We start from the raw sequence: 144,179 nt of genomic DNA on the forward strand, positions 1-144,179 counted from the left end.
GTGCCATCATAGACAACTAGGTCCTTTCTATGTTACTTGACACTTGTTAATATTGATGCTTGACACATACTATAATTCAGTTTGGCTCGACACTTGAACTTGCTCGACATCTACTATTTACTTGGCATTTGAACTACTTGGCACCTACTATTCACTCGGCACTTACTATTTACTCGACATCTATAGATATTATGCTCAGCATGTATTACTAGCTCGACATGAACTTAGTAAATATCTTAAGTGTGTTGACACACAATTGTCAAAACCAATTTGAGATCAACAATCTCCCCCTTGGACATGAGTGGCAAAACACTTAACTATATATGATGAATCTAATCTCCTTGAGTATAATATACATCCAATTCGACATATATACAAAACTTCAAAATTGTTCAAAATTTTGTAATAAACTATATACCTGAAAATTTTTGTAACTCCCCATGAGTTAATGTTTCTTATGTGCTCAAAAATCTCTTCTCTTCTCTAAGTAGATTTGCTTCATACTGATACTCTTTGTCTTCAATCATTCTGATACACTTTATTTGATATGATTCGATATACCCCAATTCTACTTTTCTACTATTTTCTCCCCCTTTATTTGTTCTTCTCTTTGTTTTCTTTATCTCCCCTTTCACATGTCTCCCCCTTGCATATTTGTCTCCCCCTTTGATTATCTCCCCCTTTTTGACACTTATGTCAAAGGATCTATATACTGATTGTATATTTGTCCAAAAAGTTCTTGTGGACTTCCATTATAATCTTTAGAGCAGCATCCCAATTGTCTAATGCAACATCTAAGGATTTGATTTGGATGGTTGCTGCTGCTACAAGGTGAACTAGTCACTCTAATGTTGAAAGATTGGGATCTTTCTTTAACATTGTTTCTGCATATGCTAGTTCCTTGTGGAGTATTTCCATATGAGGGGTAAGGGAGGCTTGTATGTTAATCAACTTGGTTCTTATGGTAGCCTCTTCTGTTGTTAACATAACTAGTTGATTTTGTGTATGAAGCACTAAATTAAAATACTTCTCACTCTGAACTGAATTTTTGGGCAATTGCATTCCAGATATTTTCAAGTTTCTTTCTAGACTCATAATTCTCTAGCTCATTTCTTGTGTGAAGAGTATGTGATCGCACAATTTTGTGTACAATGAGAATATATTCTCAAGTACCTTCTTCACTTTCTCAATTTTGGTGGCCAATTCTACTTGTGATAGTGCTATTTCACTGGATATCTTTTCATTAACTTTACCTTGAAACTTCTTTTCAGACCATTCTATGAGTTTTACATTGGTTTCCTTGTCTTCATTTGTCACTTGTTCAATAATTTTTGACAATTGTTCCAATATAGGCTTGGTTTCATCAAGTGTTTGCAAGCTAAAGGCATCTAAAAAGATTTCTTTGATCTCATGTAGTGATTGCCTTTGTTTATACTCCTTTCTGAGTATCTCTTGGTTTTTGTTCCTTTCCAATGCCTCCTTCATGATATTGATTTGTTCTAGGTTCATGGTTGCATAGTCATATTTTGGTATTACTATTTCTTCATCTAATGTTGGGTCTCCATAATGAAGTACCCTTGCAACCTTTGTTGAGTTTGAGCTTGGTGCAGAAATTTGAAGTGACATTGCATTAGTGCTCAGCCTCTGAAGGACTTTGGCAGGAGTGCTAGTTGTTGGTAAATTAACCAATGTTTGAATGACTTCCTGCTCCTTTTCCTTTGGAATGTCCTTCTCTTCTTTTGATCTTCCTTGATCAATTACAATTATCTATGGTGCACCTTATGTTTATGTAGTAGGTATAGATACCTCTATCTGTCCTCCTTGTTCATTTGTGGGCTTCTCTGTAGTTTGAGTCTATTATTCAGTCATAACAACTTTGATTGTGGTGTCAACCTTTGCTGATGTATCCTCTGATGTTTGCACTAAAGGTTGACCACTAGTAGCTGTAGGGATGGCAGAAGGTGGTTCTTGTGTATTCACCTTATCCCTAGTTATGTCAACTACTACTTTTTGTAACTCATCCACACTGACTAGTATTAGATTATCACACAATTTAGCTTGTAAAGTGGATTGGTCAAGGATCTTCTTCAAATCCTTTGTAGTTAATGGATTAATGTCCTGAGTAGAGATGTCAGGAACATCTTTCAATTTTATTGTGACTGTAGGTGTGTCTGTGTCATGTGGAGGGCTTAATGGTGGCAATTGTGTTTCTTGCAAAATTTGATTTGTTTGCTACTCCTCAGCTATTGCCATTTCATCTCCCTTTTGTTGTGTCTCCTCCACTGTGTTATATCTCTTTTCTTTCTCAGTTTCTCCTTCCTTATTTTCATTCTCATCTTCTCCATTGTTCCTTCCCTCAAAGGGATCCTCTTCTCCTTCCTTGAGACTAGTCAAGCCATATATCAACTTCCACATTTGAATTGATTTCTTTACAACATCTTCAATCTCATTTTGAAGAATGTTGAATGCCCTATACTTGGGTGAAAATTTGCTACCATGTTTCTTATTTTCCTTGGTGATTTTCCCTTTTGAAAAATCTAGCATCACTTGTGCCAATGTAGATTCTCTTATTTCCTTCTCCATATTTAGGAAATAATGCCATTTATTCTCAACAATTGTATATAAGTCTTTTGGCATTGTGTTATCCAATTCAAGAGGAGTGTTCTTGAATTTTTCCATCATGGCATACACTGATTCTTCTAACATATTTTGATCTTCTCTACCAAGCTTATTAAATTCAATATTTTTCAATCTTGTAAAATTTGCATTATCTCTAACATTATCAAAGATGTTTTCAATATCAGACTTGGGAGCATGAATTACCACTTTGAATTGTCTAATGTCCTCTGACTCAGTCCTTTCATCATCAGTCTGTGGTTGTGCAACATATCTTCTTTTGGTATTCTTTTGCACAGGACCTTTTTGTTCAGTACCCTTATTCTTTTCCTTTACTTGCTCCTTGGCCTTTTGAGTGGTGGCCCTTGTGCTAGCTCTTGTAACTAGAGCAGTAGGCTTTACAGTGCTTGGTTTTTCAATTTTCTTTCACTTTGGCTGAGCTACAGGCTGTGCCTTAGCCTTTCTTTTCTTTGGTTCTTGTTTGGCTGGTGCTTCCTCGGCTTGTTCCTCCTTGACACCTTTTTCTTCTTCATCTTCTCCCATGCCTTGGGTTAGGGCAAGAGGTCCTTGGCCCTGCTCTTATTCTTCCTTTTCTTCATCATCATCATCATCTTCATTATTTCCTTTAGCTTCTTCACCAAATTTAGCTTTCAGCTTCCTCACCAATTTATCTTTTTTTTTTTTGAGTTGAGGTAGTTTTCAATTCCATCTCAACCTTTGATTTACCAACATCATAGTTACTGAAAATTTTGGCAATTTTGTCAATTTCTTCTACAAGGAGTGCAGTGATAGTGGCTAAGGCTTCATCAATATTAATTTCATAACCTAGAGGCCTTAGCCATCTGACTCTAGGTACTGCAACCTGGATAAAGGTGTAGTCAATGTCTACCAAGAAATAAATATCATTGTATTATTTCTCTACCAAGGAAAAAGGAATTCTTAGCCTCTGTTTCATTGATTGCTTAAAATCTTAAAAGTAACTAGTCATCATTGACTCAAAATTTTCTCCCATTTGTTCAATGTACTCATTTATAGCCACAGACCCATCGGTCTTCCATCCTACCTTACCAAAAGATGGAAATTCATTTTGAACATAGAAAAAATATGCATATCAATATGGAACAAAACTTACATTGAGCACTTTTAGACTTCCTTATTGCTCTTAGGTTTTCGAAGATTTGCTGCAAGTAAAGTTCTGCAAGATCATAAGTGTGATCTTTCTTCACAATCTTATATCCTACATCAACTACAATACATGGACCACTATTTAGTCTACTTGACTAATGATATGACCCTAATGGCAAAGTCAAGAAGTGGATCTTTGATAGTATCAATGGTCATTCCTCTTTTGTTACACTTTGCCCCTGTATTTCATTCTATTGCCTCTTTAGCATTGCTCCTTAGGGCCTTGTGCTGATATAGGGTTGGATATCCTATAACCTTATGTACAATTCTTTTTGATAGTTTTTTGGGTCCTCCTTCCAGCCATAGGCATCTATCATGGATTTTGCTTAAGACAATTCTGATCCATTCCATTTTGAAGATAGTGGGGAAATCTAGGGCACGGGTTAAGCCCTTTCTCTCAACAATTTTTAACTCTTCCTTCAATACTCCATTTTCACATAATTTATCATAGGCCCAATGAATTTCCATGTCTCCAATTCCTCCAACCTTGTAGTTATAACACTTTCTCACATCTTGTACCATTACGACCTTGGGTGGAATAATAGATAATGCATCTGCTGGATCATTCTTATATGCAACTTCTAGTATGGCCCTAAAATCTAGTTGTTTGACCTTGTTACTGACTAGATGAAATTCAAATGGTTCCTTATCCTTAGGATTCTTAGAACTAGATGCCATTTTGTAAACTAGGGTTTCAACAAATATAAAACTACGTAACTCGACATGTGAAGAATACCTTTATATTGATGGAATGGTGCTTGATCATTGCTAGAATCCATGCAAATGCTTTGTTCTTGCTTGAAAATTGCTTCTTCACTCTGCTCACTCTTGCTCTACGTTCATAATGACAAAAGAGAGAGTGAAAATTGGTCTTATACCATTTAAAACATCACATTTAATGTATGGTGCATATACAACTATAAAACTAAGCTTCAATACAATTTCTGCACAACTCGGCATCTATAGGAATTTCACCCTCACTTGGCTACTGCAAACATTACCTTTACTCGACAAACATTATTTACTTGGCTCCAACTTGCTTAAGTTGACAACTTGGCACATACTAGCATTTACTCAATAATTGAAGAGGATTTTTCACACTCAATAGTAAGATGAAAACTTAATGATTTGACCTTGGTTTTTCCTTGTTGACTTGCATCTTTATTCATGCTAGTTTATCCTTTTCAGCACTAACCTATCTTGGAACTGATGTATGATGAAGCATTTAAATATCAATCCTATATACCTCCTTAATTCTTAATTTGATGAGGTGTGATCATTTGACCTATCAGGTGAAGCAATCTCTTCATTTGATGTGTTGCATCCATCTTTCTTCTTCCATGTTTTGTTCATCTCTTCTCTAGTGTGTTCAACATCTACTTTGCCTTTTCCTTTGTTGAACTCTGAATTAGGTGCTTTTGACCTTATTGGGCAATACTTGCTAATATGACCAGTCTTCAAATAGCTAAAGCATGTGGTTTGACTTAACCGCCTTTTGTAGTTGTGACTGAAATGTGTTCTAATATAATTCTTAGGGATGTGTCCATACTCTTGACAATAATAAAATCCATGTCTTGTATTATAATCCCAGTAATAAGAGTTTCCATAGCTTCTTCCCTTTGTTGACTTATTTGATGACCATGTGGACTTGGATCCGCATTCAAAGGCTTCGTGTCCATACTTTTGATAGTTGTAGTAGTAACCTTCAAATGTTGGTGCATGCATAGTTCTAGTTCTTCATTCATGTGCTTGATGACCTTACTTTTTGCACTTATGACAGTGACCCATGTTTTTAGGTTTTTCATGCTAATTTGCATTCTTGCTCCTACACACATTAGTAGTATGTCCTTTCTTACCACAAAAATGACAAGTGGGTTTGGAGTTCTTACCTTTGTCATTTCTTTCTTTAGCAGTTTTAGATGATTCTACTTCTTCATTGTTGGTAAAACCTAGTCCTGATGTATCATTGTTGGATCTTGGAGATTTTAATAGTTGTTCAAAGTACTTGATGGCTTCACTTGGCTTGTTGAAGCTCTCAAAAATCTTTCTCTTCTTAGATAATTTTGTAGTTGTTCATTTTGCAACTTCAGTGTGGTGATTTTAGTGTCTTTGATATTTAGCTCATGATGAGCATTCATCATCTAGCTTAGGATGTCCAGTTGCATGTTGGAGATTTTGGCAAGCTCAGTTGACTTCTCTTCTAGTCTGTTAGCTAAGTTTCTCTTGTCTTCTTCTATCATGACCTTGTCTTCAATGGCTCTCTTCTTTTGTTTAGTCACTTCACATAGCACCATGGATTGTGATTCTTATTCCAATTTGATTTCTTCAGCTTGTGTCATATTCTTTTCCATTAGATTTGCAATTGCTACATCAAATTCATTTGAGTTACCATCTGTAAATAATTTTGTGGTGTCAATCTCTTTGTATTGTGTGTCATTTTCAGCTGTAGCAATCTCTCACCTTCTCTTTAGTGAACTTCTCAATGCATCTTTGGCTTCATTTAGTTGTCGTAGTAAGAGATGTATCTCAATCTCTTATTTTTCAATGGTCCTTCCCAACTTGTAAACCTCCATTTCAAGATCTTTTCTCTAAGCTGTAACACTTCTCTTGATGAGAACTCAACTCTGATACCAATTGTAGGAATTAAAAATGGGAAATGTATACTTTTGAGAGAGGGTGGGGTGGGGGTGGTGTGAATCATAAGTCCTAAACTTTAACCAATAAAACTTTTAATCTTTAAAACAATGCATGCATAAACATATTCAAATAACATGTAAAGTAAATGCATCCACATAAACACTTGACACCAGATATGATTACCTAGAAACCCAACCCTCCAATGAGAAGGTAAAACTAGGGTGGTGATGACACCCACAATTCTTCACTACTACAGCAATAAAGTTCACCTATCAAGGTTACATAATTTGACCATTCTGATGATTTGCCTTGTGAAAGGCTTGCCCTATTAAAGGCTTACAAAGGATTGTTAAATCTCACCCTACTAAAGGATTTTAACACCCTATTAAAAGTATGCTTGGCTAAAGGACTTTAGATGATGGGGACACAACCCAAGTACATAATGGACACAATAGGAAAAGGGAAATTGTATTAACTGTGAAAATAAGCTAGTACATTTAGTACAGAGAAAATAGACTTCAAAACATGCCCTAAGGGCTTACAATAGCACAAAATTGGAGATAATTTCTCCTTTTGGTACCTCCTCTCAATTTCCACTCCGAACTGCCTTTTACAATGCCAAAAATGTCCTTAAATAGACCCCAGAGGGTTAAGGACTAGGAGTACATTCTAGAAAGTGCTAGTAGGCATCCACCGACCAAGTAGAAGGCTCCAGAAGTTGTGTTAGAAGTTGGTGCAAATCTAGAAGAATCCAAAAATGGTAACCGAACTTTCGAGAGGCATAACTTTTGAACCGTAGCTCCGATTGACGAACCGTTTACATTTTTGGAAAGCTCTCGAAGTGCTCTATAGCCTTTTGGACCAGCTTTGCTCGTCGTCCATTTTTTGGCCCTTTTTGAGGTTATTTAATGCCCCTAACCTAACTTTGAAGCATTCTTAGGAGGTCTCCAAAAATCAAAAAACTATGATAACTTTCAAATCGTGGAGCCTTTTGAACTGATTCTTTTTCTAGAATGCTCTAAATTGCAATTACATTCATCTGGCCAATTTAGACCTCCTAGTTCACCAAAATGATGGCTCAATTACATACTCCTATTTTTTTGACATTTACACATATCCCAAGGTGTTCAAATACTCTATCCTAGAACACTGATAGTGGAACTGTGAGAGTTGGAACCTTTATTTGACCCAAATGGTATCCAAAAATGAAAACACATGAAACAGAAACTAAGTCTAAGTACATTTTTTTTTTTGGGTGAAACAGGATTGCCCTTATACCTTTGGATGCTCCTGCATCAAAGGAAAAGGGAAATTGTATTAACAGTGAAAATAAGCTAGTACATTTAGTACAATGAAAATAGACTTCAAAACATGCCCTAAGGGCTTACAATAGCACAAAATTGGAGATAATTTCTCCTTTTGGTACCTCCTCTCAATTTCCACTCCGAACTGCCTTTTACAATGCCAAAAATGTCCTTCAATAGACCCTAGAGGGTTAAGGACTAGGAGTACATTTTAGAAAGTGCTAGTAGGCATCCACCAACCAAGTAGAAGGCTCCAAAAGCCATGTTAGCAGTTGGTGCAAATATAGAAGAATCCAAAAATAGTAACCGAAGTTTCGGGAGGCATAACTTTTGAACTGTAGCTCTGATTGATGAACCGTTTACATTTCCAAAAAGCTCTCGAAGCGCTCTATAGCCCTATGGACCAGCTTTGCTCGTCCCCCATTTTTTGGCCCTTTTTGAGGTCATTTAATGCCCCTAACCTGACTTTGAAGCATTCTTAGGAGGTCTCCAAAAATCAAAAAACTGCGATAACTTTCAAACCGTGGGGCCTTTTGACCTGATTCTTTTTCTGTTAGGATAAACCACAGACAGAAATAAAAACTACATGCAAATATAACCAATAACAAAAAATAATAGAACACACAAAAATGAACACAAGGCACCAAGATTTAACGTGGTTCACCCAATCCTTGGGCTACGTCCACCAAACAGCAAGTCTGATCTTATTACAATCCAGTGATTACAACCTGATTACAATCCGTAATCCCTTACAGCTCAATACCGCCGCAAGAACCAATTTCGTATCACCACATATCAAAAAATACCCAACCCTAAGCCCTTTTTATACAAGTATTAAACCGCTTTATGGTTATAACATGTCGGCCATATGTCGGCCATAATATGTCGGCTACCATGTCGATGTCGGCTACTTCCAAAATTTTTTTTTTTCGGGGCGATGCCCCGAACCCCACTATTTATGAAGTATGTGCAGTACTTTCCTGATCAGTCACCACAATCTAACAATCTCCCACTTGGGGACTGATTAGGCTCCACACTAAACAACAATCTCCCACTTGGAGACTGATCCTGTAGCAATACAACTACCGCATGGGGCTCCCACTGGATCAAACCACCCTGGACTCTGCTGTTCTTTTATTCACATTTAGTCTAAAAGACCAACTGAAGCTGAAGAGGAGTTCAGCTTCTCCCTTGTGACAACCTTTGTCAACATATCTGCTGGATTTTCATTGGTATGTATCTTCTCCAGCTTTAACTGTCCATCCTCCAAAATTGACCGAATAAAATGGTACCGCAACTGTATGTGTTTGGTCTTAGAATGCAGAGCTGAATTCTTAGCAAGATGAATGGCACTCTGACTATCTGTGAACAAAAAATTATCCTTCTGAGGATGTCCCAATTCTTCCAAGAAGAACTGAAGCCATATCATCTCTTTGGCGGCCTCTGTAGCAGCAACATACTCTGCCTCTGTAGTGGAGAGAGCATTAATCTTCTGTAGTCGAGAAACCCAGCTCACGGCTGCCCCACCAACAGTAAAGACATAACCTGTAGTACTCCGCCTGGTATCAATATCCCCAGCCAAATCTGAGTCAACATAGCCTTGTAAATCAGTAGTAGAGCCCCCAAAGTGTAAACACTTATTGGATGTTCCTCTCAAATATCTGAGAATCCACTTGACAGCATTCCAATGCTCAAAACCTGGATGACTCATATACCTGCTAACGACTCCCACTGCATGTGCAATATCTGGCCTAGTGCATACCATAGCATACATCAAACTTCCTATAGCTGAAGCATAGGGTACCTTGGACATCTTATCCTCCTCTTCCTGTGTCTTGGGACACATCTCCTTAGTCAATTTCAAATGACCAGGTAAAGGTGTGCTGACAGCTTTAGCATTCTCCATAGAGAAACGTTGCAACACCTTCTCAACATAATCAGCTTGAGATAGCGTCAATGTTCTGTTCTTCCTATCTCTGCAAATCTTCATACCAAGGATTTGTTTTGCTGCCCCCAAATCCTTCATAGCAAATGCATGTGCTAATTGGCGTTTCAGCCCCTTAATATGATCCATGTTAGACCCAGCTATAAGCATATCATCAACATATAAACATAAAATAATGTAGCTATCATCATCCAACCTCTTAAAATAAACACAGTAATCTGAATGACACCTATTATATCCATGCTCATGCATAAAACTGTCAAATTTCAGATACCATTGCCGAGGTGCTTGCTTCAGGCCATATAAACTTTTCTTCAATTTGCACACTAAGTTCTCCTTACCTTTGACCTCAAAACCCTGTGGCTGAGCCATATATATTTCTTCATCCAAATCACCATGAAGAAAGGCTGTTTTAACATCCATCTGCTCTAAATGCAAATCTTCAGTAGCCACAAGACTTAAAACAGTACGAATAGAAGTCATTTTAACAACAGGAGAAAATATTTCATCAAAATCAATTCCTTTTTTCTGTGCAAATCCTTTTACAACTAACCTGGCCTTAAATCTTTTCTTACCTCCTTCCTCTTCTTTCAACCTGTAAACCCATTTATTCTGTAAAACCTTTTTACCTGCAGGCAACTTGCACAAATCCCATGTCTTATTTTTCAGCAAAGAGTCCATTTCATCTTTCATTGCAGACTCCCACTGAATCTTAGTATCCACCTGCACAGCTTCATCATAACTTTTAGGTTCACCAGCATCAGTAAGTAAAATAGAATACAAAGAGGGAGAAAACCTTTGTGGAGGTCTAATTGGCCTTGTTGACCGTCTAACATTCACTGGTGTATGTGGTATTTGTTGTTGCGGTTGTTGCACATCATGAGGAATGGCTGGAACATCAGCTTTTGGAGTATCATCCAGCACTACATAATCATCTTCTTTCTTCTCATGTTGCTGCAACAGATCTTTGTACAACACTTTTTCATTGAATATGACATCCCGGCTTCTTATAATTTTATGATTTTCAAAATCCCAAAGCCTATAACCAAATTCATTAATGCCATATCCAACAAAGACACATTTCTTTGATTTAGCTTCTAGCTTGGTTCTATTTTCAGAGTCTATATGAGCAAAAGCTTCACAACCAAAGGTCTTGAGAAAAGAATAACTCACCTTCTTGCCAGTCCATGCTTCCTCTGGAATACCACAGCCCAAAGGAGTAGAGGGACCTCTATTAATCAAATATACTGCAGTATTGACAGCCTCCGCCCACATGTGTAAGGGCAACCCAGCATGCAACCTCATGCTCCTTGCGCGCTCCATTATAGTCCTATTCATGCGTTCAGCCACTCCATTTTCCTGTGGAGTCCTTGGAACAGTTTTTTGTCTACGAATACCATTAGTGGAGCAATAATCTTCAAATTCATGACTGCAATACTCACCACCATTATCAGATCTGAGACATTTTAATTTCTTACCAGTCTCATTTTCAACCAAGCATTTCCATTTCTTAAAAGTTTGAAATACATCAGATTTCTGTTTAAGGAAATAAACCCATACTTTTCTAGTTGCGTCATCAATAAATGTAACATAATAATGAGAGCCACCAAGGGAAGATACCTGAGCCGGTCCCCATACATCTGTATGCACAAGTTCTAATTTCTCCTTTTTGTTTTCCTTCCCTGTCTTTACAAAACTCACTCTCTTTTATTTTCCATACACACAACTTTCACAGAAATCCATATTCACACATTTTAGACCTGGTAAAACTTTCCTTGAATGAAGTACTTTCATACCTTTCTCACTCATGTGCCCAAGTCTATTGTGCCACAGCGCTGTATCAGAATCCACAGCAGCTATTTGTTCTCCCTGCTCATCTGCAGTAATTGTTCCTGAATATTCATTTTTCTCTGAAATAATCAAAGTAGAAGGAACAATATGACCTGTACAAAGATATAAGGTGCCTACTTTCACACCTTTTGCTACTACAAGGGAACCTTTTGAAACCTTCCAATTTTTATCATTAAAAGTAACTACACAACCCTCATCACCGAGTTGCCCTACTGAAATTAAATTTCTACTTAGTTTTGGAACATGTCTTACCTCATGTAGTAGCCAATGATTCCCATTCTGCAACTTAATCTTAATTTTTCCCTTTCCAAAAATTTGACAGGGTTCATTATCCCCCAAATAAACAAGCCCAAAATCCCCTTGGACATAATCAATGAAATAACCTCTATGAGGTGTAGCATGAAAAGAAGCACCAGAATCTAAAACCCATGAATCATCAACACTCTCTAAAGACAGAAGCAAAGCATCTTCTTCGGATTTGTTACTTACCACATTTGCCTCTTTGTCTCCATCTGATTTATCTCCTTCATTTTTCTTTCGAGTCCAGCAATCTTTCTTTTTGTGCCCTGGTTTCCCACAGTACCAGCAATCATTTGGTCCTCTCGATTGAGACCTCCTCCCCTTTGACTTTCCTCTTGATTTCCCACGATTTCCAGAGTTACTTCCTCTTTCAGTCGTTCTGCCCCTGCTTTGTGCATTTAAAGCACTTCCTGATGTGGATCCACCTGAGGATTTTCTACGAGTTTCCTCACTTAAAATAACACTGATCACATCATCATATTTTAGGGTACTAGATCCAGGAACAAAATTACTCACCGCCATTACCAAGCCATTCCAGCTTTCAGGCAAAGAACACAAAATCAAGAGAGCCCTAATTTATTCATCAAAATTGATACCCACAGAAGATAATTGACTAGTAATAGTATTAAACTCATTTAAATGATCTGCAATAGATCCACCTTCTGCCATTTTCATATTGAATAAACGCTTCATGAGAAATACCTTATTTGAAGCGGAGGGCTTTTCATACAGTGTCGCTAGGGTTTTCATCAAATCTTCTGTCGTCTTTGCTTTTGTAATATTAAATGCCACCGATGGTGCCAAGCATAACCGAATGCTTCCAAGTGCCTTTCTGTCCAAAAGATCCCATTCAGCCTCTGACATAGTTCCCTGATTCTTGGCTTTTCCTTCCAACGGCTTCCACAAATCCTTCTGATATAAATAGTCTTCCATTTGCATCTTCCATAACTGGAAGTTCTGCCCATTAAACCTATCAACCCTCAGCTTACCATCATCTGCCATTGCTCCCACTCAACCGTGAGACTCCCACTTAACCGTGAGACTTTCCTGCAGAGGATAACTGAGAAACAACTAGGCTCTGATACCACTTGTTAGGATAAACCACGGACAGAAATAAAAACTACATGCAAATATAACCAATAACAGAAAATAATAGAACACACAGAAATGAACACAAGGCACCAAGATTTAACGTGGTTCACCCAATCCTTGGGCTACGTCCACCAAACAACAAGTCCGATCTTATTACAATCCAGTGATTACAACCTGATTACAATCCGTAATCCCTTACAGCTCAATACCGCCGCAAGAACCAATTTCGTATCACCACATATCAAAAAATACCCAACCCTAAGCCCTTTTTATACAAGTATTAAACCGCTTTAGGGTTATAACATGTCGGCCATATGTCGGCCATATAACTTTCCTGATCAGTCACCACAATCTAACATTTTCTGGAATGCTCTAAATTGCAATTACATTCATCTGGTCAATTTACACCTCTTAGTTCACCAAAATGATGGCTCAATTACATACTCCTTTTTTTTTGGCATTTACACGTATCCCAAGGTGTTCAAATACTCTATCCTAGAACACTGATAGTGGAACTGTGAGAGTTGGAACCTTTATTTGACCCAAATGGGTATCCAAAAATGAAAACACATGAAACAGAAACTAAGTCTAAGTACATTTTTTTTTGGGTGACACAGGATTGCCCTTATACCTCTGGATGCTCCTGCATGAGACACCCAGGGTAGATTGAAAAGTGACCTTATCTCTTTATGAATGGCAGAGGAAATTCCAAATGGGAAACCTCAACTGCTGAAATCCAGGTTGAGTCCTCTATCGATCGTCCTTTCCACTTGACCAAATACTCTTCATACTACCTATTTCTGATGCTCCTACCCACATGATGATCTAGAATGTTTTCTATATCCTCCTTTTTAGAAGCAAGAATTGGACATGGCTCTAACATTAGTTCCTCATCTGCACCATCATCATGATAGTGTTGAGATCTATCTTTGTGAAGTACTGAGCTCCACTCAAGTAGTCCATAAGATCATCCATTCTTGGCAAAGAAAACTGATATTTGGGTAAAAGCACAAACCTGTGTCACCTTTTATAAAAAAATGTGATATCAGAATATGACAGTTCAACATTAATGACAAAAAAAATGGTATTTGTGTTTAAAATATGAAGATGATGTAAACTAATGAAATGTTTAGAATTGTATGAATTTTATGCCTATAATTTTTATAATTTTTTTGACTAATAATTTATTCATTTTATTTTATTTTGAAGTCCCTTTTTTAACTATAAAAAATATAGGATGTAGTTCCTGTCAAACAAGTATGTGCAAATCACCTTTTTTTGTTCTAATTTGAAAATATTTTATAGATGACATGTATAGCTAGTGCACAAAAAAATAAATAATTATTTTTTATGTATATTTTCTTTGTTATAAGTACTCAAGTTCGACCTTCTCAGAATCCAATAGTTTTTTCCTCCCGTCAAAACTTCCCTATCAAATCTATACCTTCTTGAAAATAAATTACATATTCGTGAAGAGGATTCTCTCCTCTAGTGATAAATATATATTTTTTATTTTTTTGATATGATTTACTATTTTTTATCATTTTTTGAGAGAGCATCTTTTGAAATTTTGAAATATCGACTTATAATATTTTGAGAATATAACATATTATAACTAATCAAAACACTCAAAAATTTATATAATGATGATATTGAATCTGAAATCTATAAAAGGGTATTTTTAGTTTTTTTTTTTAAATTGAGCTTTGATAGAGAAATGAGATTTGACCAAAACAGGTTTTTGTATCACAAACAGTGACACAGATCTATGCTTTTACCCATTTGATGGTTATCCTATTTATAGCTCGAGAGTCTGTACACATCCTCCACTCTCTATCCTTCTTTGGTGCCAATACTGCAGGTACTGCACATGGACTCAGGCTCTCCTGAATCAAGCCCCTTCCTCAATAGCTCTTGAACCTGTCTATTTAGCTCCTTTGTTTCAGTAGGAGTCATCCTGTGAGCATCCTTGTTAGGAAAACTAGCTCCTGGAATTAGATCTATCTGATGACTGATTTGCCTTACTAGTGGCAATCCTTCTGGAACATTTTCAGAGATAATATCTCCAAACTCACCTAGTAAATCTGAAACTTCAAGTGGTATTTCACTACTACCCTCTTTATCTTTCATAGGAATCAAAGCATAGCAGATACGCTGATGTTTCATTCCATCTAAAAACTTTCTTCCATCAACAAGACAAATCCTAGCACTGCTACATACCTTTTCACCTTCCTTGTTCATGGGCTTCAATTTGTGGTGAACTCCATCCTTTGTTAGAGAGTATGTGTTTGCATGACCATCATGTACTGCATGTCTATCAAACTGCCATGGTCTACCCAACAATAGATGGAAAACATCCATTGGAATAACATCATAGATAACTTCATCATGGTAACTCCCAATTTTTAATTTCACGAGACATTGTTCACTTACCAGGACCTTATGATCATCTTTCACCCAAGCAATCTGATAGGGCTAGGGATGTTTCTCCCTCTTGAGTTTCAGCTTAGAGACCACCTCCTTTGACACCAAGTTGTCAGTGCTACCACCATCAATGATGACATCACAACATTTTTCCTCACATTTGCACCTGGTATGAAACAAACTCCTCCTTTATCCTGGTTCAATCTCACCACTTAATAGGACCCTTTCATTTATTAAGGTCTCTCCTCTTTTTGCATCCTTTGAATGTGATGATTGTGCATCCTCATCCACATGAGAAACCATAGCTTGACCCTCAGCTCTCCTATCTGTCCTTCCTTGTTGTTGAGGGCATTCAAAGGCATGATGACCTTCTTCATTGCAATGGAAACAAGTACCACGAAAGCCTCCTCTTCCTTGTCCACATCCTCTACCTCTTCCTCTCTGATTTCCAAAGTCTTGATCATGGGAGCGGTTGAAACCCTCATTCCTTTGGTTCCTGCTAGTACCCACATCTTCATTTTTCTTAAATGGGTTTCATTTCGACCTCCAGATGACCTACCGCTTCCCCTTCCTCCTTGACCACACCCTCTTTGTCTCCCTTCAAACCTCTTATTCAGCTTCTCTTCAACTCGTAGGGAAAACTGGTATGCCTCTTCAACGCTGGTCATTCTTACCAGACTTAATTCCTCCTGGATGCTAGGTCGCAACCTACTGATATAACGAGCAACCTTCTCCTTATTTGCTTCTGCATGCCCTTCTCTAGTCAAAAGTTGATAAAACTCCTCTATATATTCTTGGACTGATTAAGCCCATGCATCTTCTTAAACAAATTAAGCTCGTAGTCCACAGAAATGAACTGCTTCTTTAATTTAACCACCATGTGATCCCACCTTGTGATCTTCTCCTTTCCTCTTTTATTTCTTTCCAATTGAATCTCTTGCCACCAGATTTTGGCATGGCCTTTCAGTTTTGCCTTTGCAAACTTAACCCTATCTGGGTCCCTGATATCCTCATACTCAAAGTATTCTTCCAGTTCATTGATCGAGTTGATCAACTCATCTAGTTTCAGATTTCCTGAAAATACACCCACATCAATTGTAGGTCTTTTCCCAAATTTAGTAATGGCCCTAAAAAGCCTTTCCTCTGCCTAATTCAGAACTTCCTCAGCAAATTCCCCTTCTAGTCTAATTTCTTCTTCTTCATTGTCATCCTCATTGTCGTCACCCGCGACAACATTTGTTCGTCTACGGAGCTCCTCCTGCAATGCTTGTACCTGCCTTTGGAGGTCTCTAACCTCCTTAGGATTACTAGCTCCAACCCTTCCACCACACTCTCTTCATGGAGGCATCTTCTTAACTCAATCCCACAACCACACAGTCCTAGTGAAAACTGCCTCACAGTTGGCGCTCTGTCTACACACTTAGGAAAACCAACTCTGATACCACTTGATGGGGACACAACCCAAGCAAATAATGGACACAATAGGAAAAGGGAAATTGTATTAACTATGAAAATAAGCTAGTACATTAAGTACAGAGAAAATAGACTTCAAAACATGCCCTAAGGGCTTACAATAGCACAAAACTGGAGATAATTTCTCTTTTTGGTACCTCCTGTCAATTTCCACTCCGAACTGCCTTTTACAATGCCAAAAATGTCCTTAAATAGACCCTAGAGGGTTAAGGACTAGGAGTACATTCTAGAAAGTGCTAGTAGGCATCCACCGACCAAGTAGAAGGCTCCAGATGCCGCGTTAGAAGTTGGTGCAAATCTAGAAGAATCCAAAAATGGTAACCGAACTTCTAGGAGGCATAACTTTTGAACCGTAGCTCCGATTGACGAACTGTTTACATTTTTGGAAAGCTCTCGAAGCACTCTATAGCCCTATGGACCAGATTTGATCATCCCCCATTTTTTGGCCCTTTTCAAGGTTATTTAATGCCCCTAACCTGACTTTGAAGAATTCTTAGGAGGTCTCCAAAAACTGAAAAACTATGATAACTTTCAAACCATGGGGCCTTTTGACCTGATTCTTTTTCTGGAATGCTCTAAATTGCAATTACATTCATATGGCCAATTTACACCTCCTAGTTCACCAAAATGATGGCTCAATTACATACTCCTATTTTTTTCGCATTTACATGTATCCCAAGGTGTTGAAATACTCTATCCTAGAACACTGATAGTGGAACTGTGAGAGTTGGAACCTTTATTTGACCCAAATGGGTATCTAGAAATGAAAACACATGAAATAGAAACTAATTCTAAGTACATTTTTTTTTGGGTGACACAGGATTGCCTTTATACCTCTGGATGCTCCTGCATCAGAGGAAAAGGGAAATTGTATTAACTGTGAAAATAAGCTAGTACATTCAATACAAAGAAAATAGACTTCAAAACATGCCCTAAGGGCTTACAATAGCACAAAACTGGAGATAATTTCTCCTTTTCGTACCTCCTCTCAATTTCCACTCCGAACTGCCTTTTACAATGCTAAAAATGTCCTTAAATAGACCCCAAAGAGTTAAGGACTAGAAGTACATTCTAGAAAGTGCTAGTAGGCATCCACCAACCAAGTAGAAGGCTCTAGAAGCCATGTTAGAAGTTGGTGCAAATATAGAAGAATCCAAAAATGGTAACCGAACTTTCAGGAGGCATAACTTTTGAACCGTAGCTCTGATTGATGAACCGTTTACATTTCCAAAAAGCTCTCGAAGTGATCTATAGTCCTATGGACCAGCTTTGCTCGTCTCCCATTTTTTTGCCCTTTTTGAGGTCATTTAATGCCCCTAACCTGACTTTGAAGCATTCTTAGGAGGTCTCCAAAAATTGAAAAACTGCGATAACTTTCAAACTGTGGGGCCTTTTCACCTGATTCTTTTTCTGGAATGCTCTAAATTGCAATTACATTCATTTGGCCAATTTAGACCTCCTAGTTCACCAAAATGATTGCTCAATTACATACTCCTATTTTTTTTGGCATTTACACGTATCCCAAGGTGTTCAAATACTCTATCCTAGAACACTGATAGTGGAACTGTGAGAGTTGGAACCTTTATTTGACCCAAATGGGTATCTTGAAATGAAAACACATAAAACAGAAACTAAGTCTAAGTACATTTTTTTTTGGGTGACATAGGATTGCCCTTATACCTCTGGATGCTCCTGCATCAGACACCCAGGGTAGATTGAAAAGTGACCCTGTCACTTTATGAATGGTAGAGGAAATCCCAAATGGGAAACCTTAGCTGTTGAAATCCAGGTTGAGTCCTCTATCAGCCGCCATTTCCACTTGACCAAATACTCTTCATATTGCCTATTTCTGGTGCTCCTACCCACACGATGATCTAGAATGTCTTCTATCTCCTTTTTAGAAGAAAGAATTTGACATGGCTCTAACATCAGTTCCTCATCTACACCATCATCATGATACTCTTGAGATCTATCTTTGTGAAGTACTGAGCTCCACTCAAGCAGTCCATAAGATCATCCATTCTTGGCAAAGGAAACTGATATTTGATGGTTATCCTATTTATAGCTCGAGAGTCTGTACACATCCTCCACTCTCTATCCTTCTTTGGTGCCAATACTGGAAGTACTGCACATGGACTCAGGCTCTCCTGAATCAAGCCCCTTCCTCAATAGCTCCTGAACCTGTCTATTTAGCTCCTCTATTTCAGTAGGAGTCATCCTGTGAGCAGCCTTGTTAGGCAAACTAGCTCCTGGAATTAGATCTATCTGATGACTGATTTGCCTTACTGGTGGCAATCCTTCTGGAACATTATCAAAGATAATATCTCCAAACTCACCTAGTAAATCTGAAACTTCAAGTGGTATTTCACTACTACCTTCTTTATCTTTCCTAGGAATCAAAGCATAGCACATACACTGATGTTTCATTCCATCTAAAAACTTTCTTCCATCAACAAGACAAATCCTAGCACTGCTACATAACTTTTCACCTTCCTTGTTCATGGGCTTTAGTTTGTGGCGAACTCCATCCTTTGTTACAGAGTATGTGTTTGCATGACCATCATGTACTGCATGTCTATCAAACTGCCATGGTCTACCCAACAATAGATGGAAAACATCCATTGGAATAACATCATAGAGAACCTCATCATGGTAACTCCCAATTTTGAATTTCACAAGACATTGTTCACTTACCAGGACCTTATGATCATTTTTCACCCAAGCAATCTGATAGGGCTGGGGATGTTTCTGCCTCTTGAGCTTTAGCTTAGAGACCATCTCCTCTGACACCAAGTTGTCAGTGCTACCACCATCAATGATGACATCACAACCTTTTTCCTCAAATTTGCACCTGGTACGAAACAAACTCCTCCTTTGTCCTATTTCAATCTCACCACTTAATAGGACCCTTTCATTTACCAAGGTCTCTCCTCTTTCTGCATCCTTTGAATGTGATGACTGTGCATCCTCATCCACATGAGCAACCATAGCTTGACCTTGAGCACTCCTATCTGTCCTTCCTTGTCATTGAGGGCATTCAAAGGCACAATGACCTTCTTCATTGCAATGGAAATAGTTACCACGGAAGCCTCCTCTTCCTTGTCCACGTCCTCTACCTCTTCCTCTCTGATTTCCAAAGTCTTGATCACAGGAGCAGTTGAAACCCTCATTCCTCTGGTTCCTACTAGTACCCACATCTTCATTTTTCTTATGGGTTTCATTTCGACCACCAGATGACCTACCGCTTCCCCTTCCTCCTTGACCACACCCTCTTTGTCTCCCTTCAAACCTCTTATTCAGCTTCTCTTCAACTCGTAGGGAAAATTGGTATGCCTCTTCAATGCTGGTTATTCTTACCAGACTTAATTCCTCTTGGATGCTAGGTCGCAACCCACTGATATAACGAGCAACCTTCTCCTTATTTTCTTCTGCATGCCCTACTCTAGTCAAAAGTTGATAAAAATCCTCTATATATTCTTGGACTAATCTTCCTACTTGCTTTAGCCCATGCATCTTCTTAAACAAATTAAGCTCGTAGTCCATAGGAATGAACCGCTTCTTTAATTTGTCCACCATGCGATCCCACCTTGTGATCTTCTCCTTTCCTCTTCTGTTTCTTTCCAATTGAACCTCTTGCCACCAGATTTTAGCATGGCCTTTTAGTTTGGTCTTTGCAAACTTAAACCTATCTGGGTCCCTGATATCCTCATACTCAAAGTATTCTTCCAGTTCATTGATCTATTCGATCAACTCATCTAGTTTCAGATTTCCTGAAAATACACCCACATCAATTGTAGGTCTTTTCAAAAATTTAGTAATGGCCCCAAAAAGCCTTTCCTCTACCTAATTTAGAAGTTCCCCAGCAAATTTCCCTTCTAGTCTAATTTCTTCTTCTTCATTGTCATCCTCATTGTCGTCACCTGCGGCAACATTTGTTCCTCTATGGAGCTCCTCTTGCAATGCTTGTACCTGCCTTTGGAGGGCTCTAACCTCCTTAGGATTAACAGCTTTGACCCTTCCACCATGCTCTCTTCGTGGAGGCATCTTCTTAACTCAATCTCACAACCACACAGTCCTAGTGCAAACTACCTCACAGTCGGCGCTCTGTCTACACACTTAGGAAAACCAACTCTGATACCACTTGATGGGGACACAACCCAAGCACATAATGGACACAATAGGAAAAGGGAAATTGTATTAATTGTGAAAATAAGCTATTACATTCAGTACAGAGAAAATAGACTTCAAAAAATTTCCTAAGGGCTTACAATAGCACAAAACTGGAGATAATTTCTCCTTTTGGTACCTCCTCTCAATTTCCACTCTGAACTGCCTTTTACAATGCCAAAAATATCCTTAAATAGACCCCGGAGGGTTAAGGACTAGGAGTACATTCTAGAAAGTGCTAGTAGGCATCCACTGACCAAGTAGAAGGCTCTAGAAGCCGCGTTAGAAGTTGGTGCAAATCTAGAAGAATCCAAAAACAGTAACCAAACTTCCAGGAGGCATAACTTTTGAACCGTAGCTCCGATTGACAAATCGTTTACATTTTTTAAAAGCTCTCAAAGCGCTCTATAGACCAATGGACCAGATTTTCTCATCCCCCAGTTTATGGCCCTTTTTGAGGTCATTTAATGCCCCTAAGTTGACTTTGAAGCATTCTTAAGAGGTCTCCAAAAACTGAAAAACTATGATAACTTTCAAACCGTTGGGCCTATTGACCTGATTCTTTTTCTGGAATGCTCTAAATTGCAATTACATTCATCTGGCCAATTTACACCTCCTAGTTCACTAAAATGATGGCTCAATTACATACTCCTATTTTTTTGACATTTACACGTATCCCAAGGTGTTCAAATACTCTATCCTAGAACACTGATAGTGGAACTGTGAGAGTTGGAACCTTTATTTGACCCAAATGGGTATCCAAAAATGAAAACACATGAAACAAAAACTAAGTCTAAGTACATTTTATTTTTGGTGACACAGGATTGCCCTTATACCTCTGGATGCTCCTGCATCATTAGAACACTCACCTAGAATGTGACCTTGTTAAAGGATTTCAAAATGACTATTAAATCAACCTTAATACAAAGGATTTCATCCTGTTGATATAGTTGTTAGAAAGTATAGTAGAATGTTTAATATGATACACTTACAATCTGGATTTGCTGAATTCAGATCTCAATTTAGTCCATCTTGATCCTTTTTGATCTGATATTAAATTGTTGTATTCTCAATCATCTATTCTGCTATCTAATTCTGCAATTCTATCCTTCTTCTAAGTTACCTTGAATGCCTTCTAGTCAATTTACCCCTTTTTTCCCTTCTATTCTTCACTCACATGCATCCTATTCCATCATCGAAATATGGGGCTTTATCTTCCTTATAAATTTTTCATGACTTAGGGTTAGGTATGAATCTATGACTGAGATTCATTATTTTTGCCTCTTTACCATTCCATTTTTTCTGATTGGTTGCATAGGGAATCCAAATAGATTCAATCTTATCTTCAAAGCTTCAAGATCTATCCATATGTTAGCTAAAAAATAGTTTACATAGTTGTTTGTGCCATCAGAAACAACTAGGTCCTCTTTGTGTTATTCGACACTTGTTAATACTAGTGCTCAACACATACTATAATTTTGTTTGGCTCGGCACTTGAACTTGCTTGGAATCTACTGTTCACTTGGCACTTGAACTACTCGACACCTACTATTCACTCGACACTTACTATTTTCTTTATATCTATACATATTATACTTAGCATGTATTGCTAGCTCGGCATGAACTTAGTAAATATCTTAAATGTGTTGACACACAATGGTCAAAACCAATCTAAGATCATCACTCTTATGGTAGTCTCATTCAAAAAATACATTCAATCCAAATGGTAACCTATATCTAAAAGAAAATAAAAAAAATACCTAACCAAAGCTTAATCCTAACCCTCACATTAAATATAATTAAACCCTAATTTTGATACAAAACCAATTTAAATCCATCTCTAAAGGTACATTATAATAAATCTTGGGAAGAGGGTGAGATACATGAGGTAGAGAGTGAAATAGGATAATTATGAAGAGTAGAGGGTGAGTAGGGAAAGCAGAAAGGGATTAGTGGGATGAGGGAGAGAAGAGACAAAGAGAGAAAAGGGGGAGGCTAAGAGATATGAGATAGCTCTCAAGAAAGAGGACAATTATTACTAAGGATAGACATATATGGTGATAGTGGAGAGAAAAGGTGGGGGGGGGGGGGGGGAGGGAGATAAATGTGAGAGAGAGGGGGAGTGATGAGATAGATCTCAAGAAAGAGGTAATTAGGTCTTCTAATAGATAGAGATGGTGTGTGTGTGTGTGTGTTAGAGAGTGTGTAATCAAAACCTTACTCTACCAATAAGTTAATTTTGAAACATTATTGTGAGTGTAATTAAAAGCTACCTCTAATATGAAGTCATGTTAACAAATAAATCTAAAATGTACAAAGCACACACCCTAACCCTAATTTGAAACCAAAGTAGAGTATAACACTAAACTAAATTTTATAATAACTCTTATGGTATTCCTATTCCAAGCATGTGCTTATTCTAGTGAAACCCCATCTCTAATATAAAATTAAAATAAATGCAAACCAAAGCTTAACCCTCCAGTCATGTTGAACCAAATTGAATCCCTTTATTTAAAGTATACTATAATGAATCTTGGCTCAAAGATTAATTGAACATTAAATATGACTCAAAGTTAAACTACACTGAACCCTAACCCAAATCATAAACAAACTAGAGCACAACCCCAAATCAAATTGTAGGACACCTATTATGGTAATCCTAACCAAAATGGAATCAATGTGAATTAATACCATACACCAAATGGAACCATACAAACAAATCAAACCAAATCTTAACTAAATTTTTACCCTGTTAAAAATTGATGTCAATTGAATCCACAAAATGAAAATTAAACTAAAACATAAACATAATTAAAGCTTAACCCACACCAACTTTATTTTTTTAATATAATTTAATAATATTCCAAATTGTGCCCTAATCAGAAATATAATTAAACACTATATAAAATAAGCTTGACTCTAACCCTAATTAAACCACATTGATTTCTAACAATAATACTACATAAAATTAAACAAAACATTAATACTCAAATATTGTCCACCAATTTATACACTAACACTAAATGGTAAACAAAGTTAAAGTAGTAGTGTGAATCTCATTAAATGCTACCTCAAATATTAAGCTTAGTTAAAGGAAATCCATAAACCCAACCATGCAAAAATTAAATCTAAACCAAAGTAAAATTGATCCAATTATTTAATTCAAACTCAATTGAACCCTAAGAATGAAAATTAAACCAAAAAATTTAAACTTATTTAAACCCTAGCTTGCAACAAATTAAACACCAACTTTGAATATAATTGAATAATAGTTGAAGTTAAAAGGGAGTCATAAACTTAATTAAACACTAAATAAACAAATTTTAACCCGTTGTATATGTATTTATAGGGAAGTGGTGGTGTAAAGGGGAGAATGAAAGCAATGGGTTAGAGACACAAATATAATAATAAGGATAAGAAAAAGATTGGGAGAGGGTTCAAAAGACATGAGATAGTGGTAGATGAGAATTAGGAGGAGGGCATTGTTAGAGGGGGAAAATTTTTGGAAAGTGATGGTGAGTGGGAAGGAGGAAATATCAATCAAGAGTGATGGGGAAGAGAGAGAGAGAGAGATAACTATATATGTATTACATAATCTTTATATTAAGTAAAATTCTCAATCAAATTATAATCTTAAAAAAACCCTAGCATAAAGTGAGCTATACCACTTAATAAATGCTTACCCAAATTCAATCATTGCCTTAAAACTAATAAAATGATAAACTAGAGTGAAGTGAAAATCCAACTCAAAATCAAATAGAACCCTAACCTCACTAAAACAAATAGAATACTAATTATAAATCTAATTAGACCCAAACAAAACATAAACAAAATTATATTTTAATCTTAAAATACAATCAAACTTCTATAAACTTAATTGAATAATATAGTATCCACTAAACCAAATTGAACATTAAACCTAACACTAATTGAATAAGGAACCAAATTTAACACTAACCATAACCCTAATTGAATACTATACCATATTAAACCATAACCCATACATTAAATTAGTAATTTAATCTGAAATTCTAAGTGTCATTCTATAGGAAATATGATAAAATCTAATTCTAAATATAATCTACACACTAATACAAAGTCAAAGTGTGATTTTATTCTTAGCACCTACCCTTCCAATGCTACTAGCTATATATATATATATATATATATATCTGTGTGTGTGTGTGTGTGTGTGTATAATATTATATATATTATATACACTATATAATATACATAAAGAAAGCCTAAATATATTGAGGCTTTAATTTACTTTTATAAAAAATTACATTTCAAAATTAAAGCCTTGACATCTCTCAACTTTCTTTATATATATTATATAGTATATATATATAGCCAACGTCTAACAAAAACAATAACAACTATAGAACTAGTACCAGTAAATTTTTTTCCCCTAATAATGGATCCTCTTTAAAGTGTATGGAGATAAAATAAATTAGATGGGGTCTCAATTGGAATTTAAATATTTATCAAATAAATCCTTCATTAAACTGCATTGAGGAGATTGGATAATTGTAACAAGGTTTCATGAACACTTAAACTGTTATTCATTCAACCTTTTTTATTAAGAAGATTTGAGTTTTATTAAGTTTCAAGAATTGTATTTTTAGTATTTGTGGTAGGCTATATACTATTGTAATCAAGTTTCCTTAATATATTATATATTTATATATATAGCTAGTACTATAATTAGACTAATTTAAAGTAAACTATATATTAAGATATAATACTTGTTATTTTGTCCAAAGAAATCCTACTAGAAAAACCTTTTATAATTAGTTCACAAGTAACATTTTCCATTTAACACAAAGATACTAATCAAGTAAGTATTCTAGGTGCTGGGAATCATACTTTGATTATTATACAATCATCCTAACAATCAACTTCTCAAATTTTAATGTAATTTCTTTCCTAATTTGCAGTTTAATTCCATATCTTAGGTAGTTAACTTCAATTCATGTAATATCAATTGTTCTTGATTCTAGTTTGAATGCAACATTTCACTCTATTTTATCTTACATCAATCAAATAATCAAACTCAACTCCGATCTCATAGGAATTGAAGGCCAAAAATGTTGTATTAAATTATCATTCTTTTTCTTTTTATTTTACACCAAGAGGCGTAACATTACAATGGTAGTAGACCCCACTATAGGAGCCCAGTGAGCATAACGGTGTAAGAATAAATAATTACACCAGCTGTCGCTTAGATGCTCCCTCGCTCCAATTGTCTCTTGAAAAACCATACCTGTACAAAGGACAGGTAGCCTAGGTATCCCAAAAAATAAAAAAACAAAGTGTATGCATAATCACATTTGATTAGGTTTAAATAGTAATTTAGTATATTTTAAGCTTCGAGTAAATGGAACGACAATAACAGACAATCCGACACTTGGTTCGTTGCAAAAGAAAATTTTCAAGTTCACTGAGATAAGTAAGAAAGTGGACTTGGCATTCAAAGAAGGGGGTTTGTATGCCAAAAACAATTGTGGTCCAATATAAATGTATCTCAAAACTTACTCTGCATAACAAGGATGCTTGAACAAAATACCATCGCCTCCATTGTCTATTTAATTATTCCTTTGTTCGTCTACACTCAATGAAAAAGATTTTTGCAAAAACTAAACTCCTTCCTTATTAAAATATCTGATCCTACACTTATAAAAAATTCTTGAAATGTAACTAATCCTTACACATAATCCTTTGACTATTTGTTGCGAAGTCAAGTGGAACTACCCCGAGTCAACGATTCGCACTGCACAATTTAGTCCCCTCGTAAATGCTGCTGACTACACATTACCATGTTATTATTAATCTCATTCTAAATAATTACTATGATTTCAGATACATATTCATCTAATCAAATGAAAGTGTGTCCCTTTCTCAAAATTATGTTTGTGATCTAAGACAATACATACCTCAGGTAGATTTAGGACTGACTTGTCTTCATTTTGTGACCCATCTTTATATGCTGCAAATACGACAGTCTGCATAAATAAATAGGGAACCATTAAAAGGGAGAAATTAAATAATGATAGAGAGTTGTTAGAGCAGATACAGACCATCCAACACTAGATCTTCAACTTTGATCTCCACTGTCCTTTATGGTGATGGTTGTTTCCTTGAATCCTGCAATTTAGTAGATTTTATTGTATAAAATTCGTGCATTGTTATTGCCATTTACTATATATTTTCAATGTAACAGTATAGGATATCGCTGATAAATATTTACATTGTTGGAAACATTACAAACTATATTTAAGTAAAAAATGGATATAGATAACATTTTAATTTATTGGGCTAATCATTAGATAGACATGATGTATTTGAGATTTAGCAATTTGAGTTTTGTGGAGAAGACTCCATATTTTTTAAAAAAAAGTACAAATAATTATTAATGTTTCTATTTATTACTTATTTTTTAATGATTTAAATTTAAAAAGGATAGAAATGTTTCTAAAACATGTAAAAAATAGAGAAAGTTTAGTTGTGATTGAAATGTTTCTATTTGTTCTTTAATAACTTAAATTTAAAAGGAATGCAAATATTTCTATAATATTATAGAAAGTTTCTATTAAAATATAGATTTTATTTTAAAAGTATTCATGATTAGAATATAAATATTTATTAAATATGTATAAACCATAGAAAGATTTTAATATATATATACGAATTTTGTGCATGCTAGGGTTTCACCAAACTTTGCATGCGAATATATATATGGTGAAACCCTAACTTTTGCATCTGATTTGATTCATGAAATTGCAATTGAGGAAGGAGTTTCTATAATGGAAATTATTCACCCGGATGACATAATGTCTATTAATCAATCTAATTGTCCAAATGGGACACAATTGGTGAATGTGGAAAATCCCCTAGGTCTTAATGAAGTACAGGAAGGAACAACTAATTCCTTATATCCAAAATCATTTGACAATTTTTAGATGAATGCTCTCATCCAACCTAAATTGTTAGCATCTACTAATCTTGAAGTAGCCCATCACTTGAATGATATAAATAAATTGAAGCTTCCTTTAGATTATTGTCAGATCAATGAGCTTGTAGAATCTCAAATGAGGACGGCTAATTTATCTGAAGAAGGCCACATTTTGAATGAATTAAATGATGCCAATGTGATGAATCCGACTGGTCAAGAATCAGAAAGTACTCAACAAAATGGAAATAACATAGATAGAGGGTATTTTGACTTCTCAATTCATTTTTCATTAGATCAATCCCCTATTGCTCTCACTGCAGTGATGAAGACTCCAAAAAAGAGAGGTAGAAAGCCGAAATCTGCAAAGACGTTATTGGAAGTGGATGCTGGTATTCAATCCACTCTTGATGATAAGTTTTCATCAGTCAAAAGATTGACAAGGAGAATGAGAGGTTCTCCTTGTCAACAATGAAAATCATTATGTGGAATGTCAGAGGTATCAATGCCTCTGACAAAATAGGTAGGATCAAGCAGTTGCTAGATTCTACAAAAGGAGATATTATTCTTCTTCAAAAAACTAAATTATTAGAACAAGTTTTTAATAAGACATTGGTTAAATGGACTAATTGGATTTTAGTTCATGTAGAGGGGCATGGGGCCTCTGGGGGTTTAGCAATTTTATGGAATGCTAAAAGTATTCATGGTATTCTTATTGGGCAAGATTCCAATTGGCAGTTGCTGAAAGTTAAACACTTTGATTTGAAATTCCTTATCTTCAACATATATGGTCCCACATCTACAAATGATAAGAGGAACCTTTGGGGTGTACTGACGAATCTTATCCAACAAGAAAGAGAAATGAATTTTATATTGGGTGGGGATTTCAATGCATTACTATCAATGTCTAAAAAGAAAGGGGGAATTTGTCTGCCTATTAGAACTATCCAAGATTTTTCTTCATTTGTAGAAGATAATAATTTAAGTGACATTTTTCTTGACAATGGATTATACACATGGACTAATCGACGTATTGGTTTTCTAGAAATTGTTGAGAGACTGGATAGTTTCTTGTTTTCATAATCATGGAAGCTATTGAGTTTTAGTTTTAAATCCAAAATCTTACCTTTTGCTGCATTAGATCATTTTCCAGTCTAGTTATTAATATCAAAGAACAACATATCGCAACGTCTTTATCAGGTTAGTCCTTTTAAGTTTGAACAGATGTGGTTTAGGCATCCTAATTTTATTATGCTTTTAAAATGTTGGTGGATTAATGCTCCAACATTTAAGGATCCTAAGATGCTTTAGTTCTCTAAAAAGCTTCTTTACATGAAAGGGATGATCAAGGAGTGGAATGTGAAGGTTTTTAAAAATGTGTTCAAGCAAAAACAAGATGTCTCAGAAAAACTTGAGAAGGTAAATTCAGTCATCATTCAAAAAGGTCTTAGCAAAAATCCTTGAAAGAAGAATGGGAGGAGATTTGCAATAGGGAGGAGATTTATTGGAGAAAAAAGTCTCTTGAACTATGGTTAAGAGATGGTGATAAGAACACAAATTTTTTTCATGAAACTGCTAGAGTTAAAAGGGTAGTTAACACTATTTTTTCAATTAAGCACTTAGAATCTGGTCATCTTATAGAAGATGACAATGGTATTAAGGAGGAAGGTGTTGGCTTTTTTTGAAATCTCTTGGATCCCCCTCATTTGGATCCTATTGATGACAATTTGATTAATGATTTTATTAGTTGTATCCCCCCTCTTATTACAGCAGATCATAATAGGATGTTGCTTGCCCCTTTCACATTGAAAGAAATTAAAAAAGTGGTATCTTCATTCCCACCTAACAAAGCCCCAACTCTTTTTTATCAAAAATGCTAGGATTTTATTGGTTCTAATTTATTAGTAGTGGTTGAAGAGTCAAGAAGGAATGCCAAGATGATCAAGAGCTTCAACTCAACTAACATTAATATTATTCCAAAAGTTAAGCAGCTGGCCTCTTTTGCTGACTTTAGGCCTTATCTCTTTATGAAAAATGATTTATAAATTGATTACTAAAGCTATATACATGAGGTTTCAGCAATTTATTCCTCATATCATTTCTTTAGATCAAGGTGGTTTCGTGCTAGGAAGAGAAACATGGTAAGGTGCTATTGTTGCACATGAGACTCTTCATTCTATCAATTCTCATTAGTTGTCTAGTTTTGTGATCAAGCTTGACATGATGAAGGTCTATGATAGGGTTAGATGGTCATTCCTCTTTAAAGTTATTTCCAAATTTAGTTTTTTAGATAAGTGGTGCAGATGGATCAAAAATTGTATTTCTGGTGCTTGGTTTTCAGTCATTATTAATGGAGAGTCAACTGGTTTTCTCCCCTCTTCTCAAGGGATTTGTTAGGGTGATCCACTATCTCAAGTTTTATTTATTCTTATGGTTGATGCTTTCAGCAGATTCATCAATAGATCTTCACAATTGGGCTTATGGCAAGGAATTTTGATTCCTCGTACATCTATCACAGTTACCCATTCCCTATTTGCTGATGATACTCTTCTTTTTGGTACATCAAATGTAAAGGAAGCTAACTATATTAAATATGCCTTGGACCTATATTCAGAAGTTTTTGGTCAGAGAATCAATGCCAAAAAATCCAAAATTTTTATTTTCAACACTAATGATGCAGTAGCTCAAAGGATTTCTTCAACTTTGGGTTTCCCGGTGGATCATCTCCCATCCGTTTATCTTGGAATTCCTTTTTTCATGGGAACAAACAAGACAAATTTTTGGCTTTCTATCATTGATCGAATTAGGGCTAGGATCTCTACTTGGAAAGCTAGATGGTTATCTTTGTTAGGCCATATTTTGCTAGCTAAAGCTATCCTAACAACTATCCCAAACTATTACTTGTCAATTCTTAATGCTCCCTGTTCTATAATCTTGCAAATTCAAAAGATTATCAAAGACTTTATATGGAAAGGAATTTTGTCAGATAAAAAGAAGCTTCCTCTTGTTTCTTTTCTTGAAATGTCTCATGATAAGGCATCTGGGGGTGTGGGGTTGCATGATATTGCTACTAGAAATAAGGCTTTTGGGGGCAAGCTGGTGTGGAAAATGTATACAAAATCTCATGCAAAATGGCGTTCAATCAGGCAAGAAAAATATTTAGATTCTCCAAGTGCTTCCAAAATTTTTACTGTCTTATCCTCCTTTAGGTTCAGCCATATGGAACTTTATGATGTCTTCAAAGGATATTGTTTGTAATTATGTTACTTGGGAAATTCACAGTGAGAGAAAGTAAAGTTTTGGGAAGACTCAAGGAATGGATTTCCCCCTCTATGTAGACAAGAAAAGTTGGATGAAGCATGCCATGTCCTAAAAGCTAAGTGGGGCTCCTCTTTTTGGGGCTATGTTTTGGCTATTGAAATTCATTCAAAAAGGGTTCTCTAGAAAGAACCTCCAACACATCTTCTTAGTCAGCCAAGTCTCCTTTCCTTGAGGGACTCTCTTGCTAAAAGAATTGTTTTTCTTTCTAATAGGGAAGATATAGTTATATGGGCCCCAACCAAAGGTGGTGATTATTCAATCAAGGAAGGTTATTATGGTCTACGACAAACATATAATTCAAGCAGGAAGTGTAGAGCTTTCCTTTTTTTGGAACTCCACTATGTTGCCCAAGGCTGGATGTTTTGCTTGGCTAGCCCTTAGAAAAAGAATACTCACCAGCGAATGGATGTCTAGGCTAGGTATTGCTGAATCTTTTATTTTCAAATTATGCAACAAGGAGCTAGAATCTACAGATCACCTCCTTCTCCAGCGTCCCTTTTCTTCTCAGTGTTGGATTTTTGTGTTGAATAAGCTTCAAATGTCTTTACCTCTGCCAAATAGTCTTTGGGACCTATTACAATCTTGGCCAGTTCTATTCTCAAGATCTCTATTTGCTAGTATTTGGAAGTGCATCCTAGCTGTTGTGGTGTGGGCCATCTGGTGGGAACATAACAAGATCATTTTTTGTAATGAAAAATTAAACCTAGAATCTGTTCTAGATGGGATTGAGAATGCAATTTCAGAAATAGTAAATGCAAATATATTCAATTGTATGAATAATATATTTTTACTGCTTGTGATTATCTTCTAAAATTGTGGAAACAAATTAAGTTACCTCTAGGTTTCTCTACAAACTAGAATTCTAATCATCAATTCGATCGACTTCATGTAAAATGGTCTCCCCCCTCTAGAAATTTTCTAAAGTTAAATTTTGATGGTTGCTCTCGTGGGAACCCTGGTAAGTAAGGATTAGGTACTTGTATTAGGAATTGGCAAGGTGAAGTAGTTGCAATCAAAGCATATGTTTTACCAATTGGTACTAGCAACCTTGCAAAAACTCAAGCCCTATTGGCAGGTCTAATTTTGGCAAAGAGATGTAATGTTTCCACCATCCATATTGAAGGTGATTCTCAGGTAATTATAAATTCTTGTCTCTCATGATCTTCTCATACTTGGAAACTAGCCTATATCCTTCAACAATGTTGGGATTTAATTGATTCTTTTCAAGCTACTTGTTTCTCTCATACTCTGAGGGAGAGCAATAAACTAGCTAATTGTTTAGCTAATCTTGGTTGTGAAGGCTCCATATTTGAATCTTGCCATTCAGAGGTTATTTTTTTGAAATTCCTATGCTTAGTAGAGTGCCATATTTGGGACACAAAGAAGATGAATGAAGGTTAATAGAAACTAGTACTATAATTGATCGACTCATGGCTATTAGTTTGCACATTCTTTGTGCATGAGGATTCATCTTTTTGCTGAAAATGGAAATTTTAGAGTTGGCCTTCATGGTTCATCTCCCAGAAGTTGTTTTGGATGGTATTTTTTGGTTCACAAATGCTCCAATTAGACAGGAGGTTCAATGCTTTCTTGATTTTAGTTAAATCTTTCAGAAGGAGAGGTTCATTGGCATAATTGGACCCTGATCATTGTTGAGTATTGATATATATCATATTTTGGGAACTCTTGCTTAGTGCAGAGAAATTGTATTTTGTTGTAGGTATGCCTGGTATGACATATCAACTTTTAACACTTTTGTACTTCAGCAACGATTCAAAGTTTTCTTGCTAGTTCTTTCTCTGATGAGCCCTTGAACTAGTTTATTAATAAATATATTATATAAGTGCTATGTCACTTTTTGATTAAAAAAAAAGAAAAGAAACATCTTATTAAAATCTAGATTTTTTCCTAACTCAATCTATTTTCTTAAACAAGCTACATCATAATTATTATTATTTAGACATGCATAAAACTATTAATATTTATATTTTCTATTTAGTAATTGAATTTTTCAAATATTTAAAAACATATTTAAAAAATCTACTACAATCAAGATTTTACTGTAAAAGTCACTAAAAATGAAAAAGAAAAGTTCATAAACTTTAAATTAATTTAATGCAACCAAAATATTGTTTAAATATGTTAAAAAATATAAATATCATATTAACATATAAATGTTTTTTTTAATATCGGTAAACGGCCAAAGCCTACATTAATTATTGTTATGTTTTGTAATTATTTATTATATGTGTTAAGTGAATTTGAACCCAAGACCTCCCACATAAGAGGCTTAGTTGTGTTGTAGGCTCTTGCCTAATATTAACATATAAATGTTAGTATTAAAGTTGGTAAGAATATAATAAGTGCTTCAATAACTTCTAATAAATTAGGGTTGTTTAGTAGATCTTAAGTAAATTCTAATCCTATTTTTTTAATCTTGCATAAAAAAGGGTCACTTGATAAATTAAATCCTAAATATAACCCTAAAATTGAGGCTAACTATAACCTTTGCATTAAAATCCTATTTCAAAACCTAATTGAAGCTTAATTTACATAAAATTAAAACAAGTTGGCCTTAATCCTAAATTATAATATTAAGTTTTAGATGCATGGATATAGAAACACATGCACATACTTGAAACATGACCCTAGTTTTAAATGATATGTAATCCAACTTGAAACCTAAACCTCAACTTAAACCTAAAAGTAATATAATTAATTTATTACCCTAATTGAACTCTAATATTCTCCTTAAATATAATAAAACCCCAATAATAAATTAAATCTAACCATAATAAAACACTTAACTTTAAAGTTATCTTCAACCCTAACTATAAATCAAATATTTTCCCTCTTATTTGCACCTAACCCTAAGCTAACCTTAACTCTAGCCTTAATTTTCCTTAGATCATAGCATTAACTAGACTAATATATTTGTATTTTAACTCTAACTATAATTTAATCTAAAGCATAACCATAGACTTTAACCCAACCCTAACATTCATGATAACTAGACCCTAATTTGAATCCTAACAAAATCCCCATTTGAATCATAACCAAAGCATAGCTAGAACAATACCCTTAGTCCTAACCTTCATCATAATTCTTACACTAACCATAATTATAACCTTCATCCTAACTCTAACCCTATTTCAAAAACTAACATAAAACCCTTTACCTAACCATAATCCTACAATTGATAAATCTTAATCCTAACCATATTTATAAACTCAAATCCCTAATATTAATCCTAATCATAATTGCAATTATAATACTAACCATTCATTGTAAACACATACACAAACCTTAACCCTGACCAGAAGCATCGATCCTAAAGATAAACCTTGATCTTAAAATTTAATTTCTAAACCCTTATTATAAATGATAAACCCTAAATCATAATCTTGAACCTAATCATAAATTTATATGCTAAATCCTTATCCTAAATTCTTAACTGTGGACCTTAATATTAACCCCTAAATAATGTTAAATTATACTCGTATAAACCCTAACAATGTCATAACCCTAAATCTTACCCCAAAATTGAGCCTAATTATAACCTTTACACTAAAACCCTATTTCAAAACCTAATTGAGGCCTAACTTACATAAAATTAAAACAAGTTGACCCTAATCCTAAATTATAATATTACATTTGAGATACATGCATACATATACACATGTACATACATGAAGCATGACCCTTGTTTTAAATGATATGTAACCCAACTTGAAACCTAAACCTCAACATTATCCTAAGAGTAATATAAATAATATATTACCCTAATTGAACTCTATTAATACCCCCCAAAGTATAATAAAATCCTAACAATAAATTAACTCTAACCATAACCAAACTCTCAACTTTAAAGTTATCTTCAACCCTAACTATAAATCAAAGATTTTCCCTCTAATTTGCACCTTATCCTAAGCTAACCTTAACTCTAACCTTAATTTTCCTTAAATCATAACATTAATTAAACTAATATATCCCTATTTTAACACTAGCTATAATTTAATCTTAAACTTTAACCATAACCTTTAACCCAACCCTAACATTCATGATAACCATACCCTAATTTGAATCCTAACAAAAGCTCAATTTGAATCATAACCAAAGCATAGTTAGACAATACCCTTACTCCTAACCCTCATCATAATTCTTATACTAACCATAATTATAACCTTCATTGTAATAATACCACTAACCCTAACCCTTATGATAACCCTATCCCTATCCCTTACCATGATGTACACCCTAACTCTAAACTTATTTCAAAAACCGACCCTTAAACCATTTACCTAACTATAATCCTAAAATTGATAAATTTGAATCCTAAGTATATTTATAAATTTTAATCCCTAATATTAACCCTAACCCTAACTGCAACCATAGTACTAAAAAACCATTATAAATGCATACGCAAACCTTAACCCTAACCATAAGCATGGATCCTAAAGATAAAACTTGATCTTAAAATTTATTTCTAAACCCTGATTATAAATTCTAAAACCTAAACTCTAATCTTGAGCTAAATCATAAACCTATATGATAAACCCTCATCCTAAATCCTTAACCATTGACCTAACTATTAACCCATAAATTAAACTAAATTATTGTCCTAAATACAACATTGACCCTAACAATTTCATAAACTTAAAACCTTTATCCTAATTCTAACACTAATATTAAAAACGATGTAAACTCTAGCCCTAATGAAAATCCTTTAATTCTAAGCCCTAATCTTACTCTAGTTGAAACCTAAATCTTAACCATAATACTAACCATGACGTAAATCCTAACCTTGAAGATAATCCTAATCCTAAGCTATAATCTCAAACTTAATCAAGATTTCAATCCTAACCATAATACAAACCATGATCTAAACAAACACTCTAGCCATAATCCCAAGCCTAACTCTAGGCCTAAATGTTAAACTTTAACCCTAACACCAACTCTAGATATAGTCATAACATTAACCATTCTATTAACATAATCTTTTATCCTAACCCTAGCAACTAATATTGATCATGACATAAACTATAGTCGTAATGATAATATAAGTCCAGTGACCCTAACACTCTCCCTAACTTTAATATTAACACTAAGCACATTTCCACTCATAAACACATTAACACTAAAGCGTATTCCTAATTATTATAATAATAAATATATAGTAATAGTAATCCTAATACTAAACCTAATGATGATATAAATTGTAAAGTTATATTTTAAACATAATCAAATTAATTATTCAATGTGTTCTACGCGTCAGGATTGCTACTAGCTAATATATACTCTATATGTAAAATACGCCCATCGAAGCGTTGAAATTTTTCATTATTCACTTTTAATATGCATAAAAAAAATTGAACACCTCAATGCATCTCGACGTATTTTACATATAGAATATATATTACCTAGTTATCATTTCTTTCATACCATTTTAAAGCCGATAAACTTACTCCTAGGAAAAGTTTATATGGGAGCAGGGAAATAGTTAAGGACTTGAAACTCATGCAAAAAAAATCTGCAATGACATGTAAGATATATAGCGATAAATGGTTTTTTTGAGTCCGTCAGTTATGTAATGTCAAATTGATTTTGTTTTCCGTCACCGTACTCAGCACAACTGCCTTCAAATCATAAAATTTCTCTTGCCAGAGAAGATTTTAACAACAACATGGCCATGGATTGCTCATGGTCAAGTTTGATTCCTTACAGAAAGTCTAAACTGGGACTTAATAAAAAAAATAAAAGTAAGAATAAAAGTGTTCAATATGAGTGTGTCCAACTTAATTAATTACCTAAGAGGATCTTCAGTCATATAAAGACTCTAAAATCTATGAAGGACTAGAAATCCATGTAATACCAAAAATGAAAATCTATGAAACTAACTAATAGGAATGAAAGTGAATTCATGAAAGACCATAAAATCATGAAACTCAGACAATCGTAAATGTTTTGAAGATAGTTATAAATTAATCTGAAAATAATTTACAGTATATTAACATGGTAATAACTAATCTCATATAATTTTTTTTTTACAGATTTCTACTATGAGATGACATCAAATATTTCCTAAGTTTTTAACAATATTCACTTTGCCTTTCACAAACCATTTGCTATTTTTGATTAAGCATTGTCAAATTTGTTTCAATCATCATATCTAGAAGTATGGAGGCGAGAATGTTCTTTCACCGCTACCATATCTAGAAGATAATTCCAAGTTGATTCTAAGCAGCTCAGTTCGCCCAATTGGGTTGCACATATTAGTGTTAGTAATAGAAAATAGAAATCTTGGGAAAAGGAAGTTGTGGATTCAAGAAAAATAAAAGGAGTTGTGCAGAAGGAGAATGCTTCTATTTCATTGGGAGTTCAACATTTTTTTGCTAGGGTTTTAAAGAAACTACTTTTTGAGAGTTTATTGTTCCCACTTCATTCAAAATTAAAATTTCTAATAAAGATGCATTATCTCCAAAAAAGACTCCAGGATAGAGGTAAGTTTCTTTTTATTGAAAATTATGTCAAAAATGGTTTTATTCTTGATTGTCACAGGGAAAATTTGAATTTAACTTTATGTCAAGAATGGTTTTATGACTTTGAATGTTAAATAATTGCTTATGACTATGAGTAGGTAATGTGTTCTTTCATTAGAAATAATAGTATTGATGAACTATATTTTGTCTCTTGGTCTATTTTATTTCATGATAGTTCTTCCATATGACATATTGGTTGTTGCATTTTTTATTTTTTTCTTTGAATTTTTCATGGTTTAAATTTTTTATTGATCACTGGGTCTAAAAAAAGAGTAGGAGAAATATCAAATCTGAAAAAAGCAAGAAGTGAAAATAGAAAGGATGGAGAGATGTTGCAAATTATTTGATAGTGCAATAAAAATTGAAACAAAACAATGTGAGTTACAAAGAATCCAACAAAATTAATAATTACAACCATTGACATATAGGCTTACTTCTAACAGGCCTATCCATTGTCATTAATGAAACTCAAGTCTTTGGCCTTTCATTCCAACCTCCGTATCGATGTATTTAATTACTCAATTTATGATCTTATTTATTGAACAATTATTTAGAAATTAATATGACAAGAGTACAACTTCATTCTTTTTCCAAAAAAGTATGGAATGTGAGATTATATTGCATGTTTTGTTTTATTATTAAGATTTCTTACTTATTTACTAAACAAAATTGGTTGCACTCTTTATTACTAAAAAGGTGATTAAAGTTTATCTTTTCAATATCACTATAAATGGACAACCATTTCTTTGACAATTTCTAAAATTATATTTTTTTTACAAATAAAAAATTATAAATAAATATTAATAAAGTTTTATTTTAAAATGAGAAAGTAAAGTATTTTTGAAATAATTGAAGATCAAATATATTAAGAAAAAATAAAAATAAAAATAGAATTCCACTTTTTAGTTTATTCATTAGTTTATAATAGATATAAAATTTACAATGGAAAAGAAACCTCGTAGAAATTTAAGTTTATTAAATTTTATAACTTTGTATGAAATTAAGAACTGTGTTTTTTTATAACTAAAACTTTTTTTTTGAAAGAGGGGTAAACGCTTTGACCTAGAGCTATGAACCAGTGAGGCCACAAATGGGGGACCTCATCCCCATGAGATTTGAACCTTTATGGCAAGGATAACAACGCAACAACTTAACCATCACAACATGCCACTATTGGCAAAAGGGTTTGTGGTAAACATAGTGTGACTCGAACCGGAGTTGATGCGTAGCACCAGGATCATTAGCCTAACACTACGCCTCACGACTCGCCTTCACACCAACTCGGCTACTCACTAACCCTTGTGTTCTTTTATAACTAACTAGAGAGGAAAATTTTGAATATTTGTGTTTTAAAATAAGAAAGTGATTAATAATTAGTAAAGATTCATATAAATGTATACAAAAAATTATTAACATTATATATTTGTTATGTTCATTGTTGTTTTCTATTTTATTTAGAATTTAAATTTATTGATTAATAGGAATGAAATGATTGGTTAGTAATTTACTCAAATTAATTAATTAATTATCTCAATCTTTGTTACTAAAAATATTATTTAACCCTGTTTGTTCAAAAAGTTTGAATGGAAAAAACATTGATTTTAAAAATTTTAATTGAAAATTATATTATATCTAAATTTAAAAATGAGAAAAAAAGTTATAAATAAATTAAATTTATCATGAAAATATATCATTTTAAGAAAAATTTAAAAAATACAAACTTTAGTTTTAAAGATTTTACACTTTTTTTAATGAAATTAGAAAGTTTATTTTTAAAACTAATAAATGAACTTGAAAATTTGTAATAAAAATATTTATTTTAATTATAATCATGATATAAATCCTCAGCCTTACAATAATCTTAATACTAAAAAGAAATCCTTATAACAATTACAAACCTAATCAAAACTATACTTATAACCATAACCATAGTGTATTTTCTTACACTAAAATAAACCCTAAACTATTATCTTAAATTTTAAACAATAAATTTCATGTGTGTGTGTGTGTGTGTGTGTGTGTGAGAGAGAGAGAGAGAGAGAGAGAGAGAGAGAGAGAGAGAGAGAGAGAGAGAGAGGGGGGGGGATTGCAAAGAGAGAATAATTAGGAAATAAAATAGATGGGGGAACATGTGAGAGATCCAGTAAGAGAGGGGATACATAGGATGATAAATATTAGGTAGACATAGAGGGTGAATATCTCAGGTAAGTGATGGTGTTGTTGGCCTCTCTAACTTTTATTATCTATTAGTGTCAAACACTTAGTCATATATAAGGCAGAGTCGGTCAATCATCACTACGACCAAGTTACTCTATATAAGCTGACTTATGTAAGACTTATAAATAATCATGTATATGCTGAGCTCTATATAGGAGCTGAACAAGTCTTTGGTCATCAAGTACTTCCATATATGACGAGTTCAATGAATACCAAAAAGACAAAGCATATAGATGCAAAGTCATATAGAAGGAGCTAAGTCAGTTAAGGTTGAGTAACTTTAGGAAGAACAATTACAACTAAGCGTTAGAGATAATATGTGCCGAGTAACAAAGGGTGAAAAAGAATGTCTGAAATGGTACAAACTTTGAGTAAACCATTTTGAGCTGACATGAAAACAACATTTAATGATTGTAGACTTTTTTACAATGGTTGATACACATTTTGACATGGATCACTGATTCCTATGAAGGGAGGACCACTAATCAGATGAAGAGGCAAAAAGGGAAGCATCTAGAAGACTCTACAAATGTCTTAAAATAGGCAGATGCAAACCATATTTCATAGTGTGGAAGATATAGATGAGATGAGGGAAGTGAAGTGTTATGTGAAGGAGTTAGTTTTGGAGGTTAAGGAAGTGAAGTATTATACAAAGGAGTTAGGTTTTGGAGGATTGAAGAGAAAGTTGTGAAGCAATAGAGTTAGTGATCTAATGAAGTAGTGAAGGAAAAAATAAAGATATATTAGATAAGAGATTGGAAGGAGGAGATATGTAATCAACAATTGTAAGTGCAAACTAAAGGATTAGGTACTGAATCAATTTTTTTCAGATTGAATCAGGGTAAATCTCTTAACAAAGTGGTTTTAATTAACCTTTGTAAATCTCTTAACAAAGTCCTTACTTCATTTAAAGTATTAAATCCTTTAATCAAGGTAGACCTAATAGTCTCGTAAAGCTCTTAATAGGGTAGGCCCTTCATAGGGTAGATCATCAAAAGTGATCAAATTTGTAGTCCTAATAGGCTAACTTTGTTTCTTCACTAGTGAATATTTGTGGGTGTCATCCCCACCCTAGTTTTACTTTCACCTTGGAGGGTTTTTGGGTTACCAATTTTAAAATTTTTTTTTATGTGTTTACATTTCATGGATGTGATACACAGTTAGATTTATTTCAGCATTTGATATTTCAAGTTATGTTATACATAAGCTAGATATGAGATGGTGAACATGGTGAATACAATAAAGTTTTTTTGAAGGATAAAAGTTTTTATGGATCCTGATTCATGCCCCCCTCTCAATATCTCAGTTTCCCAATAAACTTTTGACAATTGGTATCAGAGCTTAGTTCTCTTGAAAGAAGTTTAATAGCTTAAGAGTTTACTTCTTGGAGATGTAGGCTTACGAATTGGGAAAGATTATTGACAATCAAATGATATACATCCATCTCATAATGTAAAAACTTTAAGTAGCAAGAGAGGAACTGAGGAAATCCCTAAGAAAGAGAAAAGATATGGCCATTCAATAGAATGACACACTTTATCAAGGAGTTGATACACAAGGATTTCTTGATGATGGAAGTTCTAGTGAAAGTTATGCAGCTATTGCATATCTATTGGAGAAGAACAATATTCTGAATGAAGAAATTAGAGGATTGAAAAGAGAATATGAAATCTAGTCAGTAAGGCTATGTGAAGTGACCGCACAAAAAAAGAAAGATGAAGAAGACAAAGTAATGACCAAAGAAGATAAAAGACAAATGGCTACTAGACTTAAAGAAAGGTCATTTGATGTACAAAATATTTCAAACACTCAGCTAGACATGATGAATCAACTGATACTTGCAAATCAAGAACTGAACAAGAAAGAAATGGAGATAGAAAATCCGAGATCACAAAGTGACCTACTAAGGAATGAGCCAAGATTTGAGAAAGAACTTGTGGAAAGGATGAACAAGTCTAGTGAAGAAATAAAATATTTTGAAGAACTGATGAGATCACCAAGGTCATTTAGTAACACCTTTGGATGAGGGCATACAAAGAAAATTCATCTACTAAAAAAGGAGAATCATCCAAGAGGGGAGAGCTAAGGAATACAAAATCAAAAGGAAAACCTACATGCTATCATTGTGGTAAACTTGGAAATATTGCAAACATTTGTAGAAGCAAGAATGGTATGCAAAACCCTAAACCTAATTTTATTGGTGACTATTTTTATTGCAAGAAGCAAGCACATCAAGTACATGAGTGTAGATCAAAGATGAAAAATATATCTACTACACCTAAATTTGATGGATACTGTTATAATTTTCAAAAGTATGGACATAGAGCATATGAATGCAAATCATAGGAAAAATCTAATTGGACAACTAGAAGGTAGGTCAATGCACCTAAGAAAGTTTATTCCAATTGTCACAAGGTTGGACATGTGAGAAAGAACTGCAGAACCTGAGCACCATACCAAACAATGAACACATCAAGGGTAAAGGCAAAGTGGATGCTAAAAAAACAAAGAAGGAGATGAATAAAATCTAGAAGAAAAAAGTGGAAAGTGGAAGTAGTAGAACAAATGAAGTCAAGATCACCCAATCTAATGGATAAGGTGATCACACCACCTCAAAATGGTCAAGAAAGGTATGTAAGGAACTATATATCTGATGACTTCTTTTACATCAATTCTTAACATAAAATTATGCCAAAATTCATATCTGTATAGGATAATATGTAGTAAAATAGGTTTATGGAAAGAATAGTGCAATAGAATCATTTACATTTTGAGTGTTGAGTTTTAGTTTTTGGTGATTGATTAGAGAAGTATTGTACATATTTCATAATTCTTTGGGGTTAGGGATTGTGGTAACGTGATGTATAATGAGATAGGTTGTTCTTGCGGCAGTATTGAGCTACAAGGGTTTGTAATATAATCATTGGATAATAAGAAAGGTTGGACAACTATGTAGGTGGAAATAGCCTAGGTTTTGGGTGAACCACGTTAAATCTATGTTCTTATGGTTTTCTTCTTTTGTTTCTATATTTAACTATTTATTCATATATTGGTCTAGATCTATTGAATCCTAACAATTGGTATCAGAGTGAGGTTTGTTGCTATAGATTGACATGACTTTTAGATTTGAGTGGGAGCAATGGAGGATGCCAAATTCAAGATTGAAAAATTCAATGGCCAAAACTTTTCATTATGGAAAATGCAGATGGAAGATTATTTGTATTAGAAGGATCTATGGAAGCCATTAGAAGGGAAAGCTAAGAGAAAATGAATGATCACAGATGAAGATTAGGAGATCTTGAATAGGAAGGCACTAGGATCTATTTGATTGTGCTTTGCACCATCTATAACATTCAATATATCAAAGGCAAAAAGGAATGTAGAGTTGATGGAGGCACTAGCTAAGTTATATGAGAAACCCTCAGCTTCAAATAAGGTATTTCTTATGAAGCATTTATTTAATGTAAAAATGGGTGAGGGAGGATCTATAGCGAATCATTTAAATGAGTTTAACACAGTCACTAGTAAATTGTCATCCATACAAATTTCATTTGATGAAGAGGTTAGGGCTCTCTTAATCTTATGTTCTTTGCTAGAAAGCTGGAATAGCTTGGTTATGGCTATAAGTAACTCTATCTCTAGTTCAAATACTTTGAAATTTGATGAAGTTGTTGGTGTTATCCTAAGTGAGGAAATGGGATAGAAAAGCACAGGTGAAACGTCAACCTCATTAGGTTTTGCATTTAATGTGGAGAATAGAGGAAGAACAAGTCAAAGAGGAAAAGGCCCTTTGCATGAAAAGTCATGAGGGAAGTCAAAGAAAGGATGTTCTCAGTCTAAAGGAAAGAAAGATTGCTATTACTATGGAAAACCTAATCACCTGAAGAAAGATTACATGTCTCGAAAAAACAAATAAGGATACAAAAATGAAGATGATAGTAAGAAGCTAATGTTAAAAATAATGATTTACAAGATGCTTTAATCTTATGTTTAGATAATGCTAATGATTTATGGGTAATAGATTCTGGGGCCTCATTCCATTCTACACCCCATAGGAAATATTTTCAAGATTATGTTCAAGGTGATTTTGGACAGGTATATTTGGGAGATGATGAGCCTTATCTTATTGTTGGAAAAGTAAAAATAAAGAGCAAGTTGCCAAATGGAAATGATTGGATGTTGTAGGAGGTAAGGCATGTCCCTAATTTAAAAAGAAACTTAATTTCTGCAAGACAACTGGGTAGTGAAGGACCAAGGTTGTGTAGTCATGTTTACAAACAATGTATGTAGGGTAACTAAAGGTGCAAAGGTTGGCACATTGTACTTGTGTACTGGGAACACTTATTCCACTTTAGTTGCTACTGATATTGATAATGCAGGGAAAGGTACTATAAATGTTGTAAGAATAGATTCAGTTGTTTGACACCATAGGCTTGGCCACATGAGTGAGAAAGGGATGAAGATCCTTCACTCTAAATATTTGTTGCCAAGGTTGAAAAATATTAATTTAGAGTTATGTGAAAATTGTGTTTATGGTAGACAAAGAAGAGTTAGATTTCTCAAAGTTGGAAAAGAGAAGAAGAGTGAGAAGTTGGAGCTAGTGCACTTGGATGTGTGGGGACTAGCTCAGGTATCATCTCTTGGGTTCTCTCGTTACCATGTTAGTTTCATTGATGACTCAACTCAGAAGACATGGGTGTATTTTTTGAAGTAAAAATCAGATGTCTTTGAAACTTTCAAGAAATGAAGGGTAAGAGTACAAAGAAATGTCACCTTTGAAGTTGACTTATCAAATTGACCGAATTTGAGTATTTCTATCTAATTTTTAATTTTTTTTTTTAACATATGGTCTAGATAAATTCATTCTAGCTAAGTTATATATGGTCTCACACTTTTCCAATTGGAAATGTCTATTAAATGTATTTTTTATACTAGTTTGTATCCAATTACTAAAGAAACAAAATTATTTCAAAAAAGTGGTGTTTTAATAACTCTTACTATTTTTTATGTTATTTCTTAAAATAACATATAAACACCATTTTATAGAGCTCAAAGTCAAGAATATTCTCATGTAGAGTTTATAGTGTTTTAATTAGATATAGTATATTGAAATTGAAAATTTTCACAACCACATATTTTAACACTCGAAAAGATGTTAGTTTTGAGAAAGAAAAAAATATTAAATCATATCAAAAAAATTTAAAAATTATATGACTTTCTAGAGGAGAGAGATCTTCTAGAATGTATAATTTTTCTCCTGGTTAGAATAGATTTGTTTTGAAAAATGTGGTGGGAGATGAAAATTATTGATTTTAGGTGAGTTGAAATTTCAATTCTTATAAAAGAGAAAATATAGTTCTAAAGCCAATTTTTATTTTTGATTGTTCTAGATATATATGTTATCTATAAGATAGTATGAGATCAAAGGGAAATAAGTTTTTTTACATATAGTTTTGTGGTGGGAACTAGACCCCTAATTTTCAGGGTTTTTCAGCACCTAAAAATTTATCTATAAAAATTACGAAATATATCAATTCTTATTCTAAATAATTATTAAAAATTATAATCCTAAAATCCATCCATTTCTACACATTTCATTAGTTTACTTCATTTCCAAATTCAAAATAATAATACCAATTTTATGTCATTGAAGGTGAACAGTTATACTTTTGTTAGCCTTATCTTTTACAAAAGGGTGACACAGGTTTGTGTTTTTACCCGGAAAGCTTTGGTTGAAAATGAGATAGGAAAGAAGCTAAAGTGTCTCAGATCAGATAATGGAGGTGAGTATTGCAGCAAGTCCTTTGAAGATTATTGTTCTATTAATGGAATCAGAAGGTAGAAGACTATTCTAGGAACTCCACAAGAAAATGGTGTGTTTGAGAGGATGAATAGGACAATCATGGAACATGCAAGGAGCATGAGATTGCATGTTGCGCTTCCACTTCATTTCTAAGTAGATGTCGTAATCACTACTGTCTATTTGATAAATAGAGGACCTTCAGCCCCTTTGGATGGTGGTATTCTAAAGGAAGCATGGACTGGTAAAAGGGTAAATTATTCATTTCTAAAAATGTTTGGTTGTGAAGCTTTTGTATTTGTTGATAAAGAAAATAGAACCAAGCTTGATGCTAAATCTCACAAATGTACCTTCATTTGATATGGAATAGATGACTATGGTTATCAGTTATGGGATTTGAAAATCTGAAAATAATTAGAAGTAGAGATGTTATATTCAATGAGAAGGTCATGTACAAAGAACAATTGCAGGAAAAGAAGCATGAACATGTCAAAGAAGATTATGTGGCTTTGGATGAGACTCCTAAAAATGAAATGCCACTGGGATTTGATGCTCAACAACAACAGGTTATCTCACAAGCTCCTATAAGTGTTAGATGTTCTACTAGGTTGAGTAGACCTCCTGAAAGGTTTTCTCCTTCTTTATACTCTATTTTATTGATTGATTCTGGTGAACTAGAGGAGTATAAAGAGGCAATATAGGTAGATGCCAAACAACAATAAAAATTGGGCATGAAAGAGGAGATGGACTCCTTGTTAAAAATTAAGACTTGGGGCTTGGTCCCTTTACTTGAAGAAAAAAGAGCCTTGTCTAACAAATGGGTTTATAGGCTGAAGGAGGAAGATGGAGGAAAGAAAAGGTTTAAGGCTAGACTTGTGGTAAAAGGTTTTGCACAGAAAAAGGGTAAATTATTTTTATTTTGAAGGCATTTTACATACCTTGCATTCAGATTTTGAGAGCACAAAGCGATTTGAGCAATTTGTGAAGAAATTTTGAGGCAATTGAGAGAAAATTTATTGTTGAAGTACGATCGAGTATTGATCTTAAGTTGTGCCGAGTTTTTCAGAAAGAAAAGTTAAAAAACCTTAAATGCAAAAATAGCATCATCATCACCAATGGTGAAGAATCAAGAAGAAGAGGTAAGATATGTTAAATTGGTGAAGAGTGACACTTGTCCTCCACATAATTATTGTGCTATACCTAAAATTTTTGTGAAAGGAGATTCAATGGGTGCATTATGATCGATACCACCTAAGGTTATTATGATTTACGATGTACAAAGTTGTTATATGTGTAAAATTGGTGAAGTTGGAGATTATGAAATTCGTGTGGCATTTCACAAATTATGTGATGAAGGATTACTGAAGGATAAATTCAAGATTGTTAAGAGAAAAGGGTTAACATGTGCTCTAGATTTTATGAGAAATTTCAAAATTGAATGGATCAAGGCCATGCTGAGTAGAATTCATGATATGGAGTTATTTCTAGAGAATGAGATGATCACGATTACAAAGAAGATGATACATGCTGTTACAGGCTATCCAACATTTGAATAGAAGATGACTATGCATTGTCAAAGCAAAGAAGTTATCGAGGAAAATACTAAGGCTGAGTTGAATGGACATGGCATGTATATTTCAACCATCACTGATCCATTGATTGAGTTTGCAGTGAGAGTGATTTCACAAAAAATTTATTAGTCAAGCTGACTGAATAGTGTTCAGTGTATGGCTATTGATCAAGTGTAGAAAATTGTGATGAAGGATCATACATATGATCTTGTCGAGCTACAATGCTTGCAACTAGAAAAGAACCTAGTATCAATTAGGAAAGCTAATAATTCAATGTGTAAGTTTGGATCATTGATTATGTGTATTTTATTTTATACTTAGAGTTATCTTCCTAATGTTGGAAATGTTGTATACGAGTAAGAAAAACCTTCTACTAAGAAGAGCAGTGAGTACATTGTAAATTTGAGAGAAATTTTTGATAATGTTCTATATGGATATTTTAAAGAATTAAAGCACAAAGTGAGAAAGTGATTAAGGATTCCAACATCTTTAGTCAAAAAGCATTACAACGATGTGTGTTTTCTAGTCGATACTGATTACACATATGTACAGGTAGCTAGGCCGAGGGTAGCCTACCTTTATGAAAATGAGATTGATGATGTGAGTGCAACCATTGTTACACCACTCAATGAATAAATTGATGCAAAGACAAAGCCCTTTGGAAAATATGAAGTAGAAAAAGATAGAATAATTGTGGATATCAAGATTGCTTCTACTAATAAGAAGAGAAATCTAAAATGATTGAAGACCTAGAAGGAAAGCTAGGCACACAAAAAAAAGGTAAAGAACCTTTAATGCTGACACAAGGTCCTAGAGAGGATAAACACAATGAAATTGATGTAGAGGAAGAGGAAGAGAGTTCAAAGAAATAAGGCAAAGCCCTAGCACTTGTCACCACACTAGTTAGTTAAGAAGGACAAAATTGTGAAAATCACTGAGCCTAAGGTGAAGAAGGATGCAAAGAAGGTAACACCTAACATCCTCTCTCCTCTTGCACCAAAGAGACTGAGAACTAGGGTAGAAGAAATAGTCATTACTAAGCCACCATTAAAGAAAGGTGTGGTAAAGATCACAAAATCGAGTAAAGATTGTAGTGGAACACATGCAGTTAAGAGGAAAATGTTAGCCACTAAAGGTCAGCCAAAGAGAAGAAGGTTACTAAAGAAAAGAGATGCTGAAGAAGAAGATGCAAAGATAACTAAATCTAATGAACCTGGTAACCACCAAGTCATAGTGCATACAAAGCCTAAAAATATTGATGAGGTATGTGACAACATTAGAAACTCTCTAGGCTTATCAGGTCTTAAATATGTCAAGTATGAAACATTAAGTGATGTTGTCAAGTCTAAGTAGAGGAGGCCATCTTAGAAATGATGGCTAAGCACAAGCTAGCACCTATAGAGTTGGAAAATAAGATTCTAGATGATTTTTATAGTAGACTTGATGGAAAGTGTCAACAAGAAACTATAATTGAAAAGAAAATAAGAGAAGGCACATTAGCCAAAATCATGATTGAGCTAACAAATAAGTAAAAGACAACATTTTTGGAGAAGTATAGGAATTGATTTGTTCCTAAATATAGAGTATTCATGATTTTATAAAATAAAGTTGATGCCATTGTAAAACAAAATGAATTATTGTGGAACAACATTTTTGGACTAAGCACAAAAGAAGTTGAACAAGAGAAAGAAGTGGACACTATAACAATTGAAGATGATCATAGTGATGAAGAAGATTCAGGTGTGTTGAGCCCACAAGGCAATACATCTCCTATTCATGCCACTCAACTTGACACTCCTATAATAGAAAAAATAAGAGACTACCCTAAGGTAGAAGAAACACAAGCCCAAGTTGTTGGTTTTAACAAACTAATAGAACAAAAGGAGAAAGAAAAAAAATTAAATGACCAATCTACTACAAGTCAAGAAGGACCACTAGTCTCAGGACCTCTCGATGAAAAAAACAAGGAGACAATACAGAAAGGAAAGGAGAAAGAAAAAGAGAATGAATTTTCATAGACTAAACTGAGTGTACCAACTAACACTCTAATCCCATCATTGACATATTTTGCACAATAAGTGCAAGACCCTTCAAATAAACTTATACCGAGTGCTACTATTGCTATTTCTAGCACTAAAATACAAGTTAGACTAAGTGGTGATACCCCTTCACCTACTCTAACTCTAGATGTGTCGAGAAACTACACTCTAAAGAAGGGAAAATGAGAAAAGGATAGTTCTTTAGGTACTACTATTACCTTGTATGATGTTATTGAGTTTCCAAATTAGGATTTAAATAATCTCACATTTGAATAGATTGTCATCTTGCAAGACATTCACACAAGACAGAAAAGACAAGAAGAGATGAAGAGAGAGAAGAAACAAAGGCAAGTGTTGCATGAAATTAAGGATATATTTGTTGATTTTATTGATATGTAGACCATTTATGAGAAGGCCCCCATTATATGTTAGTGCAAATTATTGAAAAATTCAACACTGAAGATATTGAAGAAAATGAAAAGGTAATGGCTTGGTTAGAGAAAAAGTTTGAAAAGAAAGTATTGGAGAAAATTTCTAATAAAATTGAAGTAAGAAAGGTTGAATTGATGGGGATTGTATGGAATATTCAATAACTTGTTTAGAAAATACAAAATCTGTACAATATTCTTTGTGATGTGCCAAGCTTTACAAATGAGTTTCAGGAAAACATTTAGAAGATTTAGGTTGGTATGAAATTATCACAAAACTCTATCTCAGTTAGCTAGATCAAGCTCAAGGTATTATAATAGATTACTTTTTGTACAAGGGAGGTTGGATGAGTTACATACAATAGATAACAGAATGCAAGAGAAGCTTATCTCCATACAATCAATGTTGATACCTCACTTGGAGGTTATACAATGAGAGTTGGCTTGAAAAAAAATCTAGCTCAAAGAGATCATAATCTTTCTATTGTTGACAACTTAATTGACTTAGCTGTAAATTTGGAGATAAAAATTCATGTTTTGGAATCAATAAAAAGCCACATGGGATCATGCTCTTGCCATGATCATTAAAACTCACAAACCATTCTTTGAAAAATATGGTTTGATTCCATCTATTGAGCCCCAACAGTAGACATAAGTGACAAAAACAAGGGGGACAAATGATAAGAAAGAAAAGTGAAAGGAGGATAGTTAAGCTAGAAATAATCATGGGAGATCAAGAGGATAGATACAAAATAATTAATCAGAGATACAAAGCTCATAATGATAGAAGTCAAACAAGGTATGACAAGCCACATCAAAATATTTGAGTAATTTAAAATATGTATACTATGTTGTAAAAGAAAGTTTTGAAATTCTATAAGAACTAAGTCATAGGCATCGGGGGAGTACTATCATATTTGTAATGTAAAGATGTAATCATGAAAAAGTGTTTTTTCCACTAATGTTAAAGGGGGAGATTGTTTTTCTCTCTAAGTTTTGTTGTCTATTAGTGTCAAATACTTAGTCAAATTATAAAGCAGAGTTAGTCGGTCATCACTGTGATCGAGTTACTCTATATAGGTTGTGTCATGTAAATAATTGTAAATAATAATGTATATGTCGAGCTCTATAAGAGCCAGTAAAGTCTTTGGTTGCTAAGTACTTCCATATAAGCCGAGTTTAGTGAATGTTGAGTAGACAAAGCATATAGATGTCAAGTCATAGAGAAGGAGCCGATTCAGTTAAGGATGAGTAACTACAGGAAGAGCAATTACAACTGAGCATCAAAGACAATATGTGCTGAGTAACACAGAGTAAACAAGAATGTTTGAAATGGTAAAAAATTTGAGGTAAACCATTTTGAGCCGACATGTAAACAAAATTTAATGATCATAGAATTTTTTGCAATGGTTGTTACACATTGTGATATGGATCACTAATCCCTATGAAGAGAGGAAAATAAATCAGATGAAGAAGAAAAGGAAAATGTCTAGAAGAATCTACATATGTCTTTAAATAGGTAGATCCAAACCCTATTTCATAGTGTGGAAGATATAGATGAGATGAAGGAAGTAAAGTATTATGCGAATGAGTTAGGTTTTGGAGGCTACAAGTGAAAGTTGTGAAGCAATAGAGCTAGTGACCTAATGAAGTGGTGAAGGACATATGAAATAAAGAAATATTAGATAAGAGATCAAATAAGATATTGAGAGGAGATCCATAATCAATAATTGTAAGTGCAGATCGAAGGATCAGGTATTGAATCAATTTTGGCAGATTGAATTAGGGTAAATCTCTTAACAAATTGGTTTTAATAGACCTTTGTAAATATCTTAACTGAGTTCTTACTTCATTGTAAGTTTTAAATCCTTTAATCAAGGTAGACCTAACAATCTTGTAAAGCTCTTAATAGGGAAAACCCCCCACAGGGTAGATCATCAAAAGTGATCAAATTTTTAGTCCTAATAGGCTAACTTTGTTACTGTAGTAGTGACAGTTTGTGGGTGTCATCCCCACCCTAGTTTTACCTTCACCTTGGAGGGTTTTTGGGTTACCAAAATCTTTTGTGTTATGTGTTTATATTTCATGGATGTGATACATAGTTAGATTTATTTAAGCATTTGATATTTCAAGTTGTGTTATACATAAGATATATATGAGATGGTGAATACAATAAAGTTGTTTTGAATGATAAAAGTTTTTATAGATCCTAAATCACCCCCCCTTGCCCTCTCAGTATCTCAATTTCACAATAAAATTCCAATAGGTGTGTGTCTGTGTGTGAGAGCGGGTGGGGGGGTGGGGATCAAAGACATAAAAGTAAAAACATGAAGGGTTAAATATGGTGAAGATATGGTGATAGTAGGGATGATAGATGGTAAAAGATAGTAGTAAGAAGTAGACAGATCATAGAGAGATGGGGTGACATAGATGGTAATTATGGGGAATCAATAGTGAGAGGAAGAGCTAGGAGAAATTAGGTAGAGAAAGAGAAGGGGAAAGAGCATAGGATGAGGTAGATAGAGAAAGAGAATATTTAAAGTATGCAATAAAGAGAGAGAGAGAGAGAGAGAGAGAGAGAGAGAGAGAGAGAGAGAGAGAGAGAGAGAGAGAGAGAGAGTTTTGATGAAGTCAAGGATACTAATGAGAAGAATATTGATTGATAAGTTGAATAACATACACAATAGGAAGAGAATAAGGAAGGAGAAAAAGAAAAGGAAATATGTAAACATTGAAAATATGACAAGGACAAAGGCACATCATCAAAGGTCCAAGGTGACACTACCAGTCTCACTAATGCAGATGAAAATAAAGAGAACAATATGAATTTATTTTGAAGCTAAGCAAGATATACAAAACCTCAATTAGATTATATGTATGTAAAGGTGAAAAGTATAAAAGAGGATATCAATAAGAGTTGTGAAGAGATGATGAAGAGTTAAGAGTTTGATATAGAATCAAATTGTGAATTTGAATTTGGATACACAAAGCATACAAAAAGACTCAGGAAGTAGAAACAAAGAAAAAGGGATTTGAATAGCTTTAGGAAGAAACTATTTTATAGGTCATTAACATCTTTCTTGAATAGTCAATAGTTTTTGCAAGTGTATGTAAAATCCCTTAACTAGGTAGCTCCGAAAAATACCTTTTTTTTAACATAATTAATTGTAAATCCTTTAACAAGGTGAACACTCCATAAGTGGGATAAATTATCTTAATAAATTAATCTTTAATATGACTTTTATATACATCTAACAATGTATCAGTCACTCCTAACCAGGTGATTGACTTAGAAGGTGACAATATTTACCTCGTAGTCAGAAAAATCTTTTTACAATAATGAAGATCCATGGGTGACATCCCCACTATGGTTTTTCCCTCTAACCAAGCGTCTTTGTGAGACCAAAATTATGGTGTCATGTATGGATGCATGAGTTTATTATGGTTGTTTGTTTACTATATATTTTACATTTCAACAAATAGGTAAAATCATTATCATTACAACAATTAATGAGTATAAGTAATTGGTTAGTGCATTTCATATTTTAATTATGGTTAAAGTTTAATTAGGTAAATTATTAATAAGTAATGATTCATTCACTCCCCCCAATGTAATTATCTTTCCAACTAGAAAAACCAAAGAGAAACTAATTTTCATGAAATGTGTAACAACACTAGTTAAGGTGACACTGAATAGGTGATTTGTTACAACAAGGATAGCTTCTTGAACAAAGGGTATTGTTGGTAGGATAAATACCTAAATAGACACAACTCAAATATAAAAGGCTCACTGTCGACACAAAGTATCACTACCAAAACAATGAAAATAAATAGAAAATAGAGTATAGTGCTAGGTCTCTAAAAAAATTAGTGAAGAACTGTATGCACCTCCCCAATCAACTTGTTCGATTAGTTCACACTTTCATTATAGATATACATGCATTTAATTATTTACATCCTCATTGTTACACATACATCTTGAAATAATTTTACATATATATAGAAAAATCATGACCAAAATATATCTAACAAAATAGATTTAAGATGTGCTATGGCACTTCGAGAAATACAATGACTACCACAATCTTCAATGCTCAAAGTAAGAAAAATAGGTGTCACAAAAATCATCTAAATTCTTCACTAAGTATTGGCCCAAAACATAAGCTCCATAGAATCACCATGATGATTCAAACAATCAACTATACATGAAATGGTAGAACATTTAATTCTAAACCAGCATTAATGAACAATATATAAAGCACAAGTTACTAGTGAAACCAATTGATTTACAATCACCCCAACTGGTAGAAACCAATTGATTTAGAATCACATATGCACCAATGAACCACCAAAGGTTGGAATGAGGATGTTTGCAACTAATGACAACCAATAACCATAAACCTTATATTCCAACAAATTGTAACCCTAAATCAAATTGAATCCAATTCTCTAATTCAAATTAACCCTAACCTTAATACTTAACCAAATTGAACCCAAATGTTGTCCATGGCCAAACCCCAAACATACTTAAACAATAAACCAAATATGATTCCAAATAATAGTTAAAATTTGATTAGGGAAGAGTTTTAATTAGAGTTAAAAAAAAATTAAGTTATTTCTTAGGACTCACTACTTTGGATGCTACTAGCTATATATATAATACAACAAATTATATATATATATATATATATATATATATATATATATATATATATATATATATATATATATATATATAGAGAGAGAGAGAGAGAGAGAGAGAGAGAGAGAGAGAGAGAGAGAGAGAGAGCCTATAGATATCGAGGCTTTAATTTACTTTAGTAAAAGCTCTCAATTTAAAATTAAAGCCTTGATATCTCTCAACTTTCTCTATATATATTATATACTATATAATATGTATAGCTAGTTACTAGTTACGGAATACAAGAATTCTCATATTCTACAACATCGAGGAGGGTTTCTAATAAGGTTATAATAAATGGAAATTAATATTTCTTATTGAAAAAGTTTGAGTTTAAGTTTGTGTTTTTGCATGGCTAACTAAAATGATTAAAAAAAAAAATCTATAGAGAATATTAAGTGGGTGGTGATGATTGGAAAATGATTAGTGTAAAAGTGGTCAACTTGAATTTGAAGATTTAGAATTAAAATTATGGCATAAATCTAAGCTAGATCTTCTCTCATGGGTAAAATTTGACTCCACTACAATAGTTTGTGCTTCATTAATGACAATGAAAATGCTGTTGCTGCATATATTCTTCTAGATTCGGACAATAAAAGTACAAGAAAATACAATCACAAGCTTGTGAAATTCATTATGGATGAAACATTGTGTAGAGATATTGGAAAGTTTTGTGGAGAAAATAATTTAACAAAATAAAGGATAAGCCTTAGCCATTGAACTTTCTAACATGTTGTATTTAATAGGTACCATAGAAGAAATAATATCTATGAAGAAACAATCATCATTTCAAGGAAACTAAAAGTGATGATTCTTAGCCAAAGTCCTTGGAATAATAGTTTTGAGATCAATGTAGAGAAGAATGTTAAAAGTGGAGGGAAATATTCCTATTATATTTGATTTTGGGATTGCTACAAAACTCCAAGGAATCAGAGTGTTCAATGTTTTTTGTTTTTTTTTTTTAAGGCAAAAGTGGGCTAGGCACTGAATATATTTATTAATAAAACTGGTTCAAAGAGCTCAACCAGGAAAGAACCAAAAAGAAAACCTGGAATAGTTGCTTATATACCAGAGTGTTCAATCTTGAGGATAATAGAATTGTTTTATTATTCTTTTTCAAATAATTTCACTTGTTTTATTTTGTATTACAAAAAAGTGGGGTGTAATATCTCATTCTATTTTATTCTAAGGCTATCTAGTGGCAATAATATTTGCATAATGATATTGGACAAAGGACCAATAAAAAAATAGTTTTCCATGAGATTTTTCTTATTTGAACATTTATGGGGAGATTCAATTGAGATGAACATTACTCAAGTATCATTAAATCCTAAATCATGTTTGAAATACTCTTCTAGGATATAAAATAGGCATAATGTTTTCTCACATATAGAATAATAAAGATGAAATTATCCTACCAAATGTTTTATTGTAAAAAAGGTTATTAGAAAAATACCTACATTGGCAATACAAAATATAGAGACATCCCATAATAGAATTATGTTTAAATATATATAAAGAAATGTAAAAAGATGGTCATAGAAAGCTAGACAAGAGTCACAAAGATATCTAAAGATGGTGACAATCAATTTAAGCTATTCAAGAGATAGACAATAAAATAATATTTTCAAGTAGAAGAAAGACATAGTTGTAGTGGTAACTAATGGTAGAGATGGGCTGGAAGAGAGACTCATAGTCAATCTTTCTACATCAACATCATTTATATATATAACACTATTGGCTAGCCCTTGTCCCATAAAATTTACAAGTGATAGTAAAGTAATATCCATTACAATCTATATCAATAGTGATATCATAGATTCATAATTCCAGTTCAAAATGTTAACTACTCTTTAAAGAACATACATTATCCCAACTATTGATATTTAAATATATTTATATAATCGATTGATATATCTACCATACAAAGGTTATAAGTTTTGATTTTGGTGGGTTTAACTTACAAATATCAAGAAGCTCATCAATGCTTGTGAACTTATAGTCAGGATAAAGTTTAGAAATCTCCAGATCTTCATTTGTTAGCTCGGAGTTAGTTTTTTCACCATTAACAAAAATAGTGTGCAAAATTGAAATGGAGATGTTATATAGATCAAGAAAGATTGCAATGACACAATTTAGTTTATAATATTCAATATGAGTTATAAATATCAACAAATAATGGAGAGGATGCATTTGAAATATGAACAAATAATAATGAAGAGTATGCATTTGAAATATTAACAAATAATGAAGAGTATATATGGATTGATTTTATTTTACTCTCTGAGAGCTTTACCATCTCAGCTTCAGACAAAGAGACTCTTTTTAGAGGCTGTCTAGTTTTCTTCTCCCATAATGAAGATTTTGTTCTGGCTAATCGCATTCATAGGAGATTTGATAATCACTAACTTGTTTAATGTTCTCAAATCATTGGTCATCATTATGTTTAGAGTGGCAATATCATCTTCCAAATTCATAACAGCTGAAAACCAACATTAAGAAACTCTCGAACCATTTAATTTCAACTAGATGCATGACAAATGTTCATATAACAATATTCTCACTGTTAAGGATTCATCCTCTTAAATTTTATTTAATCAAAGCAATACATACATGATCTATGATAAAAAAAATTCTCTATTTTAACTCTTGAGTGGTGTATACTTGTACTATAACCATCTCCATAGATAACAACTTCCAATGGTGATGATTTATGTTAGAGGATGAAGTAAGCGATGAAATAAGAAGCATACGATTTTGAAGAAATGAATATGAATGGAATCCCTTGTAAATGTTAAATCAAGAAAAGAAATAGAACAAAGAAGATGAATACAAAAACACAAGATGTATCGTGGTTCAGTGAAACTTGCCTACGTCCACACTTGAGCAGAGATTACTTTATTATGAGTAAATGGATGTATTACATGGGCTACATAAAGCCATTGTATAGAATTGTATGAATATGAAGAGCTAATAGGGAGAATGAATAGTCAGTCACCGTTGGGCTTGATATCCCAACATCCCTTTCTCTTTAGTATCCCTACATTAGCAATCAACCCCAAAGTTATTCATTCAAGATCCCATCAAGCTATACCATCATAGGTATGGACATCTTGAAAATGTTAATTTGAGCTTATTGTTTTTAATATTAAAAAGTAGCTAAAAATGGGGGCTGACCTAGAAACAAGCTAAAAAGACAACATAAAGTCATATCACATTTTCATCCTACCCACTTTCTTAATATCCAAAACCCCCACATTAACGTATCCCACATTGTATAACTACTACAACCCATAGGCTCACTAATAGTTTGGAAATTAAAAATATACATAATCATAGTAATGATCATAAGTATAAACAACGAGAGTCTAGTTATAGACAAAAAAAATCCCAATCGGGGAGAGTTCTTAACAAAAGAAAAACCAAGAAAGCTAGCTCTATTTTTCTGCTTATATGGTTTCTCCAGCAACACACAGAGCCAGTCATCCACCAAGAACTAGTATAGGGATGTTGTGGTATCAACTCCAACAAAGGCAAAAAGACCATCCATTTGAGCATATAGGAGGTGAAGGGTGGTGGAGGTTGAGTACATCACCTTGACTATAAAGTTAGTCACATCATCAAACCTTTAGTTAAGGTTATCTTGTCGCTTCATAAGTATCTTGTCAGTCTCCTCCAATCCAACCATATCCTTAGCATACCCTCGAGTACCAATCCCTAGTGACACCTCTAGGTTACTCCCTTCACCTTTAATATTGGTTTTTCCTTTATCACTCTGATGGACAAGAGAGGTAATAGTATATGGGTCTCCATAGACACCTCCTGCAATGTCCACTTGAGCAATGTGGGTATCTCCTTTGAGAGTGTGAGAAACATGAGAGGGCAAGGGGCCTACTTGGCTATCCATAGGGATAAACCCACCTCCCATCTGAGGACCTCCACTCGCAGTGTCATCCTTATCATCCTCTATATACTTACCATGGTCCACCTTACTTTTCCACCTCTTGGTGGATTTTTAACTTTTTTGCATTGCTTGTAGAGTCTGATCTAATGGTGCACTCCTACTTCTCCTTAGGGTTTTGCCACTTCAAATTATTTCTAGACCTCAGGGATCTTCTCTTACCCACTTCAAGCTTAGCATCAAAATCAACACTAATACATATTTCCATTTTAATTTGTCGAAGCATGTAGGAAGGGGTAGGATTTGGGCATTTAGTATCAACAATAGAGCCAACTTTAACCAAAATATGCATAGAAATGGAAGGTTGCGGGTTGGGTTGAAGTATCTAGAAATTAATGGGTATAGGAGGAGGATGGATGCAAGAAGTTGAGTCCCACTTTTGGGAAAAAAGTGGTAGTGTTTTTTCCTATTTTTCAAATTTCTAGTCATTTAATGTCCAAATTTGAGACACATCAAGATTGAATCTTGAGAAACTTCACTAATAGAAAATTCAATGCTTAGAGTCTAGTTTTCAAATATGTAATTGTTTGTAATACCCACATGGTATAAATTATATTTTGCTAGGCATGTTCAAAAACCACTTTTTCAAATGGCCTATTTCACGATCATACCACACGTGTATGAACACCCTTTTTTGGAGCAAAAAAATGAATTTTTGTAATTCCTTTTGGGAAAACATACCTAGCACACCATTTATTGATGAGAATATTTTTCTGTATCTTTTTATTGATTTTTTTTCATGAATTTTTATTTGACCATAAAGTGGATTTTGGAAACCTCTACTGTACGACCACCATAATTTGATGAAAACTTCACATTTTTTCAATTTTTTAAATATTGAAGTACATTCTATGTAGATTGATGACATATAATTTATTTGTCAAAAAATGTAAAATAAAAAAATTCTTAAAATTTTAGTTAACCATACTATTTGAAGTTTAGGTACCAATTTGGCTTGATAAATATTGTAAAAATACTAAAACAAGTCATATTATTATAAAATTTATATTTTTAGAAACTAACAAAGAGTACTATAATGGGTTTTTATTTTGTCAAAAAAATCATTTGGAAAGTCAATTTCATGATCTTGTGCCTTAGCCAAATTTTCTAGAACAAGCACAGGCTTGGTCCTACCAAGCCTATCCCAAGCCAAAACACAATGCAACCCATGGCATGTGAAATTAAAATTTTAAGAAATGAGTACATGTTTCAAAATGGGCACCCATTTCTAAATGTAGGTCAAAATGAGCTTTCAAGAGCCAAAAATTAAATTTTTTAATTTTTTAGAAATAGGTACCCATTTTGAAAGTAATGGCTACACATTTTGAAATGGGTACCTATTGTGAAAAAAAAATGGGTACCCATTATTTTAATTTAGGATTGGACACTTGAGCCTAAAGCGGGTACCTATTTTTTAATAAATGGGTACCAGTTTCTAGAAACAATGTTTTTTACTCAAGGATTTCCATAGTTTTGGTACTCAACTTCTTGTATTTACCTAGGATATAAAGCCCTATGGAAATTATAAAGGTGGAACATGAAGGTTTGATGCAACACCATATATGATTTTCCCTCTTTTCTTTTCTTTCTGACTCAAAATATTGTCCTCCATAGAATCTAATAGAAGGAAGGGGAAGGATATAGGTCCCTATTCCTAAAGTGATTTAGGATGGGGAAATGGTAGTAGTAAAATATAGGGAAACAACCTTCCAGCATGATGTAACACATGATGACATAAAATACCTCATCCCATGGTGGTGGAAGGGCTTCAAGTTCAAACCCACCACATGATTGAACTAGCTCTTCATGTAGGCGTAAAATCTTATTCAAGTTAGCTTCAACTAAAAATCTAGTATGCTTGTGCCATTTCTTACCTTCTAGGGAGATCTTACTCGCTCTAGTAATGACATCTTCATTAATTTTAAATGAAATCCCATTCACACATGCTAGTTGTTCCATGAGTTAATAAACTATGTGGAAACATTTTCATCACACCCCTCAATGCATTTCATGAACTGAATGAAACCCCCTTCATATAGATAAGTCCAAGCCACTTCATTATTTTTAATACAAAAAATTGACTTTATTGTTCTACAAAAGAAAGGTAGATATTTTTCCAAATGTGGTAAAGCCTGGTAAAAAGTGTGAGGGTTGTATTTTGGGTAAGCATAATAGACAATGCTTTCAATCAAACAAGTATAGAATGGAAAAAAACATGATCAAAGCTTATGCACAGTAATTTGGTCACCTCATGTAAACTATTTCAATTGGGGGGAGTCAATATTTTATAACTTGTATTAATGATATAAGTCATAAGGATGGAAAAGAAAGTGGAAACTATATCAAGTTCCCAAGGTTTGATAAAGGGGGAGAGTGTACCTCAATGATTTTGTAAATTCTTGCACAAAAAATAACATAAATGAGTCAACAAATAGTTATACTTCACATAAAAATGGAGTGGCTAAGAGGAAGGATAAGACTATGATGAAAATGGAAAGGAACATGCTTAAGGAATAGGGACTCCTAAATGAATATTAGTGATAGGGTGTAGCAACACATTTATTTGATAAATAGAAGTCTAGTAAAGGTGATCTATGAAAATATTATACAAGAGGCATGAAAACATGAAAGTGGGTGGTTGATCTCTTGAGAGTGTTTGGTTGTGCAACATATGCTCATATGCCAAAGGATAAGAGGGTCCATGACATATAGGTTGTACGACATGGTCACCAAGAAGATCATCAATAGTAGAGGTTGTAGAAGCACCTACTTATTTGATAAATTATAGAAGTCTAGAAAAAGTGATCCATGACAAAATTTCACAAGAGACATAGACACAATGCATGTGGGTGATTGGCTTTTTGAGAGTGTTCAGTTGTGCAATATATGCTTATATGCCAAAGGAGAAGAGGGTTCAAGGCATATAGTTTGTTAAACCTGGCCAACAAGAAGATCATCACTATTAGAGATGTTGAGTTTATTAAGAATGAGCAATGGAATGACTTAGTGGAAACATCTTCATACCCTTTAGATAGAGTGCCCATTTATAATGAAGATAATGAGTATGAAGATAAACAAGAAGATTCTACAATAGATGTTGAATTAGATAGAGTACTCTTCGGAGATTTGGATTCACACAATTAACTCTTGACAACTCTTGACACAAATAGGTAGAAAGACAATCAACTAGAGATAAAGAGGACACTAGCTCCAAAGAGCTCCCAATAGCTCTGAATTAGTACATAAAGAGGTCCAAAAGGATCCAGACAACTCTCAACTTAGTCTGCACAATAGAGAAACAATAATAGTGATAGATCAAGCTCCTCTCTTACCTCTCTAATGCTAAGAAATACCAAAAATCTACAAGGGAGATATACTAGAGTGAAAAGTATTATAATGACATTGATGAAAATATGATTTTTAAAATTATTTTCTCACAGTGAACATTTTTTTTTGAGGATGCTATTAAAGAGAAAAAATAGTATGAGGCCATTGTTGAAGAACATAGGAGCTAATTTATTTACCTCCCAAAAAGTAAGCTATTAAGCTTAAATGAGTCTCGAAGCACAAGAGAAATGCTAAAGGAATAATCAATATAAATGTGCAACAAAATTGGTTTTCAAAGGGTACAAACAATAGTTTGGGAGAGACTGTGATGAGACATTTATTTTTAGCATGAATGGAAACTGTATGCAATCAAAGCGATTGGAGCCCAACACAAATTAAACGTTTAAATGGATGTAAAGTTCACCTTCTTGAATGGAGTGTTAAAATAAGTGTTTGTGGAACCACTATCTGGTTATGAAGTTCTAGGTCAACAAGACAAAGTGTGTAAACCAAAGAAAAATCTTTATGAGTTGAAGCAAACTCTATGGGCATGATTGACTCATATTTGATGGGCAATGATTTTAGAGAAATAGATAGTGAGCTCACTCTTAATGTCAAGGCAAGTGATACTAAAATTTTAATTATTTTCTTGTATATAGATGATAGAGTTTTTAGTGGCGATGATGATTTCTTCATTGCCAATTTCAAAGAGCCCATAAAGAAAGAGCATGAGATGAAAAGTTTAGGCCATTTGAGGTATTTTATAGGAATATAAGTAAAATAAATGCATGATGGTATTTTAATCTCTCAAGCAATATATGTAGTAGATATTTTTTTTAGATATTTAGAATGCAAAAAAATAAGCTTGCACCAACACAACAACCATAGTAATTAAGTTGATCAAGTAACATTGTAGTAATAATGTGAATTTGACCATGTACAAGAGTTTGGTTGAAAGTTTGATATATTTAACAACTAGGATAGATATAATACATTTAGTAAGTAGGTGATTTCTAGATTTATGGAGACTCCAAAAGACACCCACTGGCAAGAGAGTAAGTGAATAATGAGATATGTCAATTCCACAAAATTATATGGTATTTTGCATGCTATAACAAATAATTCTGAATTGGTTGGTTACAGAAATAGTAATAAGTGTGGTTCATATGAAGAGCACATTAGATTATTTGTTCCATTTGGGTTCAATAGAAATTTTATGGGTTTAAAAAAAATAACCCATAATTTCTCTATAGAATCAAGGCTGAGTATATAGAGACAAAATATTCAGCTATTTGTCTTAGGAGGATTTTAGCAGATTTAAAAGAAGTGTGGTTGATATGAAGAGCACAGTAGATTATTTGTTCCATTTGGGTTCAATAGCAATTTTATGGGTTTAAAGAAAAAACCCCATAATTTCTCTATGGAACTAAGGCTGAGTATATAGCAACAAAATATCCAACTATTTCGCTTAGGAGGATTTTAGCAGATTTAAAAGAAGAAATAAAGGATGAAAAAACAATTTTTTATCAATAGAATTAACAAAAGAAAATCATGTGTTTCATAAAAAGGTAAATATATTGAAATCAAATATCATTTTATTAGAACTTTAGTCAAAAATGATAAATAAAAATGAAGTATTGAAAGTCTAAGAAACAACTACTGGACCTTTTCACCAAGCCATTGAGCAAATCTAAAGAGAAATCTGAGACATAGTTGTTTAAGATTAGAAATTATCACATTTGTCGGCTCATGTAAAGTGAGGAGTGCTGAAACTATAAGAAATTAGGAAGCCAAGACATTTTTCCGAGACAATTGTAAGAAATGTTGTTTTAGTGGAAGTAGAATGCTACTGGGATCAGCTTCAATTGTGTTTAAGTGTTTGAGAGGAAGATTCATGTATACTACCCAACTGCCGTCTCCTGCAGGGCTATGAGTTGGCATGACATATCCCGCGTCACCACCCCAAGGGAAATGGTAGCTTGCAAACGTAGGCTTTCCCCATCCATAATCAACCTCATACAAAGGGAATCGTAGTCCAGAAGACACCATAACAGCAGGTCCGGATGACTCCACCTCATCTCCTCCGCGGTAAATCTTGGCTAAGACAGGTGTTGGCTTTGTTATCTCTACGAAGTCGATCAAACTTTGAAAATGCTCCTCATTTGCTGCACTTTGTATTGCATCATGAATTAACCCTGCACTCCAGCAAAGTGATTTTGTTTTTACACAATGGGCATGTGTTTCAGCAAAGGGCAAGGTTATTACATTGCCAAAGTAATGAGGAGAAACCCCAATTTTCCTTAAGCACGGCCGGCCATCTACAGCTATTCCCATCTTGCAATTCGCCGTGTCCTCTACATTCTGGGTGCATATCAGTAGCTTCCATAAGTAAGCACTGAATGCCTCTAATTTGGTGTACTTGTTACCATTGTTGTTTGCATTCAATTGGAGACCCATAATTTTCTTCACATCTAGGTAGTAAATTCTACTTGCTAAACAAGTTGGGTGAGGATTGTCTTGGCTGGATTCTTGTGCAATATGCCTCACATACATATTTTCAATTTGAGCACATGAGTAAGCATGGGGATCTCTAGGGCATAATATGGAGCGTGTAATGCTTGGATTGGGAGACACAGATGACTCATTTCTGCACACCTTTGCCCAGCTCATGAAAAACATGTTAGCAGAGTATGCATCCGCAACTCTGTGGTCAAATGTGCAGCCAACAAGAATACCACCACAGCTGAACTCGGTAATCTGCAAATATTCAATATGGTTAAGCTCGGAAAAATAATTAAACTTTGACTATTTAACACTTTTACTTGTGATGTTTAAACAGTCCATATGTTTTCTGTCGGATCTTTTACCTGAACAGCAAAGATAGGAATGCCATCTTTTCGAAAGTGCTTCGAAAGTAAAGGAACGAGCTTCCCCTGTACAGACTCATCAGGATTATATAAATTTAGCTGAGAAATGGAAGTTGCAGCATAAGCTTGGGTCAAACAAACACCCTTGCCATTGCAATGGACCTGTGCTAGACCAATGCTGTCTGTCATCAATCTTCCTGCAAAAACATAATATGACACCAACACTCTCGAGAGAGATGTCTTTAGATGAAAGAATGCTGATGCAAAAGTCCCAGGAGAGGGATTTTCATAGCAAAAATATACATGAACGGAAACTGGAGGAATAAGGAGATCTAGATTTGACAAAGGAAGCACTTGCTGCTGCATTGGAAGGGCAGGCACTATAACTTCTTTCTTAACAATCTTCAAATGATAATCTTTGGAAATGCATGGGTTAACGGAAGCCATCTCTTCCCGACCTCAACTGATTTTCTTGATTAATGCAAATTTCAATGGCCTGAATGTAAATTTCAATGGTACAACCTCAAACAAGATTTTCCAGCAATGCAAATTGAGATTGCTCAACCTAAAACAAACTTTCTCACCAATGTAGATGACAGTTGTACAACTTCAAACAAACATTTCAACAAATCAAGTTTCAATATCACAACCTCCAAAAAAAACTCTTTGATCAAGGAAAACTTCAATGATCCAACCTCAAACAAACTTCTTGACCAATACAAATTTCAACCTACCTCAAATAATTTTTTTCACCAATGCAAATTCAATAAAACAACATCAAACACACTTCTTCACTAATACAAACTTCAATAGCACAACCTCAGACAAGCTTCTTTCACCAATGCAAACATCAATAGCACAACTTCAAATAAGCTTCTTCACCAATAGCATTACAAGTGCATACTTCCTTGGTTTACTACTTGTTAAACTAATTCCAACCCATTAAATACACAACCTAGAAAAAGTTAAGCACAAGAATTGTGCTGGCATTCTTTTTGGCTGGCTGTATCTCTCTGTCAATGTACATGATTGAAATGCCTCTCTGTACAGTGAGATTTCTATTAGTCAATGCATATGATTGAATGCCTCTAAACAGTGTGATTATCAAGCCAATTAGATATTGGTAATTGGAGCAACTAGACAACAAAATTTAATAGTAAGCCTGTTAAAGAAATATAGAAGTCATTATATCATTATTATTCAAAATAGTTATTTATGGATTTATTATATGCAAAGTACATATGTATAATCCAACAATTTAAAAAGCTTATTAAAATAATTTATATGCATTAGCACATGCTAGTGACAATGGGCAAAACTGTATTTACAAGATGGTTCGAAAGACGAACTTTTATAATTACTTTTGAAGTGATGTTTATAATACTTGACCACTTGAAAGATAAATTAACAGTTTTAATTCACAAATCTTTTTGTACTATTATTGGTACAAAAGCTGTGATAAATTCAAGGCGCAACTAACTAATAGAAAAAACTTATTTCAGTCTCACTTAGATTTAATTTGAACTCTGAATTTTTTCCCATAAAGAATATACCATTTCACATGCCAAACTAAAAAATGAGTTTAAGCATCGTTTTAGTAATTTGAGGTAAAAATTCTTCTTCGTGATGTATCGGCACCAATCTCCCCTTCCATCCTTTATCTATGACGAATGGTAGTTATTTTGTATATTCATTTTGTACGTTCTAAAACTGTATACCAGTCATATATGTAACTTAATATTAAAGTTATTGTGTGTTAGGGAGTTTAATATTTGTAGGACATCAACTGTTACTCCATGTTTATTGTTTTCAGATACCCGATTTTAACAAGAGGGTAATCATTACGATGTAAAGAGATTCAGTTATATTTAATAGAAAAAAATATCGAACAAGTTGTTCTAGAATATAAACTTTTATAATTAATTTCAATATTTAATGTTTATAAATATATAATAAATTAATACATGGTAATTTGTGTATGTGTAGTATATTAATGTAAGCAGATTTTCACAATCCATGATATATGTAAATGTTTGTTTTGGTGTGATCGTGTTGCAATTTTTTACCATCAACATTTCCAATCATACTCAATGATCCATCAGGGTACCTGACATTCTTTTATCCTCATGATGGATCTTTAGGTATCCTAGCATTCTTCATCTTGATGATGGATCACAAGTATGATCAGAAGCATTGATGGTAAGAAATTGCAACATAATCACACCCAGACAAGCATTTACATATGTGTAGTATATTATTGATGGTGGACAAAATGCATGTAAATACATTTGTAATATTGGATAAGTTGGTCAAAAATGCAATTTTTTTGAAAATAATTTAATTACTTAATGCTTATAATAATAACATATTAGTATGAAATACAAGAATGAGTGCTTCCACCTTTGCATCTACACCCTTTTCCAATGGGCGACTCTAGCTTAGGTGCTTCTGAATAAATTTCTACTAAAGGTCTATTGGGTGTGTTAGTTTTAGGTAGCTTGGACAACTGAGTGTGAGTTTATTTCTCCAATCTTCCACTACATTTTTGGGAAAAATATTTCTTTGAGACCATTGATAATTCTATTGGTCATTTTCTAAAGGTGAATGAGGCTATGATTGCAATGGGTCTCTCTTCCTTTCTTGACATTCTATTTGACATTGACATATCCATAATTGTCCCTGGGGAGGTGGTTCTCATGGCGGGGGATATTTCATGGGATGAACTAGTGGGTTATGTTGGCCTCACCTTTTGGTGTTAGTGATGCTTCTCCTTTCGTAATTTGGTATATATATTAGTTTGTTGCACATCAAAGAGGTGTTGCCACTTGGTGGAGGGATACAAATGATGACTATTTCACCATTTTGTGGATTGAACTCTTCCTCTCATATCTCTTTGCAAATCAATGATGGCTCCCCACAGGGTGATGCTCGTAGTGAGATAACCTTTTACTTCTCTTTGGATCTGACAACACCTCTTACCTCTAATATGATCACCTTTGGTTGTGTGGATCCTTATCAAATTTATACCACTCTTGTATTGTACTAACCCTTTAACTATTGAGATACAACATTGTTAACACTCTATTCCTATTATTGATTCTATCTTGAAGACTATTCCACCACCTTCCCCTTATGGTGGGTCCCTATTAAAATATCACTTGGATAGTTGTCTCCAGGCCAAAAAAAAAAATCAATTTAGAGACTCTTACTCTCCAAAGGCTAGGTGGTGGGTGAGTTGTCTATTAATTATCAAATCACGGATTTTAAAAGTTGTGCTACTAGTTTTCTATTAATGAATTTTCTTTGACCTTGTTTTGTAAATAGTTGTTTTGAACAAACCTTGGGCCATAGTGTTGGAAGGGTTAAACCCCTTAATATAATACTTCAATAATAATAAAAAATATTGATACATGAAAATGTATCCACCTGTATAATTAATTATTGATAGTGGCAAAAGTACATACTACTACATTAATAATATTGAACAAATTGATCTAAAATACAAACCTTTATAATTACTTTTAACATTCAATGTACATATAATAACCAAAAACATGGAGAAGATAAGTTTACTAATTTATATATACATATGTTAGCACCTAATTGTTGGTGACTAAGATATCATAAATTTATGCCCATGTCAACTACATGATAAAATTGGGTTGCTCCTGCTCTAAAGCCCATTCCTTTGGAACTTCTCAACCATCTTAATTCTTTAAGATTCTATAGGCTGGATTAGTTCAATAAAGTTATGTAAAAAAGCTTGAAGTTGGTAGATTGTACAACTAAATCTAGTTTTGACTTGCACTAGTTCCAAATTGGCCAAGTACGTTTGACTGGAAAATGATATGGGATAGTAAGGCTATACCCAAAGTCAAGCTTTTTAATTGAATTGTTTGTCATAATAAGATCCTTACTTTAGATAATCTTTAGAAAATAGGTAAATTCAAATTGTCAATAGATGTATTCTATGTGAACATGATCTTGAGTTTGTTGAGCATATTCTCTTCTCTTGTCTCTTTTCTTGGAAAGCCACACAAAGTATTATGAGTCTTTTCAATTTAGAATGATGTTGGAGTAATGATCCAAAATGTTTTGTTAACTCTTGGTTTTCCCTATCACCTCATCCTTTTGTTTCTGAACTCTAGTGGTAGTTCCTTGGGTATGGTAGCTGGAGCTTGTGGAAGGAACATAATAATATGATATTCAGGGAATTGCGTAAAAATATCAAAGCAGTTAATATGGGGCTCATCCATAACATGATGGACAATATGAGGATTCCAAATCCATCTAAGAATTGTCCCATCCCATCCTTTTTTTTGATTTGGAGGTTTTTCGGCAATGGGGACTATTAGATAATTTGAGTTTTTAAAAAAATCTTGTGACTGGTATCCATAGGAATATTAAATCCCCACCGACCTAGATTAGGTTAAGATGAATTTTCATGGTTCCTCAATGGGTAACCCAGGTCAAACGAGTGGGGGTGGGATTTTGAGAAACTCAAAAGGGGAATTGTTGGCAGCCTACTCAGTAAAGTAAACCTTGGTGTCTAGATGACTTGTGTCGTTAAGCTTGTTTCCCTTTATCATGGGGTTATTGTGCCGACAAGGATGAATTTATAAAAAATATTATTGGAGGGGATGTCTTAAATATAATTAATATTTTAAGGTCCATGACTAAGGTTGTATGGAATTAAAAAGATGTAATACAAATTATTAGACACCTATTAATGAATGTAGAGGAGGTTTTTTTTTTTCCACACTTGTCAAGAAGGAAATCATGTTGCAGATAGGTTGGCTAGAGTGGGAAAATATACAGAGGTATTCAAAATTTGGGATGGCCCTTTCACTATCCCAACAGAGGTGTATGACACAATCTTCTATGATCACTCTAGAGTCACACATTAATGAAGATGTCATTATTTCCTTTCTGGTGGTCTAGTTGATATATTGTTTTGACAAGTTAGCTCTCCATTTGGGTGTTTGAGTTATTTAGCTTGTCTACGAAACTAAAAGTTTGGTATTTGATTTTCTTAGGTTTGTTCTTTTTGAAAGTTATGTGCAAAATTTACTATCACCAGAGTGGGAGAAGAATGGATGGAGATACCAATTATATTGAACTTGATGAATGAGGGGATCATAAAAATGACAATGCACTTTAGGAGACCATTGAGCATGGTGGGATTGTGAAGTATATCACGGGCATAAAGGGTTACAACCCTGATCTCTCCTAGAAAATTATGGAGTCTTTGGATGAAGCCAATGTTACAATGGCTTTTTTTTCCTTTTTGATTATGTCAGAGTTTATTTTCCATTACTATGGTGAGCAAGGAAGGTGTAAAGATTATGAGGAACATGAAAATGTCCTTCAAAGAGGGTTTGGAGTGCTTTCTTGGCCCTAGTGAGAAAGTTACTAGGATTCATCATCGTTTCAATGAAGAGGAAATGAATGGGGTGTGCCAGGGCCTAGTGAAGGTTCTCATTCAACTAATTACCCACACAAGAAGGTACAATATGTTTCATTCCCATATTTTCCTTTAACATGGTTCACCAAATCCATGGGCTACATTCACCAAACAATGAGTCCAATATTTTTATTTTCCATTGATTACAACCTAATTACAAGTTATAATCCTATTACAACTAAATACCACCACAAGAAGCTATTATCACATTACACTCTACAAAATTCCTAACCCTAAGCCATTTTATACAAGATTTTTTTTCCACTTACAAAATTAGTGCTAGAATAATTTAAACATGTCGGCCCATAGAAAAATAGCTGATAAAATAGCCCCAATTTTCTCTCTCTCAGGGGCTACACCCCTGAATCCTCAATAATCATGGGCTATCAGCTACAACTATATTGGGGGTTGTCTCCCCCAAACCCTTTTCTCAAGGCCCAACGCCAAACCCTACTAAGGAATTACAGTGAGTGTATAGTACTTCCATAACCAATCACCACAAAATAAAAATCTCCCACTTGAGAACTAATTAGGCTCCATACTAGACAAAATCCTACCACTTGGAGACTAATCAAGTGTAGTAATACTACTACTCCATGAGGGTCCCACCAGATTGAGCCAACCCAGCCTCAACCGTTCATTTATTCTATTCAATCTATAAGACCAACCAAAATTGAAGAAGAGTTCAACTTCTCCCTTGTCACTACCTTTCTAAACACATCTGCTTGAATATCATATATACATATCTTGTCCATGTTTAATAATCCATCCTCCAATACTGACTGATTGCAGAGCAACTGTATGTGTTTTATCTACAAATATAGAGAAAAATTCTTGGCAAGATGAATGACACTCTAACTATCTACATATATAGATAATTATCTTGTTATGGATGTCCCACTTCTTCCATGAAGAATTGAAGCCATATGATCTCCTTCGTTGCCTCTGTAGCAACCACATACTCTTCCTCTATATTGGATAAAGCATTCACCTTTAGTAACTGAGAAACCCAACTCACAATTGTCCCACCCACAATAAATATGTAACCTATAGAACTCCACCTGGTATCAAGATCTCCTATCAAATCTAAGTCAACATAGACTTGTAAATCAATAGTAGAGCCCCCAAAATGTAAAAATTTACTGGATGTTCCTCTCAAATATCTGAGAATCCATTTGACTGCATTCCAATTCTCACTACTAGGATGACTTATATACCTACTAACTACTCCCATTGCATGGGCAATAACTAGCGTAGTACATACCATGACAAACATTAAGCTCCCTATACCTGAAGCATAAGGGACCTTGGGCATCTTGTCCTCATCTTCTTGTGTCTTTGGACACATCTCCTTAGTCAATTTTGAATGACTAGGAAAAGGTGTGTTGGCAACTTTGGCAACTTGCATAGAGAAACCTTGCAACACCTTTTCAATATAATCAGCCTAAGATAGAGTCAATTTTTTTCTTCCTGCCTATGCAAACTTTCATACAAGAAATTTGTTTTTCTGCCCACAAATCCTTCATAGAAAATGAATGTGCTAATTATTGTTTTAACCCTTTAATGTGATCCATGTTAGACCCATCTAGAAGCATATGATCAACATATAAACATAAAATAATATAATTATCATCATCCAACCTCTTAAAATAAAAACAATGGTTTGAATGACAGCTAGTATAGCATGCTCATGCATAAAACTATCAAATTTAAGATACCATTGTTGAGGTGCTTATTTCAAGCCATATAAACTTTTCTTCAATCTGTACACTAATTTTTTTTACCTTTGACCTCAAATCCCTATGGTTGTGCCATATATATTTCTTTATCTAGATCACCATGAAGAAATGTTATTTCAACATCAAGATACTCCAAATACAAATATTCAGTAGCCACATTACTTAAAATAGTGTCAATAGAAGTCATTTTAACAACATGAGAAAATATTTGACCAAAATCAATTCCATTTTTTTGTGCAAATATTTTTTCAATTAACCTAGTTTGGAATATTTTCTTACCTCTATCCACTTCTTTCAACCTATAAACCCATTTATTCTGTAAAACCCTTTTAGTTGCAGACAACTTACATAAACCCCAAGTCTGATTTTTTAGAAAGGAACCCATTTCTTCTATTATTGCAGACTCCCATTGAAGCTCTGTATCCACCTACTCAACTTCATCATAAAATTCACGTTCATCACAACTTGTTAATAAAATAGAATATGAGAAAATCTTTTTGGAGCTTAGCCTTGTTGATAATCTAACATTCACTAGGTTTTGTCATATTTTTTGTTGCAGAGCATGAGGGACTACTGGAACATAATCCTATTGAGTATCATCCACAAATACATAATGATTTTCTTTCTTCTCATGTGGCTACAATAGATATTTGTACAATACTTTCTCCTTGAATATGACATTGACCTTCCTACAATTTTGTGATTTTCAAAATCCAAAAGACTATAAACAAATTTATCAATTCCATATCCAAAAAATAAACATTTCTTTGACTTAGCTTCCAAATTGGTTCTATTTTCAGAATCTATATGTGAAAATGCTTCACAACCAAAGGTTTTAAGAAAAGAAAACTCACCTTCTTAGAAGTCCATGCTTCCTCTAGAGTACCATAACCCCAATGAGTAGAGGGGCATCTATTAATAAAATATGCAGTAGTATTAACAACTTCCACTCACATGTTTAAGGGTAGCCCAACATGTAACCTCATACTCCATTCAAACTCCATTATTATCCCATTCATGTGTTAAGCCACTCCATATTATTGTGGAGTCCTTAGAACAATTTTCTACCTACAAATACCATTAGTAGAACAATTTAATCTTCAAATTCATTACGAAAATTCTAGCCACCATTATCAGATCTAAGATATTTTAATCTTTTGCCAATCTCATTTTCAACCAAGCATTTCCATTTCTTAAAAGTTAAAAATCCATCAAATTTTTCTCTAAGGAAATAAACCCATATGTTTCTAGTTGCATTATCAATAAATGTAACATAATAATGAGAGCCACTAAGGGAAGATACACAATCTGGCTCCCATACATATGTATGCACAAGCTCTAATCTCTCTCTCTCTCTCTCTCTCTCTCTCTCTCTCTTTCATTCCCACTATTTATAAAACTAACTCTTTTATTTTCAATACACACAACTTTTATAGAAATCCATATTGACACATTTTAGACCTGATAAAAATTTCTTTGAATGAAGTAATTTTATACCTTTCTCACTCATGTGCCAAAGTATATTGTGCCATAGTGTTTTATCAAAATATACATCTACTTATTCTCCCTACTTAACTGCAACATCTATTCTTGAACATTCATTTTTCTCTAAAAAAATTAAAGTAGAAGGAACAATATGTCCTGTACAAAGATATAAGGGGCCTACTTTCACACATTTTTCTACGACAAGGGAACCTTTTGAAGCCTTCCAATTTTTATCATTAAAAGTAAATGTGTAACCCTCATCACCTAGTTTTCCTATTGGAATTAAATCCCTCCTCGGCCTTGAAACATGTCTTACCTATTGTAGTAGCCAATGATTCCCATTCTATAACTTAATCTTAATTCTACTTTTTCCAACAATCTAACAGGGTTCATTATCCCCCACATAAACAAGCCCAAAATTTCCTTGGACATAATCAAGAAAATAACCTCTATTTGGAGTAGCATGAAATGAAGCTCCTTACAACCCATGAATCATCAACATATTCTAAAGAAAGAAAGAAAGCATCATCTTCCAATTTATTACTTACCACATTATCCTCCTTCTCCCCTTCTTGTTTGTCTCCTTCATTATTCTTTGAAGTCCAACAATATTTCCTTTTATGCCTTGGTTTCCCACACCACTAGCAATCTCTTAGTCCTCTTGATTGAGACCTCTTCCCTTTGATTTTCCTCTTGATTTCTCACAATTTCTAGAATTTTTTCCTCTCTCATTTGCTTTGTCTTTATTTTGTGCATTCAAAGTGATTCCTGATGTAGATCCACTTGATCTTTTTCTATGAGTTTCCTCACTCAAAATAAAACCAATCACATCCTCAAATTTTAGAGTATTAGATCTAGAAACACAATTACTCACAACCATTACCAAACCACTCCAACTTTTAGGCAAAGAACACAAAATAAAGAAAGCCCTAATTTATTCATCAAAATTAACATTTACAAAAGATAATTTTTTGGTAACCATGTTAAGCTCATTTAAATGATCTACAATAGATCCACCTTCTCCCATCTTCATATTAAATAAATACCTTATGAGAAATACCTTAATTGAAGTGGAGGGCTTTTCATACAACTTCACTAGGGTTTGCATCAACTGTTCTATCATCTTTACTTTCATTATATTAAATACCATTGATTATGTTAGGAATAATCCAATAATTTTAAGTGTCTTTCTATCTAAAATATATCAATCCACATCTATCATAGCCTTCAGTTTCTTGGATTTTCCTTGTAATGGCCTCCATAAATCCTTTTGATAAAGATAGTCCTCCACTTTTATTTTCTATAATTGAAAGTTTTTCCCATTAAAATTCTCAACCTTTAGCTTACCCTCATTTTTCATCACTCCCACTCAACTGTGAGACTCTTACTCAACCATGAGATCCTCTGGTAGAGGGTAATTGAAAATAACTAGGCTCGTATACCACTTGTTAGGATTTAAAGAGATAGAAATAAGAAATGCATGCAAATATATCAAATATCGGAAAAATAATAAAGTACACAGAAGAGAACACAAGACACAAAGATTTAACATAGTTCACCCAATCCTTGGGCTACATTTACCAAACTACGAGTCCAATATTTTTAGTATCTAGTCATTATGACTTGATTAAAATCTATAATCCCCTTACAACTCCATACTATTGCAAGAAGCTATTATCACATCACACTCTATGAAATCCCTAACCCTAAGCCATTTTATACAAGTTTTTTTCCACTTACAAAATTAGGGCTAGAATAATTTAAACATGCTGGCCCACAAAAAAATGGCTGAAAAAATAACCTGAACCCTATTGAGGAACTATGGCGAGTGTATAGTAGTTCCCTAATTAGTAACCAAAAAATAACATTGCTCTCTATGGAAAACTATAAAGTGAAAGGGTCCCTACCCAAACACTAGGGTCTTTTATTTAGGCTCTATGAATTCCACTAGAATTTGACCCTTCACTCCTGCCCTCACCTTGCACCTAAGTTGAATAGGGAGATTTTCAAAGCCATATCTCCTTCCATTAGGAAAACTCACACCTTGACCACTCCTAGAACTTGCACAAAAAAAACAAAACAAAAAGATGATCTCCTTGATACCCAGGATGAAATAGTGGTTATTGCGGATGCCTCTAAGAAGGGTTCTGCCTTAGCTATGGAGATAGATTAGACCCTAGACAACTCTTCTCATTATTTTAACCCCTATCTATGGGCTCCACCTTGTACCTTCCCTTCCCTACTATGGAATATTTAAGCTACTTGGGAGAGCCTCAAGTGTCTAGGGAACCCTGGCTTGGCCTAGTCTCAAACAATGAGGATGTTTCCATTGATTTGGATTATCTTACCTTACATTCAACATAGGTGGCCTCTTATTAAAATAGGTTGAAAGTGATGGCTATGTGGATCCTTTTCCAGATGCACATTGCATACAGGAAGATCAATAGGGTGTAAAACATTGTAGAGAAAAAGAAAAAATTGATGGAGTGGACTTCGAGCCACATGGATGAAGTCAGGTGGAATGTTGGTAGGGATTTGGATGACAAGCTTCAGAGTTGGGAATAATTGGAGGACTAGGTGGAGGACACTAAGAACAAAGTTCTTTTGGAGGAAGAAAGAGAGGAAATGTTGAAGGCTATGGTGTCCATAAAGAAAACATGAGATCAACATGGGGAACAAATGAACTATTTGGTCTCCCAGAATAATTTGGTTCAAGTCAAATTGAAGAAGGAAATTGGCAGTTTGAAGGCATAGTTGGAGGAAAAATCTGCAAAGAGGAAGTATATGGAGGAGACCTCAAAAATGGAGGAAGACATTCCTAACGCCTTCCAGGGGTTGAGTGAGACCAAGCCTTTCCATTTCCCCAAGTTCTCCTTACTGCATCAGCTCAAGGAGTTACATAGGTGATGGGATGGGTTGTGTTTTTTTGCCTTAAGGTGGTGTGTGTTGGGTTCCTATTGTATGTTGGTTCATGATCGTGTCATTTGGTGTGGTTGTTTTAGTTGTTGAATTTAGTGCAATAGGTGGATGTTGTTTTTTAATTTATTTTTACTATTTAGATTTGATATTTGGCCTTGAAAGATTCAATTCAATGTTATAAGAATTTCTTACTTCACAATCTCTCTTTTATATCTATATTATGTAGTACTATTAATGTCCAAAACTTTAATCACAAAATGTACAACAACACATTTAAAATGGACATCCAACTATCCTAACTAATAAAGATTTAAACAACTTAAATTTAAAGTACAAAACATTGAAGTTTACAAAATTGTTTCCTCATGTAATTTTGAAAATCAATTTCAAATTTCAATATCATGTCAATATTATATTAGTAATTTCATATTTCAATACAAGTGCCACATAGTGGCTTGCATTTGTAGTTTCCATTTAAGTTAAAAAAATTAAAAGTTAGAGAATAGCGAGTTGCCATAAGTTATACTATTTTAAGATTACAAATTTAATAGAGAATATTATACTTCTATTTCATATAATTTAATCAATAGTTGAATAAAATCAAACCATTAAATTAACAATGAAAATATTGAATTTTCATTGGTTCAAGTAAGAAAAATTAATCACTAAACAAGTGATTGCAATAGTATATTGCGTAGGAAAAATACAATAATGTCAATACTAGATATAGAAATGGACATCGAGACATATTCAAAGGACATGGCTTGGATAATTGCTGCCAAAATACACTACCAAATAAGCTTATTAGTAGACAAGTACGATTAGATAAATATACTATTTTTTGAAACAAGAGGATTTATTGGACCATTACAGGTTTAGCTTCAAAAATATTTGTAATTTAACAATATCTTAATAGATTTAAATAAATCAAAATACGTACTACAATGAGGCTCTCCAATTTACTCAAATAAATGATTAATAAATGAGTATGTGTAGGCCTAATCCTTAGTAATAAACCTTCTTAAAAGGTTTTACTAATAGATATTTGCAATGAATTAGTAGAAGATTTATGTACCCATAAATGTCATCAAATAGAAAGTATGGAATAAAATACTTTAAGAAATGATCACATTTGTCAGCTTATGTAAAGTGAGGAGTGTTAAAACTTTAAGAAATTAGGATGGCAAGAAATTTTTATGAGACAATTGTAAGAAATGTTGTTTTAGTGGAAGTAGAATGCTACTGGGGTTAGCTTCAATTGTGTTAAAGTGCTTGAGAGGAAGATTCATGTATACTACCTAACTGCCATCTCCTACAGGGCCATGAGTTGGCATGAAATATCCTACTTCACCAAACCAAGCGAAATGGTAGCTTGCAAACGTAGGCTTTCCCTATCCATAATCAACCTCATACAAAGGGAATTGTAGTCTAGAAGACACCATAACAGCAGGTCTGGATGACTCCACCTCATCTCCTCCACAGTAAATCTTGGCTAAGATAGGTGTTGGCTTTGTTATCTCTACAAAGTCAATCAAACTTTGAAAATGCTCCTCATTGTTGGAATATTAAATGCAAAGAGGTCGTTTGCCCCTCGAGCCAAATGCCCACCTACCATCCCTGATGACTTACACAACAATCATAAACATTAATGTGGTAGGTGAGTTTTGAAATCAGGAAAAGAGGGGGAAGAATATGACAAAAGGAATGTTTTTCATTTCATTCATTCACAGTGTGTGGATTCAATAGATCAGAGTTCAGTTACAAAGCAGAGCAGAGAAGGAAGAAGAAGAAAGTGATCAGTAGATCCAATCTCTCTCGTTGCACGTGTTTCCACTGTTCACTATGTAAGTTCGTTATTGTTGGATTTGTCCTATTGAAAAAATGATTGCTCCAAGCACCATTGTATGCAGCCATTAGAGCTACAAGTTTAAAGTTCATTGAAGTTTGAAGTTTTACAAGTTTTAGGGTTATTTTAGTGTTTTCTAGTTGAAGCCGAATGCTCCCAAATTTTGTAATGTTTTTTATCTCAGCTTAATAGAAGGCAAGCAGGCATACTTGAATCCATTTTTCTTCTTCTATTCTTTGCATTTGACAAGTTTGTTTAGAAGCTTCAAGCATTGGCTCTCTAGTTTTAATGGTGAAAGCACTCATGTTGAATTTTCTCTAAGTTATATTTTTCAATTTGTGTTGAGCTTACTCGACATCCATTGTTGTCGAGCAAACCTTTGTGTGTTGAGCTTACTCAGCTTCTTCTTGTGCTGAGCTAACTCAGCACCTATTGCCTATTGCTCGACACCTTCACGTGCTGAGCAACCTGTCACTCTGCACCTTCACGTGCCAAGAAAAGTGCCACTCAGCTCTTTCAAGTGCCGAGAAAAATTGGCACTCGGCAATTGTTTGTGCCAAGAGAATTTTTTTATAGTTGTGACTTATTTCTCACATGGTATCAGAGCTTTGAGGCCCCACATCCTTAGTGAGTTAGGGCATTTTTTTTCTTGGGATATTTGACATGGTAGTAGATACAAGAAAGATATGGAAGCAACCACCATCCTTTAATGGGAAAAATTATGATACATGGGCAAAGAAAATGAAGACCATAATGGTTGCAAATGACTTATGGGAGTTTGTAATTAATGGGTTCAATGATATAATAGACCCAACTCAGTATGCTGCTCTCACAAATGCATAGAAGACTCAACTGAAAGAGTCAAGGAGGAAAGATGCAAAGGCATTAAGTTTGATTGAAGCAACAATGACAGAGACAGTATTCCCAAAGATTGCAGTAGAAAATTATGCAAAGGAAGCATGGGATATCCTTGAGATGAACTTCAAGGGGACTACTAAAGTCCATAAAGTAAAGCTATAGAATATAAGGAGGGAGTTTGAGAAAGTTAAGATGAAGGAAAATGAATCAATTGCAGATTTAAGTTCAAGGACCTCCAATGTGATTAACCAAATGAAGTCAAATGGAGAAGACTATCAAGAGCAGAGGATAGTGGAAAATATATTGAGGAGTTTACCTCATAAATATGACAATTTGGTCATGACCATAGAAGAGGCAAAAGACCTCACTGTTTCGACAATGGATGAGTTGATGGGTACTCTTCAAACCCATGAGCATAGGATCAACCGATCTACATATTCTTCTTCTTCCCAAGAGAAAGAATTCAAGGCTTAGTCAAATTCAAGAGGAAGGGGGAGAGGAAGAAATGGTTCAGGTAGAAACTCTAGAGGCAGAGGCCGAGGTAATAGAGGACAAAGAAATGTTGTAGCAGAAAGCTCAAGAAGAGCAGATGGAGCAAGTAGCTCACAAAATACTTCAAGAGAATGTAAGGAAAACTACAACTCAAATAGGAGTAATGTAGAGTGCTACTACTATCATAAATATGGGCATTATGCAAGTGAATGATAGAAAAAGAAAAATGATCAGTCAGGATAAGCAAATGTGGCTGATGTGGACATGGGAAGTGGAAATAATGCCACTGCCTTCATCATGCGTAATGTTGGTGAAGAAGGAACCCATGGGGTTTGGTACCTTGATAGTGGATGTAGCAAACACATGAGTGGTAATGAAACCTTGTTTTCATTCATTGACAAGAGTTTCAAATCTGAGATTAAAATAGGTAATAATGGAACCTTACCAGTTGTGGGCAAAGGATCTATTATTGTCCACACCAAGCAAGGTGAGAAGAAGGAAATACCAAATGTGTATTTTGTCCCTTGTATGAATCACAATTTGATGAGAATCGGTCAGCTCATTCAAAATGGATACAAAGTGTTGATGGAGAATGATACGTGTGTCATTCATGAAAAGGATGGGAGCAGGAATTTACTTGCAGCAGTTCAAATGACAAATAACATAATGTTTCCCTTAAGGATTGAGACATGTTTCTCATCTCAAATTGGGGCTGCACCTCCCACACAATCAGCTCTAAGGAGTGTGATTGAAGACCCCTCATGGCTATGGCACATCAGGTATGGTCATCTTGGCTATGCTGGTTTAAATTTGTTGTCAAATAAAAGAATCGTAGAAGGTTTGCCACGAATAGGAAATTCATGTGACAAGTGTGAGGCTTGTATTTTGGGTAACCAACATAGGCTTCCCTTTAATTTTGGAAATTCTAGGAGGGCTAGATATCCATTAGAGTTAGTGCATATTGACCTAGTTAGTCCTATGCAAGTTACTTCCATTAGGGGGAGTACTTATTTCATGACATTCATTGATGATTTCAGTCATAGGACATGGGTGTATTTCTTAAAGAATAAATCTGAAGCATTTGATAAATTTGTAGAATTTAAAGCCCAGGCTGAAAGAGAATGTGGACACTATATCAAAGTCCTAAGATTAGATAGAGGAGGGGAGTATACCTCCAATTTTTTTGTAAATTTTTGCAGGAAACATGGCATAAAGTAAGAGCTCACAACCAGCTACACACCATAGCAGAATGGAGTGGCTAAAAGAAAAAATAGGACCATTGTCAAAATGGCAAGGAGCATGATGAAAGAGAAAGGTCTCCCAATTGAATTTTGGGGAGAGGCTATGGCAACAACAGTTTACCTAATTAATAGGTGTCCTACAAAGGCAATCCGTGATAGAATTCCAATGGAAGCATGGTCACGAGGAAGATGGATAGTTGAACACCTAAGGGTATTTGGATGTGTTGCATATGCACATGTGCCTAAAGAGAAAAGGCAAAAATTGGATGACAAAGGTGTGAAGTGCATCTTCACAGGATACAACTTACAATCAAAGGCCTACCGATTGTATGACCCATTGAACAACAAGATGACTCTCTCAAGAGATGTAGAATTTCTTGAAAATCATTCATGGTATGGACCAACTAATGAGTCACCCAGCACTTCAAGTAAAGTGTCAATTATGAGTGAAGAAGATGGTGATGTACAACAAGAAGAAGGAGCAAATAGAAGAAAAGGAAAGAAACCTCAGTCATTGTCGAGCTCCTCTAGGCATGACTGAGTGTTAGTGCTGAGTACTAGTGAAGACCAAACTAGTTGGCAAAGTAGTAGTAGTGAAGATTCTGATCCCACACTCTTTTCCCTATTACCAAGAAAGACTAAGATTCTTAGGGAGATATACCAAGATGAAAGGTATGAAGATTATGATGAGAGTGTTAATTTTGCATTATTTTCTCATAGTGATCCAATATATTTTGAAGAAGCTATTAAGGAGAAGAAATGGTGTAAGGCCATGGATGAGGAAATAGAAGCTATAGAAAGAAATGAAACATGAGAGCTAACTGAATTGTCTCCCAAGAAGCAAGTGATTGGAGTGAAATGGGTCTACAAGACCAAATGCAATGCTGAAGGCAAGATTGATAGGCATAAGGCAAGGCTGGTAGTCAAGGGCTACAAATAACAGTATGGTAGAGATTATGATGAGACATATGACCCGGTTGCAAGAATGGAAACCTTGCGTGCTGTCATAGCAATTGCAGATCAGCACAAATGGAAGGTATTTCAAATGGATGTGAAGTCTGCCTTCCTAAATGGTATACTGAAAGAAGAAGTGTATGTGGAGCAGCCACCTGGTTATGAAGTTGCAGATGAAGAACATAAAGTATATAGATTGAACAGAGCTCTTAATGGGCTCAAGCAAGCTCCAAGGGCATGGTATAGTAGGATTGACTCATATTTGATGAGCAATGGATTTAGCAAAAGCAATGGTGAGCCTACTCTCTACATCAAGGTAGCAAATAAAAATGTTTTGGTTGTTGTCTTGTATGTAGATGATTTGATTTTTACTGGTAATGACAAGGCTCTAATTGGTGAATTCAAAGAGGCCATGAAAAATGAATTTAAAATGATAGACCTAGGTCGCTTGAAATACCTTTTAGGCATGGAAGTAAAACAAATGCATGATGGCATCTTCATCTCTCAAGAAAAGTATGCAGGGCAGATCTTGGAGAGATTCAAAATGTAGAATAGTAAGGCAGCCCCCACACCAACAACAGTAGGTCTGAAGTTGAGCAAGGAAGACTCTAGCAAGAGAGTGGATCCAACACTATACAAGAGTATGGTTGGAAGTTTAATGTATTTGACTGCAACTTAGCCAGACCTAATGCATGTAGTAAGTTTGATTTCCAGATTTATGGAAACACCAAAGGATTCCAATTGACAAGAGGGAAAGAGGATCCTAAGGTATGTGAAAGGTACCAAGGGATTTGGGATTTTGTATACTACAGCAAATGAATTTAAGTTGGTGAGTTATAGTGATAGTGATTGGGCTAGAAGTATAGATGATAGGAAGAGCACTTCCGGATACATGTTTCATATGGGATCGGGTACAATTTCATGGGTATCCAAGAAGTAACCTATTGTTGCTCAATTTATAGCAGAGGTTGAATACATAGCAGCAAATATAGCAGCATGTCAAGCAATTTGGCTAAGGAGGATCTTGACAGATTTGAATGAAAGGCAAGAGGATGGAATCACAATTTATTGTGACAACATTTCATCAATTGTATTGTCCAAGAATCCAGTCTTCCATGGGAGAAGCAAACATATTGAGATCAGATATCACTTCATTAGAGAGTTGGTGGAGAATGGGGATATCAAGATGGAATTTTGTAAGTTTAAGCCGCAGCTAGTAGACATTTTTACCAAGCCATTAGGCATTGGAAATTTTGTACACCTAAGAGAGTGTCTTGGTGTGGTTGATGTGGATCAGCAGTGATCCTTGTTTGTTTGGCTCGGGAAAAAGGGGGAGTGTTGGAATATTAAATGCAAATAGGTCATTTGCCCCTAGAGCCAAATGCCCACCTACCATCCTCGACGACCTACACAACAATCATAAACATGAATGCAATAGGTGAGTTTTGAAATTATGAAAAGAGGGGGAAGAATATGACAAATGGAATGTTTTTCATTTCATTCATTCACAGTGTGTGGATTCAAAAGATCAGAGTTTAGTTGCAAAGCAGAGCAGAGAAGGAAGAAGAATAAAGTGATTAGCAGATCCAATCTCTCCACTTGCACGTGTTTCGCTTGTTCACTATGTAAGTTCTTTATTGTTGGATTTGTCCTGTTGAAGGAATGATTTCTCCAGGCACCATTGTATGCAACCATTAGAGCTGCAAGTCTAAAGTTCATTGAAGTTTGAAGTTTTACAAGTTTTAGGGTTGTTTTAGTGTTTTTTAGTTGAAGCTGAATGCTCCCAAATTTTGTAATGTTTTTAATCTCAGTTGAATAGAAGGCAAACAAGCATACTTGAATCCATTGTTCTTCTTCTATTCTTTGCATTTGACAAGTTTTTTTAGAAGCTTCAAACATTGGGTCTCTAGTTTTAATGGTGAAAGAATTCACATTGAAATTTCTCTAAGTTATATTTTTTAGTTTGAGCCGAGCTCACTCGGCATCCATTGTTGTCGAACAACCCTTTGTGTGCCGAGCTTACTCAGCTTCTTGTTGTGCCGAGCTAACTCAACACCTACTACCTGTCACTTGGCACCTTCACGTGTCGAGAAACCTATGACTCGATACCTTCACGTGCCGAGAAAACTACCACCGGCTCCTTTAAGCACCGAGCAAAACTGGCACTCGACAATTCTTTGTGCCGAGCGATTGTTTTATGGTTGTGACTTATTTCTCATCCTCATTTGTTGCACTTTGTATTGCATCATGAATTAACCTTGCACTCCAGCAAAGTGATTTGGCTTTTACACAATGGGCTTGGGTTTTAGCAAAGGGCAAGCTTATAACATTGACAAAGTAGTGAGGAGAAACCCCAATGTTCCTTAAGCATGGCCGACCATCTACAACTATTCCTATCTTGCAATTCACTGTGTCCTCCACATTCTCGGTGCATATTAGGAGCTTCCATAATTAAGCACTGAATGCCTCTAATTTGGTGTACTTGCTACCATTCTTGTTTGCATTCAATTGGAGACCCATAATCTTCTTCACATCTATATAGTAAATTCTACTTGCTAAACAAGTTGGGTGAGGATTCTCTTGGCTGGATTCTTGTGCAATATGCCTCACATACATGTTTTTAATTTGAGGACATGAGTAAGCATGGGGATCTCTAGGGCATAATATGGAGCATGTAATGCTTGGATTGGGAAACATAGACGACTCATTTCTACACACCTTTGCCCAACTCATGAAAAACATGTTAGCGGAGTATGCATCTACAACTCTGTGGTCAAATGTGCATCCAACAAGAATACCACCACAACTGAGCTCAGTAACCCGCAAATACTCAATATGGTTAAGCTCCTGAAAATAAGTAAATTTTTACTATTTAACACTTTTAATATAGAAATGAAGTCTTAGAGTGTGATGTTTAAATAGTGCAGATGTTTTCTGTCAAATCTTTTACCTGAACAGAAAAGATAGAATGCCAGCTTCTTGAAAGAGCTCTAAAAGTAAAGGTAAGTGTTCCCCATACAGATTCATCAAGGCTATATAAATTTAGCTGAGAAATATAAGTTGTAGCGTAAGCTTGGGTCAAACAAATACCTTTGCCATTGCAATGGACCTCTGCTAGATCAATGCTATCTATCATCAATCTTCTTGTAAAAACATAATATGACACCAACACTTTTGAGAGGGATGTCTTTAGATGAAACAATGCTAATGAAAAAGTCCTAGGAGAGGTATTTTTATAGCAAAAATATACATGAACGAAAATTGGAGGAATAATGAGATCTAGATTTGACAAGGGAAGCACTTGCTGCTGCATTGGAAGGGTAGACACTATAACTTCTTTTTTAACAATCTTCAAATGATAATATTTGGAAATGTATGGCTTAAGAGAAGCCATCTCAACACAACCTCAAATGATTTTCTTGACTAATGCAAATTTCTTTCAATGTAAATTGAAATTTCTCAACCTTGAAAAAAAATTTCTCACTAATGTAGATGATGGTTGTCCAATTTTAAAAAAACTTCTTCAAACAAAGAACAAGCTTCAATATCATAGCCTCCAACAAACTTCTTGACCAATACAATTTTCAATGACCCTACCTCAAATAATTCTTTCCACCAATGCAAACTCAATAAAACAACTCCAAACAAACAACTTCACTAGCGCAAACTTTAATAGTACAACCTCACACAAGCTTCTTTCACCAATGTAATATCAATGGCACAACTTCAAATAAGCTTCTTCACCAATAGCAGTACAAGTGCATACTTCCTTGGTTTACTACTTGTCAAGCTAACTCCAACCCATTAAATACACAACATAGAAAAAGTTAAGCACAAGAATTGTGCCGGCAATCATTTTGGCTGAGCATATCTCTCAGTCCATGTACATGATTGAAATACCTCTAAAGAGTGAGATTTCTATCAGTCAATATACATAATTGAAATGCCTCTAAAGAGTGATATTTCTATCAGTCCATGCACATGATTGAAATGCCTCTAAATAGTTAAATTATCAAGTGGATTAGATAATGATAATTGGAACAACTAGACACATTGTTAGATATATTACAAAATTTAATACTAAGCCTATTAAAGAAATATAGAAGTCATTATATCATTATTATTCAATAGTTTGTTACTATTAAAAATAGTTATTTATGTATTTGTTATATACATTAGTATATAATAATTTGTGTAATCCAACAATTTCAAAAGCTTATTAAAATAATTTATATACATTAGCACATGGCTATTGACAATGGACAAAACTGTATTTACAAGATGGTTCGAAAGACAAATTTTTATAATTATTTTTTATCTGACCACTTGAAAGATAAATTAACAGTTTGAATTTGTTGGAATATTAACTGCAGATGGTTGTTTCTCCTTGGAGCCAAATGCCCACCTACAATCCCTGGCGACCTGCCAACAGTCATAAACATTTATTTTGTTAGGTGAGATTTTGAAATTGAAAATGAGGGGGAAAATATTTTGCCAAAGACAAAAAGGAATGTTTTGTCATTCATTCATAGATTTAGAGATCTAGAGAGACAGAGAGAGTTCAGCAGAGCAGAGAAGTTGTAGAGAAAAGGTAAAAGGAGGTGATCAGCAGATCAATTTTTTGCAGAGATAGAAGGAGTTTATTTCATGACTATAGTAGCATGTGCCTCTTTGTGTCATCTTGTAAGTTCATAGTTTTTTGTTTTGATTCAACCCTTTGAAGCAGTGATTGCTCTAGGTATTGTAGTATGCAACCATTAGAGTTGTAAGTTTGAAGTTTTTTCAATTTGAAGTTTTAGGGTTATTTTAGGGTTTTCTAGTTGAAGCCGAATGCTCCCAGATTTTTGTAATGATTTAATACAAGTTGAATAGAAAGCAAGTAGACATGCTTGAATCCATTTGTCTCCTTCTATTCATTGCATTTGAAAAGTTTTATTTAGAAGCTTCAAGTTTTGGATTTCTGGTTTTAATGGTGAAAGTTGTTCACATTATAAATCATCACTCGGTGAAGTCTTGTTAAAAAATCTTATCTCTGTTGTCTCTAATGAGTTCACTTGGTATCTTCATCTACTGAGCTCCACTCTCTAGTGGCTTCTGAGTTCACTTGATAATTGCATTGCCTATCGAGTTCACTTGATAATCTCACCCTGCATTGGCTACCGAGTTCACTCGGAATTCATCTACCGACCTCACTCAGTATCTAGTGTTTAACGAGTTGCTCTTCATTTTTTGAGTTCACTCGGCACTCTCCTGCCACTCGATTTATTAAAGTGTTGAGCAATTTTTGGCACTCAGTAATAGTTTGTGCCGAGTAAAATTTAGGGGTTGTGAAATTTTAGGTTTAGGGTTGTGAGTTGTGAATTTAATTTTTAATATTCCTCACATGGTATCAGAGCTTTGAGGCCCCACATCCAAAGTGAGTTAGGGAATTTTTTTTCTTGGGATATTTGACATGGCAGGAGATGCAGGAAAGATATGGTAGTAACCACCACCATTCCATGGGCAAAACTATGATACATGGGCAAAGAAGATGAAAACCATAATGGTTGCTAATGATTTGTAGGATTTTGTGGTTAATGGATTCAATGATGTGACATACCTAGCTTAGTATGCTACTCTCACAAATGCACAAAAGACTCATTTGAAAGAGTCAAGGAGGAAGGATGCTAAGGCATTAAGTTTGATTGAAGTAGCAATAATAGAGACTGTATTCCCAAAGATTGCAGGAGCAAATTATGCAAAGGAAGCATGGGATATCCTTGAGACAAACTTCAAGGGGACTGATAAAGTCCGTACAGTAAAGCTACAAAATATAAGGAGGGAGTTTGAGAACCTTCATATGAAGGAAAATGAATCAGTTGCAGATTTTAGTTCAAGGACCTCCAATGTGATTAACCAACTGAAATCAAATGGAGAAGACTATCAAGAGAAAATGATAGTGGAGAAGATATTGAGGATTTTACCTCATAAATATGACAATTTGGTCATGACCATAGAAGAGGCAAAAGACCTCATTATTTTGGCAATGGATGAGTTAATGGGTACACTTCAAACCCATGAGCATAGGATCAATAGATCTGTATCTTCTTCTTCCCAAGAGCAAGCATTCAAGGATCAGTCAAATCCAAGAGGAAGGGGGAGAGGAAGAAATGGGTCAGGCAGAAACTCAAGAGGCAAAGGCCGAGGTAATGGAGGACAAAGAAATGTTGCAGTAGAAAGCTCAGGAAGAGTAGATGGAGCGAGTAGCTCACAAAATACTTCAAGAGGAGGTCAGAAAAACTACAACTCAAATAAGAGTAATGTAGAATGCTAATACTATCATAAATATGGGCATTATGCAAGTGAATGTTGGAAGAAGCAAAATGATCAATCAGGACAAGCAAATGTGGTTGATGTGAACATGGGAAGTGGAAACAATGCCACTGCCTTCATCATGTGTCATTCAAGAGAAGGATGGGAGCAATAACTTACTTGTAGCAATTCAAATGACAAAGAACAGAACATTTCCCTTGAGAATAGAGACATGTTTCTCATCTCAAGTTGGTGCTACACCTCCCACACAATCAGCTCTAAAGAGTGTGATAGAAGACCCCTCACGACTATGGCACCTCAGGTATGGTCATCTTGGCTATGTTGGTTTAAATTTATTGTCAAATAAAAGAATGGTAGAAGGTTTTCCACGCATAGGAAATTCATGTGACAAGTGTGAGGCTTGTATTTTGGGTAAGCAACATAGGCTTCCCTTTAGTTTTGGAAATTCTAGGAGGGCTAGATATCCATTAGAGTTAGTGCATACTGACCCAGTCAGTCCTATGAAAGTTACTTCCATTGGGGGGAGTACTTATTTCATGACATTTATTGATGATTTCAGTCCTAGGACATGGGTGTATTTCTTAAAGAATAAATCTAAAGTATTTGATAAATTTGTAGAATTTAAAGCCCAGGCTAAAAGAGAATGTGGACACTATATCAAGGTCCTAAGATCAGATAGAGGGGAGTATACCTCCAATTCTTTTGTAAATTTTTGCAAGAAACATGGCATAAAGAAAGAGCTCACAGCTAGCTATACACCACAACAGAATGGAGTAGTTGAAAGAAAAAACAAGACCATTGTTGAAATGGAAAGGAGCATGATGAAAGAGAAAGGTCTCCCAACTGAATTTTGGGGAGAGGCTGTGGCAACAATAGTTTACCTAATTAATAGGTGTCCTACAAAGGTAGGCCGTGATAGAATTCCAATGGAAGCATGGTCACGAGAAAGATGGATAGTTGAACACCTAAGGGTATTTGGATGTGTTGCATATGCACATGTGCCTAAAGAGAAAAGGTAGAAATTGGATGACAAAGGTGTGAAGTAAATCTTCACAGGGTACAGTTCAAAATCAAAGCCATACAAATTGTATGACCCATTGAACAACAAGATGACTCTTTCAAGAGATGTGAAATTTCTTGAAAACCAGTCTTGGTATGGTTCAATTGATGAGTCATCGAGCACTTCAAGTAAAGTGCCAATTATAAGTGAAGAGGATGCTGATGAACAACAAGAAAGAGCAGATAGAAGAAGAGGCAAGCATCCTCAGTCATTATCTAGCTCCTCTAGGCATGACTGAGTGTCAGTGCCAAGTAGCAGCAGTGAAGATTCTGATCCCACACTCTCCTCTCTGTTACCAAGAAAGACCAAAAGTCTTAGGGAAATATACCAAGATGAAAGGTATGAAGATTATGATGAGAGTGTTAATTTTGCATTATTTTCTCATAGTGATCCAATATATTTTGAAGAAGCTATTAAGGAGAAAAAATGGTGTAAGGCCATGGATGAGGAGATAGATGCTATACAAAAGGAATGAGACATGGGAGCTAACTGAATTGCCTCCCAAGAAGCAAGTGATTGGAGTGAAATGGGTCTACAAGACCAAATGTAATGCTGAAGGCAAGATTGATAGGCATAAGGCAAGGCTAGTAGTCAAAGGCTACAAACAACAGTATGGTAGAGATTATGATGAGACATATGCTTCGGTTGCAAGAATGGAAATCGTGCGTGCTATCATAGCAATTGCAGCTCAACACAAGTGGAAGGTATTTCAAATGGATGTGAAGTTCACCTTCCTAAATGGTTTATTGAAGGAAGAAGTATATGTGGAGCAGCCACCTGGTTATGAAGTTGCAGGTAAAGAACACAAAGTATATAGATTGAACAGAGCTCTTTATGGGCTCAAGCAAGCTCCAAGGGCATGGTACATCAGGATTGAGTCATATTTTATGAGCAATGGCTTTAACAAGAGCAATGGTGAGCCCACTCTTTACATCAAGGAAACAAATGGAAATGTTTTGATTGTTGTCTTATATGTAGATGATTTAATTTTTACTGGTAACGACAAGGATCTAATTGGTGAGTTCAAAGAGGCCATGAAAAATGAATTTGAAATGACAGACCTAGGTCTCTTGAAACACTTTCTAGGCATAGAAGTAAAACAAATGCATGATGGAATCTTCATCTCTCAAGAAAAGTATGCAGGGCAGATCTTGGAGAGATTCAAAATGCAGAATAGTAAGGCAGCCCCCACACCAACAACAATAGGTCTGAAGTTGAGCAAGGAAGACTCTAGCAAGAGAGTGGATCCAACACTATACAAGAGTATGGTTGGAAGTTTAATGTATTTGACTGCAACTCAGCTAGACCTAATGCATGCAGTAAGTTTGATTTCTAGATTTATGGAAACACCAAAGGATTCCCATTGGCAAGCGAGAAAGAGGATCCTAAGGTATGTGAAAGGTACCAAGGGATTTGGAATTTTGTATATTGCAACAAATGAATTCAAGTTGGTAGGTTATATTGATAGTGATTGGGCTGAAAGTTTAGATGATAGGAAGAGAACTTTCAGATACATGTTTCATATGAGATCAGGTGCAATTTCATGGGCATTCAAGAAGCAACCTATTGTTGCTCAATCTATAGTAGAGGTTGAATAGATAGCAGCAAATGCAGCAGCATGTCAAGCAATTTGGCTAAGGAAGATCTTGACAGATTTTAATGAAAGGCAAGAGGATGGAACCACAATTTATTGTGACAAAATCTCATCTATTGCATTGTCCAAAAATCCAGTCTTCCATGGGAGAAGCAAACATATAGAGATCAGATATCACTTCATCAGAGAGTTGGTGGAGAATGGGGATATTAAGATGGAATTCTGCAGGCTTGAGCAGCAACTAACAAACATTTTCACAAAACCATTAGGCATTGGAACTTTTGTACACCTAAGAGAGAGTCTTGGTGTAGTTTATTTGGATCAGCAGTGATCCTTGTTTTTTTGGCTCGGGGCAAAGGGGGAGTGTTGGAATATTAATTGTAGATGGTCGTTTCTCCCTGGAGCCAAATGCCCACCTACCATCCCTGGTGACCTGCCAACAGTCATAAACATTTATTTTGGTAGGTGAGATTTTGAAATAAAAAATGAGTGGAAAAATATTTTGCCAAAGAAAAAAAGGAATGTTTTGTCATTCATTTGTAGATTCAAAGATCCAGAGAGACAAAGAGAGTTCAGTAGAGTAGAGAAGTCGCAAAGAAAAGGTGAAAGGAAGTGATCAGTAGATCAGTTTGTTGCAGAGAAAAAAGGAGTTTATTTCGTGACTGCAGTAGCCCATGCCTCTTTGTGTCATCCTATAAGTTCATAGTTTTTTGTTTTGATTCGACTTGTTGAAGCAGTGATTGCTCTAGGCATTGTAGTATGCATCCATTAGAGCTGTAAGTTTGAAGTTTAAAGTTTGAAGTTTTTTCAGTTTGAAGTTTTAGGGTTATTTTAGGGTTTTTTGGTTGAAGACGAATGCTCCTAGATTTTTGTAATGATTTTATCCAAGTTGAATAGAAAGCAAGCATACATACTTGAATCCATTTGTCTCCTTCTATTCATTGCATTTGAAAAGTTTTATTTGGAAGCTTCAAGTTCTGGATTTCTGGTTTTAATGGTGAAAGTTGTTCACATTATAAATCATCACTTAGTGAAGTCTTGTTAAAAGATCTTATCTCTGTTGTCTCTATCGAGTTCACTTGGTATCTTCATCTACCGAGCTCCACTCTCCAGTGGCTACCGAGTTCACTCGATAATCGCATTGCCTACCGAGTTCACTTGATAATCGTAGTGCCTACCGAGTTCACTCGGTAATCACACCCTACATTGGCTACCGAGTTCACTCAGAATTCATCTACCGACCTCACTCGATATCTAGTGTTTACTGAATTGCTTTTCATTTGCTGAGTTCACTCGACACTCTCCTACCACTCGATTTATTAAAGTGCTGAGCAATTTTTGGCACTCGGTAATAGTTTGTGCTGAGTAAAATTTAAGGGTTGTGAAATTTTAGGTTTAGGGTTGTGAGTTGTGAATTTAATTTATAATATTTCCCACAAAATTCATAAATCTTTTTGTACTATTATTGATACATAAGCTGTGATAAATTCAAGCCCCCACACACTAAAATACAAAATTTATTTCAGTCTCACTTGATTTAATTTGAACTCTGAATTTTGTCCCATAAAGAATAAACCATTTCACATGCCAAACTACAAAATGAGTTTAAGCATTGTTCTAGATATTTAAGTTAAAAATTCTACTTTGTGATGTATGAGCACCAATTAGTAGTTATTTTGTATATTCATTTTTTACATTTTAAAACTATTTACCAGTCATATACATAACTTAATAAAGTTATTCTGTGTTAGGGAGTTCAATATTTGTAGGACATCAGCTATTACTCCATGTTTATCTTTTTTAAATACCTGATTTTAACATGAGGGTAATCATTACGATGTAAAGAGATTCAATTATATTTAACAGAAAAAAATATTGAACAAGTGGCTCTAAAATATAAACTTTTATAATTATTTTCAATATTTAATGCATATAATAATATAATAAATTAATATATGGTAATTTGTATGTGTAGTATATTAATATAACTAGATTTTCACAATTCATGATATATGCAAATGTTTGTTTGGGTGTGATTGTGTTACAATTTTTTACCATCAATGTTTCCAATCATACTCAATAATCCATCAAGAGACTTGGTATTCTTTTATCCTCATGATGGATCATCATGTATCCTAGCATTCTTTCATCTTGATGATGGATCACGAGTATGATTTGAAGCATTGTCAATAAAAAATTGCAAGATAATGACACCCAGACAAGCATTTACATATGTGTATTATATTATTGATGGTGGGCAAAATGCATGTAAAATGTAAAAAAATTCATCTTTTATATTAGTGCTTATAATAATTACATGTTAATATAAAATACAATAATGATTGCTTCCACCTTTGCATCTACTCCCTTTCCATTGGGTGACTCTAGCTTAGGTGCTTCTCGATAGTTTTGTACTCAAGATCCGTTGGGTGTGGGAGTTTTTCTATTGGGTGGTATTGCTTCTATGATCCCCTTCTTCTTGTATGTCTTCCTATGGTGTGTTAGGTGTGAGAGACTTTATTTTACTCTTTGGTCTATCTGGTTGGTTTGGAGGGTGCAAGTAATGATTTGGACATTATTTATCCAAATCAAAATAGGGTATTTGATGGAGCTATGCATTTTGGACACACTTCATAGAGACTTGATACTATAGTTGTGCCCCAAAACCCTCTTACTGATGGACATAGATTTTCTAGTGTTGCAAAGTCTGTTGCTACTATCCTTTCAAAGGATAAATCTTGACCCATGGCTTGTGCTAAGATATTGCTTATGGTGGTGTATGGCCCAAAAGTGGTGGATAATGTAAATTTTTATCAACATTGTGGGTTGGTTCATATATTCATTGTCTTTTGGCCCTCTCTTCTTGGTCTACAACTCTAGGTGTCTAATTCATGGATATCTTTAGTCTCAAGTAACATTGAGCTTCCTTTATGTCAAAGGATTTTTAATTACTTCTTTTACTTCTTCCAATGCATGTGATTTGGTGTTGAGAAAGCTATGGATGTGGGAGATTCACTCTCTCGATCAAACCCTGGATAAACTCCATTAACACTCTCACTCTCTATAGTTTTCCCAATCTTCCATTACATTTTTTGGAAAAATATTTGTTTGAGGCCAATAGTAATTCTATTTTTCATTTTCTAAAGATGAATGATGTGATGATTGCAATGGGTCTCTCTTCCTTTTTTCACATTTTTTTTGACATTGACATATCCATAACTCTCACTGGGGAGGTAGTTCTCATGGTGGGGGACATTTCATGGGATCAACTAGTGGACCATGTTGGCCTCACCTTTTGGTGTTAGTGATGCTTCTCCTTTGGTCATTTGGCTATAGATTATTTTGTTGCACATGAAAGAGGCATTGCCACTTGGTGGAGGGATGCAAATGATGATCATATAACCATTTGGTGCATCTAACTTTTCCTCTCACATCTCTTCAAAGAGAGTTTGGCATGGTTTCTTGTCCCTGGTGAAAATTTTCCTAGGATTCATCACGGTTTCAATAGAGAAGCAACAAATGAGGTGTGACAGGGCTTGGTGTAGGCACTCATTCAACTGATTACCTATGAAGGAAGGGATAAAAGGTTTCATTCCCACATTTTTCCCTTGCTAAATAATTTTTGGAGGAATGCTGCTTTTAGTTTCCCATTTTGGATTTACTCTTGTCTTTCTTTGCCTATGGAAAACTATAAAGTGAAAGGTTCCTTGCCCAAACATAAGATCTTTTATTTAGACTTTATGAATTCCACTAGAATTTAACCCTTCAATCCTCCCCTCACCTTGTGCTTGAGCTGAGAAAGAAGGTTAAAGATAGATTGGACCCCATACAACTCTTCTCAATATTTTAACCCTTATCTCTAGCATTCACCTTATATCCGCCCTCCCCTATTGTGAATTTAAGGTACTTGGGAGACCCTCAATAATGTAAGGAGTTCGAAGAGTCGTAACTTTTGACTCAAATTTGGGTTTTCTTAGATTTTTTTGGGTTTTTTTTCAAAATCTATAGTTGAGGTGGATTCCAACTTAGCCAACTTTGTTGGGGCCATTTTGATTTATTTTTCAAGCACCAGAAATTCCATCTTGACCTTCGAATTCCAGTTTTAAAATATCTTAGGTGATTTTAAATTTTTTCTGCTTTGTAGTAACTTCAAAATTTCTTTCTAAATTATGGAGTTTAGTTGGAAATTTGCCTTTATGGTTTAAAGGGTAGTTATAGGAAACTTCAAATTTTCTTTCGAAGGTTTTTTAGAAATTACCAAAAATGGCATATTTTTCCAGTTGTCAAAATTTGCCAAATTTGAAAATTTCTCGTTTTCTCTTTTTTGAGTTAGTTGTTATTTAATGGAGTTAGAAATCCATGTAGAAACAATTTTCAGTAATAAACAATGTAGAGTTTGAATCAATATTGGGTTTTTTCATGATTATTAATTTATCTGTGAATTGAGATCAGTGTGCTACATCATTTGGTATCAAAGCCACAAGATGGCTGGGAGAGGAAGAGGAAGAGGAGGCATTTCCCAGTTTCAAAGAATCATATTGGACTTGCAAAGGCAGATTGAGGAGCTTACTGAAAGAGTTGATAATCAAAGAACAGAAAATGATAATGTATTGGAGGAAGAAATAGACGAAGGAAGCAGTGATCGAATGGAGGGAAATGTAGAAGATGAAGCTAAGGAGCTAGCATAAATGAGCTATGAAGACAAACTCCTAAGGGCTTTAGAAGGAAAGAACATTGATGGTATCAAAATTGAAGTCTCAGAATATGTTGGTAGCCTTAAAGCAGAAGAATTGATAGATTGGTTAAATGAGATGAGTAAATTTTTTGACTGGAAGCCCATGATAGAGGAAAAGAAGATTAAGTTTACATGCATGAAATTAAAAGGTCATGCCATGATCTAGTGGGATCATCTCCAAAAGGAGCAGGTGAAGAAAAACAAGGACAAGATCAAGACATGGAGTAACATGGAAAAGAAATTGATGGAAAAATTCTTGCCTATAGTTTGTTCTCAAACTCTCTTTCATAGGTTCCAAAATCTGAAGGAGAACTTTTCTTCTATGCAAGAATACACAAATGAATTCTATAAGCTATCCATACATATAGAACATCAAGAAGATGATGAGCAGATGGCGGCTAGGTATATAAATGGTTTAAAATTCACCATCCAAGATGAGTTGAGCATGCACCATGTAATGTCTCGTTTGGAATGTACCTCAAAATCACTCTTAGTTTTCACTTTAGAGTTTTATGAATAGCTTTAGTGTTCCTTCTTTATTTGAAAATGTATAGAATTTGTATTTATTTTCAATCAATTCCAAATTCTTGAATTATATATATATATATATATATGAGATAAGGATTTTGGTATTTAAGATAAGATAAATTTGAAATTAGGAATCTATCCTAATAACATATCAAGTTGTTCTCCTCCTTTACTTATAGCTTCATGCCTCTTTATATATTGGTGAGTCAACTTGATTATTAAAAATATGACTCACCTTGTACGCTGGTGCCTATGTCACCATGTGACTGCCACTGTACCTGGCGAAGGTCCACATCTGAGCTGCGGCGTTGACTGCTATCCTCCTCTCATTCCATGCTTGTTTTTAACCCAATTCACTTTAATACTAATCCTGACACTCTCCTTGCTCCAAGTTTTATCAATGAACGTATTCTTCCCTCTGTCCACATCTTGACTACGAATGGAATGTATTACGTTGTCCTTCGTACGTACCTTGATGCCGATGCTAACACTTTTCTTGTTCCACGCAATTATTAGCGAGTTCGATGTGTTCCTTAATGGCGTTGATGAATCTGATCTCCCCTCAACGTAATTCGGTCTATAAACTGATCCTCCTCCTTCGATGAGTGTGTGTTCTTAATATTCTCCAGTGATGTCTTTATTCTTACTAACACGTGCGTCTATTTTCGATGCTCAATGCTTAACCATGCAAACACTTACCTGCCTATGTTGTAATGTCTGATCTCCTAGGCAGCTGTTTGCTAATTGTGACTCATTTATATTGTTCCTTTTAGAATCGCTCTTCTGGCCTGAATATCTCTAAGAATATTCGATGGTTCCTTCCTATTAATGCCAATTGCCCTCCACGTCCATCGATAACTCCATATATATGTTGATTGGAGGGTGGCCACTAGTCGCATCCCGTAGACACTCATTAATCAATTAGTTATGGTTATGTTAATATATATATTATTTTATATATGATATTTAAATATATTAGACTACTTACTCTTATATCTATATACTCATATATCATTATTGTACCATATTTATTAATAGATATAATATTATATCAATTAATATATTTAAATTTAGTAATCAATTCTTTATTAATAGTATTTATATTCAAATGCAATAATAGTTAGATATATTATTATCTTATTGATTTATAATGTAATTATAACATTTATTTATTCTTATATCTTGATATTATTATTATGAATAATAATAATATAAATAATTAAGTAAAATAAATAGGTCATAAATATTTATCTATATAGTTTATCAATATTATTTCTTTTGTGAATAATCGATAATAGCATATGAATTATTATTATATTTTATACAATTATAATTATAGGATTCTCTTTAGGAGGGGTCATTACACACCATGTCAATAGTATGGAACAGGACTATCAGTTGGCTCTAAAGGCTGAAGAGAAATAGATTAGACAATATAACCAGAGGAATAGAGGAGGACAAAGAGTCATATCAAACCCCTTTCAAGGAAGTTTCAGTTATGGTTGAGGAGACTCATTCTTGGGATTTGATAAAGCAATAGATAACTGACAAGAACCTCAAAACCCAGAAAGAGGAAGGGGTTTTCAAAGAGGACAAGGCTATGGTAGCGGAAGAGGATGGGAAAATCAAAGAAGGCCTTTTGTTTGCTTCAGATGCGGAGAGAAAGGGCACAGGGCTTTCAAATGCTCAAACTATAACATGCCAAAAAGAATGCAAGGAGGACAAACTAGAGTGAACTTGATGTAGATAGAAGAAGAGGATAAAGAAGTCTCACCAGACATAGGAGAAAATCTCATGATAAGGAGATCAATGATCATTCCAGAGAAGGATGAAACTCCTGCAAATAACTCTAAGAATTCATGGCTGCAAACTAACATCTGCAAAATAGGTGCACTTTAAGTGGAAAGGTATCTCAAGTTATTATTGATGGGGGTAGTTGTGAGAATATGGTGTCTAGAGAAATGGTAAAGAAACTAGGTTTACAATGTGAAAAGCACCCTCATCCCTATCGTATTGCATGGGTTAAGAAAGGAAATGAAATCACTATTGATAAAAGATGTTTAGTAAGGTTTACCATAGGAAAGCTATATAAGGATGAGATATGATGTGATGTTATCCCCATGGATACTTGTCATATATTATTAGGGAGACCATGGTGGTACAATAGGGAGGTCACCCATAATGGCGAGAAGAATACATACACATTTTGGCAGGATGGCTCAAAAGTGGTTCTATTACCACTTAAGGATGAAAAGAAGCATGAGGCCATGTTGTCTACAAAAGAAGTTGCTAAGGAAATGAAGGTGACATGGTGTTGTTATGCCTTGGTAGTGAAAAGAAAAGAAGACCAGGACAACCCAATACCATCTGATGCAATGAAGGTATTATAGGAATTTTCTGATGTTGTGCCTGATGAATTACCAGATGGTCTACCATTAAAGAGGGATATCCAACACCACATTGATCTTATCCCTAGAGCCACCCTACCTAATCAAGCAGCCTATCAAATGAATCCAATCCATCATGTAGAGCTAAATAAATAGGTCACAAAACTCCTACAAAAGGGTTTGGTAGAGAAAGCATGAGCCCATCCACAGTACCAACATTGTTGACTCCAAAAAGGATGGTACATGGAGGATGTGCATTGACAGTAGAGAAATTAATAATATTACCATTAAGTACCAATTTCCTATTCCTTGTATTGAGGACATGATGGATGAATTGGTACGTGCCAAGTACTTCAGCCAGATTGATTTTCAAAGTGGTTATCACCATATTTGTATTTGAGAAGGGGATGAATGGAAGATAGTTTTCAAAACAAAGGATGGTTTGTATAAATGGATGGTTATGCCATTTAGACTTTCTAATGCACCAAGCACATTCATGCAATTGATGAATACTGTACTGTGACTTTATATTGGTAAGTTTGTGGTTGTTTATTTTGATGACATCTTAGTTTTTAGCAAGAACAAATAAAAAAATTTACAACACCTGAAAGCTATCTTGGTTGTACTAAGAGCAGATACACTTTATACATACTGAAAGAAGTGTAGATTCATGCAGACTAGCTTAACCTTTTTAGGATTTGTCATTTCTAGAGATGGTATTCAGATGGACCCAAAGAAGATCAAAGCGATTCTCAAATGGCCTACTCCTACAAACATAACAGAGGTAAGGAGTTTCCATGGGTTAGCCACTTTCTATCAAAAGTTTATCAGGAACTTTAGTAGCATTTTAGCACCTATAACATATTGCACAAAGGGAAGGGATTTTTCCTGGACAACAGATGCAGAAGAAAGTTTCAAGTTTTTAAAGGAGAAGGTAACTATAGCTCCTATACTTGCACTTCCAAATTTTGACAAAGTTTTTGAAGTAGAGTGTGATGCTTCCAATATCAGAATAGGTGTTGTTCTTAGTCAAGTAGGTAAACTTGTAGCCTTTTTTAGTGAAAAAATCAATGATAAAAGAAAACATTACTCCACCTATGATCTAGAATTCTATGCCATTTTTCAAGCATTATGCCATTGGAGACACTAGTTAGTGCTGTAAGAGTTTGTGCTATTTACTGACCATCTTGCTCTGAAATACATCAACACCCAAAAGAAGTTGAATACATGACATGCCAGGTGGGTCTCTTTCTTATAGGGATACACCTTTTTTTTGAAGCATAAGTTTGGGAAACAAAATTAGGTTGCTGATGCCTTAAGCAGGCGTACTTCTCTATTGACCACAATGGCAATTGAAGTCATTGGATTTGATACTATTAAAACAATGTATGCTGCTAATGATGATTTTTGAGAAATTGTGTAATAGTTGAATGGTTCAAGCATTGGTAGGACATCTCATGTCAAAGGTGATTATTTTCTATAAGATGGCTACTGCTTCAAGGGAAGACAACTATGCATACTAGCTAGCTCTATGCAAGAAAATATTATTCAGGAATTCCAAGTGGAGGGATGACTGGACACTTCAGAAAGGACAAAAAAAACACTTTGTGGCATATAAGTTTTATTGGCTGAAGCTCAAGAGAGACATTACTAAGTATGTGGTGAGGTGTAGAATCTGTCAAATGGCTAAGGGACATTCACATAATATAGGTTTATACATGTCGTTGCCAATTCCCATTGAACCATGGACTAACTTGAGTATGGATTTTGTATTGGGTCTTCCACATACTCAGCAAGGTAATGACTCTATTTTTCTTGTTGTTGATTGATTTTCCAAAATGGCTCACTTTATTGCCTATAAAAAGACTAATGATGCCACTAGGATTGCTGAATTGTTCTTCTCAGAAGTTGTTCATTTACATGGTCTACCCAAAACCAGTACTTCTGACCATGATACCAAGTTAGAGTCATTTTTGGAGGACTTTATGGAAGAAATTGAGAACCAAGTTACCATTTAGCAATGCCTAATATCCTCAAACCGATGGACAAATGGAGGTAGTCAATCGAAGTTTGGGGAATCTATTACGATGCATTGTTGGTGAGAAGCCCAAACAATGGACTTGGCAAATTAACAGGAAAATCTCCTTTCCAAATTGTTTATGGTAGAAATCCTTTAGGTGTTCTAGATCTCATGCCTCTACAATTGGATGATAGGATTAGTGATGATGGAGTGGCCTTTGTTGAATGCCTTCAACAACTCCAACAAGATGTCCGACACAAGTTACAACTCAACAATGACAACTATAAGATTCTTGTAGATGCTACTAGAAGACACCAAACATTTACTGGAGGTGACTTGGTCATGGTTTACTTACACTGTGAGTAGTTTCCTACTAGCACATATCACAAACTGAAATACAAAAAGATTGGGCCTTGCAAAATCCTTAAGAAAATTAATGATAATGCTTATAAAATTAGCTTACCCAACAATCTAGACATCTCTCCTATGTTTAATGTTTCTGATTTGCATAAATTTATGGAAATGTTCTAGAGGTAGCTGATGGACAAGAAGTTGAGTGGTAATATCACCTTCCAAATAAGAAACAAGATACCATTGCCTGAATTCTCGACAAACAATCTCTTTTCACAAGGCACAGTCAATACAATTGATATTTAGTATAGTGGGATGGCTTACCAGACACTAAAAATACATGGCTATCTGAGTGGGTAGTGTTGCAGTTGGATCCTTCCAAGTTGCACCACTTCACCAATAGTCATTTGTAGGAGCAACGTTTCTTTCAAGAAGGGGAGAATGATGCAGGGAGTTCAGAGAGTTGTAAATTTTGACTTGGATCTGAGTTTTCTTAAAAACTTTTGGGTTATTTTTTACATCTATAGGTGAGGTGGATTCGAACTATGCTGGGGCCATTTCAATTTATTTTTTGAGAGCCAAAAATTCCATCTTGACCTTTTAATTTTAGTTTTAAAATATCTTAGGCATTTTTTTATTTTTTTGCTTTGTAATAACTTCAAAGTTTCTTTCTAAATTTTGGAGATTAGTTGGCAACTCACCTTTATGGTTAAAGGGTAGATATAGGAAACTTCAAATTTTCTTTCGGAGGTTTTTTAGAAGTTACCAAAAATGGCATATTTTTCTAGTTGTCGAAATCTACCAAATTTGGAGATTTCCTATTTTCTCTTATTTGAGTCAGTTGTTATTTAATGGAGTTAGAGATCCATGTAGAAGCAGTTTTAGGTAATGAAAAATTCAAAGTTTGAATCAATATTAGGTTTTTTAATGAGTGTTATTTTTTTTGTGAATTGAGATTGGTGTGCTACATTACTCAAGTGTTTAGGAAACACTCATTTGAACTAGTCTTGAAAAAAGATGATGGTTCTATTGATTTGAATTATCTTACCTTGCACATTTAATAGAGATGGTCTCTTGTTACAATAGGTTGAAATAAATAGTTAGGTGGCTCCTTTTCTAGATGCACATTTTACATAGGAAGATCAATTGGTTGGAAGCCATTGCACAGAGGTAGAGAAAAAATTAGTGGAGTGGATTTTGGCTATAGGGATGAGGTATGGTAGAGTGTTGGCAGAGAGTTGGGTGACAAGCTTTAGACTTGGGAACAACTAGAGGAGAAGGTGGAGGACATTAGGAACAAAGTGCTTTCAAAGGAATAGAAATATGCAATGTTGAAGGCTATGGTGTCCACAAACAAAAATCAAGATCAGCTTTGGGAAAAAAATAACAATTTGGTCTCCCAGAACAATTAGGTCAGACCAAATTGGAGATGTACATTGATAGTCTGGAAGGAAAAATATGTGAAGAGGAAGCACAAGGAGGAGACTCCAAAAGAGGAGGAACCCATTCCTAAGGCCTTCTAGGGGCTCAAAATTTCAATTTTCTCTTGTAAAGAATGATACATGGTGGAAATATAACTCCACTAGAGAAATCTAGGTTTACTATTTGAGTGGCCATGTTACTATATGACTATCTGTTTAATTATTTTAGTAAAAATATTATATTTATAGCTTAATAATATTTGTAGGACACTTGTATATCTCCCAATTTTAAGGAATGTCATGTAACTAATATCCTAGTAACTATATAATCTCTTGTTTTAATAAAAATTATGTATTTAAATGGAAAGAAGGTACATAAAATAGTACATATATCTTATGATAGTTTAACTATTTAATTTGAATATTTTTAAGATTTCTACCATGAACACTTTTATTAACTTTAATTTCTTAAAGTGATAGATGTGAATATTTGACTCACTTATTTGTTAATATTTAGATGCAATGCTAGAAACTTATATTAGTATATATTTATATCTCTATATATAACTTGTAGATAAATTAAATTTCTATTTATGTGTCCATAAATTCTTGGTTTACAAGTAAAATTTGAAAGATTCTTAATGAGTCTAGGAAAGACAAATCTTACTTTGTACAAAGTCTAAAAATTGAAATAAAAAATGAGGTAAGAATAAGCTTTAACCAAAATTTGGAAAAAGAGATTATGTATGTTTATCTATATTTAGAATGAAATTTATTCTCAGAAGTAGAAAAATATAAGCACAATGTATTTTTCTAGTTGTTCTATCTATTTACAACTTTTTCTATGTTACTATTGTCGTTTTATCATTTATTATATAAATGTATTGTATTTAAATTATTTTTTAGAAGATTTTGATAGCAACTTTTTTGTCAAATTAAAAATTATTTAAAAAACAATATTTCTTAACTATTTCTTTATCAAAGAAATGGCATAGGTGACAGAAGTTTCTATAAGTAATATTTAATCTAACATATTAGCTAAAATTGATAGTTAATATAATTTTTTAAATTTAATATTTAATGGTAACTTATTAGCTAAAAAGAAGATTCTACTCTATGCTAAAATTTCTCAAACAAAAGAGATACACCCTTCTTTTTTCTTAGCTATTTCTTTTGAAAAAAGAAAGATATATGCTCAAATTTTTATATTAGTTTTTTATAATTTTTGTTAAGATAACAAATTATTGTAAACAATTCTAGTGGTGTTGGGTTGCTTTCCACTGACAAGCCGGGGATTTCCTCTATGCTAAGTGGGTCATTTGGGTTCTCACTAGCGACAAGGCTTGGAGAATCCTATTATTACATTTCCCTAGGCTTTCTAGTCAACCAACCTATCTAGAAAGGGATTGGCTTTCAAACCCTTCTTGTGACCTGTAAACCTATGTAGTTTCAGGGCATTTTTGTTGCTAAAAGCATATGGAAAGCATGAGAAGCCATCAAGTCATGGCTTTGCTGGGCTGGTAATGGGTTCATAGATGGACTCACTATGAAATAAAAAAACTTGTGGTAGTCTCCCTTGTTTGTTGTTCAAGGTGTTCCACTAGCTAAAATTCAAGGCACTCGCACGCTCTGCTTATTTTGAAGGGGCATCACGACTAATGAAAATTTGTTTAGCACTCCCCACTGGATTCTTGACAAGGGCTTAACTACCTCCTATGTACTATTAGTTGAGTGGTTGTATCAAGCATTAATAGATTAGTCTTTTGGTGCAACAGCAACCCCACTCTAACAAGTGGTATCAAAGCTTGGTCACAGGTTTGAATCCTTAGACCCTCGAGTAACCTTGAGGGGGAGATTGTTGGAAATTTGTTCAGTGCTCCCCTTGGAATTTGTGAAAAGGGCTTAACTGCCTTGTATGTACTATAAGTTGAATGGTTGTATCGAGCATTAATAGATTGGTCTTTTGGTGCAATGATAACACCACTCTAACAAAGACACCCAAAGATTTGTTTTCCAAGGTTATTATGAGCCTTCACTCATGGGAGGACCTATAGGTGTAGTTCAAACTTATCTATCTAGATTGAGAAATAGTTGATCTTCTAATTTTTGCAGTGCCTACTAATCTGTCACACATGATTGGTAGTCAAGGTTACTATGAACCTTCACTCATGGGAGGACCTACAAGTGTAGTTTAAACTTAGCTGTCTAGATTGACAAATAGTTGATCTTCTAATTTTTGTAGTGCTTACCAATTTGTTACACAGGATTGGTATTCACTCATCTCACCCATGGTGGAAATATTCGAAGTGGTATCTTGCTACTCCTATGACCAGCTACAAACCCAATTTGGGCTATCAGTGTCTAGTTCCCAACATTCTAATGGTTGATACTCTCAATCAATGCTGGCATTTGTAGTCTTCTTATAAGACTTGGAGTCTTAGATTTTCTACTTGGCATTTGCAGTCTTCTCATAAGACTTGGAGTCTTAGATTTTCTATAGTATGGCACACCATCACAAAGCCAAAGATTGCTCACTTTGTATGGTGTCTCCTTTTCCAGGGGCTGCCATTGGGCCCTCAAATCCAACATTTGGGAGTTCCAGATCCTAGATGTCCTTTTTGTGGCTAGGCTGAAAGTTTCCTGCATATTTTTTGGTTCTATAGGTGAGCCTAGAATTATTCACTCTGGATCCATGATTTTTTCAAGCCTTTTCATTCGGAGGCTTTTACATGGCATATGGTTGTGCTAGGTGATTCACCTAGGCTATCTTTTAAATATTCCTATATATGGTACACTTTTAGAATGAAGATTTTATTTACTATTAAGAAGGACCACAATGTTGTTTTGTTCTCTCACAACTTTCTTGATATACATGTTGCTATGTACTCTAAAACATGTATTTACAATAATTTCATGATGTAGATCCAAGTAGATACAAATAAGGTCATATTGGAGGTTGCTCACCTACAAGAGCTTTTAGCACATTGGGGAAATGCCCCTTCTATGATTTCCCATGTGCTCGTAGTTGTCGAAGAGTCTGTAGTAGCTCTACATGCTACTTGCATACTCCTAGGTCGCAACCTCATCACCGCCCTCCTAGTGGAAATTTTAATGGTCAATGCCACTCAGCCTCACCTTCACAAAGGTTAGGTTCAATTTAGTCCCTAGTGGCTCCTCTTGCTACCCCTGATGTGGGCTGGCCATCTGCTCATAGAGACCCCAAGTGGGCTTTCCCTCAGTTGGAATTAGTTATCTTTCTGCCCAGGCTAGAGGGAGAAAAAGAAACTGATGTTGTTGCTACTACTCTTGATGATGGTTGGGCTCTCTTTGAGCCAACTGCCAACCCCAAAGACTTCTATGGTTTTGATGATAAAGAGCCTCCCTCAGCTAGCACTGCTCTTGTAGGTTGAGGGCTTTATGTATTTTGTTAATAGTTTTTTTGATGAATAGCTGTCTTATTGGGCTTCGTACTGTATAAACTCGCGGGGTGATCTTGTATCCCTTGACCCCCTTTTTTGGATATGTATCTTTAATATTTAATTAATTGAAAATGTCTATTCATCAAAAAAAGCAATGTTAACTTTTGTGGTTGAAGTAAGGAAGGTAAAAAATAAATATTATTATTATTATCAATATTGAATTATATAACTTTTGAGTCAAGTTTATTAACTCCTCATATTTAGTAATTCACAAGAACCCATCTCTCATAAGAATAAATTAAATAGTCATTACATCTAGATACAAAGCTTATTAAATAGACTTTCACAAGAATATCATTGTACTATCACGATATCATTTCATTATGTACTATACCTTATTTAAAGGGCTTTGTATGTACAAAGCTACACAAATAGCAAGAAAATTGTAATGAATTCCAATTGTATTAAAAATTTTTAATTCTTAGCTTCCAAAGGAAACTTTGGTAGTACATTTGATTTGATTTAGTGATTAATTAATAATAAAATATAATATATTTAATGTTTTCAATTAATTTATAAATATATCAAAAAGTAAATTTGAAAATTATATAAACTTTATTACTATAATGAACCTCATACAAATTAAGCTAGCAGAGTAAAATATAATAATTGTTAATTTGCACAAAGAAACTCTAATAGTTACCCTTCATAATTAGTTTACGACTAATATTTTCCTTTTAACACAAATATAATTAAACAAACAAGTGTTGTAGGTGTTGGAGATCAGATTTTGATTAATATACAATCATTTAAATCTTCATAAAATCAATCACTGTGACACTCAACTTCTCTAATTTCAATATCATTTCTTTGCTAATTTAATTCTATGTTTCAAGTTGTATTCAACTTAGGAATCAAACTTAGTGTGTGATGTTTAAGCCTTGCCATCAAACATATGTAACATTAAATAGTTCTTGATTCTATTTTGAATGTAACATTTCACTCTATTTTATCTTCGATCAATCTAATAATCAAACTCAACTCCTATCTCACAGGGATCTTGAATGCCAAAAATGTTAGGATTAAATTGTCATCCTTTTTATTCTTTATTTAATATTTTTCTGGATTTCTGCTCGTTTCTTTCGAACATCGATTGAGGGTAGTGCCTAATCAATGGCAGCGCCAGTATAGTATGCTGCTTATACTTGACTGACTGAAGCATGATTACTTAGGGCCCGTTTGGCAAAGGGAATACAAGTGGAATAGGCATATGTATATTCTTAAACTTTTGAATTATTTGTTTGGATGCACCAAATCGAAATTGGAATAGGAATAAAATTGGAATACGTATTCCAATTTTGGCCCAAAAATGAGCATTTTCTATTCCACCTAAATAGGTGGAAGTGGAATACATATTCCCATTCCAATTTTTTTAATTTTAGAAAATATAAATTTTTGAGTTTGTGAATTCTGCATCAAATTCTAGGTGAATCAAACAAGAATAGAAATACATAACCCCATTTTCTATTTGAGAATAAGTATTTCAGAATAGATATTCCTATTCCCATTTTTATATTCTCGCAGCCAAACAGACCCTTAAAGAAAACAATTCAAATAGGCAAAATAAATCTAACACAAAATGGGCAAATAGAAATATACCATAATAAAGTAAAAGTAACATACATTACAATCTATATCAACAGTGATATATGATCATATAACAATACACCCACTGGTAAGGGTTAGCCCTTTCCCACTTTGTCCAATCAGAATAATATACAGTCCCACTTTACTTTATCTAATCACAATGTCAGAATAATACATCTATGATGTTTCTTATTTGAACATTTGAATAGTGCATACCTGTAGTATAACCATCTCCATAGATAACAACTGCTTGTGGTGGTGGTTTCTGGCGAGGATGAAGGAAGTAGTCGACGAAATAAGCAGCATAAGAATTGGAAGAAATGAATGTGTATGGAATCCCTGCCTCTTCAGTAGCCCTACGAATGGTCTTCTTAATATCATTTAATCTCTGAAAGGGAGGCAACGATTTGGTTCTGTCCACCTCATTGCCGAATTCTGATGGCAGGAACCTCTGTTTGGACCCACAAAAACATATAACACAAATGTTATGGATAAATCTGAGTAGCAGGTATAGTTAATTTAGTACATCATAGATTCTAAATGATAAATCTGATTTTGGTGGGTTTTGTTGAGTATCTTTGTATGCAATTTAAATAGCTATTATTCTGACTTATTGTGGGATCTGTTGATCAAAAGTCTCTCACTTGGTCAATGGATTCTTAATCTACTAGTAAAGTTGTTTGCTTCTGAATAAACCCACCAGAAATTGAATTAGAATGAGACCGAAATTATACTCCAACTACCTCAAATTAATATTGTGTATACTAAGGACCCTATTAGAGTTTGTTATATACGAATTGAATCATCCTCCTAAGTACAAAATAAGATAAATTATAAGTTTATTGAACAATCACAAGCGGCTAATGTTTTTTCTGCTACTGATTATGCGAGAGAGAAGTTCAAAGCCATTTATACCTTTATATTTCCCGCTTCCTTGATCGCCTTTATAATATTGAGCTGATCTAATTGCTGGGGAATGGCAACCGCAGGTATCAGTATGTCCACCTGCTTGATTGCATCGACAAGGCTGGTATGATCATCTAAAGATCCCGTATCCCATAAACAGCATGTCAGTGTTAAATAGATCCTTCTAATAAGATCAAAATCAATATGAATATGAATATGCCTGTGACATTTTGAATATCCGACCTGAAGAATGTTTATACCAGCGTCTCTAAATTGTTGGAGTAATTGTGACTTGGCAGAATGAGGAGATGCAGTGGAAGGACGCACAAATGCAAATGTTGGGTATCCAAGTGAGACACTGGCTTCCGCCATGTATTTTCCAATGTATCCAGTTGCTCCAATTATCAGTATTCTGTTCATCTTTCAAGAAAATTTAATTCACTGCAAAATCATAGAAATGTATCAGACAACTTGAATGAAATATGAAACAATCTCAACAATAACAGCTAGTTCTTCATATCTCTTCATGAAACAAAGCTAAAATAAAATGATCACCAAATTCTTTAGTGAATACCTTGCTGAGATCTTGATTTGAAGGTTTAGTTCCTGTGAAACCACTATTTAACGTGATTATTTGATGAATGCATACTTTTTCTGAATGTTTTACAATATTTTAAGTTTTGCGAGTTCAAATACAAGATGATTGTTTATAATAAATTTTAATATCTATTAAAATATTTCATGTGCATTAAACACATCATAGTAATGGTTAGTTTTAAATATTAATTGATTAATCAATTAATATATTGCATATGCTTTAACACATGGTGACAGTCACTTGCAAATGTTTAGATTATTAGAATAATGGATACGATAAAGTTAACAGTTTTTTATTATTATATGTCATATGCATTAACACATGGTGATGATGGTCATTTGTAGACATATAATTTTGCTATAGAAAATAATACAATAAAATCAAAACTTTATTTAAATATCTCATTTTGTATTGTCATTTGGGCATGTGTAGTTTATTATTGATAGTGACAAAATACATACAAGTGCATCTACAAATATAAATTGAGTTTGTCTAAAATACAATTTTTTTTAGTTACTTTCAAAATTTATGCTTATAATAACCACCCACTTGAAAATAATAAGTGAAACAATTTGTAGTTGGAATTCTTAGTGTACAATTCTTGATGACCAATATATCATAATTTCAAGTTCCTATAACTAGAACAATTGCCATTAACAAATATTTTTTGCTACATCCAAAGCTTCTCCACTTTTATACAACATTTTCATATGTACACACGCGTGCGTGTGCGCGCACACACACACATGGTAGCAATCACTTCTATATAATTAGTTACCTATGTTAAAAGCTTATTAATTCTATATTATAAAGAATGTAGTTAATCTTTACCCAATTTATTTATTTGTGATGATTTGATAGTGTCATTCTCATGAGAGATGGGTTCTTGTAGACCACCACTCATGAAACATGGATCCATGATTTTGAGCCAATAAATTACATAGTTGAATCCTAATCGCAATATATAAACAAGTTGGCTCACTGTGGAAAATATCCCTTACTTATCAATTGATGAGCTTAAGGGGCTTCATAATGAATGGTTCATAAGGCATACCCCTTGTTGAAGGTTTGGCAAATGGGGTTGTGATGAAGGGCCACACCACTCTAACAACTCACAACCAAGAATGCAACAATATAGAGATAGAGATGACAAAAATGCTTCACAAAACATCCATTAATACTTGAAAATTCACTACAAGAGCTTACACTTGAAAAGCTTCTATTTTCCGAACTTGATTACAAATGATAATAAGCCTTCCTTAAATAGGCACTTCTAACCCAAGACATTACAAACACAACCAATGTGGGATAAAAGGTAAATACAACTACCTTTAAATAAATATTAAATTCTCACCCAAATACAACTAAGCACCCAACAAATATTAAATACATGATTTATCCAAAACCTTCTAGAATTTCCACCTACACACCTCGATTAATGGAATGACAACTATTTTTATTATTTTCTATTTACGCCACCCATGCACCTTGAAAATAGAAATTCATCTTTTCTCCTTTTCCCTTATTTTATTATTTTTCCTTCTATTTTTGTCACTTTCTCTCTCCTCCAGATTTTAAAAAAAAAAAAAAAAAATTTACATTCAACATGTCTCCCCTTTATTTTGGATGCAAGATGCTCCTGCATCAGGTTGCATACATAGTGAGTTTAACCATGGAGAACATTTTGAACTTAAGAATACTCAAGATAGAATAGTACTTGTATAGGTGACCTCCTGTGAAGTCTTGATCCTTTACCTTTGTGAGCATCACATAGATGCAATGAGTATTAAGTGTCCCATTAATTCTTTCCAGAGATGGGTTTGTGTGAATCACTACTCATGGAATATGGATCAATGAGTTTGACTCAATGAAATACAAAATTGAATTGTGAATATCTCACACTTTTTAATTGATGAACTTAAGTAACTTTCTAACGAATAGTTCATAAGGCAACACTAAAATAAATTTTCTATAATATATAATGTTAAGGATATAAAATATTGTATATTTTGGGCTCTAGTGATGCTAATTATCATATAACCCAATCACCATGAGGAAATTTTTGAAAAAAGGAGGGAAAGGAAAGTATCTAAAATTAGATTAGTAAGAAGGTGATGATGAATTCTAAATTTAGAAGGAGAATATCTAGAGTTATTTCGATGACCAAGATCAAATTGCCTAATTTTGATTAAAAAGCCATCATTAAAATGAGACCAAATTTTAATGACAAGATACATGGAAGATTTTATAGGTGTAAGGCCAGAGAGAAGTATAAATTTTTAAGTAAATTTATCAAATCTTCATTAAATGTTGAATGTGTTAAAGATGCCAGTGTAAATAGTACAACATTTAATAAAACCAAGGATATTCATTTATCAATAAAATATTTTTTAAAGAATTATTATGATAATTATTTGTTAAGCGCTAAAAGACTAAAAGATACAATCATTTTGAAAGTTTCTTGGTTCTTCCCACTAAAAAAAAAGTTTTTTTTTTCTAATGGAGGAAGTGTAGAAGTGTGAGGATTCTTAGACCTATTAGAATATAAAGTCCACCAATATAACTGAGAAGGGGGTTGGGGGGGAGGGGGTGTGGGTGTGTGGTGGGGGTGAATAAGTTATACAACTATTATCAAAATTATCAAGCTTAAACAAACTTAACCATGTGAGTGATATAATTAGAAACCACAACAAGATACTTATGCACAATAACATTAGATATGTTAACTAGGAAAACCCTAGTGGGGATTATGCCCATAAGATGATGTACTAATATAAATATTCCTTGTTAGGATTCCATAACAAAATTTAATACATATTAGTCCCTGTTAGGAGACTTTGAATCCCTATTAGGAGATTCTAACCACATTAGGAGTTGTGGAAAAAAAAATGGACCCATTGCTCAAACAACTTTAGTGGCAAGAACAATGAACCCATGGTCCAAATGATCTCTATATTATTCTGTGTAGAATAATAGAATTGAATTGTACTTCCTTCATCTTTCTCTATGTTGTTAACCAGACTTTCGTTTCTTCTGATCTTATACTAGATCACAAACGTCACACTAATAATCCCTTGTATTGCTTTCCCGCATTTACCACAACACTCTACTCTAATTCACACTTCTTTGACTACATTCACATACTTCATTCACATTCCATATATCATAGACAAGGAAAACATCTTTCCTTTATACCCTATACTCAAAATAATTTATTGAGTCAGCCTTGAGGCTTTCATAAATAATTATAATAAGATAATTAATTTGCAATTACAATAGCATTGTTGGCTCACAGTGTATACAAAACTTCACATGTGTGACTTCATGACTTGCACATTCATTGATGTCACCATTAGACTATCCTCAATTACTATTTAACTGCACATCACTAGATTATATCTTTGTTAGAAGATATAATAGGATCATTAGAAACTACTTTCTATGCACTCTTTCTCTGCATTGCTCTCTCTAAAGCACTTATAGCTTTCATACATCTTCGACTTAGAGTCTACGAATTTAACCTTGTCATTAGGATATAAGGCAAAACATGTGCTTGGCCATACATCACCAAATAATCAAAATCTTATCCGTACAACTATGGTCTCTATCTTCTACTCTGCCAAACTTCATAGACTTACTACTATGTTAACATCAATGACAAACATAGTCATGAATGCAACATGTCAATGCTCTCAAATGCTTAGGATACTTTACCAAAGGAATTCCATCACCATTCATTCTAACAATCTCCCCCTTTGGCATTGATTGACACATAGATGAAAAACATCTATGTTCCAAGATTACCAAACAATACTCTACTATTGTTGTTGTTGTTGTTCTCATCATTTCAAATCCTCTTCATCAATCAAATCTGTAAATCCTCTGGAACATTGCTCTGTTCTTGCATCTCCATGCTTCATATCTCCCCCATATAGATATTAATGAATCTTTCTAAATCTTCCTAATAAAGTAGACATTTTCATGCACTCTTCTCCCCCATACAACCTTACGAGATGTTTTTCATGCACTCTTCTCCCCCATTGACATCAATGGCAAAGACCTCATTATGTCAATTTCTACTCAAAGACTTTAATCAACTCAAGTTTCCAAAGACATTATTTAATACCAAATACCAAGAGTCCTTAATGACTTTGCTCCTCATAGATACTCCCCCATACAGGAAGTGTAAGCATTCAGTCCAATAAAATAATAGTGCTATGTACCACTAGACTGATGCAATCTTTACATTGTCTACTTTGATGTAGGTAGAGGCATAACTCCAAGCATACCTCTCAGGTACTCTAATGTATCTTTAGGTAAGGGCTTTGTAAAGATATATGCAATTTAATCTTTAGTACTCACATATTCCAATCTAAACTCCTTTTCTACTACTTTCTCTTTCAAAACATGGTACTTAATAGTTACATGCTTAGTCTCAGAATGCAATACAAGATTCTTAGACATACTCACTGTACTTTTGTTATCATAGTATATGATAACTGGTTTTGAAAATTCTATCCTAATGTCTTTCAGCATCTGCTTTATCCACATCACTTGATTATAATTATTTGTTGCTTCTAAATACTTTTCCTTAGTTGTACTTTGTGAGATACAATCTTGTTTGTTGCTTAGCCAAGAAACTAGTTTTCCTCCGAGAAAGAATGCTCCACCATTGGTCCTCTTTCTCACCCATACTGCCTACCCAATCTGCATCAGTATAAGCACAAAGAGTGAAATCACTCAATCTGTCATACCATATATTCCATAATCATATGTTCCCTTCAAATATCTGAATATACTTTTTACTGTAGCATAATGATACTCCTTAGGGTCAACTTCAAATCTAGCTATAATCTCAACTACATTTTCTATATTTGGTCTAGTGTGAGTCAGATATTGCAAACCTCCAATCATGGATTTGTACTTCTTCTACTCAACTGTAGGTGTCTCATCTCTTCTAGATAACTTGTGACCAGTTATCATTGGTGTACCAACATGCTTACAAATTTCGAAGCCAAATCTCTTCAACAATTCTTTCAAATACTTATCTTGTGTAATAAAAATACCATCACTATTCTATACAATTTGTAAACCTAAGAAAAGCTTCATTTCTCCTATAATACTCATTTCAAACTCATTCTTTATTTCTTCAACAACTTTTCACTTTCTTCATCATTACCTCCAAATATCATGTCATCAACAAAAATTACTATTATCAACAATCCATTTTCTATTTCTTTCAAACACAAGTTACTATCTACCACACCTTTTGCAAATCCAAGCTTTCCCAAATAATTGTCCAACCTTGCACACCATATTCTAGGTGTTTTCTTCAAACCATATAGAGCTCTCTTTAGTCTACTATGTCTTTTTCTTATGTCAGAGGGAAACCTTCAGGTTTGTCAATGTATACTTCTTCTTCAAGTTCTCCATTTAGGAAGGTTGATTTAATATCCATCTGATACACTTCTTCCTTCATTTCTTGAATCTAATGATCATCTTTATAGGCTTCATCTACACTCTTAGGTTCAACTTGAGAAATCAAACATTTCCTCATTAACTCTAATCCTTTTTATCAGTCCTTTGTCTTTTCTACCAATTATTTTATCTGGGGAGTGATTCTTTGATATACTTCTGCTAGGATTTGTCAACTCAACTCTTTCATCTTCTCTAGACTTAGATCTCTACTCTTCAATCTGATTTCCATTTTGCAAAGCATTGTTAATCTCAATGATAACTTTCACATTTTCATGGTTAGCCTTTGGATCAGCAATAGTTACTAAAGCTATCTCTTCTACTACTTCTTCTTTCTTAACCAATTCAGGTTCATTATCTTTATTATCACAGTCATTCAAGAATCTTTCAATACTTCTTTTAAATTTTTCATCTTCATCAGAAAATAAACTCTTTCTAGATTTTCTTACTCTCTTAGGACATCTAGATGAAAAAGACCAAACTCTTTACATTTCCAACAAACAAAAATCTCCATACCTTCTGGCTCTCTTTTCATAAGTAGACCAATACCTTCTTTGATCTTCTTGTCTTCATTGAATCTAGATCTATCTTTACTTGTGCTTCTATTCCTTTGAATGCAATAAAAGGATTCTGGATTAGAAAAATCAATGCTCAATTTTTTACATAATTCTAATATCTCACCAAGAAGCTCTATCTTCTGGGTGTTGAAATTTCCTACATTTGATTAAGGACTTTCTTTTCTGAAGTTACTCACCACTGATTTTCCAAAACTATTAAGCTTTCTCTTTAAGGACCTCATGCTCTGATACCAATTTTTCAACTATATAGTCCACCAATATAATTGAGAGGGTGGAGGGTGGGGGGTGAATAAGTTATATAACTATTATCACAATTATCAACCTTAAAACAAACTTAACCATGTGAGAAATATAATTAAAAACCACAAAAAGATACTCATGCACAAAAGCACTAGATATGTTAACTAGAAAAACCCTTGATAAGAGGAAAAGCCCTAGTGGGGATGATACCCACAAGATGATGTACTAATATAAATATTCCTTGTTAGAGGATGGACCCTGTTAAGAGTCTATAACAACATTTAGTACATATTAGATTCTATTAGGAGACTTTGAATCCCTATTAGGAGATTCCAACCCTATTAGGAGCTATGCCAATCCTATTAGGAGTTATGGAAGATAGACGGATACATTGTCCAAACAGCTTCAAGGGCAAGACCAATGAACCCATTGTCCAAATGGTCTCTGTATTATTCCTTATATAATAGTATAATTGAATTATACTTCCTTCCTCTTTGTCTATCCTATCAACTAGACTTATTCTCTATTTCATCTTATACTAGATCATGAATTTTGCATCCACTAATCCCTTGGATTGCTTACTCGCTTTACCACAACACTCTACTCTAGTTTGCACTTCTTTGATCACATTCACATACTTCATTCACATTCCATATATCACAAAGAAGGAAACCATTGTTCCTTTATACCCTATCTTCAAAATAGTTTCTTGAGTTGGCCTTGAGGATTTTCCAAATATTATAATAAGATAATTATTTATATTACAATTACAATAACACTATCAGATCATAATGTATAAAAAACTTCACACGTGTGACTTCAAGACTTGTACACTCACTGATGTCACCATCAGACTATCCTTAATCACTGCCTAACTATGCATCACTAGATTATATATCTATTAGAATATATAATAGGATCATTAGAAACTACTTTCTATGCACTCTATCTTTGCATTGCTCTCTATAAATCACTTATAGATTTTGTACATCTTTGACTTAAACTATTCACAGTTAACCTCATCATCAAGATACAAGGTAAAACATGTTCTTGACTGCACATCACTAGACCATCAAAACCTTATCCGTACAACTATGATTTATGTTTCTTACTCTGCCAATCTTCACAAACTTACTGCTATGTTGACATCAATGAAAAAAAGTCATGAATGCAACATATCAATGCACTCCAATGCTTAGGATACTCTCCCAAAGAAATACCATCAATATTCATACTAACAAGACTGCCATCACTATGGAGGATGAAAAAGATACTCAGGAACTACTTCAGGAGCTTGGAAAAATAAAAAATAATGGGTGGGCCATTGAAGAAAGTGGAGTCGAGGGCTAACAGAGAACTAAAATAAAATTTGGATATTTGGAAGTATTTTTAGGATGTGAGGCTTACCTATTTCATAGAGGTTATGAGGGGCTTCAACATGGAATTCTACTCAAGGTTTGCTAATTCTCTTCACAAGGGAACAACGACTATTGGTAGTATAGAGTTTTCTGTGAGCCCATAATTTATTACAAAGGCTACTGGTTTAAAGTGCAAAGGTCACCTGGTGGAAAGAAAGAGCTAGGGTAAGTAAAATAACTACAAGAAAAAATTCTTTGGTGGCAATGCGAAGGAAAAATGGGTGAATTCAAATAATGGGTATGATAGAGTTGCTCTATCTCCCCCTTTTGCTACTATTTGCCTCTAAATTATGAAATATTTTATGTATAAAGAAGGATTTAACCCTTACCATGCCCATCACTCACCCTTGATGATTTTTCATCATAATGGGGAGAAAATCAACGTCCCATTCTTTTTAGTTTCCTCTTTAAAAAGGTAGTATTGAAAATGGGGAACACTTGCCTTTCCCTTAGGGGGTGATATTTGTGTTATACCATCAGGAGAAAAAAATAATTGATTGGTCAAAAGTTTGAATTTTAATGCAGTACTAAGAAAATTTCAGGGCGAAAATAAAAAGTAGGTGTATGTCTGACCACCTTAATCAAAATCAAATCATAATATTTTTTTAATATAATTATAGATATGAAAACTAGACTCATGCTCGGGTGTGACACATATTTTTTGATATTTTTATTCCAAATAAATAATTAAATATGAATTTTCTACCAAAACTTTTTCGGATTAAAAAAAGTCCCGTGTCTGACCACCCTAACTAATAGAAAATTTGATCAAATTTTTCTTTTTTTATTTTTTTCTTATACTAGGCGAAGTATAGAATGTGACACAACTTTTAGATTTAAAAAATGTTATACCGTTTGAAAGTTATAGTTATTTTTCATTCAGTATGTCAATCAGCACTTTACAATAATCTTCATTGATAATTAACTAATAAATACTTATCAAACTCAGAATTTGACAGAAATTATATTGATAGAATCTAGAGAGCGATATTAAAAAACCCATTTCGTTTCATTCAATTTGGATCAAAATAACATTGTCAGACGGCTACCCGAAGTCTGAGTATCACTAAAACTCTCTATAAACACGTCTTTGGGGTTGACCGGGTAGGCTTGGTAAATACCAAGCCTGATCAGATATCCGATTTCAAATCGGATATCCGATTTGACATCGGATATCCGATATGGCTCGGTAGTCAAATTCCAAAAATCTTCAAATTTTGGAGGGAAATTTGATTTAAACGTTCTAGTTTTTTATTTTTAAATTATTTCACTTATATTAATATGTAAAGGCATATTTTAATATATTATATATATATAATAACGTAATGTAAACATACAAGATATAATCTAGTAATATATAATAATATCTTATGTTAATCTTATTACAATCTATAAATATAATATATATTATTATTATTTTTACTAAATATAATAACGTAATTTATATATATATATAAAATACGTATTATATATTATTATATTAATATGTATGTTATTAATATATATAATAACGTAATATTCTCAATAAATGTAATATGTATTATATATTATTATATTAATATGTATAAAAATATAATATTTATATAACAACGTAATATTTTTATTAAATATAATATATATTATAAATATTATTATATTAATATGTATGTTATTAATATATTTATATAATAACGTAATATTTTCATTAAATATAATAATGTAATATGTATATGTATATATATATATATATATATAATTATATTGATATGTATATTATTAATATATATGTATATTATTAATATATAAGAGTCAAAGGGGGTCATAGGGTGACCTATAACCCTCTTTGACCCATTAAACGACGATATATGTCTCTAGGGTTCCTAGGACCCCTAGGGACATATGTCGTCCTTTAATGGGTCAAAGGGGGTCCCTTTGACCCATTAAATGATGACATATGTCCCTACGACCCCCAAGGACATAGCCGAATCGTTCATATCGGTCAAAGGGGGTCATAAGGTGACTTATGACCCCCTTTGACCCATTAAACGATGACATATGTCTCTAGGGGTCCTAGGGCCCCTAGGGACATATTCGAATGGATATTATGGGTCAAAGGGGGTCATAGGGTGACCTATGACCCTCTTTGACCTATCAAACGATGACATATGTCCCTAGGGGTCCTAGGACCCCTAGGGACATAGTCGAATCTTTCATATGGGTCAAAGGGGGTCATAGGGTGACCTATGACCCCCTTTGACCCATTAAATGATGACATATGTCCCTAGGGGTCCTAGGACCCCCAAGGACATAGTCGAATCATTCATATGGGTCAAAGGGGGTCATAGGGTGACCTATGACCCCCTTTGATCCATTAAACGACGACATATGTCACTAGGGGTCCTAGGACCTCTAGGGACATATTCGAATGGGTAATATGGGTCAAAGGGGGTCATAGGGTGACCTATGACCCTCTTTGACCCATTAAAAGACGACATACGTCCCTAGGGCTCCTAGGACCCCTAGGGATATATTCCAATCGTTCATATGGGTCAAAGGGGGTCATAGGGTGACCTATGACCCTCTTTGACCCATTAAACGACGATATATGTCTCTAGGGGTCCTAGGACCCCTAGGGACATATTCGAATGGGTAATATGGGTCAGAGGGGGTCATAGGGTGACCTGTGACCCTCTCTGACTCATTAAACGACGACATATTTCTCTAGAGGTCCTTGGACCCCTTGGGACATATGTTGTCGTTTAATGGGTCAAAGGGGGTCATAGGTCACCCTATGACCTCCTTTGACCCATATGAACAATTCGAATTGTTCATATGGGTCAAAGGAGGTGATAGGGTGACCTATGACCCCCTTTGACCCATTAAATGACGACATATGTCCCTAGGGGTCCTATGACCCCTAGGGACATATTCGAATGGGTAATCTGGGTCAAATGGGGTCATAGGGTAACCTATGACACTCTTTGACCCATTAAATGATGACATATGTTCATAGGGGTCCTCAAACCCCTAGGGACATATTCGAATCGTTCATATGGGTCAAAGAGGGTCATAGGGTGACCTATGACCCTCTTTGACCCATTAAACGATGACATATGTCTCTAGGGGTCCTCGGACCCCTAAGAACATATTCGAATCATTCATATGGGTCAAAGGGGGTCATAGGGTGACCTATGACCATCTTTGACCCATTAAACGATGACATATGTCCCTAGGGGTCCTCGGACCCCTAGGAACATATTCGAATCATTCATATGGGTCAAAGGGGGTCATCGGGTGACCTATGACCCACTTTGACCCATTAAACGATGACATATGTCGCTAGGGGTCCTAGGACCCCTAGGGACATATTCAAATCGTACATATGGGTCAAAGGGGGTCATAGGGTGACCTATGACCCCCTTTGACCCATTAAACGATGACATATGTCTCTAGAGGTCCTAGGACCCCTAGGGACATATTCGAATGGGTATTATGGGTCAAAGGGGGTCATAGGGTGACCTATGACCCTCTTTGACCCATTAAATGACGACATATGTCCCTAGGGGTCCTTGGACTGCAAGAGACATATTCGAATGGGTAATATGGGTCAAAGGGGGTCATAGGTCTTTGACCCATTAAACGACGACACATGTCCCTAGGGGTCTTAGGACCCTAGGGACATATTCGAATTGTTCATATGGGTCAAACGGGGTCATAGGGTGACCTATGACCCCCTTTGACCCATTAAACGATGACATATGTCCCTAGGGGTCCTAGGACCCCTAGGGACATATTCGAATGGGTAATATGGGTCAAATGGGGTCATAAGGTAACCTATGACCCTCTTTCACCCATTAAACGATGACATATGTCTCTAGAGGTCCTAGGACCCCTAGGGACATATTCGAATAGTTCATATGGGTCAAAGGGGGTCATAGGGTGACCTATGACCCTCTTGACCCATTAAACGACGATATATATCTCTATGGGTCCTAGGACCCCTAGGGACATATTCGAATAGGTAATATGGGTCAAAGGGGGTCATAGGGTGACCTATGACCCTCTTTGACCCATTAAACAATGACATATGTCCCTAGGGGTCCTCGGACCCCAAGGGACATATTCGAAAGGGTAATATGGGTCAAAGGGGGTCATAGGTCACCCTATGACCCTCTTTGACCTATTAAACGACGACATATGTCCCTAGGGGTCCTAGGACCCTAGGGACATATTCAAATCGTTTATATGGGTCAAAGGGGGTCATAGGGTGACCTATGACCCCCTTTGACTCATTAAACGACGACATATATCCCTAGGGGTCCTAGGACCGCTAGGGACATATTTGAATCGTTCATATGAGTCAAAGGCGGTCGTAGGGTGACTTATGAACTCCTTTGACCCATTAAACGACGACATATGTCCCTAGAGGTCCTAGGACCCCTAGGGACATATTCGAATGGATAATATGGGTCAAATGGGGTCATAGGGTAACCTATGACCCTCTTTGACCCATTAAATGATGACAAATGTCTCTAGGGGTCCTAGGACCCCTAGGGACATATTTGAATCGTTCATATGGGTCAAAGGGGGTCATAAGGTGACCTATGACCGTCTTGGCTCATTAAACAACGATATATGTCTCTAGGGGTCCTAAGACCCCTAGGGACATATTCGAATGGGTAATATGGGTCAAAGGGGGTCATAGGGTGACCGATTACCCTCTTTGACCCATTAAACGATGACATATGTCCCTAGGGGTCCTAGGACCCCTAAGCACATATTCGAATGGGTAATATGGGTCAATGGGGGTCATAGGGTGACCTATGACCCTCTTTGACCCATTAAATGAAGACATATGTCTCTAGGGGTCCTAGGACCCTAGGGACATATTCAAATGGTTCATATGGGTCAAAGGGGGTTATAGGGTGACCTATGACCCCCTTTGACCCATTAAACGACGACAAATGTCCCTAGGGATCCTAAGACCCCTAGGGACATATTTGAAGCATTCATATGAGTCAAAGGGGGTCATAGGGTGACCTATGACCCCCTTTAACCCATTAAACTACGACATATGTCCCTAGGGGTTCTAGGACCCTAGGGACATATTCGAATGGTTCATATGGGTTAAAGGGGGTCATAAGGTGACCTATGACCCCCTTTGACCCATTAAACGACGATATATGTCCCTAGGGGTCCTAGGACCCCTAGGGACATAGGGTGACCTGTGACCCCCTTTGACCCATTAAACGACAACATATGTCCCTAGGGGTCCTAGGACCCCTAGGGACATATTCAAATGGGTAATATGGGTCAAATGGGGACATAGGGTAACCTATGACCCTCTTTGACCCATTAAACGACGACATATGTCTCTAGGGGTCTTAGGACCCCTAGGGACATATTCGAATCATTCATATGGGTCAAAGGGGGTCATAGGGTGACCTATGACCCTCTTGACCCATTAAATGATGATATATGTCTCTAGGGGTTGTCGGACCCCTAGGGATATATTCGAATGGGTAATATGGGTCAAAGGGGGTCATAGGGTGACCTATGACCCTCTTTGACCTATTAAATGATGACATATGTCCCTAAGGGTCCTAGGACCCCTAGGGACATATTCGAATGGGTAATATGGGTCAAATGGGGTCATAGGATAACCTATGACCCTCTTTGACCCATTAAACAATGACATATGTCTCTAGGAGTCCTCGGACTCCTAGGGACATATTCGAATCGTTCATATGGGTCAAAGGGGGTCATAGGGTAACCTATGACCCTATTGACACATTAAAAAGCGATATATGTCTCTAAGGATCCTAAGACCCCTAGGGACATATTCGAATGGGTAGTATGGGTCAAAGGGGGTCATAGGGTGACCTATGACCCTCTTTGACCCATTAAATGATGAAATATGTCCCTAGGGGTCCTCGAACTCGAAGGGACATATTCGAATGGGTAATATGGGTCAAATGGGGTCATAGGGTGACCTATGACCCTCTTTGACCCATTAAACAATGACATATGTCCCTAGAGGTCCTAAGACCCTAAGGACATATTTCAATCGTTCATATGGGTCAAAGGGGGTCATAGGTCACCCATTAAACGTCAACATATGTCCCTAGGGGTCCTAGGACCCCTAGGGACATATTTGAATCGTTCATATGAGTCAAAGGGGGTCATAGGGTGACCTATGACCCCCTTTGATGCATTAAACGACAACATATGTCTCTTGGGGTCCTAGGACCCCTAGGGACATATTCGAATGGGTAATATCGATCAAATGGGGTCACAGGGTAACCTATGACCCTCTTTGACCCTTTAAATGATGAAATATGTCTCTAGGGGTCCTAGTACCCCTAGGGACATATTCGAATCGTACATATGGGTCAAAGGGGGTCATAGGGTGACCTATGACCCTCTTTGACCCATTAAACAATGATATATGTCTTTAGGGGTCTTAGGACCCCTAGGGACATATTTGAATGGGTAATATGGGTCAAAGGGAGTCATAGGGTGACCTATGACCCTCTCTGACCCATTAAACGTCGATATATGTCGCTAGGGGTCTTAGGACTCCTAGGGATATATTCGAATGGGTAATATGGGTCAAAGGGGGTCATAGGGTGACCTATGACCCCCTTTGACCCATTAAATGATGACATATGTCTCTAGGGGTCCTAGGATCCCTAGAGACATATTCGAATGGGTATTATGGGTCAAAGGGGGTCATAGGGTGACCTATGACCCTCTTTGACCCATTAAACGATGACATATGTCCCTAGGGATCCTCGGACCCCAAGGGACATATTCGAATGGGTAATATGGATCAAATGGGATCATAGGGTGACCTATGACCCTCTTTGACCCATTAAACGATGACATATGTCCCTAGGGGTCCTAAGACCCTAGGGACATATTCCAATCGTTCATATGGTTCAAAGGGGGTCATAGGGTGACCTATGACCCCCTTTGACCCATTAAACGACAACATATGTCCCTAGGGGTCCTAGGACCCCTAGGGACATATTTGAATCGTTCATATGAGTCAAAGGGTTTCATAGGATGACGTATGACCCCCTTTGATGCATTAAACGATGACATATGTTCCTAGGGGGCCTAGGACCCCTAAAGACATATTCGAATGGCGAATATGGGTCAAATGGGGTCATAGGGTAACCTATGACCCTCTTTGACTCTTTAAATGACGACATATGTCTCTAGGGGTCCTAGGACCCCTAGGGACATATTCGAATCATACATATGGGTCAAAGGGGGTCATAGGGTGACCTATGACCCTATTGACCCATTAAACAACAATATATGTCTCTAGGGGTCATAGGACCCCTAAGGACATATTCGAATGGGTAATATGGGTCAAAGTGGGTCATAGGGTGACCTATGACCCTCTTTAACCCATTAAATGATGACATTTGTCCCTAGGGGTCCTCGGACCCCAAGGGACATATTCGAATGGGTAATATGGGTCAAATGGGGTCATTACTGTGACCTATGACCCTCTTTGACCCATTAAACGATGACATATATCCCTAGGGGTCCTAGGACCCTATGGACATATTCCAATCGTTCATATGGGTCAAAGGGGGTCAAAGGGTGACCTATGACCCCCTTTGACCCATTAAACGACAACATATGTCCCTAGGGGTCCTAGGACCCCTAGGAACATATTTGAATTGTTCGTATGAGTCAAAGGGGGACATAGGGTGACCTATGACCCCCTTTGATGCATTAAATGATGACATATGTTCTTAGGGGTCCTAGGACCCTTAGGGACATATTCGAATGGGTAATATGGGTCAAATGGGGTCATAGGGTAGCCTATGACCCTCTTTGACCCTTTAAATGACAACATATATCTCTAGGGGTCCTAGGACCCCTAGGGACATATTCGAATCGTACATGTGGGTCAAAAGGGGTTATAGGGTGACCTATGACCCTCTTGACCCATTAAACGATGATATATGTCTCTAGGGGTCCTAGGACCCCTAGGGACATATTCGAATGGGTAATATGGGTCAAAGGGGGTCATAGGGTGACCTATGACCCTCCTTGACCCATTAAACGATGACATATGTCCCTAGGGGTCCTTGGACCCCAAGGGACATATTCAAATGGTTAATATGGGTCAAATGGGGTCATAGGGTGACCTATGACCCTCTTTGACCCATTAAACGATGACAGATGTCCCTAGGGGTCCTACGAACCTAGGGACATTTTTCAATCATTCATATGGGTCAAAGGGGGTCATAGGGTGACCTATGACCCCCTTTGACCCATTAAACGACAACATATGTCCCTAGGGGTCCTAGGACCCCTAGGGACATTTTTGAATCGTTCATGTGAGTCAAAGGGGGTCATAGGGTGATATATGACCCCCTTTGATGCATTAAACGACGACATATGTTCCTAGGGACATATTCGAATGGGTAATATGGGTCAAATGGGGTCATAGGGTAACCTATGACCCTCTTTGACCCTTTAAATGACGACATATGTCTCTAGGGGTCCTAGGACCCCTACGGACATATTCGAATCGTACATATGGGTCAAAGGGGGTCATAGGGTGACCTATGACCCTCTTGACCCATTAAACGACGATATATGTCTCTAGGGGTCCTAGGACCCCTAGGGACATATTCGAATGGGTAATATGGGTCAAAGGGCATCATAGTGTGACCTATGACCCTCTTTAATCCATTAAACGATAATATATGTCTCTAGGGGTCCTAGGACCCCTAGGGACATATTCGAATGGGTAGTATGTGTCAAAGGGGGTCATAGGTTGACCTATGACCCTCTCTGACCCATTAAACGACGAGATATGTCGCTAGGGGTCCTAGGACCCCTAGGGACATATTCGAATGGGTAATATGGGTCACCTATGACCCCCTTTGACCCATTAAACGACGACATATGTCTGTAGGGGTCTTAGGACCCCTAGGGACATATTCCAATGGGTATTATGAGTCAAAGGGGGTCATAGGGTGACCTATGACCCTCTTTGACCCATTAAACGATGACATATGTCCCTAGGGGTCCTTGGACCCCAAGGGACATATTCAAATGGGTAATATGGGTCAAAGGGGGTCATAGGTCACCCTATGACCCTCTTTGACCCATTAAATGACAACATATGTCCCTAGGGGTCCTAGGACCCTTAGGGACATATTTGAATCGTTCATATGAGTCAAAGGGGGTCATAGGGTGACCTATGACCCCCTTTGATCCATTAAACGACGACGTATGTCCCTAGGGGTCCTAGGACCCCTAGGGACATAGTCAAGTCATTCATATGGGTCAAAGGGGGTCATAGGGTGACCTTTGACCCCCTTTGATCCATTAAATGTTGACCCTCTTTGTATTATATATTATTATATTAATATGTAGAATAATATAATATATATATATAACAACGTAATATTTTTATTAAATATAATATATATTATAAATATTATTATATTAATATATTTATATGATAACGTAATATTTTAGTATATATAACCTAATATTTTAGGATATACTATTTATACTATTTTAGGATAATAATTATAATATAAATAAACCCTAAATATTAATATTATTATATGTATAGTAATAATAATAATACTATTATAGCTATAATAATAATATATATTAATACTAGATATTGTAGCTTAATATAAATAAACACTATATATTTACACTATTATATCTATATTAATAATATTAGTACTATTATAGGTATAATAATAATATTGATACTATAGGTATATTAATACTATTTTATATTAATATTATTGATATTTTATACTAATACTAATATACTATTAACTTAGTTATAAATTAAAGTCGTTTGCCTCCAAATATTTTCATAATATTAATATTATTGTGGCAAAGGAGGGAAACCTTAGCAAGTTTTCCCCCCAAAAGTCCTTTTCCTATATCGGATATCTGATCTATTATCGGATATCCGATTATACTGGCATCAATTTCAAATATTTGACTGTCCCTACAGACCCGACAACATTACTTTTTTACCTCTTTTTTCACAGGATTTCTAAAAAGTCGTGTTTTGGGGCCCAACCAATCGAAAAGAATTCAAAAAATAACCTTAGGTGTTCAAATTTGTCATCTGAATGGGGAGCAGCAGTCGTTGAAAGAATAAACGTAAAAGGAAGATATCCAATGAAGACATTGCAGCATATAGGGAAAAGGACAAAATGAAACACCGAAAAAAAAGACAAGGTATGCTAAATATCAATCAAGTTGATGATGAATTAATAGAAGGTGAAATCATAGAGTCAAATAATGAAAATGTACAGTTGGGGAATGAAAATGTACCTATTGAAAATGATAATGCGGAAATTGAAAATGTAGAGATTGAAAATTTTGAAGAAGAAATGCCAACAAGTCATAATCCAAATTGCATAATTGACCATGTCGAAGATGACAATGCACAGGAACTTAATGCACAAGAACCTTACATATCTCCTAATTATAATCGACATGAAGGTTCTAAAACACCAAAATGGATAATTGAAATTGATGAAACGATTATGACTAGTTTGGAAGGAAAAAAATCAGAAAGAACCATTCGATTATGGGCTTCAAGACTATATCAGATGTTTTTCGGCAACAAGACAGTGGTAGAGCAATGTCAGCTTTTCATGCACTTATTAAAGATGCAAAAGATGAGACCTATGCTTTCCAAATTGAAAATTCGTGTCAATAAAAAGTTGGAAAGAAATGCCATTATTTTGAAGAATCTTTTCAGTGCTCTCAATAGCGTTGGAAAAAATAACAGAGAGAAGGATAATAGAGCTGCTCGAAGGGTTATTACAACCTCTTTGGTAAGTCATCATTTGAGAAAGGGTATATATATGAGACAAACTTGTATTGATTTGAATCTAAATCGTACTACTTTGAGAAGAGCACTTAGTCGACGAAAGAAAATTGATGATCCTCTTCAAAATAAAACATGGGCATTTGGTGGGAGACTTCCATGTTTTGATAAGAAGCTATCCGACGATGTGAAGGAAGAAATTATACAATTTTGGCACTCTAACTCACGAGTATCACCCAATGTTAAAGATGTCTTAAAGTTGAAAATTGGCATCAGAGACCGCACGCCACATCCTAAACACTATTTGGAGGTAAGTCAAACTATGTTGTTCAAACTATGCTGTTCAAACGATTTAGAGAGAGTCATCCAAGTGTTCATATATCACAAAGGGCTTTTGAATCTTTGAAGCCATTTTATTGTGTGCCACTCAAAATTCGAAATACATGTTGTTGCAAATATCATGTTGAGTTTTCTATGCACCATGAACTATTATGCTCCATCCGTTCTACTTTGCATAGTAAAGAAATGTTGGAGGATTGTGGGGCTAGTGGGCTTCCAAAATCATCAAGAGACTTGTTAGATCAACTCTTATGTCATAGAGTTGATGGTTGTTCCTTTTATAAAAATGCTTGCTTAAATGAGAAGTGTTCAAAATGTGGTGGCTTATCCAAGTTTGACACATGTTTCCATGAGGGGTGTGAACAAGATCTTGGAAAGACAATAGTGAAAAAAAGGGTCTATGAAATGGTGAAATATACATTGAAGAGTGGGAGTGAGAGCTCTAGATGTGAATTGGTTGGAAAAGATATCAATGTGGCTAATTTTATTTCAGATTTCAAGGCAAATCTTTTTTACAAGTATGCAAGACATAGTCACAGGTCTCAGTGGTTGGATCAACAATTTAGAATGTGTAAGGAGACTTTTTCCATTGGCACTATTATATCAGTTGTTGATTTTGCTGAGAACTACACATTGCAACCTCAAAATGAGACACAACCTCAGTATTACAACTCTATTCAGATTGCAATTTTTTTTCACATAACGTATAGACATGCCCCTGATAGTGCGGAAGATAATCAAAAGATTATTAGAGAGTATCATTTTTATATGAGTGATGATAGATCTCACTCTCATGAGTTTGTGCAACATTTTTTCGAGAATTTTTTTTATTTCCTACACGAGCATGCAATTACTATGGATAGACATATTATTTGGTTAGATAATTGTACAGGTCAATTCAAGAATGCTCGCATGTTTTATTGGTTGTGTAGGATGCACGTAGAGAGAGGGGTGCCTCATATTTGGAGTTTTTTTGAGTCCAGGCATGGAAAAGGGGAACATGATGGAGCAGGGGCATGTGTGAAGAGAGCTCTATTTAAGGAGCAACTGAAGATTTCAACAACAGAGCTTCTTGATGCTCGTAGCATTGTTGATTGGTGTAGTTTAGCATCATCACAGGGGGGGACTCTTAATTCAGTGGTATGCAGGTTCTTTTAGTTGGTTGAGGAAGGGTCCATAGGTGATAGATCAGATTGTGCTACAGTGACAGACTCATCAAAAATGCATTCATTTTGGAGCTCTAATTCTAGTACATGGACCATTTGGACACGACAACTAGCTTGTTTTTGTCGTACTTGTTTTCAATGTGATTGGGATCACTATGAGTCAAGTGAGTGTGTGGACACATGGGCTCCACATTATCTTACTCCATAGTCTATCATACCCTCTATCAAAAATGATGACATGGAAAGTTCACTTGAGCATAATCATCTATCAGATCTACTTCAGCCAGGACATGTCTTTGCATTGGTTGCACCACAGGGGAATGATGAGAAATCCGATTATTGGTTAGCACGTTGTGTAAGAGGAAAACAAAAACTTGCACAACCGATCACAGATGATGATGGATTCACGTATCCTACTGGTTCAGTGGTTGTTGCTGGAACATGGCTGCAGACATACATGCTTAGAAGGAACGAAATTCCTGCATTCGAAGACTATCAGAAGTACAAAGTAATTCTCATATATTTGCATCTTATTATAGCAACAAATGTAAAGTTATTGAAGCATCAAGGAAGACCAAAAGTAAAAGAAATTTTTACTATTGCTAATGCTGATCATGAAGCCTTGTTGGAGACCCTAAAACAGAGAGAGGACCCTATTGGAATACTTGACTAGGTATATGTACTTCTTATGTTATTTTCTTCATAATGATTTAATGAATTGATGATTATCTTGTTTAATACAATAAGTTACTAATTTTTGTATGATATTGGAATGTAGGTACATCATGAAGAGTTGGAAGGGGGTGGTATTGGGGAGAATTTCTAAAATTTATGATGTATTATGATGTAAAATGTGTAGTTTTTTGTATATGGTTTTTGTATTTTGGTAGGTTCTTTGTAAGGAATTATAAGAGGAAGATATTGAACAAGTTCTTCCAAATCATATTTGCATGTGATACAAGGCTATAACGACAATTTTAAGAGCATTTATAACTATATGAAAGATAATTGCATGCGGATATCTTATTACAAATTTGGTTTTTTCCTTATTTGACATAAAGCTGACATTATGATTATTAAAACTATTTTTATCAAACTAATCAAATAAGAAAAATCCATAAAGTATGGATGAACAATTAGAATACTTGATTTCTTCCATTTTACAACCAATCTCATTTTTGAGAGATCACATTCCGTTTGGATTCAGCACAATGATCTCGCTCGATGCCAAAACTCACAGTGTGCCTTAGTTCATAGGTGCACCACAGCGTAAGTTTGAAACCACTGATCTTGGCATTGAATTGTCAGTCCCATTAGCTCCAGATGAGTGGGTGAACCCTAGTCACACCTTTTTTCTGGCCACGAAGACCATCCATCATTTGCGGCCACCCGGTACCGAGGAGTCTTCAAGGTGCTCTAAGTGCATTTTGAGGTTGATCCTTCGAGGGTCATAACTCAGAGCTCGTGAGGGATATCGATGAACCGTTAGAGGAGACAAGTTCGTAAGGATGGAGTGGCTTAGTGTTTTTGCTAAAATAAGTTAGTGGGAAGGCTTTATTAGAGGGTCTTGGCCAAACTAGTGGGGTGTTTGCCAAAATTTCTTGTTTTATTTCTACTTGGTTTTGTTTTCTTATTTTGTGCTTGAGTATTGTTATGGGATTGGGACTTACACTCACCCTTGTGGGAAGGGAAGAGAAGTCCAGGGTGAAGGGCTTAAGTTGGGTTCGAAAAATGTATTGAGAACCTTGGAGTATGGGCTCCATTGTATGCCATAACATTTCATATCTTGCTGGGGGTGATAAGGAAAGTATGGTGTAGAAAGGAAGTTTGAGGAGTTACAGCTGATGGTAGTGGGTTTGGAGGAGGAAATGTGGAGGCCCTGAGAGGGCATTAAATGGTTCATTTATGATAGCCCCGAGAGGGCATGAAATTTGGTGAATTATGATAGCCCCGAGAGGGCATGAAAATTGTTTATTGCAAATATGGTTTGGTATGGCAAGTCTCCATTTTAGAACACACCTTCACCCTATGTTTATGGTTCCGTCTGTGAAGCCATTGTGAAATAGTCTTGGGGGGAAATTGTTCAAGTTTGAAATGTAATGTTTATGCATTGAAAGATTGTATGTGTATCCCAGTTTGAGCCTTGTTCCCTAGCGCGGGGGTGGTCTCTTTGAGCCCTATGGTTGGGTGGAAAGCACCTATGGTCCTTGTTATTTTGTTGTGTTGCATATGCAGATTTGTGTCCAAGGGAGCAATGGAAATGGCTTGGAATGATCATCTTGCAGATTGATGTTGGATGAGAAAACTTGACATTGTGCCCTCATTTGTGAAGGAGGATTCACCAGCTTGTTCATGTTCTCAACGATCATGTTGGACAATGTTCATGCTGCTCATTGTCCATATCTTTCAATGTCCATGTTCCTTATGATTTTGAAAAGTCCCTTATGTTGCCCCATTGTGATGGAAGGAGATTGTATCATTGTTACCTAATGGACGTGTAGAAGAAAATATTGATAAGGTTGTATATGCATGTTTCATTTGGATTTTATATTGTTATGAAAGCATTGGTACGAGTCACAGATTTTCTTTGACATCATTGTTATCATTTGAAAATGTGAAAGAAAGTTTTCTCCTTGTGGTATTGTAAATGACTAGTTGATAATAACAATCCATAGATGTTATGTGATACCATTGATTGTATAAATTTAAAACTTAGTACATTGCTTACAATCTTGTTGTGCACTCAATAATTTGGTGAGGAAGCAATGTTGATAGATAATGAGGATATAGTAATATACTAATTGTCACATTAATATATATTGTAATGATTAATGAATGTGTGTACATTGGTAATGAGGATAATAAGTAATTCTGATCCCCTTCCCTTACATGCTAGAATCACGACCTAGTCCATATGATACAACTGACAGACCCTAATAGAATATTAGTATCAGAGGCTTGTTAGGATATGAATTACCTCACTAATTTATGAGTGTTGTATCTTGAACTTGCTCATTTGACTCGTGACACTAACTTGAACTAGACTATCATCCAATCTATTTGAAAACCACCTGTGACTAAAATGTTAACACCTTCACACTATTCACATGAGTCTTGAACTCCTATTCAATGATAAACTTGTTTTACAATATGTAATTTCTGATGCGACTTCATAAGCTTAAAAAAAAAAAAATTTGTTGTGTTTTTACTAGTAAAATTTAGGGCATGACACATGATCCACGATAAATTGAACAATACTAGATACTAAATTAATATGTATATCATTGTGCACGTAAATGATAAAAATATATATCAAAATACATGTATCCATAGACAAAATTTTACACAAATATATATCAAAGATCATGTATCCATAGACAAAGTACTCAAATATATATATATCAAAATACATAGATCCATATACAAAATGTGGCTGATCCTGCCATCAGAATGTGTATAATATCAATGTTTCTATATACAATGTGGCATATGCCATCTCAAAATGTCTCATGATGCATCCTATGAAAACTATACTATCCTAGGGTGCTGGTGGATGATCAAAATGCAGCCTCTTCACTGCACTAGGTGGATCGGATGCCTCCTACATAAACAAAAAAGGAAAACCCAAAGTTAGACTACTAAATTTATATGATTCTACGTATCTAACATTGAATTACTCAAATGCATAATGATATTTTCCGTATTGGAGATTAATACTATCAAAATTTTATAATAAATACCTCTCTCATCGATCTCCTGCACCAGTTAGGAGTCCTCTCATATGCCCTCGGCAATGCTGGTACCTCTGTGATTGTGGGCTGTATATGTTCAAATACCTTTGTCAGATGAATCTACAATTTAAACTATAACATTATAATTCATAGCATGCTAAATTTATAACATATTTAATCATGAATTCAAACTAAAACTTACTATTGTAGGCTCCTCCTCAGGAGTGAGTGGCCACGTCATCAAATCTACATAACTGTCCCGTCGAACCTCATGTGCACTAGGAGTCTCCTATGAGATACAAAATAGTAGTTGTTAATATCACAAAAATTAGTTTTGAATTTATTTATGAAGATAAGTGATGCAAGAGCATCCCATGCTCATCAGGGGAACATTGAAGATCCAAGGCATTACAGAGGTCATGGAACATCTCTTAAAGTCAATTGGGCAATCCTTGCACCAAATATGGCTCATGGAAGCATACAAAGTTATAATGTTGGACTCATATGTGGAAGAAAGTTGTAATTGGGCATGAGATAGGATTTTAGGATTTCATATGGTAGATGTGTCATTGGATAGGTTCATGTAGGTTGTCATGATCATATCTTGTCATTAGACAAGTCAAAACGTTCTAAAATTGAGTTTTGGGGTTTGAACAAGCAGGCCCTAGTTTTTAAGCCATTTTAAGGAAGGTTTTGAAGTTTGGGTGTTTAGGAGTGTGACCAAGACCTATAATCTTGAAAATCCTTAGTGTGTTGGTCCCTTTTTTGAAGCCTTGGTGTGTCTAATTCATCCTTGTGTGCCCCAGAGTTGAAAGGTACATAAGTGGTGTCCAGAGATTTCTTGGTGAGGAAAGAAAGAGAATCAGTGAGTTGGCCCTTGGGAAGGAAGAAAACTTGTTGTGAAAATGCCTCCTAAAAATCAAATGGCTAGAGAACTTGAAGAATTGAGAGAAGAGTTGGCAAAAGAGAAAAGAGAGAGGAGAGAACTTGAAGCATCTAGAGTGAGGGAAGAAAGATAGATGAGAAGAGAGAGGCTGAAGCTTATTGCAAGGATAGAATCCTTAGAAAAGGAAAGGCAAGAACCTAGAGGAGAAGAGGTTAGAGGAAGAAATCATGGAGAGAACCATGAAGAAGAAGAGGTTGGTAATGCAAGGCAAGAGCATGAGACAACAGATGATCCTGAAGAAAGGAGATTTATGAGAATCATTAAGGCAGTACAAGGTAATGGTGGGAAGAACCATATTGATTTTCCAATATACCAGGGTAAAATGGATAGTGAAGAAGTGCTAGGGTGGATAGAGGCCCTTGAGAACTACTTTGATCTTGAAGACATAGAGGCAGATAAGAAGGTAAAAGTAGCAACAACAAGACTGAGAGGAACATCACTCACTTGGTGGACTAGTGTTCAGAATGAGAGAGAGGAAAGGTGGTGCAGGGCACCTAACCTATGTGGCAGGGGGGAACAAGTATCTCTGTTGCCGGACACCTTGCCACTCCATGAAAGCGAGGATTCAAGTAGATTAGGAAGTTGGAATAAAGGTTTGGTCCATATTTTACAAGTTGGTCTATGTTTTGTAATAAAGGCACATGTAAGGCCCACAAGAATTTTGGTGTGGTTATAAACCAAGTGACTCCATGGCACCAAAAGGCCTTAGAATAGGGTATTTAGAGTCTAAACAATATTAGCAAAAAGTGGTTGTTTGTTTGTTTTATGGTTGGGAACGCCTATATGGTTGTTCCAATGGTCATGTAGACCTTTATATATGTCATATGTGATCTCAGTTGAAAGGGGGAGATCAGAGTGTACGGTGGTTTGGAGAAAAAATAATAAAAACTTCAATTTTCTGAAAATTTACTTAGTTGCATTTAATAAATCCATATGACCAATTTTGAGTCAATGGAATAGTTTAGAAAGTTAGGGAATGCATAAAAACTATAGTTTGAAATTTGAATTTCAAATTTAATGGTCATATTAGTTTTGGAGGGAAAGTAGTAATTTGGTATTTGTTTGATTAAATAAACCTTTGTAACCAACTTGGTTAGTTGGATAGGTGCATATAAGCCTATTTAAGTTGTAATGAACATATGCAAGACATGAATCATTATTGGTATGGAAAAAATCATAGAAATTGTATAGAACAAAAATCATACTTTCCTCTGCATCAATTTTTTTTTTAAAAAAAAATGATACTTATACATACAATGGGGTTCTCTGTGTGAATGAAAATCCCTGATGATCTAGGATGCCGAATCTGTATAGGCTCATCGCCAGTAGCCACACCCTATATACAATAAATAATGTAATTAAATGAGATTACCACAAAAATTTTACAAGAATGCATCAATATTTAATCAATTAGAAAACATCTAATTACCTTTCCTTTGTCAATGCATGCTGGCTCACCCCTCGCACTTTGTCCCCCCGGGGCAGGTGGTATCTACAAGATAAAAGAAAGATTAGCAAACATATATGCTACAATATCAAATAGAAAAAAGAAATGCGAACACAACATAATGTACCGTAGATGTCTCAAGGCCAAATGAAATGGCCGAGAGTGTAGCATCATCTATCTATCTGAGCTCCTCCTCGATCATCAACTAAACATGAATGAAGATCACATACATGTAAAAGTCAGTATGGCTTAAAAATTAAAATTACTCTATTATAAAAATTAACTTTAAATCACATATGTCATAACAAAAAAATGTATACACGTACCGACACCGAAGGAGTCCATGCCTCTACATTTTCCTCCTCTCTCGCATCAGGGTCTGTAGCCTCTACACGTGCGTCTGGTGTATCCTCATCTAATACAAAATGATACTCAGGAAGATCACCTATGGGACCCAGGAAAATATTCTTGCATGTAATGCAAGTGTGAGGCACACAAACGTGTGATGAGCTAGCCGATGATGAACTGGCACCAACATCATCAACACGAGGAGGCAAGACTGACCTAGCCTGAGATATCATTAGGCTACTCAGCCTATGAATGGCTTTGATGGTCTGAGAGCTAGCCTCTGCCATAATATCTGGATGCTGCACTTGAGGAGGGGGGGAGATATCAGGGGGGGGGGGACAAAAGTGCCAAGTTTCTTCCGCTGGGAAGAGGGTCTATCCTGAGGAGCTCCTAGTCCTAAGCCCATGTTGGGCTTCATGCTCCAATAGTTCACTTTAAGTTTCAACACAAATTTTGCATATAATTTTTTAAGGAAATAAAATGGTATGTCTAAATTGCCATGTGGAGGGATATCAAAGACCATCCACCAACGGTCCCAAAAATTTGCACGTATGGTGTCATTTGTGCACCATTTAATCGATAGTTTGGTTTTTTTTGGGTCAACTGGTATACCCGTTTTTGGGTTAGCAAAAAGGCTTGCCAAATCGTCTTTGGTTATGTTGAGGGCCGCGACCTCATCATAATCCAAACCATCATCAAACATCTAGTGCATTTCATCACGCCAACGAAGAGCGGCATTTTGTTGGTTTGTAAGAGTTTCAATGTTATCCACTATGGTGTTTAACATGGATAACATAGGAGCTAGTGCAGGTACATTATTGTATGTTCTATGCAAACCTCTCAACTCAGTGAGATTTTCATTTATCAAATCCTCGATTCGAGGAGGGTTTTGAGGAGGTAGAGGATCATTTGGTGGACGGTTTTGTGGGGATACTGGATTATTTGGTGGTGGGTTGCGAGGAATATTATTCCCTGCCTCAGTGTCATCATTTTGATCAGCCATTCCTATTGAATTGCAAAACGTAATATATATTAAAAAAAAATCTAAATTTTAACCATTTTTGTCAAAAAAACCCTAGATTCAACTAAAACAAACAAAATCTTGTTAAAATCTATTAAATTTAGGTTAAAAATGAGTCGGGGGGGGGGGGGGGGGGGGGAACATACCTGATATCTGATATCTGATTTGCTATCTGATATCTGATCTGACTGGCCCAAATTCGCATGAAAATAAGGGCCTCGGGTCTGTGATTTTGTGTTTAATCCATGCACAGGTATCAGATATCCGATATTATATCCGATATCCGATATTATAATATATATAATATAACATATATATTACATTTTATATATTTTTATATTATATTTTATATTTATTATATTAATTTACTATATATTATTATATAAAATATTATTATTATACTATATTATTATAGTTTATAATATATTATACTTTTTTATTATATATTATATTATAAGATATTACTTTTTATTATTATATTATATTATATATATATATTATATTACATTAGTATATATTATAATATATGAAATATTATATTATATTATTATAATATAATATGTTATTATAATATTATTATTATAGTATAATATTATACGATTATAATATAATAATAATAATAATATTATATTATAGTATAATAATTATTATAATAATAATAATATTATATTATAGTATAATAATAATTATAATAATATTATTATATTATAGTATAATAATAATTATAATAATATTATTATTATATTATAGTATAATAATAATTATAATAATAATATTATTATATTATAGTATAATAATAATTATAATAATATTATTATTATATTATAGTATAATAATAATTATAATAATAATATTAAATAATAATAATATTATTATAATATAATAGTATGATATATTATTTAATATTATTATTATTATTTTATATCAATAATAATAATATTAAATAATATATCATACTATTATATGATTTTAATTATTAGTCGGATATTGGATTTAAAATCGGATATCTGATATCAAATCGGATATCTGATATGATATCGGATATCGGATAAGGCTCGGCTTAACCTTCTAGGTTTGGTTCCTGGATAGGTAAAAAAAAGTCAGAGCGGATTTTAAAGCGCTTTTAGGCGTCTTCAAACTCTTTTTTTTTCACATCGCCACTTTTTGGCACACCATGATCCTGCACATACCCGGATCCATTTTGTTTGATTCAAATTGGTTGAATATAGTATAGTTTGTGAAGTTTTTAAGTGACATCAATTATAATTCAGACATATGATCATTTTGACAAGGACAACTTGAACTCAATATATCATAAATCAAATTTTCTTTTTTTTCAATAGAAAGCTATCTGAGTAAGCTATTTCCTAGAGATTTTTCATTTTTTAACTTAATTTATAAATTTTCCCATAGTGTCAAAGTCAGTTGATGTTAAATCATTAATCAACCTATAACAAGTTAAACTCATATTTGAAAGTCTTAATTAATATAATATGTATTACAATTATATTCATTGGAAAGCTTGCTCCGAGAAGCACAATTTGAAATTTATTGATTTATAGTAGGAGATCATTTGACATCAGTTTTGAGCATCAAATAGCCATTTTTTCTTTTTTAAAAAAAGAAAATAGAAAAATAAATTAAAAACATATGTTCAAGCGAACATATTTACCAAAAATTGGCAAATTTAAAGTGAAAATAGTAATATATGTTCATGTGAACATGCCTATTTATATTTAATTATGTTCGCATGAATATGAATGAAGGGAATGTTTGCACGAACAACTGAAAGTTGGAAATTTCCATCCATTTCTAACTTTGTTCGTGCCACAAAAGTTACACCCACTATTGTGGGATCACCCAACTCTGAGGAAGAAAAGAGCAAAAAGAAAAGAAGGATGAGAAGTAGGAAAATTTTGATTCTATAGAGGAATTGAAATACCTCAAGGCTGAAATTTAAGTGGAGGATGATACTAAGAATGAGGACACAAAATATGTTGATTATAGCAAGGAAGAGGATGAGAGCTATGATGGGGAGAAACATGATGTGGGAATGGTTGAAGAGGAGAACATAATTGAAGTTTATTTGGGATGGGATACTAAGGACAAGACTAAACCTATGGAGGTCAATGATCCAAAACAAGGAGATCATAGCCATAATGATGAAGAGCAAGACATAAACATAGAAATCAAAATACTTGTCAATAGGATTAAAGACATGGAAGAAAAGTTACCCAGTAGATGGGATGCTATATAGAGAAAAAAAGAGTCTTTGGATAAAATGTATAAAGGGATCATCACCAACTTTGAATTAGGGGTCTTTGTTGAGACTATCTGTAGAGTCCTAAGGGAAATCATGGAGAGAATGGTCTTGGGTATGGTTACTAGAAAAAGCAAGTTGGGGAAGATAAAGGAAGCCAAGGAAAAGGAATAGGAACAAGATACTAAAGATATCACTGACAGATAAGGGGATCTATCCCAATTAGTCAAAGACTAGAATGATATTAAGAAAGTTTAGTTCTTTTTCCTAGTTCTAGTGTCTTTCGATCACCTCTTATAGAGGTGTTAAAACTTTTAGTAGTAGTGTACTAAAGTTTAAGATCTTTTTATTTCCTCTCAACTTACACTACTTTAAGTTTACTAAGCTTTTTGTTTGATAAGTACTTATGTTTTATTAAGATTTTAATATATTACAACTATATTACATGCAGATTGTTAGTCTCAAATTGGTTTTGACATTCAAGTGTCAACACACTTAACCGATTCTTCAGTTGATGTTGAGTATAATACATAAGCTAAGCTACAATGTATGCTGAGCTAGAAAATTCAATAGGTGTCGAGTGAAATCCAGGTGCTGAGTAATCTTTAGGTGCCAAGAAAAGTTCAAGTACTGAGAAAAGTATAGATGCCGAGTCACTATAGATGGCAAGTGAAACAAAATTACTATAGGAGCCGTGAGCTAGTTTTCCTAAATGTGTTGAGCATCAACAACTAGTATGTGTTGACTAACACAGAATCAACATATGAGTTTGTGCCTTCAAAAAATTAGATGTAAACCATTTTTGGAGCTGACATAGGATGAATCTCAAAGAATCTTGAAGATAAGAATGAATCTTTTACATTACCTATGTAATTAGCATGCAGCTAGTAAAAAAAATGGAGAAGGCATGCAACCAATAAGAAAAATTCAAGAGTTGAGTGAGAAATGAAGATCCAATATTGATCATAGATTCATTCTTAACCCTAAGTCTTCAAAATCTTTAAAAAGAAGGATGAAAGCCCATTGAATGCATGGATGAGAGAGAAGTGTATGGGTGAAATATAGCAAAATTTAGAGGGGAGTTTAAAAGACTTAGTGAATAATAGAGTAGCACTATAGAGCTCAATTGACTAAGAACAGAGTATTAGAACTTGGAAGAGTGACATATCAAATCAAGCAAGGATTAGATTAGTTACAGTAGAACAAGGATCTGAATCAACAATTGCAGATTGCAAAGCTATTAGATCAAAAAATTTCTAATACTCTCTAGCAATTGTATTAGATATGGAAATCCTATGGACTTAGGCTAGCCTAGTAACCATTTGTAAATCCTTTAACAGGGTGGCATTCCAAGAGAATGTACTAAAGTCCTTTAACCAGGCCTACTTTTAGTAGGGTATTGAAATCCTTTTTACAGGGTGTAAAGTCTTTAACAGGACAAGCCTTTCATAGGGTAGACCATTGGAAGTGGTCAAACATTGTAACCTTGAACAATTACACATTGCTACAGTGATATTTTGTGAGTGTCATCCCCACCCTAGTTTTACCTTCTAATTTTTGAGGGTTTCTAGGTTACCAAATCTTGTGTTATTAGTTTTTTCATGCATGTCTTTACTTTCATGTTTATTAGATGAACTAGATGCATGTGAATGATAAGAACTAAAGATTTTAAGTGGTTAAAGTTAGTTACTTTTGATTCACCCCCCCTCTCAGAAGTAAATCTTCCCACCTGTTAATTCAACAATTGGTATTAGAGCCCAGTTCACACAAGAAGGAGCCTTATAGCTTGGAGAAAAGATTTGGAAATGGAAGTCTACAAAATTTGGAAGATGATAGAGAATCAAGAAATTGATATACAACTTGCTTTACATGGTTTGGAAGAAGCTCGAGGAGAACTGAGAAAATCCTTAAAGAGAAGAAGAGAGATTGCCATAGCTAAGAATGACACCTCAAATTAATTTTCAAATGGAGATTCCAAAGAATTTGATGTAGCAATAGAAGACCCGATGGAGAAGAATAGAGCTCAAGAAGAAGAAATCAGAATACTCAAGCTTGAACAAGAATCACAAGCCATAATGCTTTGTGAAGTGACTAAATAGAAGAAAAGAGCCATTGAAGACAAGGCTATGCTAGAAGAAGACAAAAGAAACCTTGCTAATAGGCTAGAAGAAAAGTCAATTGAGTTTGCAAGAATTTAAAACATGTAGCTAGACACCCTGAGTCAGATGATGAATGCACATCATGAACTAAATGTCAAGGATATTGAGATATCTACACTGAAGATGCAAAATGATCAACTGCAAAATGACCTAAAAAGAGAAAAGGAGATTGTAGAGATCTTCAATAAACCTAATGAGGCCATCAAGTACTTTGAGTAGCTATTAAAATCACTAAGGGCTAGTAATGATACTTTAGGACTTGGCTACACCAGCACTAAACAAGGAGAGTCTTCCAAGACTGTAGAACAAAAGAGTAACAAAGGTAAGAGCACTAAACCTACTTGTCATTTCTGTGGTAAAAAGGGACATACCTCTAATGTGTGTAGGAGAAATAATACCCATCAACATGACAAACCTAAGAATGCAAGTTATTGTCATAAGTGCAAAAAGCAAGGACATTGAGCACATAACTGTAGGACTAGGACTATTAGGACACCAAAATTTGAAGGTCACTTCTACAATTGCAAGAAGTATGGACATAGAGCTTTTGAGTGCAAATCAAAATATATGTGGACATCAAATTAGCTAGCAGGAGAAAATAATGGACATCACTACAATTGGGACTACAAAACCAGATATAGCTATCATTACTATTAGGAATATGGACACATTCTTGAAAATTGCATAAGAAGACATTTCAAAAGGAACTATAGTAGATGGTTGAGCCAAACCACATGTCTTAGTTGCTTGAAGATTGGTCATATCAGCAAGAATTGCCCAATAAAGTCAAAGGCACCCAACTCAAAGAATGACAAAGGTAAAGAGAAAGTAGATGTTGAACACATCAAAGAAGAAATGAATAAGACATGGAAGAAGAAAGATGGGTGTAGCACATTAAATGAAGGGATCACTTCACCTAATAGGTCAAGTGATCATGCTTCATTAGACGAAGAAAAGAAAATGCATGAGGAACTGATTTGCAAAGCTTTATCATACATTAGTTCCTAGATAAACAAGAATTGAAAAAAAAGCGTTTAGCATGAACAAAGATGCAAAGTTAAAATTTCAAGATTTCATAGGTGTTGCCTAGTTGCTCTTAGATGTTGAGTAAAATCTAGTATGAGCTAAGTTGGGAGAAGAATCTAAGTAAAAAAGAAATTTTAGTTAAAGCTGAGTAAAGAATACTCCTATGGAGGTCGAGCAATGTAGAATCCTTTAGAAGCTGAGTAGACAATTGTAAATGCACTAAGCATTAAATGCAACAAAAATAGGGTATATTATCATATTTTCAATCATTTTTCCTCATTGCAAATGAAGAGAAAAGACAAGAAAGAGTGCAAAGTGAATCCAAAGTAGAGAATCTAGTATATAAGAAGATTTCAACAACATTCCAACATGATTCCATCAATTTCAAGGTATTTACGACTGTGCCGAGCTATACAGTTTCATGTTAAAACCCTAGATTGTGTAAAATGACTTCTAGCTCTAGAAAAACTCAGGAGAAGGAATCATTTGAAGTCCAACTATTGTCCAAAGAGGTCAAATAACCCAATTTCTATCCAATACCTAAAGTTGCATATAAGAACGATCCAACTGGAGCCTATCCATCATATCCCCTAAGGTTGTAATGGTTCAAGATGTAAGGAAATCATATAATTACAAGATTAGAGCCATAGGTGACATGGAAATGAGGGAAGCATATGAGAAATTGTTTGATAATGGGGTATTGAAAGAAAAATACAAAATCATTGAAAACAAGGGTTTAATGCATGCCCTATAATTTACTACAATGTTCAAGACAAAATGGATTATTCTAGTGTTGAGAAAAATGCATGATGGAAGCTTATGGTTGGAGGGTGGCCCTATAAAAATCACAAAGAGAATTGTACATAGAGTGATAGGGTACCCAATCCTAGATTAGCCGAAGACCCTTAGGAGTGATTCTAAGGAGGCAATTGAGAAGAACATAGGTGCTATGTGGAATAAGAGAGGGATGACAATTGACACTATCCAAGACCCTCTTGTTGACTTTGCTGTTAGGGTCATTGCACACAAATTCTACCAATCTAGCAGACTCAACAGTGTGCCCTGCATTGTAGTGGATGTAGGCTACAAATTGGTGAAGAAAGATCATACCTATGATCTTGCAGAACTGTAACTACAATAGATCAATGAAAATCTAGTAGCAATCAGAAGAACCAAGGGAGCACAATGTAAATTTGGTGCCATTTTGATATGTATTTTCTTTTATGTTTAGAATGAATTTCCTTCTTTTGGCAAAATTTCATGGGAAAATGATAGGTCAATCATAGCTCAAGTCAATGAATGTATAGAGAAAATGGGAGCTAATTTTCAGACCTTGATGACTAGTTATTTTGAGGACTTTTAAAAGACAATGAAACAAAGGCTCAGAATTCTAGTTTCCTTAGTAAAAAAACATGTAAATGATGTATGCTTTCTCATAGATATAGATTATACATACATACAAGCTACCATACCAAGAGTGAGATGGTTAATACCTCTTGGTAATAGCAATAACTGCACTATTGGTAGAATAAATAGACAAGAATGCACCACATTTTGGAACTTATGATGTGGTGAGATCAAAAGTGGATATGGAGATGAAAACTACCTCCACTTTGAAAAAGAAGGACAAGCTTGTTAAGAAGCTAAAAACTAAATTTGGGGAAGGTACTATAGAAGAAGTAGAGGAAGAAGGTGAAGATGCCAAGGGTGATGAAGAAGAACAAGATCATGGGCCACTTGCCTTAACCCAAGGTATGGGGGAGGATGCAGATGAAGAGGAAGGTGTTGAGTAGGAAGCACCCAAGGCTCAGTCAAAGAAGAGAAAGGAAAAGAAATAGCTAGTTGCACAACTAAAGGAAAAGAAGAAAGCTACAAAGCCAAGCCTAGCCAAGCCAACTACAAGGGCTGACACTAGGGCTACAACTCAAGGGACAAAGAAGCAGGAGAAATAGAAGGCAACAGAATAAGGAGGACCTATAGAGAAAAAAAAGAGAAGAAATTATATTGCACCTCTTGAATTAAACAAAGAAAGAATAGAGTTTGATGAAGATCAATTCAGATTGGTAAGCCATTCTACCACATCTAAATTGGAAAGTATTTGCAATAATATTAGAGACAATGCTGATTTAACTAGTCTAAAGACCATAGATTTTTAAAATTTGTCAAAAGAACAACAAAACATAGTGGAAGAGTCCATCTACACTATGATGGCTAAGTTCAAGACCACCCCACTTGAACTAGACAACTCAATGCCTAAGGAGCTAAGCTCATTGATTGAGAATAAATTGCATTACTATCTCAAAATGGAGAAAGAGATAAGGGAGTCTACTTTGGCTCATGTAATGCCTAACCTTAAAAAAGGTCAAATAAAAAAGGCTAGCAAGAAAAATGGGAGCAAATTTGCACCTAAATATAGAGCCTTTAAAATTTTGAAAAACCAAATAGAAGATGTTGTCCAAAAGTCCACACAAAAGTGGAAATTAATATATGGTTTGACAACTATGAAGGAAGGATAGGAATACCCATT

The 144,179-nt window shown here is 34.7% G+C and overlaps 3 pseudogenes; all 3 read right to left on the reverse strand.

Annotated features, from left to right (window-relative positions):
• Positions 1–26,744: 26,744 nt before the first annotated feature.
• On the reverse strand, positions 26,745–108,495 carry LOC149555776 (isoeugenol synthase 1-like; annotated as a pseudogene).
• Positions 63,613–65,144, reverse strand: LOC149555777 (coniferyl alcohol acyltransferase pseudogene; annotated as a pseudogene).
• Positions 77,480–85,089, reverse strand: LOC149555778 (coniferyl alcohol acyltransferase pseudogene; annotated as a pseudogene).
• Positions 108,496–144,179: the final 35,684 nt, after the last annotated feature.

This window comes from Cupressus sempervirens, chromosome 5 (genome assembly GCF_028749045.1).
Source record: "Cupressus sempervirens isolate cs-2001-9-10 chromosome 5, ASM2874904v1, whole genome shotgun sequence".
NCBI classification, from domain to species: Eukaryota; Viridiplantae; Streptophyta; class Pinopsida; order Cupressales; family Cupressaceae; genus Cupressus; species Cupressus sempervirens.